The sequence below is a fragment of the Haliotis asinina genome, chromosome 3, assembly GCF_037392515.1.
Source record: "Haliotis asinina isolate JCU_RB_2024 chromosome 3, JCU_Hal_asi_v2, whole genome shotgun sequence".
NCBI classification, from domain to species: domain Eukaryota; kingdom Metazoa; phylum Mollusca; class Gastropoda; order Lepetellida; family Haliotidae; genus Haliotis; species Haliotis asinina.
The window spans coordinates 23,906,096-24,050,274 of record NC_090282.1 but is presented as its reverse complement, the minus strand read 5'-3'; the positions used below and the strand labels follow the sequence as shown (position 1 = coordinate 24,050,274).

The 144,179-nt window shown below is 38.5% G+C and overlaps 4 protein-coding genes and 1 pseudogene across 5 annotated transcripts; 2 read left to right on the top strand and 3 right to left on the bottom strand.

Annotated features, from left to right (window-relative positions):
• The first annotated feature begins 32,592 nt into the window (after window positions 1–32,592).
• On the top strand, window positions 32,593–33,627 carry LOC137278767 (octapeptide-repeat protein T2-like). The gene is made up of 2 exons (XM_067811277.1): window positions 32,593–32,599; window positions 33,308–33,627. The coding sequence occupies exons 1-2, from the start codon at window positions 32,593–32,595 to the stop codon at window positions 33,625–33,627; spliced, it is 327 nt and encodes a 108-aa protein (XP_067667378.1).
• Window positions 33,628–35,530: 1,903 nt separating this feature from the next.
• On the bottom strand, window positions 35,531–37,183 carry LOC137278766 (uncharacterized; annotated as a pseudogene).
• Window positions 37,184–39,424: 2,241 nt separating this feature from the next.
• On the bottom strand, window positions 39,425–47,672 carry LOC137276688 (myosin heavy chain, clone 203-like). The gene is made up of 6 exons (XM_067808305.1): window positions 47,489–47,672; window positions 44,330–44,375; window positions 43,773–43,844; window positions 43,235–43,426; window positions 42,610–42,742; window positions 39,425–42,217 (listed from the first exon to the last, which is right to left on the bottom strand). Exons 1-6 carry the CDS (start codon window positions 47,560–47,562, stop codon window positions 41,400–41,402), a joined length of 1,335 nt encoding a protein of 444 aa, XP_067664406.1. The 5' UTR covers window positions 47,563–47,672; the 3' UTR covers window positions 39,425–41,399.
• A 655-nt stretch (window positions 47,673–48,327) lies between these two features.
• On the top strand, window positions 48,328–68,321 carry LOC137277707 (F-box only protein 22-like). The gene is made up of 5 exons (XM_067809588.1): window positions 48,328–48,460; window positions 50,203–50,344; window positions 51,398–51,605; window positions 53,713–54,052; window positions 63,810–68,321. Exons 1-5 carry the CDS (start codon window positions 48,339–48,341, stop codon window positions 64,258–64,260), a joined length of 1,263 nt encoding a protein of 420 aa, XP_067665689.1. The 5' UTR covers window positions 48,328–48,338; the 3' UTR covers window positions 64,261–68,321.
• Window positions 67,045–139,444, bottom strand: LOC137277705 (solute carrier family 12 member 2-like). Of its 2 annotated transcripts, XM_067809585.1 has the most exons (24): window positions 139,048–139,444; window positions 112,930–113,073; window positions 111,056–111,227; window positions 94,911–95,050; window positions 94,554–94,664; window positions 93,645–93,756; window positions 93,012–93,139; window positions 90,636–90,947; window positions 89,992–90,099; window positions 89,419–89,542; window positions 88,950–89,051; window positions 88,458–88,613; window positions 87,494–87,593; window positions 87,172–87,283; window positions 86,444–86,581; window positions 86,103–86,209; window positions 84,679–84,788; window positions 84,396–84,428; window positions 79,254–79,499; window positions 78,460–78,574; window positions 77,763–77,849; window positions 77,184–77,301; window positions 76,631–76,698; window positions 67,045–76,262 (listed from the first exon to the last, which is right to left on the bottom strand). In XM_067809585.1, exons 1-24 carry the CDS (start codon window positions 139,438–139,440, stop codon window positions 76,127–76,129), a joined length of 3,372 nt encoding a protein of 1,123 aa, XP_067665686.1. In that variant the 5' UTR covers window positions 139,441–139,444; the 3' UTR covers window positions 67,045–76,126. The 2 variants fall into 2 exon arrangements, with proteins under 2 accessions (XP_067665686.1, XP_067665687.1); XM_067809586.1 differs by lacking the exon at window positions 84,396–84,428.
• Window positions 139,445–144,179: the final 4,735 nt, after the last annotated feature.

The window sequence follows — 144,179 nt, the reverse complement described above, 5'->3', positions numbered from 1 at the left end:
CGATGGGACCCTCAGTCTGACCTTTGGAAGCGGATTAGCCCCACATGTTTTATCATATGCGTAGATTACATACTTACATCTTCGTAAAATACTTTCATATATATAGAAGCTGCTTTCATCTACGTAGATTATATATTCTCTCATACGTTTTCATGCACTTGAATATCTGGACGATAATGTATAGGGGCTCACGACAGAAAAAAAGAACAATTTGGCACAAGATTTTGGGTATAAGCCCCTTTGTTTATCCTCTTCCTCATAAAAGGAATAACATGCGCTCAGGTAACTTCTCTATGCTAATAAGGGCGATACCTGAAAAGAAGGTTTAAAAAGCCGGTATAAAAAGCCCCTAAAGAGTGTCCTCCCCTAAAGAGTGTCCTCCCCTAAAGCATCAAGATCGTGCCTTTCCCCTGACGTATTTGGACGTCACGTACAAGCGTATAAAGTCAGCTCATCCTGAATAAATCTGCATGTCGAAGTGACCCAGTTGCTCGTGTTTGCAGTGTCATTATAACTGTGAACAGTTCCCTACCCTCCCTGTCTGATGGCGCATTCCCTCGCCCCACACATCTGTTGTCTGACACACTCCATACAAGTCGACGTCGTGAGGTAACACTGTCGTGCATTGCCAAAAACGGGATTAGTCAAAGAGCTGGCCTCCCTCCCTCAACATTTGACGGTCGTCACCGACATTGAAGCCAACACAATCAGATAGACGCCCATCCCAGCTTTCCAGTACATGCAGTTTGCACATATTTGCTTCACGTTAAGTAAATACTGCTGACTATTTAAAATCAACTTGTATGTTAATGTAATACATTTTCACCGAGTAAAATCTGCTGACTAAGCGTATTGATCACACTAGTCATTAAGGACGGAATATTATAAACATACCGCCAGAGATTAACCAGTCTCGATTGCAAGTCAGCGCAAAAAGCAATGAAGTGAGAAAAATGACGGGATTACTGTCTATTAGCAATGAAACTGAGTGTTCGTGAAAGTTACCATTTCAGGATGGAAAAGGTGCTGACAACATGTATTGATACAGTGAGTATAAAATATGGAATTACCAAGAATAGGGCCGCGTTTCACAAAGCGACCTTAGCGCTACGACTGTCGTATCTCCTGCACTTTAACATAGAGTTACTTCAGTCGTAGCGCTAGGATCGCTTAGTGAAACAGAACCCATGTATCTGATCAGTAATTCTTTAGTTAGCTTAGCTGGAGCAAACTTGGATATAATTAACAAATCAAAATATTATGGTTGTTAAAGATAGCCATGAACGACCTAACGTAAGCACAATGCCTAGACATGACTCCCAATAAACCCTAAAGTCTGCAGAAGGGAAACAACTGGAATCAACACATTGGTATTCCAAAAGGCTAGGGGATATTCACACCAGATAGCGTTGATGCTTGTTGAACAAGAAACTACTTTCCTATGCCCTGTCAAATTCCATTTACCTGAGACCATATCACTTACTTTAAAGTAAGTTTTCAGTTACACTTTCAAAAACTACTTTTCCTTTATAAAAATGTGACGGGGAAATTTTGGATTCAGGTTGAAGAACCACGTGACTAAAAGGCCATGTCGGGCACATGAATATTCATGTCACGAATGAAACCGTTCGTACACAAAACGATGAACAGGAAACTTGATTAATAACATGCACGCGCTGTGTAAATCGACGTGTAAACAGTGTTGACTATGCTAGTTCTTCAGTTGTCCATATCAGCGGGTGCAACACATGCGTTTTTATTATGTGTCTAACTTGGATGGTGGCGGAGGCTGCTTAGCAGCTCTACGTTTCAAATAGGGTTAAGCAGTGTCACTAGCGTTTTTTTTTCAGTATAAGCCCTTAACTTTGCAAAAGGGTGCTTTGCATATTTCTTTTAAACTAGTCCTCTTACGTCAGTGCAATGACTGACAGAAATCGGATTTTTTTTGTTTTCGTGTTTTCATGTGCACGTGAAAACAGTACAACTCATTCGTACGCACGTACGCACGTACGCACGTACGCACGCACGCGCACACTCTATGTCTTTCATCGTGGAGTGGACGAATCGAACAGTTGGGTGTCCTTGGATCGCAATGGGCGTGTCCCGTAGGGTGTGGTGGCGGATATTGTCCAGGGACATTGCACCCAAACCTTCGGCATTTTGTGGGTTGACAAGATGTATTACCTGGCTGTTTGTTTGCTTACAGTGGATCACCTGCCAGAAATGTATAGGGACCCACAGTGCGGGTTGAAGAACGATGTAGATACTGACGTGGGGTGGACAGGTGACATTGTGTGCATTACCCTAGCCTCCTCCAAACCATTGTAAACAACGCGCTGATTGGGCATAGAAACCACTTGGCCCTTCCTGCTCAAATGTCAGAGACGTGTCAACCCAGACCAACTACCATGCAAAGAGGTATGGAATAGGAACTGGATTTGACCAAAACATTGCAAATGTTATCCAAACACCTACCGTAAGGATGCTAATTAAGATACCCTTACCAAACACATTACCAACGGATGCCAACTGTAGTTTGTTTCATTTGAAGCCATGGCCTACACAAAGATGTTCACGTTAGCGCGCCTGTTCTTCTGCTGCCGACTGTTTGATACTGACACCTCTTTTCAGGACAGCTAGCAAACCATCTCGGGGCATATTACATCATGAAAGATGCTCTCTCTCTCTCTCTCTCTCTCTCTCTCTCTCTCTCTCTCTCTTTCACACACACACAAACACACACACACACACAAACACACACACACACAAACAAACTCATGCACTCACTCAGTGGAACTTCAATGTTGTTGAATGACACTGCCTATGGGGTACATTCTATGTGCCTCTTTGGCTGGAAGTAGAATGTTTGGGTCTTTGTTTCAACATCGATTGTCTAATGAACTTAATTATATCTCAACATATGGTCAAAGGCGCCACAGTGCGTCCAGTAGAGTTGCGTCCCTTGGGTGTCCTAGAATAGTATGATTGCACGTACGAACCCAAAATTCCCATTAACTATGTTTCAGCTTGCATACCAGGGTTTCGTCATTTTGGTTACGACCTGAGACGCCGTGAGCAAAGAACTCAAATAATACATTCCATCCTCAAATACTACTACTTCAAGCCCCAAACCCAAATTACTAACACACCTACTCATTGTTCTCAGTGAAAAGGGATCCATTGCAGCGAGCTAACGTCTTGATATACTCTCTCCTGTGTCAGCTCTGTGTTTGTGTGTATGTGTGTTTGATGTGAAACGTCTGCGTATTCCATCTGAAGGAAGGCGTCCTGTGAAGAATGATTTAGACTGGACCAGAGCACCAGGTGATTGATGTTACGGACAACGATTCACGCCTTCGGAGTGTGATGACCTAGTCAGAATCCCTCACCAATCCTTCCGACCATACTCACATTTTCTGTTGCCTGACATGTCTAGTTCAGCGGATTGTGTAAAAACGCATACATACCCATGCACACAATGTGCCGCCGTCACTATCCACTGAGGGTGCACGAGGGTTCCGCCACACACGTGGCGTTTTGCCCACGTCAAGCGAAGGGAGACAACCCAAGGCCATCTTCCTTCTGATGACGGAATACCACCCACAATCATGTTTGTAATGGCCACTCCACATTCTGAAATAGAACAAAGGCATATTTTCATACGAAAACAAACAATCACACTTTCCAGAAACTTCATTCCAGCAGTTGCCCTAGCAACAGCAATACTGTATTAGCGTATGTCACCTTGACCTCTGTACTATGTTCGTATGAACGAATACTCGCTATCCTTGCAACTGCAGTGAAGCAAGATCTTTCCTTATTTTATTCTACAAGGTGTAAGTGCTAGAAGGAAGTCCAATCGCCTCCTTGCTGAAAGGGTAGTTGGTTTTGGTTTGTCATTTAACACCGAACTCAGCAAGATTCTAGCTAAATGGCGGCGGTCTGTAAATAGTCGAGTCTGGGCAGGTGATTGTCAACATGATCATCGCTCTACGCAATTTGGATAAGATGACTTGTGTCCATCAAGTCAGCAAGCCTGACAGCCAGATCCCGCCTCTCGCCACGACAAGCACGGGTTACTGAAGACCAATTCTTCACGGGTGAGGCAATGGTGGACAAGCTCGTAGTACGTACTTGGTCTATGTGAGTTTTCTCAACGATAAAAAAAGAACTGCGGCATGGTAGCTCAGTAATATGGCACTGTAAACAGTCAAACCAGTACAAACAACCTTATACATCAAAAGAAGCAAGAACGAGAAGGGGGTGGGGGTGGGAGAGGGGGGGAGTGAGAGAGAGAGGGAGTAATCATGAACGCGACGTTAAACCCCATTTAAGCTCACTTAAGGTTTTTCAACTCATTCATGTTACTTAACCCTCACACGTAGACCCACCATGTGTCAAGTGCACGTTTAGTTACATGTGGTGTGTGAAATCCTGACAACGAGACGTTATTGGGTCACCGAAAAACATGCAATTGCCCACAATCCACCTAATTTAATTGCAGCGCTTGCCTTACACCACCCATTAGGCTGTGAAGCCCATTTCTGGTGTCCCCCGCCATGATATTGCTGGAATATTGCTAAAGGCGGCATAAAACCATACTTACTCACAATAATAATAACAACAATTCACTTACACAACACCTAGTATCCATGTGACTAGTTGCTCACCGGACGCTGTAATCAGAATCTGATTATTGTTACCCTAGATAACCCAAGCTGCTAGAAGGTCACAGGACTTTATCTCACCGGGTACCCATTTTCTGCTGGGTGAACAGAACCACACTTTTGAACAATTCACTTGTATAAGGTGAGACCACATGTGCCACATGTGCATCGTTGTGGCTCAGGAAAGAAGTCCCAGGAAATCCCTGGAGCAAGCTTTCCAAACACGCCATCCATCCATGGACTGCCCGAGCTCGACGGTGCTTAACTTGAACTGATTTGTAACCTGAGCTGTAGGCACGAGACAACTCGACACCACGAAGTCTTACCCACCTGCTAGCACCTGCTGCACACAAAATGCAACTCGCATATTTCTGTTTCATATTAATCATTACAGGTAGCAAACGGGAACACCTTAGCCGGTATTATATTGTGTATTTGAAGTACACCAAACCACATTCTGTTTGAAGGATCAATTTGTGTCGCGGAGTGAACATGTGCCGTAGTTGGAATGTCAAACAAAAACATGAATTACATTATACGATGAACTGTCTTTGACATTGTTCGTCATAACAATATTTAACCTCAAAACAAGCACGTCAGTTTGATTAAACGCATGAGTGTTGTTCCAGCCAGTCACCGATGAACCGCCAGTCACCGTTCAAACCCCAGTGACGTAAAGAAAGAACTTGTCTTTGTTTATCATTTTGTGGGGCAACATAACAAACAAAGCAGGCTGTAACATTGGCGTTTGACTTAAAAACGACATAATCTTCAAACTAAATATTTTTTCATCGTATTTACAAGAACCAAATCGGTCCCTCGTTGGTATCGCGTGATCAAAATGACCATTGCTATGGAAACAATGGACGTGCCGCTGTCAAAATACAATGTCTCCGTTGTCCAGATTTAGATGTCTCTCTGGAAATAGCCATCAGAAGTAATTAAGCTACCTCGAAGATTCCAATTGGGTTTCGACCGTCAGGTATTTCAACAGTAAAGAGAGCGACATGAAAACGCATTTGTGCTAGTTTGTAATCCCATCGCTAGGCAACACTTTAAACCCTTAAGTTGTTCTTACATTCAAATTCCTATAATTCTCTGGCGGCCTGACACAGCATTTGCCGCGGTCTGGATTTCCTACTTCTGTATTTACAATTCCACAGTAGCTGACACATTCAAGGCTGCTCTAGTTATCCTTGATCTAATCGAGGGCTGTAAAAACTAAAGCAATTGGGTGGTTTTTCTCAATGTAAAGACTTTATTTTGTTAGTGGCATCACCGTATTTTTGCTGCGAATTTCTAAGAGAAGAAGACCTTGCCCAACTAAGAAATGTTGGATCCTGCCTCCGATCAGTGATGACAAGGAAGTGTGAACGTTAATGTTCTGCATTGGGCAAAATGTGTCCAAACCTAACGATTTAAACCTGTGGAGCGTTTATGTCTCAGAGATATTCTAGGGGATTTACTAATAACATACTACAGTAAGGTACCTGCTTACCTTTTTCGGCATGGAAAGGGTTTAAGTATGTTCCTATAGTCCCAAATGCAGGTAAAGAGAATGTTGAAAACGTACCACTGTGCAAAATATATCTTCCTTTATAATTCTAACAATTCAGTTCAAAACTATTTTATGGTTTTAATTTCATTACACACCACGATAGGCCACAGTGTCATAAAATGTACAGAACTCTTTTAAATTAACCAATATTGATATTCATTTAAAAAGGATAAGGAAGACAATCATATTCTGCCGTTAGACTTCCATTTCAACTTAAAATCTTTTGACGTTCAAAAACGTTACTACGTTATGCGACATACTGAGATGAATGACCCTTCCCAATAGTTGAAAATTTAGTGGGAAAGTCCGACAAAACTGTATGTTAATTCCAAATAATTATTTAAAAAGGAACTGTATTTTGACAAGCTACACGGGGCTTTAAAATCCTGCTCAAAGGTGTTTTTGGCAAGCGTTACTTCATCATATCGACGTCCCTTGACTAATCCCCAAGTGACACATCTGACACTCAATAACCATATCAATAACACCAGTGAGTCATGATAACATTGGCGTTTCACAGCATGAATCAGGTATGCTGAGGACAAACAATTTACTCATTCCCCCAGTCTGAAATATGATTAAGTAGCCGTATATTTGTTAACACTCCGTCAATATCACACCAAATCGTACAGTTGAACTTGGGCTAGAAGGTTCAATTTTCTGGATAATAAAACACTTTTAATGTTGAACGGAGATGTACTGCCAACATCGGGTAGATTCGAACTGCTTATATAAACCCGTGTAGTACACGCCATCACGCTGTTACACTGAACCGTGTACATTAGCAGGGAGTTGTAGATGAGACACGTTGCACAAACGCCTTCATAACAATCAAACAGTATGTTCGTCTACATGTACATAAAACTATAATAACAATTAGAGTGTGTTAGCATTACGCCAATTCAGAAAACGTCCGAAATTAGACAAACACCGCAGGTTAGTTTGAAATTTGCAAATAAGGAAATTCATGCGGACTATTTAACTGCCAATTTCAGAAAAATATCACGACAGTAAAATATTCAAAGATATTTCAGGTTAATTTTCTCATAAACTTCCAAGAAATTAGATTTCCAAACCGAATTCAGTATTCATCCATGATGTCCCGTTATAAGAACATGGTGGAGGGCTTGGACCTGGCGGCTGCTCATGTGAACTCCACAACGTGTGACTGCCAAGAATCCTTGTACTGCCGCCAGCTTGTAGGTCATATAATCAGAGGTAACTCCTCTGTTGTTGACAATGATGATCTTCGCCAGATATTCACATATGGACCATAATATCACGATCAGTCCCCTACCAATTAGGTTTACAACTATTAACTCATTATGGATGCTGGTTTGTGTCAAATAACGGGCTTTAAGAAAAGAGGGACCTGTCTAATGACGTTTCAGACTGGATTGGATCAAGAGGTAATGGTTTTGTGAGAATACAAAAACTGTAAAGGAGGAAGCAGAACTGGAATAAATCCCAGTCCCAGCCAGACGTCATCCCAAGTCTGACTGTCCATTCAGAAAAGTTTCGAGATATTCCCTTTGACAAGTGAATAAATATTGTTTTACGCCCTTTTTAGCAGTATTCGACCAATATCCCGGTAGGGGAACCCGGTAATAGTTCTCACACAGTGTACCAATAACGGGAATCAAACCCGCGCCTTGTCTTGACGAGTGAGCGGTGTAGCCTTTAAGCTACTCGCTGACCCTTATAGCCTCAATACAAGCATTAAATGTTAGCATAGGTGTCTCAGCTCAGATGAAAGAACATGGTAGGTGACATATCAAATAATGTCATTTATCATCCAAACATGTGGTCCACGGGAGATATCGCTTGTGTAAGATCAGACTCTATATCGTTTTGACAGTAGATTTTGTACCATGCCCTCACACTAGTCTTCACACTCGTGTCTACTGATATTAGTTATATCAACACTCGTTGATAAAGGTAAAAATATCAACGAGTGTTGATACATTTGATATCAGTAGACACTTGGGTGAAAGTCTCTGTATATTAGGCCAGTATATTAATTTTAGAAGAAATCTGCCAAAGCTACGCACCAGTAATGTCTAACTCAATGCCTAGAGGATATGGTCATTCGTGGTGGACTTGAAAGCTCCCGACATGGTTCCGGTAAATGTACCACCAGATGCTGGTCTCAAGGATCCACGCTTATACAATACAGGAAGGACTTTCTTTGCATTCACATGAAGTACTTCACACAAGTGGAAAGAATATTACCAGGATTTCCCTCAAACCTGACTGGTTCGCTCACCTTTTCACAATCTCCAAAAAGAACCAAATTCAATCCTGTCAAACATTTGATTTTCCAACAGCTTGTACACAGCTTGCCCACATGACAAACTTAAGAAAAAACATTTTCCTTGATCCACGAGGGTTGGGCTACAAAACATGGTGACCGAGGATACACTTCCAAATCTGTCTTCAGAAGTTCAGGACAATTTGTCCAGTATAATGAAAATGTCTTTAGAAATTTACTGAGAAAACTATTTGTGAAACGCTGGACTTTCTCATTGATAACATTTGTGAAAACAGCTGGGCAAAACACTTCGACAAGAAGAAGCACTTGACTATGCATATACATTAGAATTTCTAATCGGACTGGAAAGTCAAAACTAAGCAATGCACATAATCAGTTTTCAGTTACGCTTCAGGTATATTCCCTTCCATTCAGTTATCCAAATGAACTAGAAGTAAAGGATAGCAATGACGCAACTGGCATCACGAAAACTTTCTACATAAAGAGTGGCATACTATTTGTCCATATGTTGTATGACAAGAAGAATGTCTTCCAGTTTCCAGCTGTCAACTGTCCCTAAATGTCAAGCAATATTTACAAATCACTACTTTGGAGGTACGTTTCAGCATCCACAATTTACCAAGATTTCAAATAATGTCATACCACGCTTCCTCGGAGAGCAACACCACTGCAAAGCGTTCCAAAACTATTCTGATAGACGCGTTAAGGACATTTGCAAAGTTGAGGCGCCAGTGAGCTCATTATACATAAAATTTCTTTGGTATTGTTTTTTTTTAGATTGATGTCTCTAATTGTATGGATCGAAGATGAGAAACCGTGAGGAATCATGATGCCTGGGGCAGACATTCAAGTCAAAGTGTCTGGCAATGTCATCCATATTATCTAGCCCTTACTAAAAGCATGGGGCACTTGGAAATGTCCTGACCTGTTGTACATACAGTAGCCTGCACGGCTTTTATTCTGTCACAGTTGTTAGTATAGCCATCACTGTTCTGAGGGGTGGGGATGGAGTCTGAGTTTAAGACTTAGGACGCTGTTTCAAACCAGGGCAATTTCTTTTTGACCCAAAACATATTACAGACAAGTCTTGTTAATCTGACATCACACGGTGCACAGTAAATTGTCGGATTACATTTTTCCGAACATCCGGCACAGTCGGGTAACAATTTTTATACATGTATATACAGAGGAAAAAATCCCTGCGTCTTACAGGAAAGAGGTACTTTTTTTCAAGAGAACTTGCCGTAAAGAACATTTTATTGACTATGAGCCAGCACCAGTGTGTTCTTTAAAAACCAAAGACTTTCGACTTCCAGATTTTACTCATCCCGATAACCAAAAAGAATATATCTACATATCCCGAAGTCGTATATCCGTATTTTAGTCTGGATGGTAAGTCCCAGATTGACTTAATTATGGAAAACAATTTACATGTTATGTTTACGTGCATTGATGGGTTATTACTGAAGTCTTTTACCCTGTAGGGACCTATCCTTGGAATACTAAGCATCACAAACTCTAAAATTTAACTCTTGCCTGCCAGCTTTTCGTGCATGGCAACCGAATCAAAAGGTGTGTTCGAGGGGACTAGCCTAAAACGAAAAGGAAAAAGGTGTATTAGTCGACTGTTACGATGCTATTGATGTGCCTTCAATACCCTATAAAAGCTAGAACCTTACGAAACGAAAATAATGCGGATAATAAAAAAAGAGAACGTCGCTGTTTTATTTTGTTAGGTCGGTGTTTAAGTTTCGTTGATTCCAAAGAAATCTAGACTCTCCCGTGTATGTTTCATGGCAAATCGTTAAGATATCATCGCTATCTCTGCCCTGCCATTAATTCTCAGGCACACATGACACCTACGCTTTGACATTGGCAATAGTCACTCTTTAGTTCACATCAACAAAGCCCTGCTTTGACAATAGACGGCCTTGGGATGGCATTAGCATGCGGATTCCAGTCTGGAACGTTGCAGAACTCTGCACTCTGAAGAGAAGAAATTATTCAAGACCTTGATACAATTTGCCTTCCGAATTTTCTCTGTATTTTGATGGATGTATGTCTACACATCAAAAGATTGCCGGAGGACCCGATGTCAGCTGCAAGTAGTACAACGCGTTCTGTCATTCAGAAGTAGCTGGGTATTTGTTTGACTTAGAAATCAAATTTGTCTGTCAAACAGAAGACAAGACAATACACGACTCTGTGCCTGCATGGTCACACGTTGTTTAAACACGGTCGTTGCTCAACGTTAGGGTAAGGCTTGCTTAAGGTTTTACTTGGCTTGCGTGAAAGCGTTTAGAAACGCTAGCCAAATGCTAATAAAATCTGCCTCTTCCTTAAAAATTTCACTTGTCCATGAATGAATTTGTCGAGTAAACTCAACAATACTTTTTACATTAGGTGCTGATTGTTGAGATTCTGGAAGCGAAAACAGTATCAATCTCAATACGTGACGCTAATCTTCTAACACCCTCATCAAAAGTGTACAAGGTGTTTCCTATGTGGTTGTCTGTTGTGAATTTTAATTGGTGATGCAATTAACATTCAAACTCCTTGTCAGTTTATGCATTGTAGACTTGACACATCAATGCCATTGCGAGTAGCGCGCAATGTCGGAAGTATTTGATGTACCACGTGATCTGAAGACGTAGAGCAACATGCCGATCACAAGCGTTCTTGACAAGTACAGGTTTTATGCTGCAAGCATACTATATACACAATGATGCACTTTGAAAACACATATTCTAATCTTTGAAATATTTGACAAAACGACAAGGTTTGCTCTGGGTATATAGGCATGTAATCAATAAAACAATGTGGTCGTTCTGGTCTGAATCTCATTCAATGTGCTTCGAGAGAGTAAAAAACACTTCGTGCTTAAAAAAACATGGTTGTGCGTTCTCATCTGTATGAATCATAGAAGACGTGTTAAACGTTTTGAATCTGTTTTGGTAACATATTTTCATACTGCAGTGGTTCCAATTAAAGTTCAGATTATACTGTTGTCTGGCAGTGTTATTCATGGTGTGATAGTACTTCAAGTGTTTTACCCTGTGACTGTTGACATTCAATGAGAGAGAGCTGTAGTGAGCTATATCTGCACAACCACATGGTTCGTTCCAGCTTGTTCTAACTCAGAATGGTCCAGTACGATTTTGAACCCTCTTTACGACATCTCATGTTACAAGCAGACCACAGTATCTGTAAAGATCACGTTTTACCTGGATATTCTGACAAGGCATGTTTGGGAAGCTTGATAAGTGTTGCAGCTCGGCGAACATTGTCCTCACTCCACTTATTACTATAATGGCTCATTTTATATTGTTCCAAAAAAGTAGGGGAACCTGAACTTTGAAGTCTGGTACAAAGAAAACCCATTGAGGAACGTTACAATGACATTCATCTTGTGTATGCAGCATCATTTCACGTTATCACCACACGCAAACACAATGCATGGAAAGCACGTGCACAACGTGGGAACCTCCTACACGTGCATGGGGTGTCATTATGAATCTTGCCGTTTTTTCAGGCAAGTCGATGAATCACTGCAGGTAATTTTTTCCGATAATTGTCTTGCATCTGTGCATTGTCAGGGTTTTGGGGGTCAAATCACACACTACAGACTGAAAATTATAAACCTGAAATGTTCATGCCATACTCCAGACACCTAACAAGGGCAATAACTGAACGAACAGCTTTGGTTTGAATGAAATCCATGTGGCGATGCATTCTCAAAACATCCATTATTATTTCTCAACATTAATTCAAACCCATATATCTCCCAATTTCGCCAATCGTACATTGAAAGTACAGTTCCCCTTTTAAAGAATATATATTGGCTATTGTGTCATCACTGTAATTACTGTGCAGTGATTTGTAAATTTAATAATAATTATATTACTTGTGGGTTTTTGTTTTCTTTATTTCATACCGATTTCTTTTGGGCGGATTCCCAGTTAAATTATAGTTTCAACACTGAGAGTATAAAATAATGAGAGATCTTGAAAACAAACGGTAGTATTAATATTGTGATACTACTATATATATAAAATATACATTTAAAAAAAGCGTTGTGATAGTTTCGCTTCAGCGCGATCCTATCCTCAATCTTGTCTGGGTTAGTTGTTCATACACATTAAAGTTTGACTGATAGTTATATACTTAAATAGGATTGTACCTGCTCAGTTCAATGACATTCAGTTACTGTCATATTTGAGAAAATATTGTATATATACGTCATAGCCTTTATTCATAAACGGCGATGCTACTAATTCCCGCTTGGAACTACTGATACTTTTTATAGCAGTGTTAAAAACTAACTTTAAAGAAATTTTGGAATAGATGACATAGGTGAAAATTTGTTTACGATACGTCCATAATATCACCGTACGTACATTACCTACTACTAGTTTTTCCTTCTTTTTAAGATCTGAAGCTTTTTGGCATTTTCTGGTTCAATATGTTGCTGACGATATACCAAAAGAAAGAGTCACATCCTTGTAGACGTACACCTTGCATGACACATGTTAGAAGTTTACATTGGTGACATGGAGCCCAGTCACGTTGTACAGGTATGTAATCCAGGATATTTGGACTTTAGAAAAACAGGTAAATACAAGTAAACCATTTCCTATATTCCTTAAGACCAAGGTTTGTTGTAAAACGGGAACAAAGTACAATTCAAATACCAGGAAGTAGTGTTAACACAGGGGAATCTTCATGTCATACTTTTCACGGCTTTGTAATTCGTAGAATAACGAAAAAGGATCTATTCAATATTTTAAAAGAGACACTTTGCCTAAAGTTCTTTCATGGTGTGGTTTATTTTTTAAGAGATAGCTTCTAAGTGCTGCTGAACAATTGGCAGCATCTGGGTTATTGTTATTGGATTATTTGAAGCCGGATTAGACAGTTTCCTTCTTTAATGTTTCGTTGTTAACCACTTGATCACAGTTCTAATATTTGATATACAAACATAGCTCCTGGTACATAACACAGAACGCTTGATCGCTGTGTAACGTTAAATGTACACGGGAACATCGCATAACCAAGACATGCAGACTTCATGGGGAACACAGAAAAGTATTTAAAATGCAAGAACTCGTATTGTGTCTAACACAGAACGACTAGAAACATTCACATATTTTAAACGTATACTCTAATGGTGGAATTATAATCTATAATATATCCACAGACTAATGAAAAAGCCAGTTTTCCTAATACGCGTATATACATGATATAATGAAGAATACCAATCCTAGTAGAAACTTCAGGTGTTATGAATGTACCTGTATATATACCAATCAAAAAGCAGGGGATAATCCGTTTTGTGAGCATATAATAGCCACGGCCAGTGCATCTGAGAAGAAGTAATATATATCCAAACAGATGAAACATTTCCAAAGGAATGGCAGAATTTGTTACATTTTCCCTTTCTTTCATCTCTTACCTCATTGTCTTCATTTGTACTTAATTAATCTTGTAAATCATTTATGCCCTACTCTTTTATTGACATATATTATTTCACCAATTAAGATAACCATTTCATCAGATCCCACTAGGTATATACCCAGTAAGTTGTTTCTCATCCATAGATACCTGTAAGCTTGAAATATCCATGTGATCAGAAATATTGCTAGGAATTATTCAGAGAGGGAACATTTTTAGTGGTGCAGTTCATTGGCCACGGTGCATGACCATCCTGCACTGTGTGAATATGCTGGTGCAGTTCTCGTGACACTTTGAAGGGTAACCATCTTTCTCTTGAACTTCATAATCCGTTTCATGTTTGTCGATAAAGGTAGCATTGTCTTCATATTTTGTCTCATTGCGTATGAATAAACATTCTGTCTTCCCTCAAAACAAAATCGGATCATTTGAACATTTTGATACCTAAAGCCATTGTTTTCCATTCTGAAATAAACATCACCAACTATGGCGTCAATGACGCACGTTTTGTTACCCATACGTTAGTTGCCAATAGTTTCACAGTCATATTCAACAGGAAACATAGTTTCTCAAAAGAGTTCACATTTTCCAAATCAGTCTTTGCCACAAAAGGAGGGGCATATTCGGGCACTTCCTGTGCGGCCTTTGAAGGATTAATTCTCTAGATTTGTAATTACCAAAATAAACCAAAACATAGTTCCCACACGCTATTGGGCAGACTGAACCGGGTGCCAAATTATGCAATATTTGGCGAACTTGAGGCAAGGCAAATCAATAGCTTCATTTGAAAATGTTCAGTATCTGTGCGAAAGCAAACAAAACTCTTGGACGAAGATGAAACAATTGACAAGACTGAAATACTTCAAGCAAGGAAGTCGACATGCGATGGGGATAAAGCAATGAGCTAAGGCTCCATTCCCGGTTTAAGCCTCTCTGACGCAAATTACATAAAGGATTATACAAACACCCTAGGACAAGCAATGAGTGAGACACATGCATGTGTTTCCGGTCAGATGAACATGTTCTGTTTTAGGAGAGGGACCCATGCCCTTTTAATACGTATGTCCATCTGATAGTTTGCGGTGAGATTCTGGTCGGTAATGTTTCTCCTGAGTCCTGACCAAAGGGGTGCCTTACATTTCATTAGATCTGGGCTGTCGTTGTGTGAAGGATACGAGGAGTAAACTTGCACGGGAAACAAGCGAGACGCAGTTTTGTGTCAGTATGTCAAACAGTAAGTAAGGGAAGACATATGACAAGGCTCCCCTGGCACGCGGGAACTGCAGATTGTAAGAAATCAACAAACTTAGGGGTTTTTTCTTCTTTTTTCTACATATACATGCTTTGGAAAAGATGATTTCATCTGTGTTTTATCAGTGACATGCGTGCTAATAATATAGTCGGAATCTTGCAAGAGACTCTGGTCGGATTTTTTAGGATTATGGTTTTGTTGCTTGTAACGAGTTCAAAGACAAGCGTCTTTTCAGAACTTCCTGGTTGACTACTTTTCGTTCATCTGAAATGAGCATGGTTTTAAATACCCAATTCAAGTTGAGCGATACTTTGATAACAACATTGCATATTTTTTTCCGAAGTGGTACAAAAAGGCACGTCAGCATATCTTTGTCGCCTGTAAGATAGCAGTGGAATGACAGCCTACATATTAAGTGCCCGTCCCGCTCTTCTGGTAACGGATGTAATCAGTCCCTTCTGCAATGATAGTTTTAAAAACGAATATCATATCTTACTAATTTGTCCTTTGTACCAAATTCTTAGAGAGACGTTTATACCACCTTATTATTATACACACCATTCTAAACTTAAATTTACACAACTAATCTCAAATGATAAACTATTGTTTAGTACTGTCTTGTTTAGTCTATCTGACCAAAATATTCACTCTACGAAACTATGAGCGGGCGCCAAGACATTATGATTTTTCATATAAACCACCTCATCGTACTATAGGTCTCAACGGCCGTCATTTACAAAATAACGGATCTGAGTCTGATTTTAAATGTAGCATCGACTTGAAGAACCATAGACAGACAGAATGGGTCAGCATGCACCACTCTCAGTAATGTAACATCAATAAAGATGTATCTTAAAGAAAATTCTTCAAACAATACATTTCGTCTACGCTCTTAACACACTTTTATCTTTAAAACCAACGATACACTGCATGGCAAGGTTCCTTCGCAAATGAGACAGCATAAAAATATGCCAGGTTGCACATTGTAACGTTTTGATAGTTTAACGTGACCTTTCATCATGTCGGCCTTCACGTCTTGGCCTAGTCTTGCTGCCAAGTTTCTCCTATGACATTTGCGCTTGAAGCTTGCAACAAATACTAGCCTAGGAGATTTCAAATATTGTGCTCAGACCTTATCAACAATAGGCTGAGTGTAGACTGTAGCAAATCCCAAGACCTTTGTTGGGGTTAGCAGGGGCACCGTGGCTCTTTGCGTGAAGCTCCATGGCTGATTTCCAAAAGGTGGACACATTGTGCTGCACAATATAGTACATTAACTCCGAACACATATGGTAGATCTTTTGTCTTAACTCTAAATCAAAACCAAACATTACATTATTTAGACATTCCCACGCTCGGAGAGTCAGTGCAGTCTCGTGCAATGTCACACTCGGTAAAAAATTTTAAAAAATAATATCAAAATCGTTCAAATCCTTGATGACGTAGTCTTAAAGAGAAGGATTTATATTCTGTTATTATTCTGTCAGATTCATATTACCATGCCATGCCTGGAGCTCGATCCCTCAAGTTAAAGAGTTTCGGACTTCAAAGGTTCCGAATTTCCTGTTATAATATTATTCAGCCTTTTGGTAGAATTATTTAGGTTGTTGTCAGAGGTTAAGGAATTAATGAATTCCGTTTTATTCATATTTTAGAAATATTCCGGCAAAATCATAGCATGGAGAGTTGGGAATACGGGACTGGTGGGACCTATTTAATGCACATCAACAACACTTATATCAGTTAGTCGTTTACTTATCGGAGCTAGTTTAATTTGTATTCTGGATAGGCGTTGGAATTGCAGTATTGTGTAGAACAAAATCTAGGAACAGTAGAATTGTGTTGACTAATTTGTAGGTTTTTTTGTGGTCAGCACTGGATATGAATTGTTGAACACATTGCTACAAACATGTCAAATATTCACTGATTGATACTAAACACTGTTAACTGTTTGGAACATGTTGGGCTAACTTCAAGTATATGCATGTGACCTTTTAAAGACTGTACACTTTCACGGAAGCTTAGAACATAACATTTTGTACACACGCTAACCTTGGGCATGTTCCATTGTGTGAAGGAGTCTTGGTATATCACCATTATTGTTTCACAAAATCGCTTGATTAATAAGTGATTGTTTACAAGTAAGGCTACAGTTTGTGGATTGGACGAGCATATAGAATATAGCTGCTACCTAATTTGTCAGATAACAAACCATGATGCTCTTCGTCCGTAAACGATTATGACATAATGTCCTTTGGCTAAAGAGGTGCCATGGTGGTACAAAATCTAAAGCTCCAAAGATTTAAAGAGATCTTATGCATGATGTTTCGTGTCTGCAGCCGATTACACCTCCAATGCTGCTATTCCTCACCCTGTCATCGAAAGGACACTTATTAGAGGCTAGAGGTTTCAGGTGTTTTAAACATGACAGAAGGTGTCCGTCACACATGCCACGTATGTGTCATGTGTTAGCCTTGGTTTTGTGCTCTATAGAATTATACATTACACGTTTGAATCTGTTTACAAACAAATGAAAAACCACAGGACATGTGGATATTGTTGTTTGCTCTTCGCATCCATCTACAATATCCTTTATGTCAACGGCAACTTATTGACCTGGCGCTCCTTTCACGAAGCAACCTTTACTAAGGTTAACCTTAACTCCAGTTCTTTAACACTGCTCTAAGGTTGCCTTAGTAACTGACGATCACCTTAATGCTTTGTGAAAAGAGGCCCTGATGTGTCGGGACATGAAATCCAGTGATTGATACTATGAGTAATGTCTTCGCTCATCGAATACATCGCCTCCTAAAGATCGGTTTGGTCTGCTGAAGACATAATCTGACTGGCATGGTGTATATATATATCTCATATATGATACTGTGTTGTGAGAATGTCCTGGAGTAGTTGCTTTCTTGACAAGAGGCCGAGTGTTTTGTTGCTTTGCATGTACGTCTCACTGCTTATCTGTTAAAATACGTTTAAAAATTGATTGTGATACATCGACATTGCATGTTATCTGATGATGTTCCCATGAAGTCTTGCAGCTGAGAAGGATAACAACCAAATAATGCCTATCGTCTCGTGTTAAACGTTTAGCTTCCACGCTGAAAAAGTTATTTGGTGTGACAGTGGAAATTTGTTGAACAGATTCACCGAGAAAGGGAAACGAAATGCCTTAATGCCTCAGTTTAGAGGTGCTTACCCGCAGGTGCGTCCTTTACTTTGCAATGAAAACAATCAGAAGGGAAAATTAACCTCTATTTGCCATCTAAACTGACGGCGTGGCGTTCGAACAACTTCATGGCGGATTCCACATTACCAGCCCGGCAATGCTAGAACCAACTTTGACTTCAGCAAATTAGCTCTATTTTGCTTGCACTGTAGCATGTTAGGATCGCGAGGGGGACACGTTTTTGTGTTTAGTGTTCTGGATTGACCTCTGCACGTTATACAACATCGAAGAACATTTGCCAAATTTCGTAATTTCGACAAGTCAAGAGTGCTGCGACACTTCACATTCAATGCCACGTGGCATATTTTTTCGACACATGTGAGCTGGGCCTACCATCATATCAGAAAATTCCTATGCACGCCTTCAGCTTATCTGACATAAATATTGGTATTTGCTAAATGTTTATAGATTTGCCATGGCCCGACTGGCCTTCGAAAGGGTCCAGAAAATCTGGTTTGTTTAGAGATGAGAGAAGTATGTACACAGAAAATCAAGTGAATATATGTATACAAGTGTAAGGACACACAGATGAAGTTTGTGCACAGTGTTGTGATGGTCAGAATATATATTTAAATAGAGTTAGAATCGTTGAAGTGATATCGTCTTACCTTGACTGATTCGTGAAAATTGGCTGTTGAGGGGTGGGGATGTATGATTAGAGATTTGGGCTGTTTGGAAAACGCTTGATCCTTATGTCTAGAATGGTTATTTGGAGGTTATAGTATTGACCCAAGAATCCCAATAGTAATTGTGTTCACCCAGACCATCAACAGAAATTTGCAAGGCAATAAGCAGCATCAAATTTTGAGTCCCATTCATTATAATGTACAAGTTATTAAAATACTAGAGTCATTTTAATGAGTGAGTGAGTGAGTTTGGTTTTACGCCGCTTTTAGCAATATTCCAGCGATATCACGGCGGGGAACACCAGAAAATGGACCTCACACATTGTACCCATGTGGGGAATCGAACCCGGGTCTTCGGCGTGACGAGCGAACGCTTTAGCCACTAGGCTATCCCACCGCCCCATAGTCATTTTAAAAGAAAGAATGCGTTGTAGGAAGTTTTGGCTATGGTAATGGAACCAAGAGCTGGCAAATAATTGATTCACAGAATACATTTTACATGGTTCAGTTGCTTCAACAGAGACTGAATTTATTTTGACAACATGAAGGATTTTGTACCTAGCACTTTATCATCCGCCCATTCACATTCTGCGGTCATTGGAATATCATCAAAAGATTGGCTGACGTATTCATATTCCAGATATATGGTGGTATTATTAAAAGAAGTTACGGTTAAGGGCTATGAATAATATGAACCTGCGCCGCAGATATGAACACGGAAAGACAAATGCATACATACCGGCATTGTAGTTAGGTATTTTTGTAGAACTTTGTTTCCTATCAGGCAAAGAGATGGGTTTTGTAGATATCCGTTCTGTAGTAGGCGGTGTGGTTGTAGTAGTGGTTGTAGTTGGTGTTGTAGTTGTGGTTGTTGTTGTTGTTGTTGTAGTAGAAGTCGTTGTCGTTGATGTTCTCCACAACGTTGTGGTTTGCCATCGGGGGGATCTTGTTCTCCATCTGGGTGACTTTGTCCACCAATCAGGTTTTTTCGAACGCCATATTGGAGATTTCGTTCTCCATTTAGGTGCACCTGTGTGCATTTCGGGAGCTTTTGTGCTCCATTCGGGAGCTTTTGTCCTCCATGCGGGTGCTTTTGTTCTCCATTCGGGAGCTTTTGTCCTCCATGCGGGTGCTTTTGTTCTCCATTTGGGTGCTTTCGTTCGCCATGACGGCGCGCTGGTCCTCCATCCTGGTGTTTGCCAAGTGTATGTAGTCGTCTCCCATGGCGTCGTAGTCGTATGCCACCTATACGTCGTCCACTGCCACGGTGTTGTCCGTCGCCGCCATCGAGACGTGGTACGTTTCCAAGATGGCGATGTGCGTTGTTGCCATGGTATTGACGTTCGCTGCCACCATGCGGTAGTTCTATCCCACGTAGCCGGAGACGTTTGAGGAGGGAATGTAACACTTTCTGTTGTAGTCCTTACCCTGTTAGAAGGAGGAGTATAAATGGGATATTGTCCCCACCTAGGCTTGTCGATTTTATTACAGTCATCCCACCTTGACAGTGCAGGCACACAATTTTTATATTTATTAGACCACACAGAATAATGAGGACATGCGAGTGAGCGAGGCTTACCAAACCCACATATATAATATTGAGAACAGTTCTCAGGATGCCTCACCCACTGGATGCCCATTGAAGTACATGGGGATTTAGGAGTGTTCCTTGTGCGCCGCCTTGCTCCGTATGAACAAGTATTTCCATATATCATTAAAAGTAAAAACACATACACAGCCTTATTTAAGTCCGCCATTCCACTGTAAACGTATATCCCTCCTTAACGCACTGATCACAGGCGCTCCAGGCCTAACCTAAAGCACACGGACCGCTCAAGGCGGCTGTCGTCTGCTCTTAACCCTTGTCCAGACCCCGAGACTAGATCTAGGGAGACATTGAGAAAAAGAATGGTTGCGATGAAGCCAACGGCCGCCAAAACTCTTCAGTCAACAGTGTGGTAATGAAAGCCAGAGGCACCTTTTTGTGGTGTTTGCTCGAGTCGCCTGCTCAAACTGGCTAGCAGACGACACCAGCCATAGGCTGAAGAGCGCGAGGAGGCGGAGTAAGATAGCTGTCAGATGAACTGCGTCCAGTTTGGCAACAAGTCCACTGTCTGTTTACAAGAGACTCAGATAATCTGTTTAAAAATTTCGTCACCTGTTTTCTCGGTTGCCAGGTATACGAGTGGCGGCCCGTGCCGCTGTACGGAGCGGGATAAACGTGGTCAACGTGCTTGCAAGAAACTCCAAAACCATAAGACACAACAGGAACACAGGAGGGGATGTTTGAACAGGGTCCCGTAATCCCAAGTACCTACATTTACAGTTTCTTTTAATAAGGTCCTTCTACCCAAGCCCAACTTCAGCATAGTCAGTATAGCCATGTTACAAGAAGACAGCATGTGAAGACGTGCCACGGACGTCTTGTTCATCCATATCTTTGGACACGAGGTTCTAATAAACCAGAGAATGCTGATGTTAGGCCGAGGTTTCGTGTTAAAATGACCTAAATCCCTCGCCACTGTTTCAAGCATACATTAACAGCAAAAAATCCTACCGATGAGACTGCGATCATTCATTTGTCCCAGGTGGGTATTTTCAGAGAGGTCGCGTTTGACATTCCACTTGCCGGTGTTGTGGCATACAAACATATTTTAAAAAAACTTGAAGACAGGTTGTAAACTGCATCTAGTATAAAACAGGTCCTTCATCCCAGGGCGCAGCATAACTAACACAAATAATACAGTCGTGTTGATGTTTATACTGCGAACACATTCGTGAGGTGAGATGATGACATGACAGGAAGTGACCCACAAACGACTGCCTACAATAATGCACACCTTCCCAGAATACTATTTTCATCATAGTGCACTCTTCAAACTAGAAAGTACAATATGTGTCACACATTCACACAGCGCAGTTGTTGTTTGTTGAACGTTGTCTTGTGGACGATTTGTGAAAACAAAACATTGCCGTATGACAATGTGCAATGGAAAACAGTGTGTTCCTATTGTCAAGGAGAGCTGAGACAATTAGTCGCCTGAAAAGAGATGTATTTTTAAATACAAGAGGAAATGAGGCCTGAACAGACATCACAAGGGAGATATCCTCCTATAGATATATAGGACAGAGAGGTCTTCACATCGCATACAAGACGTTTCTTTAACGTGACCGCAATTTTGAGAGAGTGAGTGATTGAATATGGGTTTACGGCGCTTTTAGCAATATTCCAGCAATATCACGGCTGGGACACCGGAGAAGGGGGTTCACACATTGTACCCATATGCAGAATGTAAATCCAGGTCCACCGCTTTAACCACTAGGCTACCCCCACCCCACCCCACCCCAACACAATTACGATATTCAAGATTTACTTTGCGGAAATTGTAGCCCCAAATGAATTTACAAATACATCTTGTAAAGGAAAGCAATGCCGTCTGTGATTGATAGAATGATTTCATGTATTTCTCATGCGAGGGTCGCTCAGGGGGGACAACTTTTATACACGAAAGTTATTTTTGACTACTGTTCCAACCATTTGCGCCCAGTGTGCAAACATACCGCATCCCGTGGCTAAATGTGGTTGGAAACGCCTAGGTGGGTTTTTGCCCATATCGATGACACAGTGAATTACGACCACCCTCAGACCGGAGGGGGCACATGCTGAGGTGTTGAAGAAATGTGCTGGTATAAACATGCGTCACATTCACCTAGTTTGCATGCAGTGCTCTAAGTTCGCTTAGTATAGCAGCAATAGCTGATACAAGGTGACGCACTGATCCCTCAGTTGCTGACTTCAATGATGTATATGTCACATCGAGAGTTCTGTTGGGAATCATTTGATGTCACCGTTACACAGTTTTGAAATAGCGCATCCTCATTACGAATGGAATACCTCTTTGATTTGCTTATGTACAATATTACATCGCAGGAAAGGGAAAGCCTCAATAACTCGGTGCGCACAGTGGCTGCAAGAGTGTATGGTCCAAAGGAAGTTGAGACTGATAATACAATGTTGCCGTTGAGATTGAAATTCAGTGATCGAGTCAAAAATACCAGCGACTTGAGCACGTACAAGTCACAGGGATATGTTCGCTATAAATATCCAAGAAAATTATGTTTTTCGCTGAGGCGAGACCTTAATTATCTCTGCCAATATAAATATGAGGTAATACCAGAAACCCCCTTCAACAGGAAACACTCGCAAACATTCATTATCCAAGCTGCGAAGACGCAATAATCCTCAAATTAGCAAGTTAAACCATATTGACGTCAACCGTCGACGGTGATTCTCGACCACTTTGAAGGAACAGGAGTAAGGTTGAGTTGCTTGTGGTGGTGAAAGCGTTTTTTCGAATATCCCCGTTCGATTCCCTACATAGAAATACTCCTTTCAGTCTGCCGCCATTGCATCATAAGTCACATTTGGGTGAACACTCCGATTGCTAGCACATCCTTACGGGTACCTAATTCACAGCTGGGTGAGCTGAGACAATGTGGACCTAAGTATCTTGTCAGTGGATACTACTCAAATGTGCCCGCTACGGGACCCGAACGTAGGTACCTCCACCTGGGATCGAACCCTGACTTTCAGCGTGTTCGACGGACGCCTTACCACTGCACTATTGCTCTCCCATATTTTCTAGTATCTAGCCTAATGTATTGTTTCGCCCAGTGACGTATATCAGCCTTGTCTTGAATCATCGCATGTGTAGTGAATTGAGACTGTTTACGTTCCATGACTGGCGTGTTGAAAGTGTCACCAAATGTCTCGATATGAGAGAAAATCTAGTCCAAGTCGTGTATTTCTTTGGAAAACCACCGACCCAGAAATGGTAGCGACAAACCCAGTACATTTACCCTGACTGACATCCAGATGTGTACCAGAGACCGCTGGGCCACCTGTGTAGGGGAAGAATATGACTCACAAGATACAGCAAATGCTTCCCTCTTCATGTGGAGTCCAGGGCATCTTTTCACAAAGCACTAAGGTGATCTAAGTTCTTTCAAAGGCATTGAGAAGTTGGAGGAATCAAACTAAAATGCTTTATGGTTCAACTTCTTTATTATACAAGGTCACAACGTTTCGAGACAGATCCTAGTCTCTAGACTAGGATCACTAAGGTGATCGTAAGTCACTCACGTAACCTTAGTGCAATGTTAAACAATTGGAGTTAACCTGAGTAAAGGTTGCATCGTGAAAGGAGCCAGTGGACATAGCTTGTAGAAAGCATCATGTGAAACTCAGCTGGCGTTGTGGCTGATGTCATCCCTCTGATGGCGTGGTACGAGTATTTATATATATCAACAACTTGTCTGTCCAGAAAATTTAATTTACATTGTATACATTATTTCGTAAGTTTCACAATGACACAAACACCAGGCAGCAACGTCACCAAGGTATGTGGTTCCACTATCTACGAGTTTGTCTTAAAGTAATTGACATCGGTATCTATCGGAGGACCTGTTCTACTGCATAACATCTCTACCGCTAGCAATACCCATGTCTTCCTACACAAACTATACACGGCTGTATTACCCCTAGTGGTCTCAAAAACAACGCGTCCTGTGACCTTAAAGAATGACAGACAACCATGCTCGTACGTTTGAATCTCGATTCCTATAGATAATGCTGTTAACATCTTGTTCCTTGGTTTCTCCTAGGTGGTAATCGTCCAAGACTGCGTTCATTCCACGTTAAGCCTACACGTCACGAAGCAATACTGTCCAGGGGCGCATCAAAATAATTCACTGACTCAACATAAAAGACAACGTGAAATAATCGCAATTATTCCACAGTGAACGAAATCTGTCTGCCTTGGAAGCTTCGCTCTTTTGGGTACTGTAACCTTTTCCAAACACTCAAAGATCTTCCTGAAGGAGATAATTGCTTTTTACCTGTGTATAATTGGTTTAAAGTAGACAGGTGCGGAAGTCATGTCAGGGTGGCGAACAACGAGTCACGCAGACACTCATCTGTAATTGATAGCCTGTGAAAGCACTGTTTTCACTGTTTGTCCAGGATGTTAGATGTTGTCCTAGAATCGAGTCAAACCGGTCTCATGTCAGCCACACGGCACTCTATCATTAACTAAACCCCTCGTACGGGGAATGTGAAAATCAAGCAGAACATCCTGATGTAAACGAGGGGCATTCTTTAATTTCACAGAGAAGGTAGCGGTCAATAACTATCTGACCTCCGTGCAAAGCATACACCGCAGGTATAAAGAGATTTCGTTGTAGGGGTCAGTCTAGCGAATTCGGTGTAGACGCGGTCAATTCCTCACCTTAAAAGTTGTCTTTTACAGAGTCAAGGAGTTCGATGTCTGTGGAGAACAACCTAGAAACAAACAATTCCCGGGGGGGCTGTTAAGCTTGAGTCATCTTACAAGACAGATCTGCTTTGTTGGCGGTTTCTGTTGGTTTTTCGGTTGTACTGTTGATATTTTCGACTGTGTTCTTTGTTATGGCCACAGTGTTATTTGTTACCGATTCAGAGCACCTGTTGGCAAATCCACGATTTTGCTGCAGCCCTTGTGTTGACGTTTTTTCACACAGAAAAACAACCAGGATTAAATTGAAAAAGAAAGATTAGGAACAGGTTGGATCAAACATGCCCATCTCCACCCTGTGCCCATCTCGCCTTCAATGTTAAAGAAAATGTATTTTTAACGGAGTTGCGGTACACATTAAGCGTCTTCTATCGGAAAGAAAAACAGGAAATGGATTAGCCAGAACACAGACGGGTCATTTGTTTCATTTCGTGTATACCTAATATGAGAAATAAAAAGACGTTAAGTTTGCAATTGTTTAATCCCCTTTGCAATGTGTCACAGCCGTGTTGCTTCCCCATTGACAACGGCCTGACATAAATGAAAAATGTACAGGAGAGTCAATAATCTTTTGTGATGGGCCTAGTTTATGTAAACTTGGGACCTGAGAATAAGCGATGTGCAAATGAAACATTCAATTTTGATTCATAGATGCGTTCGTGACGCTATGATGAATCATTTATATACCGTCCAATGAATACGTAATAGGCATTGTGTATACGTCACATATACACAAAGTGCGACATGGTGTTTTTTATATTACCTATATAAGCCACTTTCTTATAGCGGCGGTGGTTAAAATGTTTACTTGTGACGCCAAAATCTCGGGTTCAGTCCCCATATGAAATTATTCCTGATGTCCCCTTTCAGATATTACTAAAAGCTAAATCTTTATGGATGATCAACTTCATTATTCAGCAAATGTGACTTTTCGGTGTAGATACTTGTACCGCATTCCAGCATTCCATTCGGCACTTCATTTTGCACAGTATATTATTCGTAATCGCCATTTTCATTTAGTACCTAATGCTACATTGTATATCACCCTTAAATGTCACTCTCATTTAGTACTGTAGTGTGTATTGTTTTTAGTCCGTAAACGCTACTCCCACTCAGCACTGCAGTGTGCATTGTTTATAGTCCGTAAACGCTACTCCAACTCAGCACTGCAGTGTGCATTGTTTATAGTCCGTAAACGCCACTTCCACTCAGTACTGTAATGTGCACTATTTTGCCTTCGTTTTTCGCTGTATGTCACAAGGATCCCAAGAATATTTTATACGTAATTTTATACGTGTGCTTTATTCTCATTTTCAGAAATAATGTTCGTGCCCAGAACGCAATATCGTAAAATGCCTGACACATAATTGCTCTGGATATATGTACATTATATTTTGATCCTAATGTATTAGTGAAAGAAAATCCTGTCCCATGGCTTATCCATTGAAAAACCATCACGTGTTGAAACTACCGAAAACTATTCTTTGTCGTTTGTGGTTGATAAGATAGACATGCAAATGGATATTCATGATACGTCATGTAAAACAGATTGTGTTGTGTTCTTTGTTTGTTGTTGTTAGCTGTTCGAATAAGTGCGTGACTGAAGACGAATTCAAGGAACTATCACCTGCGTTAACGCTGCTTACATCCTAACAGATCCATGTTGATTTAGAAGTTAAAGAAATACATAATATGGCAAGCGTGTTCCTGACGTGATTTCAAGACATACTTTGGAAATATGGAATGGGGGAAATGTGGCTCACAACACACCAGTTGTTCAGAAAGATTATAACACAATGTCACCACTTGTTAGAGTGGCAGCCTTCTTTGACACATTGTTGCCATTGCTCTGCACAGAATATGCAAGGATTATCTGCTAAACAAGATAAAATCCGTAGGATTATGTAAACCTTTTCACGAATAATATCTTTCAACGCTAATACCTTTGTTTTCGAGGACGTGTCTATAGTATTTTGTGTGTGTGGAATGTTTACCCTCAAAGGAACATACAGACATCTGACACTACGTTGAAGAAGACGTGAAATAGAAAACGCTTTAGAACGAAACAACTTTGTCATGAAGTTCCTATCTTTTAAGAAATTTCTTGTTTTATGAAGTCATTACTTTTTCCTTTACCCAGCGTTTTGGACATCAAAGCTCTCGCATACAGCTTGTTTAAACGACCTAGCAGAGTATTTGTTTCGGAGCTTTATCTTGTATTCTTGTCTTTCCTAAAGACCCCCAAAACTCACATTTGAACGAACCCATTTTCTTTCATTTAGAGAACTGGAATCAATGCTAAACACAACTCAGTGTAAATGCATATGAGTTTTCACATAAGACAAATGTGTTTACAAGACAAAGAAGTAGTAAAACACATGGACTGGATTTGTGAAACACGAGTCTATATGTACATGTATTGACATTTTGCAGAGGACAGCATTGGTCGATATGTTTGTGTGTTAGGTCGTCCTGACAATGCCTGTTCCCTCCTGAAGTTACAATACGGAAAACGTCAGACGCATGGTAACATTAATAACAAGTAATGTTAAACACGTAAGTGTATACTGAATGACAAGGAACAAACTGAAGATATTTAGAAATGTATCTTACCTGTGCATAATTATACTAGCCATGACACATGGAAAATCATTCAGGAAAGGATTCAAGCAAGCTAATGTATCTGTATGTCACTTACAGTGAACGTAGTTACCGTCGAAGTAGACACTGAACGTCATGTGTTCACAACTGCACGACATGTTGACCTTACTGTCGATGTAGATACTGATGTATCAAGCGCAGACGTTGCTGTTCATGTTGTCAATGTTGTTGTTTGTGTTGGTGGTTGTTCCCGTCACTGTAGCCACTGTTACACTGTTTGAGAACATTAATGTCGATATGGGTGTCTCATGTGTTGATGTTACCATCAATGTGAACCCTTTCAAGGTAGTCCATGCTGCATCACGCGTAGACGGCGATGTAGTCAATGGTATGTGACGTTACTGTCGATGTAGTCAATTATATGTGACGTTACTGCCGACGTAGCCAATGGTATGTGAAGTTACTGTCGATGTTGTCAATGTTATGTGACGTTACTGTCGATGTAGTCAATTATATGTGACGTTACTGCCGACGTAGCCAGTGGTATGTGAAGTTACTGTCGATGTTGTCAATGTTATGTGTATGATATGTCTCCAGTTACATTTGTTCCTTTGATAAAGCAAACAAGGGACTGACAATGTCATAGTCTAGGAGCATGAGGCTAGGCTGTGAAGGGGAGGAAGATTTGACTCGAGTCCTTCATATTCCTTCAGACAGTTTTGATTACACAATGCCATAGGAAATGACCAGTTGGAACACATGTTACTTCAAACCGTTTGCCCAAACCAAAAACAGATTCTTACATCACACAGGTAGCTCATGTTTCTCTATTTGCACAGCTTAAAATGCAAACAAGGCAAACGATGTCCTAATTGGGCAACATTCTGAGACAAAAATCAGTTTTCTAAAATGACGCAATTTCTGGAACTACCAAAAGTTTAACACATGTTGTCAAGAACACGTTATAGGGCATGGACGTGACAGCTGCTGATGTAAACATGTGACAGCCATAACTTGTACTGCCACCATCTTCTAGGTCATATAATCATAGGTGACTTCCCTTTTGTTGACAATCGTGACAGTTATGTACATATGGACACAAATATCATGAACAGTCTCCTACCTGAATTAAAAAAAATAAAAGCATTATGGATGTTGTCAAGCTTCTACTGAAATGGATTAATCAGAAGAGGAACCCGTTGAATGTATTTCAGATTGGGTATTGTCAATGTGTGATGTCATTGTAAGCATACACGAATTGATGAAATTAATTGATGACCCCACTGAAGACGCGTTCATTTCTCTTTTGAACTAGGCCTCCTTCACTAAGCACGAAGGTGATCGTACGTCACCAAGGTATGTTAAAGAATGCTAGTTAAGGTTAACCTCAGTAAGGGTTGATTCTTGAAAGAGTCCCAGGATTCCAAAGCTCCATCAACATCCGTACTAAGACAACACTATGTGAAATGCCCCACTTCCTCCACCTTCGCTGATAACGTTGATTTACGGACGTCAAACATTAAATCATGCAGTTACCACTGATTGTGCTCCGACCTTTGAATCTGTTTCTATATGTAAACCTGTCAGAATTTCCGCTGGTGCTGGTAAAGTGATAGCAGGATAATTTGGCCATGATGTTTAACTGAAGTTTCAGGTATATCTACGATGGGATATCGTTCAATGACATTGAAATAGCGAGTTGCCTGCCACTGATTTACACACCTGAACTTGAGGAAATGTGATCAAAGAGACCCGTTAATGTGTTACATATTTAGATCTATACGTGAAGATTCCGAGTGATGAACAGCTATCCATTAGACTATATGGCAAAAGGGATGGTTTCAATTTTAAACAGTCTTCGTTCCCTTTTTGTCCAGCGATATCAGCTTCAGCCAGTTTGCGAGCACCTGGTATCATCACTATTTGATATATATTCATGGTCGGTAGTTTACGATCAACCTTGTGAGATGTCTTATTGAAGGGGAAAAGGTTGTGTCTCTTTCATTTATTAGTAATATCGACGCTACTCTGTGAGCCTAAATAAATTGATATTTATGAATTTAATGTATAGTTGTAATGAATAAATAACTTTTGGAGTATTCTTAGGTGCAACTTATTTTTTTCATAGTGACGTAATCGATACGATGGATGATATGAATATGTATCCCATGGCAGCAGACGCGCAAACGACGTCTCAAAGAAACATATCGTTATTTCACAGTCTGCAGTTGGGTAGAAAAATCAAGTGTAATGATTTTCTAACAGCAATGTAGCTGCCTAGATTCTGCAAGACCCAACGTTACAAAGTAAACAAAATGATGACAGGGATGATAGAGTGCCAAGTATGAACTCTTGTCAGTTATACTCATCAGTGTTTGGTGTAATATTTGTTCTCGAAATATTTCATCGCGTTATACATTAACATTGACAACATTTTTTGCAATTGTTTGGGTTTTGATAACAATATTTTTTACTTAAAGCACATTGGATTACAATGATCAAACATAAATGTTTACGGTATAATATTTTATTAAACTTATCCAATAATCTCATGTCTGTAATATCAAGTAAAATATCTTTGTCCTGTTCGTTTGCATGAGTTTTTTTAGTTTATTTGTTTTCATCAAACACAGCCTTAAACACGCACGTTTTTATTGTCCTCTTACACTTGGGGGTTTCGTGGTACTTAACGAAGAAGCTTCATTTCGGATTCTTGTGTTGACTTGGACCAAGAATGTGTGTATTATAATACAGAAAGAACTCCAAATATACAAGGACATATGAGGGAGCCCTAAAGGTAAAACTTAACTTTTATCGTTCAAACAGAGCTTAATTTACCTCAATATATATCGATACAGACTCAAGTATTAAATAAAAGAATGTCACTCTTTTTTGCTTGCAATGTAAATACAAGTTTAAGCCTGTGTATTTGCTGACAGAAGTCCCCGTATGGAGGGGATGTGCAGTTTGGGTTGGTGCGGGCCACAAGAAGTAAAGTGAAAAGTGCTGAATCCGTGCAAATATTGCTTTCCGTAGCAAACTGGTATCGTGAATTATGTAATTGTTGATATTTATGACGTACGGTGTGGTGTGGAAGGTGTTAAAGTTAAACACGTGTTTTACGTAAAATGCGTTGGTGTCAGCTGTGCTAATACGTACCTTTCAGGTGTGGCTGGTGGGTAGTCACACTATTAGTCAATTTTCATGTCGTTGTATAAATTTGAAATTTCTTTTAAAATGCCTGTATTATTTCCTACTCGAAAAAATGTAAGAGCGATATTGTACTGCAGTCCTCCCATGTAGGATGCCTATGTCATCCAGTCGGTGTAACAATTCATTGTTAAGAGTTATGGCCATCAACATGTCCAGGATCCGCTGATTAAGTATATCAGAATCGACCCGATTAAGAATATTTGGAAACTGCCTATTGTATGTAGTCCTCACCACTTCATCATACAGTCTTGATCACATGGCTACAATCTGACTGGGGCGGTTTTGTTTATCTTCGTACGTTCCTTAGCGACGGTGGACACATGTTTCTCCTCAATAAAAACAATGGCACATTCCCTTACTGCTACATCAGTTACGTCATACATATGTGTACATAAACCCGAGAAACAGTTGTTTTTTTTATATTTTGTTTCTGAAGATAAATGTCTTAGTATTAATCATGTATTTTTTTTAAAGTTCAAGTGTAGTTTTAAAGATCCCTTCATTTACATTGATCATGACATGCATCAAACCAAGTCATTTCGCATTCTTGCATTAGTTTGTAAGATTTCACATATTGTTAGCTACTACTCTGAAATTAAATAGGCTCAGTGAAGACTAGAGTAAGAAATGAATTTGTAAACACGTGTCACCTACCATGCTGGCAATGCTAATTTGTGCCGAAAAGAGACAACTTTGTTGATTCTCAAATTTAGGATTCCCAGACTCCCACCAACTGTTGTGTATCTCTCAAAACAAAATGGTTTATGCCAAGTTATATTATTAAGTTACCCATACAGGAGAATCCTTGGACATTTAATTAAGCGACAGTCAAATTCACTTTCTGCGAAAATATTAGCGAAAGAGGTTTGCAAACGTAAAATCAAACATCTGATCAAAAGCAACCTACATGAACAGTCTTTCGCTCTTCAGCCAATATTGCAAATGATGTACAGTGTACATTACACTCTGGACGAAACACGCAAAGTCAGCTCTGTCTCACCAAATTTGTCGTTTAATGAAAAAGGTTCGAAAAGAAATCGCTCCTTTCCATTTATCGGAACCTTAATAAACTTTTTTTCAAGTCTAACTATTCATCAGGTAACATAGAGACTAATTTTCCGAGTCACAATCTAAATTTTGCAATGATATGATACTCCCCTGGGGACTTCGAAAGCTGAACACGACCCAAGTAACAGATGCTACAATGATACTCCGAATTAACAAACCGTCGCTATATTTAGACTATGTACTAGTAATCGGAATAATGACGTCACGTTCTCACTGGCAATATACTGAAAAATCTTGACGTGTGAATTACTCATGAATGTGACTATGAAAGTGCATTTAAAGCCAGTAAAACACTGTTGCAGGACAACATGTTCCCGATGTCAAGTGAGATCACAAACCTGGAATACACAGACACATGCTTCTCTGTTTGAAAGATCGGATTCGACATTCCATTTTTCCATATATACGTTCGTTTACATCAAGTGTACATAATAATATCCATGCCTCTACAAAAGTAGAAAACATGGCGTGTATGAATTGGTCGGACTGTGCTGTTTATAGATTGGAAGATCAGGGACTATTGACAGTGTCAATATACCTTACCAATATTGCAACACCCGCAACGAGTCAACACTCGCTCTTGTTGGTCAACTCAACATTGACCTTAACACCGACTGACCGATGGCCAGTGTAGACACAATAAACATCAATCTAGGGAAGAAATGCCAAGGTTAATATGTGACCTAGACGCCAAGTTCCATGCCTTCCATTAAAGCTGGCTCTTAAAATTCGACGAATGTTCAAGACATCAATCTAGGGAAGAAATGCCAAGGTTAATATGTGACCTAGACGCCAAGTTCCATGCCTTCCATTAAAGCTGGCTCTTAAAATTCGACGAATGTTCAAGACTGGGACACAAGTCAAACTGAGGTCTTAGAATGATAACGTACAGGAACAGTGGTCATCCCTCTGATGATTATTGCATGCGTGTGTGTGCGTGCGAGTGTGCGAGCGTGCGAGCGTGCGAGCGTGCGAGCGTGTATGAAAGGACGGATGGATACATGCATATCTGTCTGTCATGATGATGAGGAGGAGGAGGAGAAAGAAGAGGCGAGGAGAAGAAGGAGGGAGGAGGAGGGGAGAAGGAAGAGAAGGATGAGGAAGAAGAGAAGGAGGATGAAGAAGAGGAGAAGGAAGAGGAGGAGAAGAAGGCGGAGGAAGAGAAGGGGAGGAGGAGAAGAAGAAGGAGGGGAAGGAGAAGGAGGAAGAGGGGGAGAGAAGGAGGAGAAGGAGGAGGTGGAAGAGAAGGAGGAGAGAAGGGGAAGGGGAGAAGAAGAGAAGGAAGAGGAAGGGGAGGAGAAGAAGAGAAGGAGGAGAGAAGGAGGAAGAGGAGGAGAAGGAGAAGAAGATGAGAGGAAGGGGAGAAGGAGGAGAGAGGGGAGAGAGGGGGGAGGAGAAGGAGAAGGAGGGGGGAGAAGGAAGAGGGGAACGGAGGAGAAAGGGGAGGAAGAGGAGGAGGGGAGGAGAAGGAAGAGGAGGAGGAGAAGGAAGAGGGGAGGGGAGGAGGAAGAGGAGGGGGGAGGAGGAGAAGGAGAAGGAAGAGGGGAGGGGAGGAGGAGGGGAAGAGGAGAAGGAAGAGGAGAAGGAAGAGGAGGAGGAGAAGGAAGCAGAGGAGGAGAAGGATGGCCACAACACCGTCGATGGTTATAACGACTATATTATGACTACCTGTTCACCGTCTGGACATTGCTTCTAGACTCATTCTGGATGAAAGCTATTTTCATACTAAGAACAATTTCAGTCATGTTGATGTGTTAATTAACATGAAGAGATGTCATGTTCATGTCTATATAGAGATGTAGATGGCTATAACAGGTTCTCGACATGACCTTAAAGTCCAGGGTAATTAATTCTTCACACATACACGCTTAATCCCCTACTTCGGGGATCAGTGTTGGCTTGTTAACAAGGATAAACAAGCACTTTACTCCTCACATTCCAACTATAAACATGAAAAGGTTAAATACCTGCAATACATATTGGGCCGTATCATAATGAGAAATTAGATATAGTTCAATGGATTTATTGCTTCTGGGTGAATTTAACGTCACACCGACAATAATTCAACCATATCGTGACACAGTTTAGTTTGCCATAGTCATGTTTGTTTACACAGCCCAGCGCCCACCTCAAGCTCAATCAAATACCCAGTCAGTGAGTGAGTGAGGTTTAACACCATAATGAACACAGTTTCTGGGACGCAGTTCAGTACAGTGGTGTTTTGATGATGTGGCCTCATCCAACTTTAATTCTCATGTAATGACACTGCAGTGGGTTGGGTCCTTGGGCGTGTGTTCGAAACCTAGGTTCACCTTCAATTCCGTAGCACTCTTGTTCACGGGCTTCATAATATATGAGGCCCTCCAGCACTGCTAATCTGACATGTTGTGATACAACTGAACTACAAAGAGCCGTCAAAAAACAAACTCACTTAATATTAGACCAATGTCTAACGTTGTAGGTACAGTTGGAGTGGACGATTGAATGGACAGGCATCAACAGGGATGGTTCTTTAGGATAACATTCACGCGCAGAAATATCAACCTTAGTAAAAGACGAAAGACACAAAACACAAATGTATCTTCGACAGTAAATGCTATTGACAAAGGCATGCATCAAATGTCCACAATAAGCTAGAACGTATAACGTCATTACAAAATAGGTATTGCTTGTCTATATGTATCGATGATTGGTGATTGGTGTATTTTAGCAAGCATTCTCCTCACGCGACTCCCATATGACAACTGTGTATATTTTCTTTTGTATAAATTATCATTTTGATTTCATGATGAATTGGTGTACTCTTGGTCTCGTCTCTGTATAGGTCAACTAATGCCCGTGCGAAATTAAGTAAACTCACCCAAGGATCAAGAGGATCTCTACCTTGATACGTTCTTGATGATAGTTCTAAATTATTCTTAAATCCACTCACTCCCACTCGAATCCTATCCAGTGAAGGCAGGGCGTAAGAATGGAGTACATTAACGCAATAAGTGAATCAAAACACTTCGGTTCAATGACAGTCAGACAAACATCGACGTGGTTTACAATTGTTTAATGAATCGTGATACCCAGGAATATAACACGATGTTTCATTCATGCATTCATTGTGCACGGTACCAGGAACAGTATCAAAACCGCATTCTTCCTTTCTGTAGCCGTCATTATTTATAAATGTTCACATCCAATCGTATTTTAAAAATCAAAATCGTGACAAAATACAATCTTCGTTTTTGCATTTTAATTCTGAAAACATTACTTTTGAACATATTGGTTTGAAAGTTCACAAATATTTCCGTGTACATATGAACAAAACATTGGCGTTTATTTACCAATGATGATATCGTCATCATCATCATGATCGTCATCTCCATTTAAAAGTTCGTTGCACTGTTGCTTATAAGAACATGGCACAGGTGTTAGGTTGCCAATGACGATATCGTCATCGTCATCATGGTCATCTGAGTATACTGGCATACTGTAATTCAGTTTGTAAGAACATGCCACAGGTGTTGGGTTGCCAATGACGATATCGTCATCGTCATCATGGTCATCTGAGTATACTGGCATACTGTAATTCAGTTTGTAAGAACATGGTACAGATGTTGGGTTGCCAATGACGATATCGTCATCATCGTCATGACTGCAATAACCATCAATGTTCTTTCCACCAGTTACAGGTGACGGAGACATTTTGTCTTTCTTAGATACACTGTCAGTGGATGGCACCTCTTCCGTGTGTTTAACGCCATTCTTCCTGAGTGGCTGGTTTTTGGCTGTAAAATATCCTGGCACATTGCTTGATTCCATCGGCTCAGCTTGGAGTCCACGCTTCTTTGTCTTCCTAGCTGCTACTCTGCCGTTTGATCTGTTAGTGGATTTCCTGGCTGTCTCTGACTTTCCAAACATTTTGTCAACTTTCTCCCGAGCAGCCTGGTCAATCTTCTTCATCACCATGTCTTTTTCGCCAGTGGGGGTACACACGTGCTCATCGACATTATTTTGGTGAACTTTAGAAGACAGACGCCTTTTGATCTTGTATGGGTCGTGCTGTGTGTTCACGCAACATTTGCGTGGGTCAGCTCCCTTTATTTTCTTGTTAGCCTTGGCAGGTTCTACCTTGCTTCGTTTACATCCAGAGGTGAAAGGCATTGGGAGTGGTCTCCCCTTAGTACAGGGAAAATCTCCTACGTGTGTTCTGCTGACATCAGCTTTGACAGTAGTTGCTGTTTTATCTGAATATGCAAATAAGATATAATAAACATAAATGTGCCAATCAATATATATCATATTTCATGACAATGAAACCTTGCTTAATAGAAGACTTCGGTAGAATCGACAAAAAAACGAGATTAGTACGAAAATTGGTGTTGAAGGGCGAGAGTCCCGTCGCCTAAGGCACCACAATCACCCTGCAGATACATGTTTCTGGGTTTGTCAGCACCAGATCCATGCTCACGAATTCTCTACAGAAGTAAACATCTACGGCATGCATCATTTCAGGGTTCCCCTAACATCAAGCCCACGTGCACTGATGTAGCTGAATACTTTGTATAGCAGAGAACTTGCAAGACAACTGACACTGTACCTTTAGGATAGTCGTGCTGTGGTGAGACAGCAGCAGATTTCATTATCCGGAATTTCCGTGGCTTTCTCTTCTTGGCTTTTACCGGCCTGGCGTCTCCATCAGTGCCAGATACACATGATATACAAGACTGTCAAGAGAAGAAAGGTATGATATCAGAACGGCAACTCCATCTGTTTTCGACTTTATGCATTACTTGAGTACAACATAGAAACCATACCACGCTATGAATAACTGGCCATAGCTCATCTAGTGGTGGACCCGCTATTTGCCATTAAACATACCTGAAAGGATAACACAATCCAGTCGGTGACTCGACCCATGTTGCTTAACTGAATCTTCTTTATCCTGGAATAGAAAAAAACAACACTATTTCATAAAGTTCGCTTATACGATGATGCCTGCTACACATTTATGTTAAACAAGTATTAATTCCTACAGCGATATACATATTACTTACAATGGTATGGTCTGTTTTTTTCAGGGGTTGAAATATCTATTCTCTCTGTGTTGTTGGAAATAGTGTCACAAATCTTTAGCGTGACAATGCGTGTTGCGATTCCGTAGATGCAATCGTCAACAATGTCATGACGTCATAAACAAACGAGATCTCGTGTTAAGTAACTGTGATGTAACAATATTCTGACGTCACATGCCAGAAAGCTTTATTAAACTGGCCCCTGGCTCCCTTTGCGATATGAGAGACGGTGCTCAGCTTACGATTGCTGTACGCTCGGCGTGACAATAGCGTGGCGTCATAGTAGTGTGGAAACTAACATTACTGAAGAAGATCAACAATATCTATAACCTATCAACAATAATCTATCCCCGTTTAAAAAGGGGCATTGTGTGAAATGTAACATTCCTTTTATTCATGTTGTGTTAGGTTTTTGTTTGACCAACGGGCAGAATAATAATTTACAAGATTCAAGACTTTGCTTTTCACAGATAATAATCGCTTTCAAGTGCATCTCTTATCATTTAGGACTCATCATCATCGAAACTAGAAATATTTCTCCTGACAAGGGTTTCTGTGAAAAGATTTTAGTGAAAGAAAATAATTATATGTCCCTGCATCGTCCACCATGCTGCTGTGGCACAGGTTTACCCAGATAATATGCAGAAAAAAGCAACCGAAAAGATACATACTCTCAATATGACGAAACTGGTTGGTGTTGAGAAAATCTACACGATTCCCGCAGTCTGTTAGCAGATTTTACGAGTGCTTGTAATCTCTACGTCCTTCTCCGCAGGAGGCGGGTGTGACAATGAGCTGACGTAACAGATCGTCACTAGGTTTCCTTGACGTCATTGTCTCGTGAGATTATAGTTCGCAAATTTGTTTTGTACAGCACTACATGTTTGTTTACAGGAGAATTACCATACCTTATCAGCAGCACAGGTTACTAAAGTTTATCCGTCTGCAGTGCTAGACCATCCGTATTTTATCCAAGAGTTTCTCAACATTAACCAGCAAGATGACAGGCGGGCGACAAAAAAACGTTAAAAAATACATGTAATAAACAGACGTTTTTCACTAATTGTCAGACTTATTTCATGAAATTATATCTAAATCCGCTGGGTAAGAGTCTGTAAAATAAGTTGTGAGAGAGGTCAAATCATTTTGCTTGAGAAACAGTTTGTGAACAGCATGGAAGAAGAAAAAGATGATCTAGGTGTTTGTTTTGGGTGTGCTAGAGTAAGAGTATTCTCATCACACTAGGATCCCGACCCTCCAGGCGTTCATTGTGATAAGCATTAATTACGCACGAGCTGAATCAAAGCGCAAGTTCTAAAATTGTGGTCCGAATAGGCGATCCTAGCACCCCCAAATACACATGACAAGCACGTGCTTCAAACGATATCTCAAAAGATGTGGTTCACATGCGATGAAGACGCCTTGGGTGGGTATATCACAAGTGGAATATGAGCAGTACAATTTAACTGATTTGAAAGGCGACGGTACTAAAAATAAACTTTTCTTGACATGGCATGACTTTCAGAAAATACATGATGTCATAGACCTGTGCACTCTTTGTGGAATGGTAAATGATTCCAATACTAGTATGAAGAAGAGAAGGTGTTGTTGGTGCAAGGGGTGGGTACGATAGGTACTGAAGTGGTCCCAAGTGGTGGTACAGTGTACATACAGTCATTATCGGAGACAATGATATTGTTGGGTAGTGCTGACCATATTTCCAGGCATTGTTAATATTCACATGGTGTATTCCTCTCAGTTGCAAGTAAATTGCTTGCCCGACAGTGATTCATGTACCCTAACACCATTATCAAACCAATGAGTACCAAACAGTTTAAAGTTTGTTTGTTGTACCACTCAGCAATATTCGAGCTATATTTTGGGGGTAAATATTTGTGTCCATACCTGACAATCCAGTGATCAACATCATAAGCTTTGATCCATGCAATTTAGATACAATGACAAGTACTAAACCAAGTCAGATAGCCTGACCACTCACTCCATCCCTTAAGACAAGCATGGATTGTTGATGACCAATTCGTACCTGGATCCTCACAGGTATACAAAATAGTAAAGAAACACATTGTTTGATTCAATATATACCAAAAATAGTGATAATTTTATTTAAATTCTGTGAATAAACCATGTAAAAACAGATTTAACCATTTGTTAATGACCAGTCTCTTGAGCAAACCAAAACACATTTAAGTATGTCAATACTGACCCAAAACAAAATAAACAACAGTGATACAAAATCATCACATTGCCTTTGTTTTGTAAACATACAGTCTGGCAATGGTAATCACCATGTTTAAAATGTAAATAATATTAAAATATATATTAAGACAATAGTAATCGTTGTACTCAAACACATTCATACTTACATTGGTCAACGACTCTATCAAGCACTGTTTTAAATTGTCCATAGTTGATATATAGTGAAACACTTTTGTTCCTATTCCTTAATGTATACATACTAAAATCCATGTCAAGGTAATGTGTGAACTTTCTCTCCTTGAATCTAAAGTCAAATCATTCATTGAACAACAAACATTATCCATTACCAGTTTGTGAGTGTGTGAGTTTATTTGCATCATGTTTTGAAATACTGTGTAAACATTAAATTCATTTGGAAATGTAGATAACCTTATATCTCCTCAGAGATCCTATAACATAAACATAAGTGTATTAGTTATCACATGCAGGTGATATATATGTAACCAATGCAAACTTAACTACGACATATTCAACAAGCACAGCATACAGATTGCCGTCACAAAGTCCAGTTACACAACAACTTATAAAGACAGGAAATTGTAATAAGTAATAATACTCAGATGATGAATGGGCAAGAACTTGCCTTGAAATGTCATTACAAACAACACAAATGTTCTTTTGCATTAGGGTTTCAATATGGTATTTATGTTCTTGCAAAATATATATGCTCACAGAAGGCATATCTTGCTGTTACAACATCTGTTCTGAAATACTGGTATTACTCTTAAATTTAGAGTTACATTATTAGTTTTTCCTTAAAATACAACAGGGAAATGATAGCAACTATGATAAGATATGTGATTTGGTCATCAGCTTTCCCTTCATGGAAAAGAGGCCACACTGATTTCTGATGAATATCACGTTGAACATGGTAATATTCATCACTTTGATTTCAGGTTTTAAAGGCTTGGGTAATATCTAGATTTTTCACAATCATCTTTGTCAGGTTCTGTACAATAAAAATTCCAACAGTGATGGTATATCAGTTAGATTTGGATATATGGAATATTTTAATATTTGTGACACATACTCTTAAAAAAAAGAAGGGGAACCTGAACTTTGAAGTCTGGTAGAGAGAAAACCCTTTGGGAAACGTTACAATGACGTTCATCTTGTGTATGCAGCATCATTGTACGTTAACACCACATGCAAATACAATGCATGGGAAGCACGTACACAATGTGAGAGCCTCCTACACATGCATGGGGTGTCATTATGAATCTTGATGTTTTTCAGGCAGGTCCATAAATCACTGAGACCATTTTTTTTCGACAATTTTCTTGCATCTGTGTATGGTCATGGTTTTCTGGGTAAAATCACACACTACTGACTGAAAATTGTAAACCTGAAATTTTCATATCATACTCCAGTCGCCTAACAAGGTTTATAGCTGAATGAACCGCTTTGCTTTGAATGAAATCCATGTGATGATGCATTCTTAAAACATCCATTACTATTGCATCAACATTGATTCAATCCCACATATCTCCCACTTTCGACAGTTGTACATTGAAAGTACAGTTCCCCTAGTTTTTTTTAAGTGTATATAAGGAGACGAGTCAACAAGATTGCCCGTTTGCTGTTCAAAAATATGCTTATTGTTGTTAGTCAATTTCATAAACGCACTCACAACACTGAGGTTTATTTTTTGCGTTTTTTCTGTTGCCTTTCTCCTTGTATCATAATGGGCGAGTATGTGGTTTTACACCAACCAGTCATTTACAGAGGGTTCTGTTGTCTATCATAAGTCTTATCAAGTCAACACACACAACTGGGTTTGGAAATCAGTATGAATCCACTCTGGTTTTCTCAGTAAAAGCTAGAGTTGGTCCCAACAATTCAGGTCTTTGTACTTGGGTATCATTACCATACTTTGCATCAGCTTTGGAACGGAGAACAGATTTCTTCTTTGATTTACTCTTTGGTGTTCCACTTCTTGAGTCAATGCTCCAGTTATCTCCCCCTGAATCCCCTCTCGGACGAGGGGGTAGCAGGTGTGGAGATCGTTTCCCTGGTGGAGCACTCTGAACTTTGTAGGGTGGTGTTGAGGTGGAATCAGAGCCCCAGTCAGAATCAGAGTCATAACACAGTCCAGACAACAAACTAGATGCAGAGCTGATTCTTTTGGACTTTAGATTCCAAGAATCATTTGCAGATTTTGTCTTTCCAGCAGATCCTATCCCAGAGTCCCTACTGGTGCTAAAGTCATTCCTGTCATTGTCACTGTTACATTCTTCTACTGGAGCCAGAGAACCCGTCTTCAGTTTGGAGGATGGGATCTTTGCATTGGTGTCTATACTATGCCAACCTGATGCCATGAACTCAGAACCATTTGAAGCCTCTGTATTTTCGTCCCAAGACATTGACACTAATACATCGTCTTTTAGTTTTGAGGATTTGTCAACATTTGATGTCTGAGCATTTCTAAACTTTCTTATTGTCTTATTCTTTTCTTGCACACTTTCCTCGAGTTTCTTTATCTTATCTTCCTGCTCTGACAGTTGCTGTGACAGATCCAGGATCAAGGTCATGCGGCTGCTCATTTCACCTGTCAGCCCTGCAGCTGTGTCGCCAGAAGTTGATGAGGAGGCATCAACTTTGTCTGAAACAAGAAAATCCCAAAATTTAAAATAACAAACACCTTCCACCATCAATAATGCATATGTACGCCCTTAATGTTTCTAACCCCTCTACTAGGATTCAAATTGACGACCTTCTGATTTAATGTGAACAGACCTTGTCCACATGGCCAAAGAGGTCAATGGCTCAATCTCATCAGTCAGCTTAAATATTATGGGTAAGAACTTCATCCGTAGGTATGTCCCTGGCCTTAGCAACATACTGACACTCAAATGAAATGTGGACATTTTCAGCTCCACATTAGGCGCCATTGGTACGTCCATAACATTAATGAGAATAATGGATTTCAACCATGGATGTGAGTGGGGTACATGCAGACAGCCTACAGCTGCAGCTAGAACACGACTGTCTTACTCTTGAGCATACTGTTCTCCTCCTTGAGTTTAGTGATCTCCTCCCTCAGCTCAAACGTCTGTATTGACATCTCCTGTCTCGTCTCTGTCAGCTGTGAGTTCAACAACTTTGTCTTCTTCTTGTGCTTGATTTTCTGAAGATAATATTCAAAAATGATATCTTAGTATGATAGGTGTTATGGCTACATTCATAAATATTATCAGTTACAGCGGAATCCTACATAAACAGATGTGACAGTACTCACTGGAAAGAACACCACTTCATATTATTAATAGTTATCTTAAAGCATCACAGTGTTAACTCACATCCAGAAGTTATCTTGTAAAACCTGTACCTATATCGTATCTCATATTTTACAACACGACCTATTGCTTCTCTTACTTACTGTAATTAAACAAATATAGTTAGTCTTGGATTCTGTTTAAGGCTATGCATCTGTTTGGAAAACCATAATATATCTTTTAACATGATTATACTCACAACAACTTTGGGAGCAAATATGCTTGAACATTGAAAGACATTGAAAGATAATACTTGCTAACAAAATCACATAATGCTGAGTGGGTCATATAGAGGTGTAGCATTGTGAAAAGGGCTGACTGTATCTACGAAGTAGACAACTCACCATCTTGCTGTTCTCCTGCTGTAAGGTCTGAAGCTCAAGCTCTAGCTTAGAGATGTACTGATCCTTGGCCTGCAGTGTCTCTGTACACACCTCCTCCCCACCACCAGCTTCCTGCAGCTGCTCAGCCAGCCTCTCCTCCAGCAGCTGTATCCGGTCCTGAAGGTCAAGTTGTTGACTCTCGCTCTCTGCCAGCTGCAATAGAAAACAGCTGTGATGCTCAATTAATGCTTACTGCAAGAGAGCAACCCAGTTTCTGTATAAAGCTTGAGACTCACTCTAAAAACATCTTCCGGACTAAACTAACATCATGTATTACAGAAGAGATTTTAAAATCTGAATTATTTACAATGGAGAGATGAAACTTAAGATGATACAAAAGTACCAGGACAACAGATAATAAATTCTTTATTATCAGTCTTGGTCCATGTTCCACAAAGTGAATATAGCAAATTCCATACTTTAACATGTTTGACACTAACTTCTCACAATTGTGGTATAAATGATCACTTTGAGGCACAGCGCTCTGTAATACATATACCTGTTTCTCAAGATCTTTGATTTTGGCCTCTGCATCAAGTAGGAGGGTTTCACTTGTTCCATTGTCATTTTTCTGGAAACATCATCATCAGAATAATGTACTAACATTGTTGGAATGCATCAGGAATAACCTACTATATGTTGAAAATGTTATGTACTTGTCCCAGAATAGCCCATATCAAATTTTAGTAATGTCAGAATGTTTGTTTTATTCCATCGGGGAAAAGCTTGGATTATTATAAGTGTAGTGATTTGTTTGGTTTAGCTGTCATGACACTGCTTTGACTAAAAGTGCTTTTGTGCAGAAGTTTACTGAATGCTAACACTGTATAGATGTACAATTATTGTTATCATTATTACTGACAGAATCATTGCTCAAAGTCAAACATGACAACGTGGAGGAGGAATTGTCACAAACATGTTCACGGCTATCTGAATGGAAAATGTTCAGAAATATAGCATGGTTCAGCATCTTCACTCACACTGACTTTTCATTGTATTAGCAGTGATGACACCTCAAATTAACCAAATTCATAGTGTTACGTCACAATAACTTACCAAGTCATTCCCTGTATGTGTCGCCTTGACCTGTCTGCCTGCAGTTCTAAAACAAGCAGCATAGATCAAACTTATGTTTAGTATAAGCTAACCATCACAAACCCTACCTTTTATCCAGGCTTGGATATATACATGCAGTCCTAATATTGACAAGTTACACTCATCTGAGGTTGTAAAATGAATATGCTTCTCTGGACCACCTAATAAGCATTTTAACTGATCAGATTTAAGTAGAGATATGGACACCAGCTCATGATTAGAATAAGGATGACAAGGATTCACTGACCAAGATCACTTTTACTGGAATGACATTCCAGAATTCTTGACTTTCTTAAATACAAAAGGGTTGTTACCGTTTGGTGGCTATCAAAATATCACAAGAAACTTCATTGTTGCATAAATGTGTACATGTATTTGCTGTAAATTTAAGTTAACTTATATAAGTATTTTTTAAGGTAAAGCAATGGCAAAATTGGATTTATTTAGTGTTATGGTTTTAAATAAATGAAAAGCTCATTACAGGTTAATTGACATGACATTATTACATAGCATGATTAAAGGGGCACTGATGCGGAGCGAATAATGTTTCTCACCAACGGTCTAATTACGAAACCAAACCCCAAATTGGTCAGCGCCCGCTCCTTCGACCGTGACAGACAAAGGAACTGGGCTCCTGTCCATATTAGCAGAATTTCTTCACCTAAACAGTCAGAAGGCCGGATGCCCATCATATGCCATTTGTTTAAAAATATCCATGGTATTCCTTGTCTGATCATAACCAAATATCCCAGCAGTGTAGTTCTTTTCGGATGCTTGGATGGTATAGTTACTGATCCAATTTGATCCTATTTCTGTGTTTTTAACGTTGATATTTAAACATTTTACATGAAAATATGATGTCTACAGGCACGTAGCAAGCCATTTGTTTCAGTACAGAAGATTGCAAAGCTTCATATTTAAGTAGTTTTGAGTGTTGGTTCAGCTGTGATAGCAAATATCATACGTAAATTTTGATAGCTATGGTAGCTACAATGGTTTATTATTTATGATAATAAAAACACACTGTTGATTTATTTGAATTCGTAAACAAAAAGTGATGACTTTGCCTTTGGTAGAGAAATCTGAAAATTTTCTTACGTAAAAACCCCTTATTTCACCTATTTACCCAAGTACACCACAAATGCCTGTGTGTATTCCTTATGTAACGAAATTTCCGTTGGTATCCTGAAACCAGTTTCGGCCCATGAGTGTTTTCAGGCTGCATGCGACACAGAGATTACATCTTCCTTGCTGTAACTCGCGTTTGATGGTGTAAACCTACACGTGTTATTTGTCATCATTCTCTTGATGGTCAGTTAATGAATTTATAACAGGTATAATTAGTAGTAACACCACTTCGGTTACTCAACAAAGGTTCCCATTTGGCATTTCTCCTTTGTGGAGTAAATACTCAACATTATAAATTAAGGTCTGTAGTGGCAAATGTATTGTATGTTATGTAATATGTGCATGTAGGTGATGCAAGAGGGTTTATCAGCTGAGTTACAAAAACTAACATCGATCAAAGGATTAACCGATAACACACTGATTAATTAATTACTTTTATCTTCTAGCGGATTTGTCAAAAGGCAGTGTGTGCAGATGACAACACCATGTCCTAAAGTGTGAACGCAAAAACAACATCCTCCCTTCAAAGAATTAACCACCCTTGCGTTGATTGATTGATTGCTCATTATTGGTTAACTAAATTACTTAGAATAGTGGACATCATACAATCAGTTGCCAGGTGTGCTATCTTAGGAGACCAGTGAGAGGTTTATCTGGTTTTCACCAACAAAAGCCGTGAAACGATGTGTTACTTTTTCACAAATGAGACAGTTGTAAGACACGCGACACAGAGCAGGATTATTTACCAGCTGCAGATGAATGGAATACGATTTCTTTTACGTGGATATTGATGGATACATTCCTGAACAAGGTAGTAGCCTGACATTGTTGCTATAAAATTAGTCTGTTTTACATTCATTATTTGCATTTTGTTTTAATTTATTTGTTGTAGCATTCAGCAGAATCTGTATGACAGAAAACACACACTAGATCGTGTATGTGTGTGAAATAGGATCCACATTGGCAATCTATACAATGTATAAATGTTATGTTAGAAATTTACTATGAGTATAAGCAGATCGTGTGTTCTTTTATTAATTTTCAGAATCATACAAATATGACAATAATTAGGGTTATGAGACAAAATATAGAGACGTACATTGGCTTCGTTATTTTCCCGTCCTAATAGTTTTTTTTACCATTTCTACCACTGGCAGATGATTAACCTTCAAAGTGTTTCATTTGTTTTCATAATACATTTGTAATGAAGTAAAAATGACTTCACCTCAGTTGATCTGTCTATAATTAAACTATCAATTGCGCTTACGGACTGCGCAGCAGAGGTCACGAACCAGTCACGAATTCTGGGATATCATCCGGGTACTCACGGGAGAAAAACAATAACAAAAGTTTACACCAGTCCTCGGAAATTGCTCCGCATCAGTGCCCCTTTAAATATCAAGGTACAAAATATGTGATCAGTCTCAATCGCCATACCATCAATGTATCAAAATTCCAAAAATGTGTGACCTTATGGGATAGTTTATTTAACATATACTAAAACCACCAGGAATATTTCCAAATAATCTATCTGATGTGCATCCACTGGATTTCTTTTTTGTCTGCTTGTTTAGGCACAAGAAAATAATTTACCATTTAATCCATTTGGTGTGGCAATTATGATAGTATAACAATGTAAGTTTATGTCCACTGTCCAGTACAGATAGTAGCCCAACTCATGATAAAATAAAACCGGGTTATGGGCGGAAATCTTTCCAATTACACTTTAAAAATGGGTAAGAGTTCCGCCCGCACCCCTACCCTAATCAAAAACCAAAATTATAAGCATGTTTTGTTAATAATTCTAGTATGTATCAATACATAAACGTTATTTGGCGTGGGGGGACGGAATGAACTCTTATCGAATTCTTTCCAAATGGAGGATTAGTAGAATCTAACAGAATTATACAACTGAATCTGATTTCATAAATACACCATCGACTGCTGTGGAAGACTGTACTTGGCGACCATAAAATGTGTGGCATATTTTACCTTTCTGTCTCATTGTAACCTTTTTCTGTGTCACTGTGGATAGTTTTAACCTGGGTGCTCGCCCCAGAACCCATTATGAGTTAATAATTTCTCTACTGATTACTAGAGTCGATATGTAACCGTAACACTGTTTCCACAAACGCTCCCTTGGCAGCCATTTTGTCGGCAATGAAAACAACACATTCGGAGCTACTAGTAAATAGATCTGCTTTAGATCGTAAACTCCAGACAAAGATATTGCTACTGCTGTACCGCTAATAGAACCACGCGTTGATGTGGAGCCTGGCTCTAAATAATTGTGTGTTCCGAGTTGTGCCGAATGCGCATTCGTAACTACTCGTGTCATTCCGCCAAGCTGGATCTTCTTGTAGGTCACGGAAAGAGACGAGTAGTTACGAATGTGCGAGAATATCAGACTATTAGCAAAAGAACTAATAACGGTATATAAATAATCTACTAATGTTGATAGTCAACAATAAAGTAAAAAGAGTTGTATGGTATATGCATGTATTTAAAACATGCATATGCAAGTTGAATATCAATTTTATTCAGATTAACATTGATTGCATGATGTGTTATAATTTTGTCTCGTTTAATATTTCTGAAAGTAAATATGTTGTCCAACACTATACATATAGACTGGTCCTTCTGCTGGTATGCGATACGAGCTTACAGCCTTTAATAATTGTATAGGCGCCCAGTCAAATATTTATAAATACTTATGTTTTCTTAATATACGGGAAAAGGTTACATAATACATAAAATAATAGTTACTCTATCAGTTGTCTATGTGCACATATCTAAAAGAAATATTGTTCAAAAAGATATGTACCAACACTTGACCACCAAAATGGCGACAGACAAGATGGACTTTCATACTTCATGCTCAGAAGCTCAAGTTTTGAGCAACCCCATTATCTTAAAGATTGTGTTCTCTTGCATTCCAATGAAAACTCTTCAGAAATGTGCTAGGTATTGGCAATATGAGCGTTTTCCAACGGACAGTTCCTATTAATGTAGAATATGTATATATCTTCATTCTGTTGTGCTGGTGGTGTTGAACATTACTGTTTGTTTCCTTGAGACGTGGGTGCCGGATATTGTCCTCAACTGACACGCAGGAATTGTTATTGTGCTAAAAATAAAACAATATGACATCCTTATCCTTTTGTATTTTCTCGGCATTGATCGTGCCTGAATGAACAATGATTTGTCGAAAAGAGAAACATAATCCTTCGGGGTTTTTTTCCAGGAAACAACATACTAACTTATATTTGAAGGTTTCAAGTATTAAATGATGAAAACCTTAGCATGTGGATGTCAGTGAAGTGGTGAATGTCAGAATCTTGCGTCACGTTAGACTTTCTGTCCACACTGAGCTGACTTGCCATGATATAACTAGAATACTGTTCATTTACTCACTGGACAAATGTTCAAACCAGTTCAGCTGTTCAGAAGAATTATATTATTTGGTCTACAGTTGTTTTAAACAGTAAAACTATATTCCAAATAAAATTAAAATGTCAAGTTTATGGAATGAGAGTGATGTTTGTTATTACCACTTATCAAAAGGGAACCATCCTATAAACATTGTAAATGGCTCAGCAGAATTTCACGAAAGGCAGGTGCCACCAACATCCAAGATCTGTTGATGCTTTTTTCCTGGTGATAAATTCTTCATTAAAAAACAATTAAACTCAATTTAACTGCAGACAGGTTATGTAACTCTGTCTCCAGAGCCTTCAAATGACGTCATAGAAGGAAGGATTTTCAGTTAAATGTATAGAAAATGTGTAGGAAGCTCGTCATTTTGCTGATTTCTAGACATCACCAAAGTCATGCTGATTGTTGTGTTGCCGTCAATTGTTCCTTGGGGTCGGTGATGGTGTCACTTAGTCATTATGTTATGTTCTGACATTAGCCACAGAATTCACTTCATCTTATCAAAGTTGAACTAGAGAACTTTCTGTTTGATCTTATTATTGAAACTTTTGTATTCATTTTCACACAAATGGTTATAGCTCTGGTGTTAGAAATGGTCATGAATATATTTTTGAAATCATGAATAATAATGCTCATTTGGTCCTACTGCAGTATTCCTCTTCAATCTCAGTCAGTCAAATATGAGTGGTGAATATGTCCACATTCATCATTTGGTTGTGTCACATGTGTTAAATTATCCCATTTCTAATGGGCCTGTTCTGCTATGAGTCAGTGTCTAAGTCACACAGGAAATAACATGGATTGTTGATCACTGTATCAGCCACAGGATAATTGGGTCCAGACTTAATTAATTACAGGCTGCCCTTATACAACAGGAATATTACAGATTAGGCATTAAACTGAAAACTTGCAAGATATAGCATGCATGATGTCTGTATTTGGTTTTTGTGTTGGGAGGATTCTTTTATTTAGAGTCCCCTGTCATGATAATGCTTGAATGTTTCATTTGGTCTTGCCTTAGGCGAGTGAGTTTGTCCAAACATGCCTCAGATCACCTTGCAGAAAATGAGCACCCGGTGGGATAAGTCACCTGGCTATAACCCTCTAGCTTGGGGTAATAATGTGCTGTGAAAGCACTTAAAGCATACAATTAGTGCCTGTAGTATTTACATCTATAAAAATACAGTTATTATTATTATTTAAAAATGGTGTAAAACACAATTCACTCACTTTTATCAGGATCAAAAGCAATGAATCCCTTTGTGTTTCAGAGTTTGTCGACTCTGGGCCCAAGAAGTGGAAAATATCAAGAAGACACGAAGTGGTATGGCCTGGCACTACTTTAAATGTGCTGAGTCTGAGCAGGGGTCAGGTTTGGAGAGCCTAATCAAGGAAATAGAGGCCTTTATTGAGGTATTTAAGTACAGATTACAACATAATGAAAAGTTTGCAAGTTTTGCATGTTTTAAGAAATAAATTTTTTCAAGGATCAGTCACATAATATGCTCAAATGATTGTGAATTAGACCTCAGACTGCCTATATGGTGCACAGGAATAATAGTTACTTGGTCCTTGCCAACAGTGTTTAAATATCAAAGATTATCTGTGCCTGCCTAGTGTGTTCAAGTACACAAGCAATAATGGAATGAGGAACTTGCCTCTTGTGTAGTAGATGGGATAAGTCTCCATACTGTCTCAAAAATGCAAATATATACGATAAAGTCATTATGGTAACAACCTCAGGAAATAGTATTTGTTTGCTTTATATTATGTTATTTTAGGATTGTACTTTAAAAAAGGAACTCCTGTGAGTGTAGCTGTGAACCGAGATTCTTTTTTATTCCCTGCCACTGAAATGCTGAGATTCCCTTTTATTGATCTTGCATCCAGCAACACACATTTCAGTTTGAGAGCAGTAATAGTTGACAAATGTAGAATGTAGAAATGTTGAATGTAGAAAATATCAATGGAACTTTCATTCTGTTTGAGGGGTTGTGGGATTGCCTAAGGGTTAAAGCGTTCTCTCGTTGTTCCGAAGGCTAGGGTTCGAATCTCTACATGGGTTCAATGTGTGAAGCATATTTCTGGTGTCCACCACTGAGATATTGCTAGAATGTTGCTAAAAGCAGCTTATAACCCAGCTTACTCACTCACTCCTTGTCTTTTCTCATTACAAGCTGGAGATATCTATATGGTATTTAAAATGTGTAAATTCAATATTTAGGCCTCTTCTTTTGGTGCTCACAAGGTCAAGTATAAAAGATAAGTGACCATACTTACTACAAGCTGAATAAGACATCAAGTGATTGTCAGAAACAGTTTGGTTGATTAGGTTTGAGAAGGTGACCTTTCTAAGGTCTTATAGTTTTTCTCAAATATGCATTGATTTGGAGCATAGGAAGTTGACAGTCATTGTGATATTGTAGACTGCAGGGGAAGGTAACATTCAATGTTGCAATGTTTCAGAACCTTTACATTGAGCCCCAGGTTTCATTCATCATATGCTCTACCAATCTACACGAAGAGAAGATCGAACATCAAAGGAACAGAAGTACACGACATGCTCGACATTGTGCAGCAAAGAATAAGGAAAATTTAAACATCAATAGTTTTTTAGAGAAACTGTTGCCACCAAAGAGCAGGGTTACTGCAATAACAGCAGATGGCATTATTGGTAAGATATCTTCTGGCATTCTAAGTGTATATTTCTTAATACAAGAAGGGGTGGTGGGGTAACCTAGTGGTTGAAGAATCCGCTCATCACACTGAAAACCCAGGTTCAATTTCCACAAGATCATCATGCACCATACAGATTGAATACTTGTGAATGTTGAATGCTGTAGGCAAGAAGGAATGTCATAATTTCTGGTTTGATGAATATTCAGCAGAACAGTCTCGGTACGGAATGGAATTTGTGCAAACTGGACAGCCTTTGACAACAAATTTGACTCGTTTTAGAGAGAACTCAGGATTACAGAGACTATGAGAGGAGAAAATAGGAAACATTGACAAGGATATATTTTATGATATGTCAATCATTTTTCGGGACTGTAAGTGTGGTTTGGTATTGATCAGTGTATGAAATAAGCCCCAGACCCAGGCAGACATCAGGCTGGTAACTTCGAAATGTTACCAGCCTCAAAAGGATTTAACGAAGTGGTGAATTTACTCAGATGAATGAAACATCTAAAATTTTACCAGACCATCGAGCTGGCTAACTGTAAATTTAGACCATCCGCCAGAAATGTAGCCTGTCTGGAGGATCGGATGAGGCTTATTTCATACATTGAATGACAGAATGCAGATACGTCAGAGTCAGTTTTTGACATATACTGATAGAAACGAATAAGGGAACGCTGAAATGTATAGGGATATATGTAATTACTGTCAGTGTAATTAAAGCGCGATTTTACAAATACAAGACATTGTGGATAGCAAAAGTCAGTATTTGGTGTGTCCCCCATGTCTGCGGATAACAGACTGGCATCGGCAGGGTACACTCTGGATTAAGTTCCGGATTACCGCCCTTGGAACAGCACGCCACTCTTCTTGGAGAGCAATGAACAAAGCGTCCAGTGTTTGTGGCTGGACGTCCCTACCCCTGGCTCGACGGCCTATGACATCCCAAAGATGCTCAATTGGACTAAGGTCCGGACTCTTGGCCGGCCAGGGAAGCACTGTGACGTTGTGGTGTTGAAGGAACTCCATTGAAACTCGGGCTGTATGTGGGCGAGCATTGTCTTGTTGGAACTCGAAGTTTCGACCAACTCGACGTTGAAAGGGAACAACTATCGGCCTCAATACCTCATCATGGTAACAAACACCATGAGGCGTCCATCTACACGAAGAAGTTCAGTCCTACCGTCGTAGGTGATCCCTCCCTACACCATAACAGACCCCCCACCGTAACGATCATGTTGTCTGACAGTACATCGACGTCTCCAGACACGAATTCGACCATCTGCAAAGTCTAAGTTAAAGCGTGATTCGTCACTGAACATTGTATACCTCCAGTGACGTAACTGACGGACGCCATGACGTCTAGCCCATGACAGTCGTAGACGCTTGTGTTGCCGTGTCATGTTGACTCGAATACGGGACGTCGTGCTTGTAACCCTGCTGATTTCAACCGATTCCTTACAGTTCGGTCGCCTATTCTTACATGAGTGATAGTCCTGAAGTCAATGTTGATTTTGGAAGAGGATTTAAAGCGATCCCACAATGCAAGGAGCTGTATGTGTCGATCTTCACGAGCAGTTGTTTTTGGACTTGGGCCACAACCAGGTCTCATTTTCATGTCACCAGTTTGACGGAACAAGTTCCACAAACATGAAATAACGCTTTTTGACTTTTGCATGTCCCTAGCAGTTTGGCAAATTGACATCCCACCCTGTATTTTTCCGATCGCTTGCCATTTCTGCTGGTTGGTTAGGTACTGTCTTGGCTTTGTTGTAGACCTTTCTGTAACCTTTACTCTTCCTTAAGTGAAGGATGCTACCAAGCTTCAAGATCTTTATACCCACTTTAGCATGTTTTGCACGTGCAAATGGCACTGTATGGTTGTGTTTTTGAGCATTGTTTTTAAGAAGTATTTAGTCAAGAGGTCTGAGACTTCATGATAACATGTCTTATTTCTCTAAATAAATCTAAGCGTTCCCTTATTCTTTTCCATCAGTATATATAACTGGATTGCAATAATGGCAATATATTTTTTCCATGGTAGTTCTTCTGTGTCAGTAACAGGAAGTAATAACAAGTAATGTATCATTTACATGCTGCAGGTACAAGCTCAGACATGAATGTAACGGAGGAGATGGAAAGCAAACGATGTCTGTCGCTCATATTGTTCTCCCAGTTTAGCAACATCAGAATCCAGCCATTGTATTATGATCAATATGAAGGAAACAGGATTGCTAACTACTGGTCGAGTCGAACGGTGACTGATAGTACAGACGAAAAGCTTTCTAACGAACAAGTGAAAAGCATCATCTTCCTCTCTGATGAAGCATTTTGTCCACAAGAAATTGGCTTCTCCTTATACAAGATGTACATGTGTCCAATGATAGCTGGTGGATTTGTTGACAATATTGTGTGTCCGTCATCTTGGTTAACTGATAATTCGTAAGTAACATTTTCATCTGAATCATTTATATTGTTGTAATCTGAGTTGCATCCACTCTATTTCTTGTTTATAGGCCATCCATTACTTTTATGTGTTTTTTTTCTCCATGTGTAACCAAAAAGAGTATGGCTTACAAAATACTAAAAAAAAAGAACTTTTATGTAATTCGGATCAGATCTCTAAGCTCTGTGACCTTGGTGGTAATATATCACTGAATGAAATTAGCTACTGCTCACTGTTTCGATCTTAGTTAAAATGTTATGGTGATGCTTGTCAAAATGCAGCCCAAACAATTGTATGCGGATTTTGTCATTTTCAGTAAATCATAACATGGCGACAAATTCAAAATTTAACATATTTACATGCTAGAGAGAAAGTTGTGAATATTGGGTGTGGGAATAATGCATTGTAAAGAGAGATAACTCTTGAATGTTTAGGCCAGTTTAATGAACGTTTTCTGATACTAATCTAGCTATTGTTCAACAAGATGTCACATGGGCTGTCAGTTGAGATCTTATGAAGATTCCATGACTGAATATCAGTCACAAATTCTGCATCAGCATATTGAATAACTGGCTCAAATTATTATTATAATGATTTCAAAAGATTTGTTATGTCATCATGTCTGATTTATGGTTCATCTAGCTGTTTGCCAAATTGTATGTTCACTCAGTGTTGCTGGAGCAATGATGTCCACAGAATATAACACTCATCCATGTACTTTCATAACAATACAATGGTATATGTATACATGTATAAAATGTACATTTGGCTGAAAAAGTACAATTGGCAGGAGTATTTTCTAAGTAATAAATGTAATGTTGACCAATGTTGAAAAAATATTTGCTCAGTTCCTGTTTATAGGTAAACATATGTTTTGAAACTTATCCTATCTCATGTTATGCAGCTCTCTTCTTGTATTGAACCATATGTGGAATGTACTTTGCTAAGTAGAACAAAAGTTGTTGGCCTCTGTCCGCCCAACCTCTGCCCTCTCCTGTCATGGGCACCTGTCAATCATCCATTTGCTCGTGCAGCACGCTCAGGGCCTCACATGACAACCTGTAACTGTCAGTCTCTTACTTGTCATCTGACAGTGAGGACGTGCTTGTTTTTCAGTTTGTCTTTCAGTATGGGAAAGTCACTTCAAAAGGAAACATTGTGATAATTGCAATTCAACCTCTCCTCGGCTGATTGAAATTTCCTTTTTTGGGGAACGTCTCCCCTTATTTATTATATCATGATATAGACTCAAGGTGAGTGGCTGACTAGGATCATTGGAGGTTTCTAAGGATCTTTCATCATCCCTACATTGAAAGCAAGATCCCCCTTCCAGCTGGCCATTTATCACCATCACTGGTCCAAGAGACTACGGCTCAGACACCATTGTATCTCTTTTATGGAGTGACATTTATTTCACCTACAGTGATTTTTCTCATGCAAACTTATTTGCGGTGATCACACAAAGAACATGATTATATTTAGGTCAAATGTTGGTCAGCGTTGCTGCTTGTTTACTGTTTGCAACTTCTCATGCAGTGTAGGTCTTCACTTCGTTTTGAGCGTACAATAACTGGATTTGATGCTGGTTGCTGTTTCCCCACATACATATGTTGACATTAATCTAAAGCCATTTCCGGGTCCACACTGTGCATGCGCTAATACAGAATATGGAATGGGAAGTGGATTTTCATCATGCATTGGAAGTGACATGAGATTGCATGTTACAATGTTATTTTTCGGTGATAGTTTCGCTTCAGTGCATCACTCTCCCTTAGGCCAGAGCACTGCTTTCACACAAATCAGAGCTCCGCTTCCCCACAGATTAGATTTTAGTGCGCCGCTTTCCCACAGATTATACTTTAGAGCTCTGCTTTCATAGCGGCTAGTGAGCCATATGGTTATACTTGGCTTTTGAGGCAGCACAGCGTTTAACCCCTAGTTCGGCACTTGCTCTTGGAGTGCCTGGATTAGCATTTACTCCCATTGTTCCTGGGACTGGAACATAGCAACTTAACATTTAGAACTCAGAGTGCCTGGATGCAGTCGTGAATTGACAGCAGTTTGGTTCTTTTATTCAGAACACTGCTTGCTCTGGATTCATCGCTTTTGTTAGAGCACCGTTTCTTCCTGGTTCCTCAATGCTAACTCACAGCCTGTCAATTTGACGCTTACTCAAAAGGTTCCTGGTTCTGGGCTTCCTCATAGTAGTACCGGTTCGATGCTTAATCACAGTAGTACCTGTTCGGCGTTTGCTCTCAGTGGTACTGGTTCGGCGTGTACTCACAACAGTACCAGTTCAGCGCCTACTCACAGTTTCTCAGTTCAGCACTTGCTTTCAATGCATCACATTCTACCAGTTCTGCACTTGTCTCTTACACGGCCTCTGTTGAACCGTTCCTTCATCCTCCTATTCCGGACATTAGACATTGATGTTTATGAATTGTCTCCAATGCTTCACCAAGTTATGTTGGATTACTCGTGTGTCTATGTGTGTATATGGGGGTATACTTGGCCTGGTCAACAAGTTTCGGATTAGCATTTTGTCCGGATTTTAAGAGTTGGGTCCCGTCTGGTTAACTGATGGCCCTGTGGTCTGGTTTTCAGCTTTGCATATGGCAGACAACTGTATGTTTATCGGAGACTTTGATGATGAAAGTGATTATGAATTGCCAACATACTTGTGTTGGTCCAGTGAAGTGGATTACTATACCTACCTTCATTTGCAAGTGATCTTCAGCGCCATTCCTGGTAAGAGTGACTACTGTCGTCCTTCATCAATCAGCCGGAAAACATTCGGTTTCTACGTCTTTTCATGTAACCCCACAGTTCTGAAGTCTTTGCAGTTATGTCCGGACGATCCACAGGCAACGCTTTGTGGTCATTTTGTCAATTTTGTATGTTACGAATGTTACAACAGGTTGATTATTCCAGTGCATCGAATCTACTACCTTTTTTAAGTTTCACTTGGATGACCATTGTCGCGGGCACCCACTGTCAGTGGTGTGTTTTCGCATTTGGGAATTCTTTGCTTGTAGCTGTTTCCACAGGTCATGAAGCCGATTGTCAGCTTTCTACATCGCAAGCGGATTGTATTCGGCGCATACATTGTGACTGCATCCATGCCCAGTTCGATTCTGTGCTCCTCTTTCATCACTTGGAATTCACAATGCATTTACTTCACCAGATAGACTGGCTCATCAATTGGCAGAGATAGGAACAGATCTCTACTCGTCAACTTCAGTTCATTGGAGGGGTGTTCGACACAGAGGTCAACAGACTGTTTTTTGTTCTGAGGGATCTTCTCTGCAAGATGCAACATCTTATTCCCCTTGCAATGTCTTAACCCAGAACACTTCGTCAGTGACAGGAACTGTTAGGGCTTCTGTCATCAGCACAAGCAATGATGTTACGAGGGCAACTGCAACTACGCCCGCTTCTGTTGCTCCTAGCATCTTTTGTCAGAGAAGGAATTGCAGGAAACTCATTTCGCTGTCGGCCTTCAGGGGTGGATGAATGAATTGAATGTTGTGGAGGCATTTGTTAGAGCCATGTGTTCCAATGCATCACCTCTATATGGACGCGTAGTGTCAGGTCTGAGGTCACTCTAAGATCATGCACTTCACATCAACATATTGGAGCTCAAGGTGGTCATCCTGGCCATCACTCACTGGGAGAACATTCTACGTTCAATGTCTCCGATGTTTCGTTTGGACAACGGAGCAGTCGTGTGGTACATGGGATGGGATCCAATGAGTCACCTCAATTTCTCAAATGGACTCAGCAGTTTTGTCGAGCTAGTAGACTCTCTCTGGATTACAGTGCATGTGAATCACATTCCAGGAGTAAGAATGTCATCGCAGACTTGATATCTCGGTCAGTTCATTCATCCCCAACAGAATGGAAACTACATCCAAAAGAGTTACAGAGCTACAGGCATCCAACACAATAACACGCTTCGCGATAACGCAAATTTGGTTGAACCACAGGGTAATCCGTTGCTCCCATAAAAAAGTTGAACTGTGATCACACCCCTTCACAAAATCAAAACTTGCTCATCAACAAATCCGCTGTTGCACTCTGGTAAACTTAAATGTAAACTAAATCGATTAAACACAGTCATCCGAGAATGTATGGTGTCGGAAAACACATTTTATTTTATTCAATTCAGATCCAGTTTTATTCATTAAAACTGTTGACAGAAACAACGGAGACACCGTGAGAGAATGGCATTACCCCATTCCGTATGCGTACAACTTCCGCTTACCACATTCTTGAGGGTCCGTTTTTCGTGTCTACCGCAATGGCACCAATTTTGCATTATCCTTAGCAACTGTGAACCGATTACAGCATCTTAATCCTTGGATTGCAAGATCAGCGTTACTGACTCATCGCAGTCATTTTTAATAATTAAAAGGCCAACATTTTGTTTTCTACAGTCAAAGTTGCAAGTACCGCAGGAAGTTAGCGGTGACTTGTCAAACTGTCTCATACATAAAATGTATCCAGACAGGTAGCGGCCTGTGTTCATTGTTATGTTAAATATGTTTACAGAAAACATGCATTATATACTAACCCAATACAAATATATAATAAATCTGTTATGATAACTGCTTAATATATAAAATATTCTGATAATGGAATAGAAATTCTTTGATGTGATACTATCAGATAGTTTTCACCCGAATCACCAGTACATTGGACCAAAACACCTATGCACCTATGCTATTTCCGGCTTAGTTGAATAACAGGTAGCATAACAGGAACAACAATTACATTATGATGTCAAGTGATTTTTGATTGCAAGTTTACCGTACATTTATATATCTTTTCTTTTCAGTTTGTTTATTTCCACCTTCAACGATATGATATAGTTTTGACTGGGCACAATGCAATAGCAGCTTTGTTATGTTCGATGTTTTAATACGATTTTACTTGGCCATTGTTCCACATTATGCAATAGGTACTATAACGCAGAGGGTCATCCGTGAACCCAAGACCCACATTATGGCGAGGGATGACTGTATTGCCGTCCACTTTACCGACAGTAGACCTGTTCGTTACCAGGTTCATTTTTCAGCTGCCTCAGTTTGCGTTACCACTAACAGATCCATGATCTTGGGGACAAGATGCTCTGGCCATTTCTTGGGAAGGTCTCTATGCGTATGCGTTTCCACCAGTGGCCTTAGGTCTGCGAATTCTACTGAAACTACGCACAACCAAGAAGATGACACTGCTTTTGGTTGCGCCTTATTAGTTGGCCAGAAATTGGATCGTAGGTCTGGTACAGCCAATCCAGTGACTTTGCCCGATCGAAGAGATCTACTTCTCCATCCACACTCAGGTCTGCTGCATTTGTCTCCTCAAACACTCCATCTTCATCGGTCCTTTGTTGCTAAGGGATACTTTGGGTCGATCAGCCATTCAGCCATTACGCTAACCCATCATACTACCACCAGGTCACTCTATGATGACAAGTGGAAGAATTTTGAAACATACTGCCGTTCTAAGGGTTTCCGATCTCCTACGATGGCAACACCCCAGATGTTTGCTTCGTATCGTCAGCATCTAAGGACCTCTGAGAAGCTGAAAGATTCTACTATAGTGACATATCTGGCAGTGCTTAACACAGTTATTGCGGCAGCCATGGGAGTGAAGATTTCTGTTGTTCCAGAACTACAATCCCTCCTGAAGTCTAACAAGTTAGCTGATCAGACACATAAATTCCGGCCTCCTGCTTGGGATTTATCAGTGGTATTTGCTCATCTACGTTGCCTGATTATGAACCTTTGGAGCAGAAGGACTTTGAGCAAGTCACATTCAAGACCTTCTTTTTGCTAGCTCTGGTTACAGCTGCCCATATATCTATTATGCTTTGGATGTGTCTTGGATTCATTTTGAGAGGACGTGTCTTGGGAAGGTCTTCCTTGGCTTGAGGTGGGACTTTATCGCCAAGAATCAGTTGCCCGGACAGGCAGATTGCTTGTTCTCTATTCCACCTCTGTCCTCGATTGTGGGTCCAGAAGACACGGAAGACTTGTCCTTGATGCGTCTAGAGATCGTCGCAGGCTACAGAAAATACTGTTCATCCCCTTATCAACGGCCTCTACTGGGAAAGTCTCTTGGACCACTTTGGCTTCTGACTCCGATCTTGAGAGTCTACAACTTCGCAGGACTACCTCCACCATTGTTGGCAAAACCTCATGAGCATCTACGATGGCGCTACATAGGAACTACAGAGCATCATGGAGGGTTGTTTCTGGCAGTCAGATACAGTCTTCGCCACACACTATCTACGGGATCTTTCGGTGGTTGATGTTGAAGAAATTTGTCTGTCTGGGGCCTTGACAGAGCAAGTTTCTTCCTCCAAGAATCGCAGATAAGCATTCATTCACGAGATCAAATAGCTATATACTTAATATAAGATGTTGATGTTATCCATGTCTTAAGTACTATTTTCAACGGGCAAGATCGACTCTCCCAGGGAACTAGGGCATGGACAAATCGTCATGCGGGAGTATGACAGACTGTGGACTAGTCTGGAATTACATGCTGAGAAGATCGACATTCCACTTGCTGACCTCTACTCTCTGAGCAATTATGTCAGTGAATTGTTGATTCCGATTACCCTTCGTGATTGGGTTCCGCTCCTAATCCTTTCTCACTTGGAGTAAAACAGGGAGATTGGATCTGAACGTTAAACTATTTGAGCATTGACTGGGCTATGCCTTCTTTCACCAGTTGGGTGTCTGTGAGGGTAGTACCGAAGCAGGAACTGGCCAGTTCCAGCTATAATTTCCAGACAAATCTGTGGGGTGGCGGGGTTTACTTGTCAAACTGCGTCCTTCTGCTTGTCAAAAGTTGCAGCTGAAAAACACAGGTACTTGGGAGCACACACTACGTGGAGGTCTGTGCTGTGTAAAGCATGGGGTTTTTTTTAAGCAACCTGTCACAACTATAGAGTTAGTATTGAAGGAAGGAGACTTCTCTCTGCCTCCTTGTGACATCCCTTTGGTGAGTTGTCAGAGTAATCTGTGGCCCTCCTGCCAGCTGTGGGATACTGCATAACGTGAGATAGGATAAGTTTAAAAATTTGTAAATTTTACAATAAATTGTATATTTATATACTTATCCTATCTCACACGATGGATTCCCACCCGACCTGCCCCACATCACAGATTACAAGGGCACCAAGTCGAGAATGACAGATACAAGGGGAGACGTTCCCCCAAAAAGGAAATTTCAATCAGCCGAGGAGAAATTGAATTGCAATTATTACAATGTTTCCATACTGAAAGTCAAACTGAAAAACATGCACGTCCTCACTGTCAGATGACAAGTAAGAGACTGACAGTTACAGGTTGTCATGTGAGGCCCTGAGCGTGCTGCACGAGCAAATGAATGATTGACAGGTGCGTATGACAGGAGAGGGGGTTGGGCAGTCAGAGGCCAACAACTTTTGTACTACTTAGCAAAGCACGTTCCACATATGGTCAAATACAAGAAGGGAGCTGCCTAACGTGAGATAGGATAAGTATATAAATACAGTGAAGCCTCGTTAGTCTGGACGCCGATAATCCGGATGTCTCGTCTCCTGAGTCAACCTTCCAAGCGAAAACGGAACGAGATAACCGCATATGAGAAAAGAGAGATTGCAATGTATAAAGAAGAACATCCTAAAGCAAGTTTAGATTTCCTAAGTAAACACTTTGGTGAAATATTTGGACACTCAGTAGGGAGATCTACAATCGGGGACATATTGAAGAGCAAGGAGAAATGGCTTACCATTCCTGAAGACTCTGCAGCCCTGTCTCGAGCAAGAAACGCCAAACATTAGAAAATGGAGGAGGCGCTCTTTTTATGGATGAACGAAATGACCAGCAAGAATGCATCTTTTAATGACGAGATGTTGATTTTAAAAGCGAAAGACTTCGGTGACAAGTTGTCAATTACGGATTTCGCGTACTCTCGTGGATGGCTGGCCAGATTCAAATCTCGACACTCTATATCGAAGCAAGTGCTCCAGGGAGAAGCAGCCAGCGCCGACAAGACTGCAGTCATCGTGGGGAGAGAGGAAATGAAGAAAGTTTTGAGTGAGTACGATGCCGAAACAATTTTCAGCATTGATGAAACGGAACTTTTCTACAGATTAGGACCAAATTACACATTAGCAACTAAAGCCACTGCTGGCGTGAAACGTTCGAAAGACAGAATAACTGTGGCATTGTGTGCGAATGCAAGTGGAACTGTGAAAGTTAAGCCATGTGTGATCGGTAAAGCAAGGACACCACGATGTTTCGGACGTGATTTTAATCCAGAAGTGTACGCAAGGTACAGACACAACTCAAAGGCGTGGATGACCAGTGAGCTCTTTTCTGATTGGCTGAAATATTTTGACAGACAGGTGCGTTCACGTGGACTTAAAGTGATTTTGCTTCTAGACATTGCTGCAAGCCATAAATGTGCTTCGATCACATTGCAAAATGTGACCCTGCATTTCTTGCCACCAAATACCACATCACACATTCAACCAATGGATGCAGGCATAATTCGGACTTTCAAGGCCTATTACAAAAAATCGCTTGTCAGGCATTACATCACCTGTGCTCTTCTCTTTGTGAAAACCAGTTGGGATGAAGTCAGTGCGAAAACAATTAGGAACTGCTACAGGCATGTGGACATAATATCTCGTCATGGTGATTCAGATTTTGTGAATGAAGATGACATTGCATTGTCAGAACTGAGACTCATCCTGAATGAATTTCCTTCATCGGATGTTGTGAGTGCAGAAGAATACATCGCCGAAGAAGACCGTGAAGCAACATGCGAGTCTCTTACTGACAGTGAAATCATTGACATAGTTCAACCAACTGTCGATTGTCAGGAAGAGGAGGAGGAAAGTGATTCAGCACCGGTGCCACCGAGTTCAACAGAGGCAAAGAATTATCTGGACAGTCTGGTGACCTATTTCGAGTCAATCGGGGACGAGATATCACTCAGGAAAATCATTGATGTCAAGAATGCGATGAAAAAGGCAACATGCACACAAACGACCATGAAGGACTTTTTGATGTGACTGTGACATTGTACAATGTTCCTGGAAAATCAACAACGAGATACTTTGCAATGCCTTGAATTTATTTACATGTATTGTTGTGCTTGCTATTGGTCATTTTATAAGCTTTATAACATAAAATGTTTATTATTTGTTTAATTCTGAGTCGTGTCTTTTTTGTAATGGTAAAGGGAAGAAACTCTTGCTTAGACATAGGATTTGATTCAGTAGTCCGGATGATTCGCATTCCGGACGAATTTGCTGAAAAACACAACCGTCCGGATTAATGAGGCTTCACTGTATACAATTTTATTGTAAAATTTACAACTCTACATATCATTGTTGACGGGCAGTTTCATATGTTAAATATTCCACCTTTGGTTTAAAACTATTTATGCCGCATCTATAGCAGTAATGTTGCAAAAATTCTGGTCATTTTCAGTAAAATCACTTTAAAACTCTTTCCCTTTTTGAAAGGCTTGGCAACCGAACAAATTTTGAGTTCTAGAGGGAGGTGTATAGGTTTTTGCACCCAATTATGGTGTCTTGTTTTGAGACATTAAAAGGATAAAATGGTTCACAGAGTTTCTTTTTTAAATGCATTGTATTCAGTTTTCAAACATATGTTATAATATTGATGTCTAGATCATATCACACTTACCCATCAATTCATTGTAAGCAAGAATTCATTTTGATTGCAGGCGTGACTCCCCATTCCTGTGCTGTGTGGCTTTCTGTGGCAGAGTGCAGGTTGCTTCTGTTGTCATCAAGGATGACATAAACACAATCGAGGAAGTGGACAAAATCATGAAGAAACTGAAAGACAATAAACTCCCTGAGAAGAACAGCATTGGGTTCATGTTTGCCTGTGTGGGGCGAGGAGAGAACCACTATGGGGAGATCAATGTGGAGTCAACTGTATTTCGAAAGTACTTTCCCAACACGCCATTAGTAGGTTTCTTTGGCAATGGTGAGGTGGGCTTTGAGTACCCACATGTGAAGCCTGCAGATGTGCAGGATTGTAGTGCTATGGATGAAGATGGTACAAGTAATCACAAGTTTGTACAGGAACAGTCTTCCTACATAGCATCACACCCACCCAAGATGTACCATGCTTACACAACTATCATGTCATTGATTTCTTTTCAGTGATTTCAGCTCTCTGTGATGTGAAGTGACAAATCTGGTGATAAAGGGTAGAAAGTCATATCAAACATTATTGTCATACATAGTGGATCTGAAGCTATGTACTGGGGCACATACGTTTTACATCGTAAAACTAATGAATGTGCATCATTTTGATTGGTTGTAACATGGCTACTATTAAATCTCCAGCCTTTTTCGATGTTGACAGAACAGCCAGTTTCTCCTTCTGGGCAGAGCGTAGGGTTCTTGTTGGGTAGTAGACCGATAGCAGATCCTTTAAATAAGCAGGCGATGATTCAACACTAAGATCATTGTATGTCATGACAAGTAACTTGAAACTGACCTGATGTCTGATGGGCAGCCAATGTAGATCACTGAAAATTGGCTTAATGTGACAATCCTTTCTGGAGCGGGTGACGATACGAGCTGCCTTGTTCTGAACTCTCTGTAAGTGAGAGATTACACCAGACCCAAACATTAGAGAGTTACAGTAATCTGTGGATGAATACCTTTTATACTATCCAAGTGTTTGGTAGTAAGTGGTAAGTGACAGTTTGATGTTACGTTTTATCAACTTATATTTAAATTAATTGCCATGTGACTATAATCAACCATGTTTACTTGACTTGCTTGTCTATGCATTTTATATCATCTATTTAAGGATTGTTTATGTTTTTTGTGCATTTATTAAAGGATAACTGTATAAAGTCACAATAAAGATTTGAAAGAGACTGATCCATAACTGTAGTCATATTGTATAAATAAAACATATTTTTGTAACTACTGAACACTAAATTTAGTAAATGTATACTTCAATCATAAGCAAACTTGTTTAAAACCAACAGCCAACTAAAATTGCCTGAATCCTTGCTCTTACAGTATTTTCACCCATTGTCATCCCTTAAAGTGTAACATATACAATATATGTTGTATATCAACTGAAATGTCTCTTCTTGCTATCCCCTTCTAAGTCATTGCTGTAATGTTTGAAAATTATATTCACAATATGTAACTTCAGTTTTCTTACCTTAATTTATATATATTTTTCACATTGGTGCTACAATGGGATGAATCCCTATTTCATTTAATGGGTATAACCAGTTTGTTTTAACAACCAGTTACCATTTTGTTATTCTTATACATAGATATCAATCGACCAGTGTTAAGTATCAGATACTTTACCTGTGTATGAATCAACATAACCACAGTATTGTATAAATGTCACAATTTATAATTCATATTTTGATTAGTCAGTAATTGACGTAACTGTGAAACTGAATAATGGAAAAAACAGATACTGTACCATAGAACCAGTGAGTGTGTGAGTTTAGTTTTACTCCACACTCAGCAATATTCCAGTTACATGGCAGTGGTCTTTAAATAATCGAGTCTGGACCAGACAATCCAGTGGTCAACAGCATGAGCATCAATCTACACAATGGGGAACTGATGATGTGTCAGTCTTGTCAGCAAGCCTGACCACCTGATCCTGTTAGTTACCTCTTATGACAAGCAGAGTCACTTTTTATGGCAAGCATGGGTTGCTTAAGGCCTATTCTACCCCAGATCTTCACAGGTCGCTATGGGAGTAGACGATACAGGTAAATAAAGATCATGTGGGGTAAAATTTGCTCTTACAAGTAGTTCTGAGTTAATGTCACAACTGAAACAAATGTGCATCAGTCAGATATTCTAATGGTAGGCACCCGTGAAGATTATTCACAGACCGCCACCATATAGCTGTAATATTGCCAAGTGCAGCGTAAAACTAAACTCACTTACTCACTAATGGTAGGCTCTGCATGGATCACAGTCAGTCATAACCACTATGCATATTACGACACCCCACATGCAGTTGATCACTGGATTGTCTGGCCCAGACTTGATTTTTAGACTTACGCTGCATAGCTGGAATATGGCCAAGTGCAACATGACACCTCTGATGTAACTATTCCTTATTTGGTCATTGTTTATGCCATTTGAGTTGTCTTCAGCTACATTGATGTAGCTTGTGTCAAATGCCTAAAAGCACAAGTGTATTAAAGTTAAAACAAATGAAAATTATTGCCAAAGTAATACCAAGTATTCACTGAAAATCAGTGACAACATTTATAACAGTTCACAATTTAGTCAATGAATTTTATTTCTTGTGTAGAAACAGAGAAAACACAATTCACAAACATTTATACATTAAACCAAACAAAAACATGTTTTAAAATGAGAATGTCCTGTTTAATAGGACAATAACTCAATGTAAATTTTCCAAAATGTGCAAAGCCATTGTTAATATCAAACCCACACAGCATGTTTTGCAATTGAATATTGCTCTGGTAGATGTAGATTGATGTATATATACTGATGTAAATTTTGTACCTCTAATGCTCAGCTGGCTAAGCTACCTCTACACAAATTGAGAATGGGTTTGAAGTAGAGGAAAGTGGACAGCTGAGGCCAGATTTCTGGTGTTTGCAAGCTCTTCTAGCAAGTGGAGATAGTATTGTAGGATTAGAATTTGTCTCTAGCACATGGCTGTTGTGATGAGACTAAATGAATACTGTAATTAAGTTAATTAATTTGTAATAATGAGCTGCATACACTATGCTATGCTTTGATTTATTATTTGAGTTGTGAAAAGAATGAAAACTACATTTAGTTTGTTTTGTTATATTTTTACAATGCCTGTACATACAAGACTACTGAGTGCATCATATATGGATTACAGGAATAAACATGCTGTTTTCAGATTGTAAATTTAAAGGAATGTTATTTTTCACAAACAACAGACCGACAGACAGTAATTGAACTTTTATTGCAGATTTGTACTGAGTCATACATTCACCCTGTCTGAGTTCCAGTAATGTCAACAACTGCCCTGATGGGGCATAACTCCGTAAGCAGTAACCATGGTAACAGATTGCACTAAGATGTGGACACTTCTGTGTCAAGCAATAAAACATAGATAACATGAATAGAACCATCACCTGGACAGTACAACTAGACATTCCAAGACCTTGTGTGGAATCAGGCAGTGTTACAAAAACAGGGAGCACTGACTGAGACCCAGAACAGTTTCCAAAGAATCTTAAAAGTTGTATAGATAATTTATAAATGTAAATTTGATTCTAAGGCCAGACCAATTTTCAGATATACTGAACCAAGACTAAGCAAGGCAGTTTGTTAGACACTAAAACACTGTTGTCTGTTCTCTGAGACTTCCAACTGAATTAAACTATTCTTGTCTTAGAAATCAGTGCTTTAAGCACCCAAGTGAGTGTGAACTTTAAAACCTCATGGGCATTCGCTTTGACAGTCCCTTGTCTTAATGTATAAAATAAAGTTGGTCTAGCCTGAGGACAGAGCCTAAATGCTAAGTGTTCCCTGCATGGATCTCAATAACACAGATATGTGATATCATACTTAGTGAATAGTTTGGAAGGTCAGGCCTTTTGTCAAAGATATCTATTAATATGTACATAATTTGCACCGATTTGTCCATAAATGCCTTCATAAATTAAATGCAACTGTGATATGTGTGATATATCATAACATGGCTTGTTAAAGAGAAATCTTTTTGTTTGACAGTTCAAGGTAATCGAAAGTGACAGGATGTGACCATAATCACATTTTCAATGTAGCTGTAAATTTTTCAGATAATTTGATGACAGTTATACATTCATAGCGTGTGATAAAGCCACACACATGGTACGGATGGCTGAACTTTTAACAGATAAATAGAACCGAGTATCCGACCACGAACCCTGTCACCCAACCGCAGGCGTTCATGGAGATGGCAAGGCAAGCTGGGCATGCCTAACTGGCTGATACACAAGAAGTGTCATAACAAAAACAATTGGTTGTTTAACAGCATGTGACACCAGGACTGTGACAAATCTCATAATTTTTATGTTGGTTGAATGTAACAATACGGACTGCTGCAGTGTTGTTATCCAGTATCACAAAATAGTCTATCTGGGTGGACATATTGCTAATTTACATTATGTACAGGTCAAATTTACATGTGCAAGCATAACTGCATCATCAGTATTAACTATAATAAATCTCTGATCGCACTGTGAAACCAGGTGTAATGTTACATCTTGAAACACTCTGTATCCAGACAAATGCTAACATTTTCCTTTATATAAAGATTCTGATACAAGAAACAACTTAAAAAACCTATTTTTTTCTGCTTGAAATGGAATTCACCTTTGAATGAAAAAGAAATTGTAATAAGCCTACACCGTGATCACAATGGTCACATCTACAATTACCTCTTGGCTGAATTTGAGTTATTTAAAACAGATGAGTATGAATTAACACCACTCTCAGCAAGATTCCAGCAATATCATCGTGGACTGACTCCAGAAATGGGCTTGACTCATTGTTTTCCATGCTGGGAATTGGACCAGGATATTTTGTGTGACAACCGCTGTAACTACGAGGCTACTACTTTTGTAATGTTTTCTTTTTAACAGGTGTGTCATCTATTGAAATGATGAAGGATGCAGACAGAAGACAAATCAATACCTATCTGACTTCAGGGATAGAAAAAATAATATTGACTACATGAATCAATCCACGTAACACAAAGACAAGTCATAATTCTACATGTTTGTGTGAGAGACTACAGAAGTATTGCATAGGTGTGGAACAACAAATCTCACGAGACAGTTCTCGGAAAGAGCAGAAAGCAAACACCTCTTTGCCACAAAGACACCTAAATCTTTCTAAGAAGCAAATCCTCGTGCTTATATCACACAAAATAGCCTCCTGAATTTTGTCACAACATCCTTGAATGATTACTTATTGGCACATAGTAATATAAAATTGGTGTAATGAAGCTTTAGAGAGACAAATTAACTTCTCGCCAGATCAGGTAGAACCATACCCCTCTGTATTGAGAAAACAGTCATCTACAGATGAGATTGTTTTCTTTCACATAAAGGCAGTGTTCCTGATTTCACAAATGACATTACAAGGTCAAGGCCTTTGTCTGAAGAGGGTCTCATACAACTGATTGTGGTCTCCCTTTAGTAAAGAAACCTATGCATAAATAAATCCTGTAATGTATCCCAATATGTAATGTAACTACTACTACTACTACTACTACTACTACTACTACTACTGCTGCTGCTACTACTACTACTACTACGGAACAGTAACTGTTATAGCTCTGTTAGGTGTGCATGATATGAATGTAAAACAAAACTGCATATGACACTTGTGTAAAAGATGAGATAGCATGCAACCTCTACTGCTACGGCAACTATGGAGACAACGTATAAGTTGCATAAAGAAAACAGCACTATATGACATATCCAAGTATGACATTTTCTTGTATCATGGGGTAAAACATTATTAAATAAAACAGTTTATTCCTGCCCCAATGCAAACGATACCATATATGACAAGTACGTGTTTCCCTATCCTGAGAAGCAGCCCAGTTAGGACAAGGGACGTAAAATGTGTCGATTTTTTCATGAAACTTGTTTCTATTGTTTGAAAGTGTCTGCTTAACCATTCTATGTACAGTGATGAAGGTTAAGGGAGAACAAAGATGCAGTGCAAATGATGTACTAAAGCCTTCTACATTTGTGTTTTACAATGTCAAGCACAAATAAGCTTAGAAGTCAAATGAATGTCTCTCTTCATTTTTTAATGCAAATTAGAAGTTTATGCAACAATATTTGCCTTTTATTGTGATCAAGATGAACCTTTACTTTACCCCTTGCCTTGCTATGTGTCTACATTAAGCAGAGTACTTGTCATGTTGAACTTTGCAGTTGGGACTGGACACTCAAGATACCAGGACAGTTGGATCAACAGCTGAGCACCAGAAAGAAATATTTCCACAAAACAGTAGATGGAAGGATAAACCAAATGGAAAATAAAACAGTCAAATAAAACATGATGTAAAACATACGACAAAGTGACCACTTTTAGAAAACAAGGTTATGTATTCATTTCTTGGAACTAAACCATAGTTATATGCAGATACAAGATTCTCATCATTATCAAGTGTACCAGTACTCAAAAGAATCCAAGGAACAGGGGTGATTTTGGGTCAGATGCTTTTAGTTGATATGCTGGAAAATTTACAGATCAACAACTGGTAATGGTTTTTAAGTAAAATTATGTTAGAATGATAAACCACTAGAATTTTGAAGGTTTTGAAGTTGGAAATTAGATATTTTCCCGAATACACCCACACCTGCCAGTGCATGTGATAGTCCAAATTTCCCTGAACATCATGCACGAATTTTCATTATGAGCAACGTTGGGAACACAGATCAATCACATGTTGTAAAAGACACCTTCTCAGCATTTCTGAGAGGGTGAGAGCTACTAGGTGGATCAAGGAGGGTATTGCTATATATGAGGTGACGAGAAGACTTAATGTTTCATGGGCAATTAATCACAGACTATGGGTTCGTTTCCAAACAACTGGAAAGTTTGTGAACAATGCCGCCCTGGTCGTCCACGAATAACAACTTGTCGACAGACAAAGAACTGTCACACAAACACCATAAGAAGTCTCCTCCAAAAAGCAGATGTCAACGTGTCTGATTAGACCATCAGGAACTGTCTGCATGACAGCTATTTAAGGTCATGATGTCAAACCGTACGTCCACCACTGGTTCCGCATCATCTAGTTAACCATTTAACATGGGTCAGACGCCATTTGTGTAGGATCAGGCATCAGTAGAACAATGTGCTCTTCACTGACGAGTCTAGATTTTGTTTGCAGGACAATGATCACCGTATTCATATGTGCAGATATCCGAGATGAAAGGTTTTCTGATGTAAATGTTAAGGAACAACAAAGGTTAGAGATGAGATGAGATGAGATGAGATGAGATGAGATGAGATGAGATGAGATGATGAGACTTTGAAACAAATAGTTATTCCAGACCTAAAAGGTCAAGCAGCTTTAGGACGATAACGCATGACAACACCGTGGGAGAGTTGTCAATGACATCCTAGCGCCCACTGAACACCTGTGGGACATGTTGGGGTAATGTGTAAGGATCAATCCATCCATCCCCTGAAAGGCTACACAGTTGCAAGTCCAACAACAAGAATGGTTAGCTATTCCAAAAGACATTCTGAGGAATCTTGTTACACCAATGAGATGACGGTACCTCTCCTGTATTGACAGCTGAGAGGGATACACAGGCAGTGCTAGACAACTCTAGTTCCTGTAGCCTGTGCAAGTGACCCCTATTATGGTAGAAGGTGCCTTGTGTCTATAGACTGCTTGTGTTTATCTGAATTCATGTGATTCAGTTTCTGCAATGAACTGACCATAACCCCAAATAAAATTGGCTTCACCCCATCTAGGTTTAAAAAATCTAGGTGTTCCTTGGATTCTTTCGAGTAGTATAATTAAGAAAAATCTCAAACTTTTACATGGCTTACAGATCAAAACCCATCAGTTTACATCATCTTTATCTCTCACTTGTGTAACAGTTTTCAGAATGAAGTGTAATCTGAAAATGATCAATACTGGAACATTAGCTAACCTTTCTCTACTATTCTTTCAGCATATGTTGATTAAATAATATTTATTTTGCAAGATCAGTTACAAAACAAAAAAGCTTCTTCAAGGTATCAATTAATAAAACCCAGTAACAAAATGTACAATGTTATTTTTAAAGGTGCTAAGATACTGCCTGTTGAAAATGACATTTGGGTCTTTGTTGTTAAGACCCCATGCAGTGCCATCATGACGAAGACTCTGACCTTATCACCCAGCTGAGCTGATCCTGCCAAAGGTCATCATGAAACACATAACCCTGATTCATAAAAAGTTGTATCTAGCAGCAATAACAAAAACAGCAACCTCAAGTAAGAGAAATATAATATGTCAAGTATGGAATATTCAAATATAAATACATGGCCATGATTGATGTAAACATAGTAATCTGTGAAACAATGTACATGACATTCATACATGATGTATTGCATATGTTGAAATGAAAGACAATCCACTATGGCAGGTCAACCCTTGTCTCAATGATATACAACATCCACAATGAAAGCCTTGCATCCTGAAACAACACCTCAATGTTATACTACCACATGTTTTGTGTTTGAATAAAACCTGAGCCTAGCCTATATGTTTTCAGATTACTTCCTACCAATGAACATAACCCTTTACCACATACAAGCAGCCACTGTATCTGCACAGTAATGGCTACAACACTGGGAATCATCTTCCTATTCTCAATTATTTACTGAAATTTTCATAAAGAAACTGTTCAGAATGCAAATCCAACTCACTGCATTATTAACTGAAGAATTATCCATTCTAATGCTAGCAACTATTTAAGACACAAACCTTTGCACTTAAAATCGTGATAAAGTGACATGGAAATTAACTTCTGATAATGAAGGACAAATCAACAGAATGATTACCTTCTGAAGCTTCTAGTTTCTATTGGAGGGAATGAGTGAACAACAAGCAAAACACTTTCTTTAGATCTATGTCAAAGCTAAGCTGTCTTCACAAATCAAACACCAGGGCATACCTGTGAGAGAACTGCAACAGTTTACAACAAATTGGACCTCTATGTAAATTATACAAAATAATAAGTTCTTTAAACAACAAATTAACAACTTAAGACTGGACCCTATTTACCATGCTCAATAAATTCTAAAATCTGTACCAAGTATCAATTTCCCAAACACACTACGAAACACAAATCTCCCTGAGATTTGTCACGTCATAAATTTAGGATCTGTAATGTAATTACATATGACATTTGATTGATCAAACACAAAAATGAATTTAAAATAATTCTAAAACATAACTGTACAAGATGAAGATCACCATCTACCATCATGATTATCTTCATAAAATATTTGAACATAATTTTGAACATAAACACAAGAGGTAACATAATTAGAATCATCGAATAATACCCTCAAAACTTGGAAAAGTTATAAATGCACCAGTTGGAAACTACACTTTTCTTCTCTGTGTATATTTGGATTTGGGTAAGATAGATTAAGGTACTGAAAGACTGAAGCAGGTAGCACATTTCATGGAAATTCCTTATTATAAAGTGCTATGGATCTATATGAACAAGTTGTTAGCACTGTAGATCTTTTCAAACAGTGGAAAATAACGTAAATTGCAAGGAAAAACGTCAGTTCTGATCAATTTAGTAAAACAATAATCAAAACAAGGCACAAAAACTGACAATAGACAGAAGGAAATAATCTTACATGAACTTAACATATTTCAATTGCAACTTTTTTTTCTATGTACAAAGATCTAGAATTAAGATAAAACACAAAGAAAACCCCATTTCTGTTGAAATGATGGCTCTACACAACCGTTTTCAAACTGCAGACACACAATCAGCGTTTCCACACTATATACAGCAGCATCCTATAGAAACAAGCACTTGCTTCCAGTAATCTCAGCCATACACATAGCGGTATCACCAACACCTTCCTTGAGAATCAATAAATAAAATAGTACAATCACACCTGTACAGAACTATAACTCTATATACAAATCTGATACCTACAGGAATTGTCATTACCAACAATCAGCTGATCACTGCATCACATGGTCCTTAGTTTTTGTGGCACAATACATATTGAAAGGGTGAAAATATGTTTACTTCAAAGGGCTGTTCCATGTAGCTGTACGTATTAAGTGAATATCAATCATTACAAAAGTAGGGCTCGATTTAAGAAATGTTAACCTACTTGAACCAGGTTGCACTGCATTTATTGCAATATGTAGAGGTTTTATTCAGAAGTTTACCCACTCAAAAATTAACTTGCACCAGATGCAAGTTAAGACTAATAACTGGGTTGCATTTTGTAGCATTGGGTTGTATCAGTGCAAGAAACAGAGCATTAAATCAAGCCTTGAAAAGTCAACAATGTCTGATCAGTTGACACAAGATGAGGATGAAGACTTTTATGGATAGACAACTTCTTTCTTGCGGTGTTTTGGTGTAGATTCTAGAACCATTATCAAGCGAACTGTAGCCTCCACTGCAAGTAAGAAGTTGTCTATCCATAAAAGTCTCCATCTTCATCATACCAATTTCTAATATGCCACTTAAAGAAGTGACACAAGATGACTGTAGCATGGACTCTCTTCCAGGCAGAGAGAAACACCATTCTCGTTAATGACCATTTGATTTCTTGCCCATGGGGGAGACGGTATTTAATACATAAATGACAGTGCAGTTTTTCTTGGCAAAAAATTCAAAGTACACCTGGAAGCCACTGATTTTCCAAAATGTTTTAGTTTAAAGTCATAATTGTTTGGGTCACATGTTACAAATTTTGCTTTAACAGAATTCATTGTCATGCTGTAAATCATGAACATACTCCCTCAGACAGCAAGAAAAAAGTGCATCTTGGAATACTTTGGGTCATTGTAAAAAAATATACTGTAAACCAAATATTAAATATTGATCATACTGTGTGCCACTTACATTCTCATCTCTCCAATGTGTTTTGAATATCTACATGTTTTAAACATATTTTTGGCATATGGATTTCACATTTTGCACCAACATCTACTTCTAGGAGGTTATTTGCCTCAAAATATTGTTTCTCTTCTGCAAGAAGATTTTGGTCCATACTGATTTGCATCACATAAATCACAAATAAAACACATTAAATCATAAAACATTTTATCTCATTTGAATAGGAATTTCATATAATAATCACTTGTTTTATTTTCCAGAAAGCGAAAGTGTAATGACATCATTTTTCTCTCTCAAAAAGAACAATTATTATGCTTCCTTCTATACACAACACTGTGCAATGAAATCATTTTCCTCGAAAAAAGATATGGGTTGGTACATGTCAATCATAGCACTATAATGCTATCTTGTCCATTATAAGCATACTTGCATGTAATATGTCATGAGATTCATTGAATAAAATGCTGAACAGTACATATTCAAAGGAGTATTCTCAATATAAACTAGTGTGTTAGGTGTAAATGAGATTCATCCCAAGCTGTAAAATTGTTGTTATTCAAATAAACCATGACAAACCTTAATTTACTGATAGGTTTTGAAACAAACAAGGTCTGAACGCATCAAGTTGTAAGATTCCAATACGATTCTCAGTATAAACTTGCGTGCTAGGTGTAAAACAAGATTCATACCTCAGTTGTAAAATTGCTGCTATACAATTAAGCCATGAATAAACTTAATTTCTTGGCAGATTTTGAAACAAATAAGATCTGAAAGCAATAGTTGTATGATTTCAAGTCCATCCTGGCTTGATGAAACAAATATCACCAGCACTTCTGGCCAATAAGCCCTCCTGGTTGATCACACGTGACAGATTTTTTGACATCTTGCTAGGTCTTGAGAATCTTGTACTCAGAATCGTGTTGCACTCAAGACCAATGTTTGTAGGTCCTTGTAGTACTTGAAACCCTTGTACTTGAACACTTGAGAACCTTGTAGAAAAGCCTTCTTGTGCAAGGGACCCTTGAGCTGAAGTCCTTGTACATATGGACAAATCAGATTCAGCTAGCACAGAACAAATTGCACTTACTGGTCTAATTGTAATAAATGCATAGTCCTTGTATTCACAATACAAGACACAACATTGTGTTAAATACCATAAATGCTTTGTTCCATTAAACCTATATACATATATGTATATCATCATTACAATCGGTACAGTAATAACAAAGGCTCTATGGAGTCCTAATCACATGTTCTATATATTAGCTAAGTAGTGAATATCCCAATTCCTCCATTAAAGTCACTGGATTGGAAATGTGGTTGGTGAATGTCACAGTTAGCTACATTGGTCTACATCACCACCAGTTGTAATAAGGTGCCAGTGTCACGTAACGGCCCTGCATGGCCGTGTACTATGAGTAGAATGTGAGCACACTGGTCTGATTGCCTCTAAGTAGAAGTATAGGTGGCATGTCCCGAGTGAGGGTGTCTATCCATGACATGTACAGCCCAGCAGAGCAGGTGCCCTTTCTTGGCATAGGCAGTGTCCTGAAAATTGAAACATAATATTCAATCAATTTTATCATCATATTGTCAGATCATATGACAGTTTGTATTGTCTTGTGTACATGGGCAATATCTTCTAAGAGAGGCGTACAGAAGTTGGAGCAGTAAGGAAGGATAAAATATATGGATAACAACTTCTTTATTTACAACAAACGAGGTTCTGAAGTAAATTTTCACACTTTTATACTCCTCATTGTAAATATAGGAAATGTCCAACCATATATGTTATCTTATGCTACCGTAACATAACATAAGTGTACATAACTGCCTATTCATGATTATTCAAAAACATTTTTGTTTCAACAACATGTCAACTATATTTGTTCACCACAAAAAGAAAACATGCTTACATGACTATCAGGGACGCATCTCGCGATTTCTCAAGCATCAGTTCACGAAGTCGAATGTGCCGATTTGTCTGCAACAGAAAACAAAAATAAATTTCGACAAAGGTATTCTGCAGATAACGTGCTGTCCAAGGAAGGATTTGGTGATGAATTACATGACAAGCAGCAGTGTAACCGAACAGATCTTTTTTACTCACAAAAACTTCTGCTGGAAACCAAGCATATATTATGTACGCTGCTGTTTGGATGCAAATTACATACATTCTGTAAACTTTCTGTAAATAGGAAATAACACCAATTCTTGCAGTAACTCATAACAGGCTACAGATATTTGGAATATAAAATAACACTAATTCTTGCAACACCTCATGACAGGCTACAGATATTTGGAATAGGAAATAACACTAATTCTTGCAACACCTCATGACAGGCTACAGATATTTGGAATAGGAAATAACACTAATTCTTGCAAAGTACCTACTGGACACATTGAACAACCTTAGCAATGTTGGTAAACAACAGAAGTAACTGACAACACAGTTTGGTTGAACACTACCTTATCTTTGAGCAACTCCATCTCCTCCTGTGTGGTTTTCCAGGGGAACTTTTCCTCGGTCTCTCCTGCCTTGGTGTCCAGTACCCAGTCACTCACCAGATTCTTGAACTCCATCTGACTGGGAATTGAAGACATATCTATTAATTCCTCACTAACAACAGTCTACAATAATATCTCCACATTTTTCAATACTTTTTCTTTGTCACCTCTACGAATGCCCTATTAAAGCACTTGGAACAAGTGTACTGCAATCTATTGGGTGGCTTAAGGAAGACCTTTCTTCAAGTCCATGGGCCAAATTTGTTAGTAATTAAGTCACTGTCTGTTTGAAATATAAATCATAAATACATTATGAATAGTATATATCATAAAATTTGAAACAAAGAATTTAACATTTTAATAAACATGACTGGCTTTAGCCATACAATACCAGCCTTTTGTCTCATGCATACCAAAGAAGTAGTCTTAATAGGGCAGGTTTAGTTGGAACATGCAGTAAAGTTTTCAACATGGATTAGAGTGTATGGATTTTAGTCATATTCTAGCTAAATAGAAATGACACTTTAATTCACAACTTACCTCTCTTCACGTGGAGCCTTGTTGACATCAGGTAACACAGTCATGTCCTTACACTCGATGCGGAACTTTGACAACAGTGTAGCCATCCTGAAGCACCAGGTCTACATGTTAGAGAGGAACCACACTAGGAAGAACACTTAATTTAAGGAACATTTTGTCATACCAAAATCAACACAATGACAAATGAATCGATCTAATCATTGTGCCAGTAGCAACTCCAGTCCTTCCCCATATATATTGAGAACTGACAATCACCAATGTGATAGAGGATACTAAACGACCTTCCGTGTAATACCATTTTTATTAAACGAGTTAATGATTTGGTATCAAATGAGAAAAAATGAGTTTGATACCAAATCTTTAACAAGTTTAATGAAAATGGTACTTAAAGGAGGCGAGTTTAGCATTCTGTTTATTACTCGTCAACATTAATTGACAGAAACTGCGGCGAAATTGCCTACAGTGTGAGGACTCTCAGCTTTCTTAGAGTCAAGCAAGGTCTAGTAAAATTGCGACAGCAACATTGATGTCACAACGTTGAACCAATTTGATGTCATACCTCAAGCGGTATTACACTTGTGTAATATTGCCGTAAAAAAATTACACTGCAGTATCTTCAATGGGCAAGTGAGTAATAATAACAATTATTTCATGGGTAAGCACAATAGAATCTCCCCACTATAGGTCTGCATCTTACTGTCTCTGTTCCCTGTCCAGCTCCCCTTTCTTGGTGCCTGCAGTGAAGACCCTCAGTTTGCAGCCCCGCCAGTGTGCCTTGGTTGTTAGGATGTAGGGAATCAGAAGTGTCAGACCTGCACACAGAATCATGCCACTATCAACCTCTAGATACTACCAACACAACAGCCAGGAGATCTTAAAGTGAAGTCCTTCATACTTAAACCGCACAGCAGTGCCTGAATCTGTTAAAGTAGAATCTGAGGATCCTTCAGATTTGCTGCTATATTATTCATATCTGATAACCCTTCAAATCTTCAAGTTGTAAAATAAGGGCACTGACAAGGCTCCCTTTACTTCAATACCTAATTAAAAACTCAAATACTGTGGAGATATTAATCTATTTACATAAAAATGGACTACTGGATAATGGTTGTGGTTATCGAAAAAGATACTTCCCGGAGTAGGACATGATTTCAGTTGTAGACAGACTTTGCTGTCATAGTGTCTAGGATATTGTTCTGCTAACAAAAGTGAAAGGAAGACTGTCCAACACAGTTAGCTACACCACTCTTTAGATAACCAATAATTTACTGCACTTAACAACGATCATGTCCTACAACGAAAATGATTCATACAAGTCAAAGTATGAAACAACCAAATCTCAAGCACCTATCCTACTCCCAATTCCTAATGGCGTATATAAGGAAGAATTGAAATGGATATCTCAAATTCCAACACAAAATACTTTTTGATGCACAAGCTTCTACAAAAGGAAATAGTTTTAATACAACATACAAAGAGATCTTCCCTTACCACCATCATCAAACAACCACCAGACATCTATGGTCCCTTTCTTTGGGTGTCGTTTAAACATATTTATTCCTTTCAAGACTTCAATGTTCAGCTTTTCCCTTGACTTGCTAGGGCCATTCTGAATGTCCCCAGGTACCAGGTTAGCGGACTTGGAAGGCATGGGAGTGCTGTTGTCTATCCTGTCATAGCTACTGTGGAGTTGGTGAGGGGGCGTGTCATCTGGGGTGAGGTCGTCATCGCTCATTTCTAGAACACACACATGGTATGAGTCAGTTAGGAACCTTAAGCCGCACACAGGTCTCCAGATAATTTTTCAACATCAAGAGTGTGCACTCCTTATTTTACAATATAGGAGTACTGGGAAAACTTAAGTTCATGTAGAGTACTGAATGGGATTTAATGGAGTGTGACTATGACAATGGAACGAGACATACTAGTGGTAGTTTGTGAATTATTTGTACAGCAAGTTGATTACTTGATCGTTTACAAGTCATCGAGGCAGTCTTGTTTCACATAAACACACACAATTTTGACCAATTGACTTTAACCAAGACATGTGAAACTACAATGAGTGACTATCACGTAAATTTCTCTCTCTCTCTCTTTCTCTCTCTCACACACACACACACACATTTCTAAGACATACACCATTGCCGTAGCGCATATCTGCTGTGATTTCTAAATTACTTCCTACCTTATCTTGCATATTTTCAATCCATGCACACACTCTTTCAGATTATTCAAGTGTAATATCTGTTCTCCATGTGGTTATCATATGATATTGTGAACATTTTACTACACCACCAAACACTGTCAAACCGTATTTCAAGCAACCTGGTAAACAATTATTGTGACAAAATGGCTTTTGCTGTTTGTTCGGGTTAAGACTGTTAATCTAACATGAGCTCTTATGTTCTCAAGAAGATCAAACAACCAAACAGTAGTGATGGCCATTCTATGCTAATAAAATTTTTGCATTAACTAAAACTATGTCTCAAATGTAAGTCTTCCAAAAATATAAGAATTGCAATACTCACTACAAAGGAATTATCAAAGTTTTCAATGGAGGTGTGAGCAGTGAAATGAGACACATATTAATCAAAATTGAAGACGTTTTATGACTGCTAATAACCTCTTTGATGTCAGAAAATAGTAATTCACACTATACTTTCAGCCCATTCAATGTCCTCCATACATTCCTGTTTTACTTGGATCTAAACAAAGATACCACATCACAGTACACAATATTGAAAATGCATCAAATGGACTGTTTGGTAATCATCCCATATTCTAGAAAGAACTGCTATCTCTGCATGTGATTGTTGCCTCAGTTGAGTAGAAGCAAGTGATGCATCTACATGAACCAGGTGTAATACAATGTATCTAAAAGGGTGAGTGAGTTCTTTTGCACCATACTCAGCAATAATCCAGCTATGTGGTGGCAATCTGTAAATAAACAACTCTGCACCAGACAATCCAGTGATCAACAGCAGGAGCATTAGTCTACGCAACTGGGATATGATGACATGTGCCAACCAAGTCAGCGAGTCTGACAACCTGATCTCATTACAACAAGCATGGGTTACTGAAGATCAGTTCTAACCCAGATCTCTATCTATGCACCTAAAGGAACCATTCCAATTACCTTAGACTTATCACTTATCTTGTCGATACTAATTTTGATGCATCACATCAAAAACATCATGAGTGTGAGATGCAGAATTCAGAAATTGTAAGACAAACTATGCAAGTCCTGTACAAATATTAGGTAGTTTGTTGATCCACACATGGTTCAGCAATATTCCAGCTGTACAATGCAGGTTTGTAAATAGCAAATCTATGCACCCTATCCACAAAATGTTCGCAGCACTACATAAGCCAGTGATGTTATATAGAGTTACGACAGGTTGTAATGCTATGAATGCTTTATGGACCTTGATCAGACAGTAGCTCATAAATAACCAAGATGTAAATGTACACACTAAAACACTGCAGTTTGTATTTATTTTAAATAAGCATGGAGACTCGTGATATCACTAGGGTGCCAAGAGTAAATGAACCTGATGTAGTATTCAAGCTGTGCACTGTGATGTTACCATACTGAATTGTTCTAACCTACTACATGGGTGTTACAAAAGCTGTGATAGAGAACATGTTCATGAATGTTCATGATTTTCTAGTGGTGGTAATAGACTCTCCTTCAGAAGACTAGACTCAATATTTACTAGAATGGAAATGGAAATGAAGGCTTTCAGCTGTTTCACAGACGCCATCCCTTACCATACCAACTACCAAGATGTTTAATCCCTTTTGCCTCTGAAGTGTTTTTAGACAACTGTTACCTCAATTGTTATTCCAATATAATAATGTTCTCTATCCAATCAATAATACAATCCCATCATACTACAGTAATTCTTATTGCAGATCATTTAACCTCACAATAAATAATGCCTAAATTTGCCACCTGTTCCTAAAGCTATTCACAATAAACTAAAATGATAATGCATGTATCAATTAACCAAATTTTTCAATTAAAGAACACATTAGAGTATCATTCGGACAGGTGTAAGGACATACACACCTATTTATCTGTCTGCTTAGACTTCTGTAAACACAATTTATTTGAAGGTGCAGGTGATGATCTGATATAAACCAAGTAAGGAAACATTATTGGGCCATCATTGGTAGTACTAGAACCATGAGTTCTACTACAGTCTAACCTGCTTATTCTCAGTTGCTCGCTAAATGATTATTGTGCTTTCTCTCCCAGAAGCAAAGGGAAAATACATGTAATGGTGAGTTGGTGGTGTATAGGCTCAGAGGAATAATTGAGTCTAAACTTATGAAGAGAAGTATGTAGATAGATATGGCTTTTTAAATGGAAAAAAAGCAAAACACATTATATTTACTCCAGTATGCTGCTGAAATGGAACAGAAATATGCAATAAGTACTCATGGAAAAGGCCTGTGGATGAATGGAAGAGTTAGTTAGCCTGTCAGTTTCATAGTCCTTGCCTAAAACTGAACGAAATAAGATAAAATATATGCAGGGTTTCACATATGGTACAGTGTGAGGTTAAAGTAAAATCATATTACATATGTACTTGTCTATAAAACAATATGACAAACACACAAAGTGTGGACAACATGAGGTGGAAACTAACACTAGCAGTCAGTAATTTCTCATGGTTCTTGTTGCAGTGATCCACCAGAAGCATATCAGTGACAACTGCAGCAGCAGATGTAAATACTGAAGTTAAGCAAGGGTCAAGGGGATAATAAAATAAGGGATACAAGAAGCTCCACCAGCCACTTAGTGTTCATTTGAATGACCAACGCTCTCACAACAATCTGTCACTGATTTAAGTTAGTTCACATAACTGCCAGGCTGAAAGCCAGTACACCATTTTGAAAGTTGATTACATCAGCACATTGCAGAACTCCAACATTAAAGGTGGGAGATCTAACTATTTAATTACCAGCATTTTTCCACAGTTCCTGCCTGCTTTTAATGATTATATCAATTATTTACCTAGTTTATTATGAGAGTTAGTCCATAAGGGTGACAGAAGTAGATACAGCGTTGGAGAAAGGAGGGGTGCACAGCTCATTTTCGCATGAGTTCAATTGTTATTTAGTAAACTTTCAGGATGAAAGTGGGAATGCTTAAAGTTGCACACACGCACGCACGCACGCACGCACACTGGAACAAAGCTGAAATCTGAAAAACACATGATATGTTTTGCTTGTCCAGTATTGGTACTTTGGCACGTTTAACACTCAAAATCATCAAAGACCATGCAATTCTTCAGTTTTCATAATTAATCTGACCTGCCATGTGAACTACTGCAACTGTGATTAGAACATGATACTGAAGTGACAGTAGGGGAATAATACAATGTGCACATTCATTTCTGAAGAAGGATGAGCACTCATAGGAAGAAAAAGATCCTGGAATGATTACTGTTTCATGTCGTACCAGCAATTTTGCAACCATTTCTGGTGGCTGGTCAAGATACACTATATCTGTTAGTGACATACAGAGACTGATTAAGATGGGAGCACGTTGAGGTAAATATAGAAAACAACATAGCAATGACTGGGTTCCTATCCATCAACATAGTCAGTATGCTGTCATCATCTTAAACAACACTCATCACAATAAAAAAAAGTTCTCGTTTCTGAAAACTGAAAAGAACATGCAAAATTTAAAGAACATGCTAAGTAAACGTAGAAAGGAAGATGATAAGAATAAAAAAGAAATGAACATAAATCATATTTCGCCTCTGAAATTCCCTCTCAGTGAAGATGACAATTCTTCAGTAAGTGAAAGGACAAGTCAGTCTTTATATTGGAGTTGTCAATATAACTGGCACAGCAGAGCAGACATTAATCCAACCATTATTTGAGGAAAAAGCAGAGACTGGGCAGCAATAACTAACAAAGCTATGTGTGATGGCCGCACATTCAGATCATTTATACTCTTTTGAACACTATCTTGACCATACATACATCAACAAATCAATAGTTTTCTATTTGCCTCACTTATTCTCTTTTTTTTCTTCCTGTATTAAGTATGCAACAAAATCTGATAGACAAGAATATAGGGTGTATACTCTTCCAGTCACACTATACTTTTCATTTGTGACACTATTCAAATCATTCACTCAGTGGTTATCGCTAATCATGCCTATGCAGCATATGGGAAGGTGGGGTATGCTAATGGTAAGGCTTCTGCTTGTCTTGCCAAAGACCAAGGTTCGATTCTCCACATGTGTACAATGTGTGAAGCCCGTTTCTGGTGTCCACTGACATGATATTGCTTAGATATTGCTAAAAGTTCTGTACAGTGAACTCACTCGCGCACTGATACAGTATATTTCCTATCCTCAAAATCAACGTATGTACCAATTTATGGTAATTATCTCCCAAAACATTCTTTCATCACTCCCGAGATAAACTGCAAGTAGTTCCACACTACCCAAAATACACACACAACTTATCAATAAAAAAAAAAGACTGAGTTGACTGATGTGAAGTTACAACAACAATCCCAGGTAACACATGCAGACAGACAGGTTGATAGAGACGAAGAGGACAACACTGAAGGTCACACTATCAGGTCATGTGACTTCATCTCACCTGGTGGTCGATTGGGTAAACTCAGAATGCCATCTACAAATTCGAATTTATATTTAAAGTCAAACATTACACTATACAGTCTCACAACACATGCCTCACAGTAAGGTAAACCTGCATGAGTTATCAAGAAATAAAACAGGAAATAAATCTACAAGCTAAGTCTCAAATTCAAACTTTAGAAAATGACATGCTTGCAATTGAATCAAATCAAAAAGAAGTTGCATGAGGACATTCCGGATTTAATATCAATACTTGACACAAATTAATATGACGACACACTCACCATCCTCTGTCATGCCATCAGGCATGAACGTTGTGTCCATGTCAACATCAAGTCCAAAGCCTTCCTGTAGCCTCAACAATCCCACTCCGTAGTTGAGGTCAAAGGCATCACTGGAAGACCACAGCTATTTGTCACTCACAGCAACAGTACTTTATACACAATCATCAGGGGAATGCTATCTGTCACTCATGGCAATAGTATTTTATACACAATCATAAGGGGAACGCTATCTATCACTAATGGCAATAGTACTTTATACACAATCATCAGAGGAATGCAGTGAGTCACTAATGGCAACAGTATTTCATACACAATCATCAGAGGAATGTTATGCATCACTAATGGCAACAGTATTTCATACACAATCATCAGAGGAATGTTATGTATCACTAATGGCAACAGTATTTCATACACAATCATCAGAGGAATGCACTACTAGAGGTCCCAAATTTATTTTGTTCCTGAGGCTATGGTTGTATTGCCAATATCACAATTTTTTGATATCACAGTGTAAAATTGAAACTACCCTGGGAAACCAAGACTTTGTGCATTTAACATAAAAAGGAAATCCCAAACACATGTGAAAAGGTTTCATTTGGGAACACTATATATTTTTTGGTTAGCTTTGCAGGTGATTAGAAAACTATTTAGTTAGTGTATGTGGAGTGCTACAGTAAATTATGACATGTTAATCAGCACTCTTTTACTTCTTTTGCAATTCCTGAAAACTACAATTTCTGTTTGAAAATTGCAGCAAGCATTGTCACCAAGGTGATATAATCTCCTGCCACATACTATCACATCAAACTTAAAAAGAAATGAAAGTGAAGGTCATAGTTTAAGATGAAGTAAAATGTCACCAAAGACATGACTAACAAACGCTCTTGATATCTGTAGTTGTTCAAACACAAAAATACTTTTAAGAGTCACTTAGACCTTGACCAGTGTTTAAACTGCCTAAAAAACAATTGCCTTGACCTTGAAAATTAACTGAAGGTCACCAAAAATCAACTGGGCCCTGCACCTTGCCTCGATAAAGCTTGGTTTTGAATATGAAGAAAATCCAGTGAATGGTTCTTGAGATATCTCGTTGACAAGGCAAAACGCTTAAGACCTCTTGTGACTTTGAGATAAAGGTCAATGTCACCAAATCTGACTGAGACTGTTCTTTTACTGTGAAAAACCTAGATGCCAAATATGAAAAGAATGTAGTCAACGGTTCCTAAGATATTCCAATCCGTACGGATGTAAGTATGTACATAAGGACAGACGGACAGAGGCTAATTCTATATAACCCGCTTCGTGTCAAACATGTGGCAAGGGATACAAACACAGACATTTTGTGGAGTACAATTACCAGTATTACACATATCATAGGAAATCAACTTCCATCTATAGCATAACACAGAATTCCTATCACTCACTGTATAATCTTGAAATATTCTTCCACAGAACTTGGCTCACATTTTGTCCAATCAGATTTGAAACCCATTATCAATGTGTTAGGTCGAAGTTTGCCAACGCCAACAGTCTACAAAAGATACATACAAAGTGAACATACAGCATAAAAATATAACAAAAAAAAATAACACTATGAAAGTTATTTACATTCTACGAATATTTCTGACAATCGCATAGAAGGAAATTTTGTGGTTGTAGAAGGTTGCGTTTTAAGTTACTTGACCAAATCAGAATCTTATATCACATCGGACAGCCAATTGGGTCCTTGACCATTCTTCACTAAAGAAAAACCTTTGACTCTCACATGCATTATGGACTGGGCACCAAGGCGAAATGAAGGGGATGTAGTGGCCGTGTAGAAGGCCTTGACTCTCCGCTTGCTCAGCCAGCTATATGCAGCATTGGTATTGAGAAGCTTCTTCAGGTTACCACTCTGTGGACCCTGAAACAGACAAGATACATGTTGTCCATTCTGTGGGATGTTCTTTGGGTAGAATTGCATGTCCCATGTAGTTATGATTACTGATTAACACACTTCAAATACAACAATGTTTTTTTGCTGGAATCTCTTGAGGAGTGATGACATAGCTCATCAGAAATATAACAGAAGCAACATAGTTCACTGGTAACCCCTTTGTAACGTGAATGTTTGTAGAGTAATATCAAGCAGTCAGTATCCAATGACTATGGTGTGTAGTATAGAATTGTAGAATCAATCCTTAACCGACAATGAAATTTCAGCTACCTAAAGAATGAAAGACAACACAAACACAAATATTCAAGCATGCAGTAGTTCATCTTAGAAATAACATGTCAGACTGAAGGATAGAGTGACAGTAATAGAACCACTGTATCCAAACAACATATTATGGCTGGATAAAAGAGTATAGTCCTGTCATAAAAGGTACTGCAAGGGGCTGATAGGGATACTTCTTGTTGAGACTGAGGCAATACAGTGCTGGACAGTCATCGTCTGTTCATGCTGTATGTACTGAAGAGGGTACCAAGACAATGGTCTCATGCTTTACTTACCACTATGACATTAGCACACACCATCAGGCTTATTTTTTTGCTGATATGGGACACAAAATCTATCAGAGCTGGTCGGTTCTCTGGTAAACCGGACATCACAAGCACCTGTGGTCTGGCGACAGGAAAATATATTTCTTAGTTAAATTTCATCAGCATTACTGTGATATAAAATTCAAACTATTCCTTCAATTCAGATTCCAATTCTAAAAGTCTAAGTACAGGTCAATATCTTCAAATTAATGAGTATATCTATATATACATAACATCACAAATGCATTATTTTTGTACAAGGGAAATGAAAAGCCTCAGTTACTATACATACCTGAAGTTTTTGATATGGTCCTCGACTGATACAAGTTTAAGGGAAGACTGCAGAGCATTTCGGTACACATGTGCTTGTGTTGATGATCCCCAGTTTACCTCTGAAGGTAATTATACATTAAAGTGAGTGCAACCAGTGAGACAGTGTTCAATCTTTTACCATTAGTTCCATTTGGTTTTCAAATACACAAAGTTACTTTTACGTAAACATATTTTCATATAAACATTGAATTAAGGAATGTATGCAATACTGCCCTTCTCTTTGAATTCTAAATATTCATGAATAAAGGTAAGATACACTGATGCCAGCAATATTTCAGTTACACTGCTGTCTGTAAATCATCCTACTCAGGGTGCAGCCAACCTATCTGCCTCATCTTATTCCACCTGTTTATTCTAGATGACTAATTCATCGTTAAAAAAAAATCATGTTAATGAATTAAATCATACGTATCTGTAGTGTATCAGTTGGGTTTGTGTGTAAAATACACTAGTATCATCAATAGTGTACAAACAGTCATTAGATGTGACAAAATAGACTACTGACAAACATGTGTTAATAAGAGGTTATTACATGACAGTTTTCCTTTCACCAGTCATACCAGCCCAAGACTATCATGTCAGCCTGTGTACCGAAATCCCCAAGGGCTGATATGAAAACTAAACTAAAGGGAAACTAAAGTACTAGAATCTTCACAGCGTAATACCATATATAACACATCATATTATAAACTTTTCATCATCTACTTAAATTTTAAGCATTTGTGTTTACTTATTCCATACTAGTTCAATAGCTGGGCAATACAGCTAATATTAATGAGTCCTTAGGTTGATATGGCTGACATGGTCAATATGGACATTTGCTAACAGACATTATTATATGTGCAAAATTGTCCATATTATTCATAGGTATATGATAAAGTGCCTTACAACATGACTTAGTACATGATATGGTGGTCAGTTACCTGGTTTTGTGTGGTGAACATATATAAACAAGGCACTGATGACTCCAAAAGTGATGAGTGCAGTCCACCAGTTGATGATGAACATGACTGCCAGGCAGATGAGAGCTCCAAGTAGACTGCACCATTTGTTGTAGAAACGGAATGCGGGGCGCCAGCCTGAGGTACAGAGAAAAGAGGACAGGGTGGGTAAGTGAGTGAGTGAGTGAATGAGTGTGTTACGCCACAATGAGCAATATTCCAGCTGTATGGCACAGGTTTGTAAATAATCGAGTCTAAATCAGACAATAAGTCCGGACTCGTCAACAGCATGAGCATGGATCTACTCAACTGTTGCCTCTTACATCAAGCTAGGTTTACTAAACATCAGTTTTAGCCCTGATCTTCAGAAACTAGGTAGGTGACTGAGTGGAGAGAGCATAGAGAAGGAGAGAAAAAGAAATATTTCTAATAACTACATACAAAAAAAATCATTTCTTGTCGTGGATCTCTTACCTGGAGAACGGGCAAGTGAGGCATCGAAGCAGGAATAGTTGATCAGTGTGTAAGACATAAGAAAGAAATTGGATATCACAGGGGCTATGGCATTTAAGTCACCTGAAACAAAAACATGAAGATGTGTCAAATATTCTGGAAATCAGAAGTTGTGGCGGCCGAGTGGGTTAGGCAGCTGACTGCTGGTGAATAGGTGCCTGCCTCAGAGGGGTTCAGCTCTTGGATGGGACCCACCTCAAAAACAGTACCAGAATTTGTACTTTACTACGAAAGAGTAATCCCAAATATATAATATGTTGAGCAAAGGCACTCTGTAACGCCAACAGTTGATCCATCAATCACAAATTTAATGAAGTGTGGCCTTACTAAGATCTGACATGAGTTGGAACTTCTGACTCATATGCAGGTTAAAAATAGAAAACATGGTGTACTTACAATCTTATCACAATGTAAATTGCTAAGTACTTACCGATAAAGACAAATCCTAAACCTATAAAATAAGCCAGCAGATAGGCACGCCTTGGGCCATCATCAATCCCATAGCCTTTAGCAAAAAAGTGTATTTTAGGGAAGATTTCATCTTTGCAAACAGCCTGAAAGACAAATATTTTTGCATGAACAAATCATTAGTCAGTCCTGCCCTTTATAATAAAGAGGTAAATCAAAAGAACTGCGCAGCAAAATAGACATTAAACAGGTTTAATTTTGGAAGACTTAGTATGTTAGGAAAAGCAAGTTTGTGCATGCTATTTAGTGATTACACACACACAGTAATAAGAGAACAATGTCCAACAACCCTAGCACAGCAGTCAGTTTGATTTCAGTTTTATCACAGTGGCCTGTGCATTATCAACAATGGAAACACCTTTCATGTGAGCACAACAAACTCATATTCAACACATGTGATATCATTATTATCAGCTGGGTCTTTACACTATGACTGCAGTAGACTTGAGCCTTGTTTTATCCATATTATAATGCTGATAGAATTATTGTAAATCCAGCAAAATCCTTGCTGACATTTGGCATTAGAAGGACATACCTGGAAGACTTTAGGGGCGGAAACAAGACTGGCTAATGCCGAGGATAGTGTGGCAGAGAAGATTCCAGCTGTGATAAGTGGACCAAAGCCTGAAATCATCTCCATGGCCTGCAACAAGTCAACATTCAGTTTATGGGTTTGTTCAAATGTGAGAGTAAATACTAAGTAAAAAAGAATAGATGACATACATTATTTCAAACATTTGTACAGGTAACTCTGTATCAGTGATCACTGGTCTAACATGGAGGAACTTTGATTATTATTTTCACATTATTGCAGTGGAAAAATACTTTCAATTTAGAAGAATAAGAACTCACAACAGAGATCAAATCTGAACAACACAGTGACATTTTTCACTCGGTATGGAACTCCTGCTGCATATCAAGTTATAGACGGACAATGGCTAATCAATATTCTCTCACAAAATGCTGATGAAAAATAAATATTTCAATACAAATGTCATAAGTAAGCAGCCATGTCTGATTTACATACTTAGTTCCATCAATACTTAGTTTCATGTATAGTCCAAATTATGGAACAATTTCCATTACTGACAAGCAATGAAAAATCTAAATGTAAGATCATTTTACAGAAATATGCTCCAGCAACATCTCACATGGCATGCTACTCCTAAGCTTACAAACCTGATAATCATTCATCAGCCCATAAGCACACAAGCCATTTTTGGCTAGAGAGCAGTTTTGTATCACATCCTCTGTATATACAATAGTTGATGAAGTGTTTGGGGCTTTCTGCGCCGCCGACATCACCACAGATGCCACCGTTGTTGTGACATTTGAAAGTTTGACAACAGTGGTTGCACCCACTGCCACATTGAGGGGTCCAACAGCATCCCGCAGCATACAGCTCCCCAGGGTCCAGGCCACGCCCAGATACACAATGGTGGAGATGAGGATGGACAATAGAGTTCCTTTCGGGATCGCTGTCTGGGCGTCCTGACAACATGAAACAAGTCTCTCAGATGTGTTGATGAGAAAACTTATAGAGAACATTCATAACAAGTCTATTCCTGGCTAGATATCCTGCTCAAAGTTTTAATTCTGATCATTACTACCCCAGATAACCCAAGCTGGGTGAAGAGAGGCAATTTTTTCAACAAACTCACTTGCCTAAGGTGAGACCACATGTAACATATGCTTTGTTGTGGGGCAGAACTGAAGTCAAACATGGTCACCCATCCAAGGACTCATACCATCCCTTACATTTCACACATGGGTCATGCATAATATACAAAAACACAACAAACTAAGGAAGCTCAGCCACATAACTTACAAAAAACTTACTGTCAATATCCCCAAATAAGATTAGGTCAGACAAAATCCTGTGGAAATTAATATACTGTAATTGTGATTACACAATGCCACTTAGAAAGTGGTCAAATGCAACATATGAGGGGATGTCAATAAGTTTTGAGCCTTGCATAGGAAAACACAAAATATTGGTATGAACCACATTTAATTTTTCAACATAGTCCCCTTGTGAGTCAAGACACTTGTTCCATCTTTTCTGCCAGACACTGATGCCATCTCTGTAGAAGGCGCCATTTTGGTCCTCAAACCAAGCCTCAGTAGCAGCAATAAGCTCATTATCATCCTGAAATCTACAACCACGCAAGTGTTTCTTGAGATTTGGGAACAGATGGTAATCACTTGGTGCCAGGTCTGGAGAGTAGGGGGGACGAGGCAAGATTTCGTACCCGCATTCCTGGACAGCAGTGGCTGGAACGCGAGAGGTGTGTACTGGAGCATTGTCTTGATGTAGAAGAATACCACGTCTGATCTTGCCCCAGCGCTTCTCCTTGATTGACTATCGCACTTGCCTCAACAAGTTAGCGTAATATTCCCCATTCATTGTTTCATCACAGGTTACTAGCCTAAAGTGAAAATCTTCTGGATTCTTGTTGTATCTGGTCAGCATGGAGTTACTTGTGGTGACCCTTGTTTGCTTCATTTCATCTGTAAGCATTCTTGGCACCCATCTTGCGCACACCTTAGACATGACGAGATGCTCATGAAGAACTGTCTCGATGGATCCGTGTGAAATGCCTGTGGTCTCCTCTAACTCATGGAGTGTGATTCCACGATTTTCCAGCACAAGTCTATGCACTCTGTCAATGTTTTCCTGACTAGTGCTTGTTGTTGGGCGACCTGGACAGGGGTCATCTTCAAGACTCTCTCCACCATGCTTAAATTCATTGACCCATTGTTTGATGGTAGCATATGAAGGGGAAGACTTCCCATAAACTGCTGAAAGCCTTTCTTCAGTGTTCTTCACCGAGTTTCCATCAAGAACTAAAAACTTGATTACCGCTCTATACTCAATTTTATTCATTTTCACTGCCGTGAGTGGGGGTCTCTTTCTGTCAGTGTGAGCTGTTCAATAACTTCTGAGAGTAGGATACCAAAACTTAAATATCACATCAGCTACACCCCAAGGTTCAATGTCGTACCATAGGCTGTGACACCTGGGTATGAAAAATGCTCAAGGCTCAAAACTTATTGACATCCCCTCGTATGTCATATTTGGGATTTGGGGCTGTGAAAGATTTGGTGGCTGAATGGGCTAGGCGGTTGACTTAGTGTGCTGGCAATTAGGTGCCTGACTCTGAGGGTGCGGGTTCAAATCTCAGATGGGACTCAACCAAAAAAGTACTAGAATTTGTACTTTACTAAGAAAGTCAAATCCCAAATATGACATATGTTAATATACTGTAATTCTAAAAAATAGTACTGCCTATAGTATGCAACAAAACGTTATTATCAAAATCACTTACACGTGACACAAATATCAAAATTATCATTAGTAACATAACAGTATAACTTCTATATCAAGGAATAAAATTTGTGATTTGTTTCAACCAGATTTTCTTGATGCCTAAAAATCTCAAATGTATGTCCCTTACCTAAAGTAAATAAGTTGAGGTTTTTCAGCAGTTCCTAAATAACACAATTCCTGAAAGCAGATAACATGTTTCGGAAAGTACTATGTTTTGTACGAACCTTGAGATCCCCTGAGATGTTGGCTCCAGCAAGGATGCCAGTGGCCGCAGGGAAGAATACAGAAAACACAGAAAAAAACTCCTCCCCCTCCCTAAACGCTGGCAGCATGTTCTCAATAAACAGATCACCTGAAAAGAAAGCAGTGTAACTTTTATTCAAAGGCTTTTGAGTGAGTTAGTGAGTGAGTTTAGTTTTACGCAACACTGAGCAATATTACAGCTATATGGTGGCGGTCTGTAAATAATCGAGTCTGGACCAGACAATCCAGTGATCAACAACATGAGCATCGATCTGCACAATAGGGAACCGATGACATGTGTCAACCAAGTCAGCGAGTCTGACCACGATCCCGTTAGTCACCTCTTACGACAAGCACTAAAGGTTTCTGAACATACTCCAGTGTCAAAAAGAGTTTCCAGAAAGCCGTTACAACCAGACTGTTTTTACATGCATGTTAGAACAGGAAAGGACAATTCAATGCTGTTTGAGAACCTCTATGACATTATTCCATGGATATATGCTGGAATTGTTACGAGCATCAAGGATTTAGATTCTTCGAAATTTTATATATTTGTTTAGTACTGTATCTAACTGGATACTTAACACATGTTTACTGACAGTGATTCAACTTACTGCTAAATCCCACAAACCCCTTCACTTTCTTGGCTTCTGTGGGAGGAATGACACAACCAACAAGAAAATTTACTAGTCCGATCACCAAGACAGCTAATAGTATCAGCTGGGCCTAGAAACAAACAAAATCAATTCACATAAATTCAATACAGTGAGGGAGGGAGGGAGGTAGGTAGGTAGGTAGGTAGGTAGGTAGGTAGGTAGGTCAGTAGGTCGGTCGGTCGGTCGGTCGGTCGGTCGGTCGGTTTTACACCACTTTTAGCAATATCACAGCAGGGGAAACATACTAATCTATTACACGCTTTTGAACTGACGATAGGGAGTATGTTGTCTGGACTGCAGATTCAGCAATACTGCAGCTGGATTAGAGCAGCCACATGAAAGCTGACAGAGATCAACACACATTTCAACCACCAATCCCCAGTTCATTGGCCTCAGATCTTATGACTTCATTTTTTCCATTCAAGGATACATGCTGGAAACTGTACAATAACAGAAATTAATGTTTATTCAACACGTGAAAACTCAAGAAACCTCTTCATGAGAAAACAAATGGGTACAACTTTGTAAAGCCCATTTCTGGTGTCCCTTGCCGTGATATTGCTGGAATATTGCTAAAAATGTCATAAAACCATACCCACTCATTCACTAAAGTCACAGAGCAACATAAAAAATACACAGGACTGCCTTTGGTCTTCTTCTTGTTGTGTACTACAGTCAACTATATTCCGGTCACATGAAGACAATGAAATAATTCAATGACTGACATTTTGAGCAATGACCCATTCTGTCATGGTATGAGGTCTATCCACCATGTTCAGTATGGGTTGCTTCATTTTAAATCCCTATTGTGCTGCTGACTTAAAAACCCCACACAAACAACAAAAAACTGTAGGCTTTAATACTCACCCTTGCTTCCCAGTCCATACCAATAATTGCAATGGCTAGGAGCAGAGATATTGTGATGAACCCAATTATTCGGATATCATTGGTTTCATCTACCATCAAGGCATCATTGTTCTGCAAACAAAATTTATATTGAATGGTAAATTTGTCATTTACAAAAATGAAAATATTTATCATGTTACTGATGATCATAAACCTAATAAAATGTACAAACAACATTTGTTAACTATTATCTTAAATACACTGAATATGTATGCTTGCCCAACCAAATGCAATAGTTAAAGAAATATACACATGTAGTATGCTTTAATCCAAGCACAATCTTATCAATTTACATGTTAAATGAACAAAGATTCTCACCTTCAATAAATCTCTGACAGTTTCTGCAAAACCCACAACATACATTGCAATAGCAACAGCATTGGCTACTGAAAAGATGAGCCCAATAGCACCACCAAACTCTGCTCCCAAACTACGGGATATCATATAATATGCACCACCTGAAAGAAAAGTTGGCATTGTACTCCTGGCGTCACCAATATATTACTATAAACATGATTTTTTTTAATGGACTGCCAGAACAAAACTTGCAGTTGCTTTGTTTAAAGAAGAAATTTCAACATGTCCAAGTAACATATGGCACATGTCATCTGGACAAGATGAAATTTTTTCATTTATACAACCAATGGCTATCTTTCGGCACAATTAAGTTATGATCATGTTTCTAACACAATATTCCAACCACAGATTTATAGTGAGTGAGTTAGGTTAAACCCACATTTTTCCAGAACGATCAGTCTCACGGATGTGCAAAGAAAGACCAGAGTGATATTGGTCACATTGGCCACTCTGATGGAACCCATGAGCACAAGCATCATGACGACTAGTCTTGGGAAACAGAAACTAAATATATTATCGATTATCAGAGGAGTTGTAGTGAACAATCACAAGGCTTTTTTCCCAGATTTCTTTTTCCAATTGATTTTTCTTATAACTAATACTATCATGCAATAGATGTAAAATGTATTCACAGACAGGTTTCACTAATATTTACTGTAGTGAAAATGAAACTATAAATACAATGCGCATAGCTTTATGTTGTTGAGTGCATATTTGTTTGTGAATATTTGTCAAATTTAAAGGTTAGTTTACATTATTCAAGTGTGTTACACTAAAACAATAATATTCTGATTAATCAAAAGTCTTTTGTACAATCGATAATTATTTTGAATCCTTCTTTTAATCGGTTTTTGATAAGCACTGATCACTAGGAACCAATTCTACAGGAAGGATGCAAGCAGGGTGTACTCTGAGTTTTATCATGAGTTTGTTCAAGTATACCTTAGTGAAACTATCTTGTACCAGTTTAATTTCAGCCAAATCCCATTGAATTGCATTCTACTGTAACCAATGAGTGAGTGAGTGAGTGAGGTTAGTTTTACGTCGCACTTAGCAATATTCCAGCTATATGGCGACGGTCTGTAAATAATCGAGTCTGGACCAGACAATCCAGTGATCAACAACATGAGCATCGATCTGCGCAATTGGGAACCGATGACATGTGTCAACCAAGTCAGCTAGTCTGACCACCCGATCCCGTTAGTCGCCTCTTACGACAAGCATAGTCACCTTTTATGGCAAGCATGGGTTGCTGAAGGCCTATTCTACCCCGGGACCTTCACGGGTCCTGTAACCAATATTAACAATGCCCAATAATATAAGGTGGCATAATGCCCTGCCGCAAATTATCAAATCAGACCTAAAAAGTAATGAAAGTGAAGGTTGTAGTTTAACATGAAGTTAAATGTCAACATAAATATGACCAGTCAACCTCTCTTGACATCTCTGCAGCTGTTCAAACACACACATATTTTCAAGACTCACTTTGACCTTGACCCGAATGTCATGGTGTATGAAATATGGTGAAATAGAATAAAGACATTGCCTTTCAAAAAAACAGTCTACGAAGAAATACAGTTAATCTTCTTGATGTATCTTGAAGACAATGCTAACATGCAGGCTAGCATGCTTCAAAGTGTCAAAGGCCTTGAAAAAGGTTACCCAAATCAACTGGGCCTTTCACTTTCCCTAGATAAAGCTTGGTATCAAATCGGACAGAAATGTTTGGAAGAGTGGCAGAGTTGGTACTAGTTTTAGGTCAAGAGGTACACAGTTCGAAATGGTAGCAGCTGCATACAATGATTACATGTAATTCAATCCGATAAAATTTCAACTTTTAGTACTGGTTAAAACAAGAATGCCTTGAAATGAATGGTTCATTTAAAACACTGATAACTGATCTATCACCTGACATTTGAAGAATCTAAAGACAAAAATGAAATATATCAGGTAATATCAAGTTTCACAGTTCTGATTGAAATACTTGGAGAATTTCCTGATAACATCCAAAATGAATAATCTTTGAAATACTAGACAGGAATTGTAAATACATTCCATTCTACCCAATAAAGAGCATATGTGTAATCTGATAAAAGCTCATGACTTTTGGCAATGTGAAAATTAGTTTTGAATTAGTAAAATGACTTTATGAACCCTTGGAAGCATATTTGGTTTATTGACAATTTGGTTTCACTATACAGAAGGAAGGGCTTAATTTGGAATGGTATGCGCAAAATAGGAACTAACATGTTTGGTAAGGGCGTTGTAATGATGTGGGCTGCCATCACCCATACTGGAGCAATTTAACGGCAGAATGTTACACAGATAAAATTCCTTAGCCACATGGCCTTCCCATTACACAAGAACTAAATGTCATTTATCCACACAACATTCGAGTATTGTAATGGTCCTCAAGGTCTCCAGATCTAGACCCCACTGACCATTTATGGGATGCTCTTTAGAAACAGTTGCAACCATGTCAGCCACAGCCACAGAACCTCCAAGTGCTGGCACACATAATAGAGGAAGAACATTCTCTAGATCACAATTCATAAGTTGACTGGTTCCTTGGACAGACAATTCCAATCGATTCCGGAATCTCAGGGGGGCAATATAAGATAATGACAGTAGCTGACTTTCACTCTGACATTCAACCGTTTCATATGTGAACCTCGGTCAGTGACAATGACTTGTGACAAATCTGAACAATATATTATGATATCTTGATTATTTATAATATAAAGGTAAATACATCTTAAAAACACTTTGTTTCTTTTTTCAGCTGAATACATTCAGTTAATTGGGAAAATGCTGAACAAACTTGTCTTTAAAAGCAAAATGTCACAGTTGTGATGACTGTGTCAAGTGTTCAAAGACTGATATTGTGGACAAATCAGAGAGAAATTTGAATTCTTTTTACATTCATGCAGCACAAAATAATAAGCTGCACAAGTTCATGCTTCATCTGGTTAATTTCAGCTAGACATTGATACATACGCTTTTTATCTGATTAGAAACCTTCATGTCCCTACAAGCATAGCTTATATTTAATCAAATAAACCGATTCACATCATAGTCATGTGAATGCAAAATCAACATTTCTATGCAAAACACATAGTATCATGCAGCCAGTGCTTAAGCTGGTGTATCAAAAAGACAATATAATATATATAGTGTTGGTATAGTATAAAGACAATTTTATTTGACCTTGTGATCACTTTTAATGATCTACTGACATCCTAACCCAACTCAGAAGAAACGAAAATGCACAGCATTAGCTGTTCCATCTCTCCTACAGGTCAATCACTTAATGTAATAAGGTGAGTCTGGTTAAGTCTGCAAATAGGATGTCTTCATTAATACATTTTGGTAATTCATTCATGAAAAAAATCAAGTAAACAAAAAAGGGTGTGAAGATATGCACATTTTCCTGAAGTCAAAATCTTCACAGATCTGCTCATCTCAATGTTATTTAAACTATCACAGTTTAAAACTATCACGTCCAATAGCATCAGTTTATCAGTTCAAACCACAAAGACTACAATTAAAACCAGTTTCATGAGATCAAATACCCAAATATGTGCACACACAAATTTCCAAGTTTACCTTCTAAATACTTCATTATCATGTGGAAGCAAGAGTCATCAAGGGGATTAATCCCCCTGGCCCCAATAAAGTCAAAAGAACAAATCATCTGATTGTTACTGCAAGTCCAGTTACATTGATCTAGCCAACTTGAGAGTATTCCCACCTTAACTGTCTGTATGTATTGAAGAGAAGTAATTGAGCTATCAAAAATTGGGAATTGGGATTCTGACCTTTGAGTTGTCAGGTCCATTTCAGCCAAATGTGTGTAAGTGAGTGTGACACAAGAACTGAAATTCTACCAAAAATTAGGAGCTTCAGTTAAAAATTTGTATCCAATAGACCAGTTATTCAGCAACACATCCCTGTAAGCTGAGTCAAATTTGTTGTCATGAAACCGAAAACAGTATCTAAATAGTCCGTGAGGGCAAAGTGAACCACTGGACATGCTGGTCTTTGTGTGCACAAAGATGAACAGGCAATTAAAATTTCATCAGAAATAACTAAAGATATTAATCCTTTCACTGTGGATAGCCATGATCTGTCATAATCAATATGATTCACTCAATCAATAGAGCGTTCAACGATGAAGCTGGTTCATCACTTAGCTCTTGCCTTCAGACAAAAGACAATGCTCCTAACCACAACACCGAACCTGTCAAAAGACCATATTGTCCTACATGAACTCTAGATATTAATAATCTCTTATAATAGCATTTTGAAAGACAATATTCATAAATGAGAGTCACATCTTGCAGTAAAGCGTACCTGTAAAAAGTGACTTCATATTTTATACTACACAGAACACATCACCATGAATAACTCAATACTTCCCTAAACTGTTTTGCATAATGGCAGCATAAATATTTCAAGGTTTCACGGCGGGTCAGCACCTACAGATTCCAGCTACAGAATGGATATCTACAATGGATGTCTCAGAGGAATAGCTGTTTTTCTGTTCTTTGAACAGTTGCACGAATTTGGTTACACAAATTCATCTCATAAATATATAAGGTGACTTGAGAAGGAAATTCTGTCCCATGAACTTCAAACAACAGCACTCTGGCCAAATCAGAGTTAATAGGTGTAGCTAACTGATCCAAAGATATTTTTAATTATCTATGTCACCTAGTGTACTGGTGTGCGTTACTCTGATATTATGTGCTGAACTGTTCAATATTTGATCATCTTTTTTTCTCTACCCTCATAGACATATCTATATGTCTCAAATAAGTCAATGTATTATTTTTATTATTTATTAAGTCAAATTTATTACTTGGTCCCGAGCAGATCAACACGAGACTTGACTGTATATACACTGAACATTGATGTGGATGATATAGAGCAACAAATACAGAAAGAAATATACAAACTCATATGCATTATCTTTTGCCTAAGTGGTCTCATACAAACTGACAAGTAGAAATATGCCATGTTTATTGATGAGTGTCCAAATAACAGTTAACATTTTTAATGTCCTAAATGAACATCCAGGCAATGTCACTGTCCAATCAGAGTGAAACAGCTCGTCTGAGACTACTGTGGATTACAACTGCACCTTACATGCTGTAAGGGATACTGGTGTAGCCTATTGGTCAAAGCCTAGTTTATCTTAACCAAAGACCCGGGTTTGAATCCTGAAAGGGGTACAATGTGTGAAGCCCATTTCTGGTGTTGTCTCTTTCTCCACAAGGTATTGTTGGAATATTGCTAACAACGGCATAAAATCATACTCACTCATTCACTATATACAGTAAAGAGTCATATCCCTTCGACACCTTCTACAAATCATGACCAAAGCTAAAGACTGCACAGATAGTCAGACTATTTCTGTATCCTAGTTACACATGTTAGAGGACTTCGAAGATTATAATCTACACAGTATTTGAACTATATGCAATATCTTCTTCACCTGAAACCTTAGTCTTCAACATTATGCAAAGAACAGAAGAGCCTTACAAGAACAAAAAGGTTTCACCATTTCAGTGGTGACAGGTAACAACATAAAAGTTCCTCAGTTACTTTCATGAACTTATAAGCAAATATTTGAGGAAATATCCGCAAATAGTTTGATTTATCCCATGGGGGAAAACTCTTGATACAGTAACAAAACACTACAGACAAGTAACAGTACTAGAATCTAAGCAGTGTTCACGCATCCTTGTAGTTGTAAACAGATCTTGTATAGCGTAAAATTAGGAATCAAAGTCCTATTACAGATCAAGGGGGTCCATAAATTACTGGTATATGGACAGAGGAGTCTCTTTGATATTGAAATAATAATACACCTTAACATTGCACACTTAGTTCTGATACTTTTGACTCATGGGCAATGACAGGGTCAACTTGACATCATGTTGCTGCTACACTGGAGACATGATTTGGACAAGCATACAAGCAATCAAACTAAAGAATCATGTTTTGAGGTTTTTGCCATCTATTAATTTAATATGCAAATCTTAAAGACATAACAAGTTATTCACTATCTAGTGAAAGGTCATTGTATGATAATGACACCAAACACCACTAGGAGAAGATAATTCTCTATATCGCTCTACTGAGGCTGAGACAATATGGCACCACAGGAACCAGGTGGTGACTTCCAGGGAACTAGGCGCCACCCACACAGCATCACTTGCATCATTATACACTGTTTCCTCAGATTACTACACATCAATAATTTACACTGTAACTTCACCTCATAGCAGTAGAAACTCAATCTGGCACACTACCATACTACTTGCTTAATGAAATTGATTGTGGGCTTCTCTTGGGCTGATCTCGTCTTCCATGAAAATTCTCACTGATAAGAGACACAAAGGTTTTGTTAATTACATTTTTTATGCTTTTTGGGAAATCCTGGTCAAATCATGACACTTCTAGGATGAACTCAGCATCAATATTGAGAAGAACTAGACACTTTCACACTTCACAGAATAAATGGAATTGAGACAATAAAGCACTGGGATGTGACTCAAGGCACACAATAGGTTCTGAGAGGAATATCTTTCATGGGATTACGCTACCAGTACTGGAGAGAAGAGGATCTATATGCAACTGTCATATAAGCATCTGTGGAACCATCCTGCAATCAGTAATTATTCATAAGGCTAAAAAAACTACTTAATATTAACTAGAACATAAAAGATATTCCTCATCTGTTTCTTTATTCAACAATATTTTTTCCATAAACAATATTTAAAAATTGAGAATACAAATATGTAGACACATCGGAATACGTTTATTACCATGACCATGAAGATGTGACTATAGATACTATGAATTCATTCAGCAAAGGCCATTTGAAGCTGAAAAATGAAAAATCCTCCTTGTCTAATCAATGTTTAATGGACTGGACAAGCCATGACTATTTCTGAACCTATATGATCATCATTTTAACAATAATAATATTAAGAATGCATATTTATATATGTGCGTCCAATCCATCTCGACAGACATGCTCAAGGCGCTACATTTTCCCAGGTTGTCACAAAGCATACTAAAGTTTTACACTTAATAAGAACACGTTATCGACCAACACACAGGAAAGAGTTCTTAACAATTAACAATATTAAGTCGAGTCATTAGAGGCTAAAATTTAAAATGTCCCAATACGGTCTATCCAGTTGAACTACAAACTGGAAGTATGTATGATGTTGACATGGTCTACAAAACAGAGCGGCAAACTGAAAACATTGACAACACAGAGATGACAAACCCAAAGCAGTGTAAACAGAACTTTCAAAGATCAAAATGGCAGTTTGACCATAAAAGTAGTAGTCAACTAAATATTCAAAATAAGGATGGATTCTCAGAAAGGCAACATCACACTAACCAAAATGTATTGTCTATTTCGTAGAATTTCATATTGGCACAATTTGAAGCTAAAATTCATAGCAACTACCATAAAGACATAGAAGCTTGCATCATGGTCCAGATTATAGAGCTACAAATATAAGTGATACACATGAAGGAACAATTTTACATATGTCAGCTTCTGTTTTATTAGGAACACAATCTTTCACAGTAAGAATATACTAGTACATGTTGTGTTCCTCATTATACAGATGCTGACACCAATACATTTCCTTCCTGTACACTGAGGGAATGAGTTTAGTCTTATGCCGCACTCAGCAATATTCTAGCTATGTGGTGGCGGTTCCTCCTGTTAAAAGGCAGACCATAGATACTATATACATAGATACTATAGGTGGAAAAACTAGGAAATCCAGGATCTAATAAATTTGTTTTACAATATTTGACCTGATCAGTTTACCTTCATGGCATGGTTCAGTCATGGGTTTGCTGGTCCAGACTGTCAAGTGATAACTATAATATGGATGACAGCAGCAACAATATAATGGAGCTGTCCACTGTCTGTGTGTCCAGTTTATACTTCAAACCAACAATATCAGTTCATTTCAGTGGGACAAATTTATGGATGACAAATGCTGTTATTCATGTATAAGGACCATAGGATTTCAAAGGATATTCTTCTTGTCCATCATGTGCATGAAAGCTAGGTAGCAGGAAAGTTACATTAAACATGTGAGAAACAACAAAATATATAAGATAACAAGCACTGTCGCTAAGGTGGCATAATACCCCACCGCAAATTATCTAACCAAACGTAGAAAGTAATGAAAGTGAAGGTTGTAGTCAAGAAGTTAAATGTCAATAAACACATGACCAGTGAACCTCTCTTGATATCTTGCTCTGTAGTTGTTCACAAATATTTCCAAGACTCGCTTTGATCTTGATATGAATGTCATAGTGTACGAAATTTGCTAAAATAGTAATTAAGAAATCGCTTATTGAAAAAAATTCAAGAGTATTTTGAAACTCTATGAAGAAAATCCAGTGAATCATTCATGAGATTTCTTGCTAACAATCTTCGCATGAGGTTTAAAACGCTGAAATCTTCAAAGTGCCATCATGTCCTTGAGTATCAAGTGAAGGTCACCAAAATCGACTAGGCCGTGTGCCTTCTCTTAACAAAGCATGGTGCTGCATATGAAGAAAATCCAAAGAACAGTTCTTGAGATATCTCGCTGAAATGGGTAAAACGTTTACGTTTAGTTGTTTTATGCCAATTTTGGCAATATTCCAGCAATATCACGACAGGGGACACAAGAAATGGGCTTAACACATTGTGCCCATGTGGGAAATCAAACCAAGACCTTTGGCTTACACCATTTGAATACCCCACTGCCACAAGAGTAGCTGGAACAAATGCAATTCTTACATCTCCAAATCAGATTTTTATCACCTGCGACTGTTAGTTCCGTTGTGCAGTCAAGAGGTCCACTTTTACTCTACCAGAAATGAACATTGACATGTCTCAATGCAGTTACAAACTTCAGTTATTTCGAAATGTGTAATGTGAGAAAAATGTGATTTCAATGCACTAACAAAATCCTGTTGGCACACGATGTAACACGGAACATGTGTCAATGATCAACAGCCAACAATCCAGTATCGATTCTATCTTTATATCACTTCCAATGCTATCATCAGCTAAATAACATCATCCTCAGTGTAATTACTTTCTGATGGCCCTTGCCTGTGCCCACCTCCCATCTTGAACATTTACTTGTCACTGAAGCTTTTAACACCTTTGGGACAAATCTTGCTATCAATCTTGCCTATACATCTTAGATGTCTCTTTTAACATGAAAACGTATCACTTGAAGCACTGCACACCACATCAGTTTGTACTAGTTGTAGTGCCAATTATCACTCTCTTGGATTCAGGGTATCTGGCCAGTGTCACTGGTATACACTACAGTTTCCATGATATGTAAACTGTTGTGCATACAGTGTACATATACAATAGTTATAGCCAAGATGTTATATGCTGGTGTTATATGCTGGTGTCAATAACGACAAACTGTATATCAGACTGCCTGTCCTTAGAACAGAAAACACATCCATAATTTTCTGACAAGCGTTCAAAGTCACTTACAAGTCTTAACTTGTTAAGCCTGTGTCTCTAAACAATTCACAAATGTGCAAAAGTCATATTCCTTGTTCAACATTAACAAATTCTGAGCCCATTTCTGTAATTATAACAACTCAAATACAACCTTGAAAAAATTTACTGTCAACAACAACAACTGTCTTTCCTCAGGAACTGTCGTTGTACGAGGGGTGTCCCAAAGGTGTTCAGCCTCACTATATTCTTGATGTCCAATGTTAGAAAAGCTTCCATTTTATTTTGAAGGAATCATTAGCAAAGGCATCTGCAGACTTTCACATGTGGTTAATGTGGTTAATGAAATGTTTGTCATCACAACTGGGGTGTAATATTTCTTTAAACACTGCAGAAAGTGAAAAACAATCTGTCATTTGGTACCTTTGAGATGATGCGCCGAGATAATGTGATATAAAATATGTTCAGTACAGTGTGGATGACTTTTCATAATCACCATTCAAAGATTTGGACTGCTTGATTTATATTTAGACAAGGCTTTTTTAAAGGACACCCCCATTTTAATCTTTCAAATTAATCTTTTAATCTTTCAAACATTTTGTCCAGACATTCACGTCGGCACTGTTTACAATATATTGAGAGTGTGACCATTGAGTACTTCGTTTGAACCCTTGGCATCATGCATGAAGAAGTGAAAACATTAGAATAAGTTATGTCCTTTTGATTACATCATCTGAAAGTGGGGGTGGGTAGTGTCTCCAAACCTAGCAGTAGACAGCAGGGTGGGGGAGTCACTTTAACAAGAGACTGTAGTTTCAAAATACATTTTTATGCTCCTTAATATCTACATTTGATTCTAGAGGACTTCTAAAGTCAAACAAAACACAGATCTTGAGGCATGGCAAAAACAATTTGCTTGAGCTTGAGAGATGATATGTAGAGAAATGAAACATAAAAACAGTTTGCATTTTCACAATTGTTCAGGAGAGGTCAACCACTTTTGGGACACCCCTCATACACAAGGAAAGACCAGTGTGCATGATTTGTCTACATTTCAAGGTTGACCATGAATGTGAATTATTTCCAGTGGGTTTGTACAACTATTAAACAACTATTAAACTCTAATTTACTAAACAAGCCTAACAGTTTCATACTGGTGTCAAATCCCTCATCATTGTGAAACTTTTATAATATTAAATCCAAGATTTCAAGTACAAAAAGAACCAGTACAAAAACAGTGGGGAGCCACCAAAAATGCGCTCCACACTTGGGAAATCGAATCCAGCTCTTCGGTGTGATGACAAAACGCTATAAAGTGTAATCACAAGGCCACCTCATCTCCATGCTTAATATAACAATAAACCACTATCAGCTGATCGTATGCCATCTACAAGTGATGTACAAGGAACAGACAAACATGAAGAAAACCAATCATCCGGATTACACAGTGCGAGAAATATGAATCATTAAGTTAATGAGCTGTCTATTTAATCAGGTTTACTTAGTTTCCTTGTCCTTCTGACCTTAACATAGCAAGGAACCAAAAACAGATACAAAAAACAAACAACACAATGGCATGAGCACTTCCTCGGTGTATACAAACAAGAGTCATCAGAAGATGACATATCCCCCCACCCCACCCCCGGCATCCCCATGTTTGAAAAGATATGAAATGGTTTTCGAGTTGTGCTCTGTGACCGAAGCCAGTCCCTCCAAGTCTGAAATGTTTCCATGGAAACCAAGAAAATAATATATCACAAAAACCTTTAAAGCCAAAAGGCACCACTTTGGGGTCTGCAACACATATCCAGAAAGTTTTACTAACAGACATTAAGAAGTTTTTGAGTTCTGCTCTGGAAACGAAACACACCTCTCACTTTTGAGATTAGGTCCAAAACGTTTCCATGGAAACCGAGAAAACAATACATCACAAGATCCTGTACATAGCAAAAGGCGCCACTTCAGCTTCTGACTGATATATCTACCAAGTTTTGCAGAAAAATATTGAACGGTTTTTGAGTTCTGCTCCGGAAATGAAGCCCACCCCACCATAAAACTAACACCAAAATGTTCTGGGAAAAAAACAAGAAAATATAAATGCCAAAAATCTGTAAATAGCAAAAGGCACAACCATAGGCTGAGATTACTATATCTGTCAAGTTTGGTCTAAAAATATTGAACGGTTTCTGAGTTATGCTCCAGAAACAAATGATTACGGATGGATGGGGGACAGACGGACAGACAACAGACGAGGTGTCGACTATATCCCCCCGCATTACATTCCGGGGGGATAAAAATGATATTGATCCCAAATGTTATTTCCTTCAGACAAACACTACTGCTTCTACATGACAATATAAGTATGAATATGTCCATCACATTGATAAAGATGCATATATGCACTGTGCATATAAATGAAAACAAAACACACATACAATAACCATGCCAAATTATACATAGAAATTGTAATGAACCTGTCATACACAGCTTCAAGTTCACAAGCTTACAAATAGTTCCTGATCATGTCAATTCAAATTGAATGCTTCTATACCATTTCTTCATGAATATCAATTCCATGAAGACAGTAAGCTTCATATGAAAAAATGATATTATCATTATAAAAATTGATCCAGTATTCAATAGACAAATTCAGAATAAGCAGGAAAGTTCAATGCTAAACAACTTCCAAACCAGCTGATGGCATCTATGGTGCCCTTTAACAATGCAAGCAATTTCTGCATTGTTGACCTACTATAGTGTCAGAGAACTTGGAATCTTAGGCATACTGTCTATCAACAATATCAACATAATTAGTCATCATCATATGACATTCAAATTAACACAAGTAAAACCAGAAATGGTTCATTAAGCAGTTTGATGAGGTAGGTCACTGTGACCAGACATAACCAGCATATCGGCTTACAAACTACACATAATTATTGCTGGTACGCTTCAGTGAAGGAGGAGCTGTGGCATAACAATCATTTTTTTGTTTTCCTGAATTAATGTCAAGAACAGAATTTCATGCATGTAACAATATGGAAGTAAAATCCATAGGAACATTGGTTGTAGATCTTCATCGTATTGGTAAACATGTTAATATAAGGGTACAGAACTTAGATACTAGTGATTATACAGGCAATTAAAATAATCTTGGTAGGTTTGTCATCCAAAAATGTGCTAAAGATTATTTTCAAATGATACAGAAGAATATCCAATCAGAACTTGAGAAAGTCATGGAAACGTCTAAAAGCCATTGCCTCCAGTAAGATCAATGGGTAAATATGACATTCAAACTCATGACCAGCAGATCCTACAAGGGGAGTACCTCTGAACAACTGAACATACAAAAACCATTCATTTCCCACACATGACTATACCAAGAACCTGTATCTGCTTCTGTGGTGTGACTGTGAAATATGTAGCACAGTGTAAAATATAATTTTTATGTGCAACTTTGAGGAAGTCAAGTATTTTATGATCATTATCATTATCACAAGGTATGTACTGTCATGCGCTGCATCTGAATTTCAACCTTGGTAAGTCCATATGGTTCATAGCAATATGGTTTTACTTAACACAAGCTGTCAGGAAAGGACCCAGTCTTGTACACAATGTCACCTTGTCAGCAATGAACCCACTTAACAGAAATATTTCATGATTACAAAATACCATACAAAACATATAAACAACACATTTTGGTAGTAATATATAAACTTAATGATAGTCACAAACAGTAACCAAGGTAACAGCAACACATACGGAAAGAAACTTTATTGGTGAAATAATGTGTTTACTTAACATCTGGCAAACATATGCATATTTATCACAACAACAAATACTTATTGTGGGTCAAATCTTTGCTAATGTGAAAACCATGTCCCAACTATTTGGCAAGGTGAGGGAACACAAACCGGTTCACATCCTACAATGACTTATAGATTTTTGCTGAGACAGAAGGGCCTGCTCTGAACAATCTGTGTAGGTCAATGAGCAGCTGAGTAACCTCAACACAATAAAAGTCAACTGTCCTTGGAGCTTGGCTAGCTTCACAATTACAACCGAAACTGATCATAGTGAGACTCTACAATTCTTGGATAATGACCATATCAGTCTTTCACTGGAGCAAATAGGATTTGTCTTCCAATATCAGTGACCAACTAATGAGCTCACTCCATTCCTTGCTGGCAATTTCACTGTCAGAAGAATCAAGGTCTCTTTGACCTCTACCTTCAGCAGGTTGTTCCCATAAGGAATTTTTTTCAAGAAATAAATAAATTCATCTCATGTTGGCAATTCCAAACATATTGTCCATTAAAACTCAGTCCAATCAATCTTAAGCTGTTTTTGTATCATATGGAGAGGAAACATATATGCCCTCTTTCATCTGTTGCTTTTCATGAAATGCTGCACTTCCTTGTAATAATTAAACTGACACTTATAACACAAGGAAATGAGTGAATATCATGCACTTAGGAAAAACATCCTGGTTACAAACAAAGCTCCAGCCAGTTCATCGGATTTTCCTTAGTGTACTGCCTATGCATGCCTTTAGTATAGTGTACAAAATATGTATAATTTTTAAAGAAGATCAAAGCATTTATGATAAATACACGAATAAGAAAGCATCCAGCAAGCCAATATATCCTTGAGTAAGACTATCTACTATATTACTTTAGAGGTCAAATATCTTTCATTCATACCAAAGATTCCAAACAGATCAGACAGTGCCAGTCTATATTCGGTTTCTGTTAACACCTAATAGGGGAGAGTAAGCAAACCCCACCTGATGCTTTAGCAATCAACAAGATTTTTTTTAAAAATCTGAAATTTCATGTTACCGTATACTACCGTGTATAAGCCGAATTTTGAGGACCCCAAAAAGCTGTCTGTAGAAGGGGGTTTCACAAAAATATTTTTCTGGCCGTCAGTGCTCTGTCAGGACAATTAGCGGTACACCTGCTAGAAAATTCACTTTGTCATAAATGATCAATAAAATACAAATTGAGTTATACAGTTTTCATTATTTCAAATTATTTTGCCCTTATCCATTATTAAGTTTCGTACTTACCTATTTACACACAGTAATAATTAAACAAAAATTACATCCTGTCCTTTGCCATTTGCAAAATGACATGCCCATCCGATCAGCTGTTCCCTGTGACATCACATGCGGTGATTGCTTCCTGTTGTTTTGTAATGCCACACAAAAGATATGCAAGTACCCTTCTCCCTTTTACATTTTCATTTTTATGTAATCGGAAAATTACTATTAAAAGATTTCTCAAATAATATCTATGGTTGTCTGTTTCCCGATATCAGTGGCTTTCTGCTGTGTAACTGAAGAAGCATGTGTACGAGAATGTTCTTCAATAAAATTGGGAAAAATAGTTTGTAAGTCTAATTCTGTCAATTTGACGTATTATTGTGGATAAACAAAGGAAAAACAAAGATTTTTAAAATAATGGTCAATATAATCTTTATTAGATATTATTCTCACTTCGCATACTTACATTTTACATCCAAGACTGTAACTGCCAGATGTCTGATGCTGGGGGATCGGCTTACGCACGAAACATACCATTTTGACACTGATTCTAGGGGTCAAGTTAGGGGGTTGGCTTATACACGGTAATATACGGTAATGTTAACAGTGCAAAGAGCTTTTTCATTTTCCATTAGACCTTCCTTAACAACAGTGACGCATGTGGACGAAGTTCCACATGTTCATAAAATTCATTATGTGAACAAAATTAACAACTTTTGTTTCTTTTTTGTCCAAAAAGACCATGTGGTGTAACTGTAACGAGTTCCAAAGTAATATGGTGCTGAGATAGTAATACGATCCCTATCAGAAGTCATAAATTCTGATCGATGACTGAATGAATGAATGACTGAGTTGGGTTTTTACACCACTTTAAGCAATATTCCAGCAATATCACAGAGGGGAACACCATGAATGGGCTTCATCTGATCAATGAATTTACTTGCATGCATCAGAATCGCTATCAATGACACACAAGGTAACCCTTGTTTAAACCATGAACTGAGGAGTCTCATTGGTCAATGTTGTCTTGATGTAGAATGCTTCATGTGTCTTGTTTAATGCAAAGAGCAATTATGATCGAAGTAGACACGAACACCATTGTCAACCTAACAGTGACTACCACCAGGTGATGAGAGTTAATCAAGCGACAAGACTCAACTTTTCAGTTCGCTTTCAAACAGTTTGTTTATGAATTAATCTTTATTGTACACTGGCTTCAGGACTTATGCTATTTTGTTCTTACGTTCCACATCACGTCATCTTGTTACTTATTAGATATTACCAGTCGTTGTTGCTGTTAATCTGCTGCTGGTCACTACACACTTTGCATATACCCTTTTCATCACTTGAAGTTGTAATCCTTAAAGTTATATGCTTTGTTTCTTAGTCCCCAATATCAAACAATGATGATGGAGCTCTTAAAATTTATGTGATTGCATGATGAAGACATTTTCCATCTTCAGAGTGGAAAAGAGTCATGTAAGATCATGCTAAAAAAATCTGTCTCTATCATGAATATGTCTAAAAGTGTCCATCACATACCTCCCTTTACTTCTCCATTTGTACAAATGGCCGACATGGACAGTGCAGTAAGTGTCGTGACAACAGCAGACAGGAGGATGATGACAGCAGTTAGTCCCATGCCAGCCTGCCCTACCACCCACGACAGGCGGATGAACAGCATCACACCCCAGATATTTAGCAGACATCGTACCTGGACACACACAAGAAATCAATGTTCATGCCACAATGGTGAAGAAAACTATAACAATAGTGAGTGAGTGAGTTTGTTTTTACGCCGCATTCAGCAATATTCCAGCTATATAGCTGTGGTGTGCAAAACATCCGGTCTGGACCAGACAATCCAGTGATCAACAGCATGAGCACTGATCTGCACAACTAGGAACAGATGACATGTATTAACCATCCCATTAGTCGCCTCTTACGACAAGAATAGTCGTCTTTTATGACAAGCATGGGTTTCTGAAGGCCTATTCTAACCCGGACCTTCACGGGTCCGATTAGAAGGACAGGGACCTTTTATCTTAAGTCAATAAAGCATGCATTATGTTTTTGTTTATTAATACACTGGTCAAATCACCGAACAGAAAATGGGTATCCAGTGGGATAAGTCTTGTGACAATAACCTTCTACAGTCTAACAGGCAGCTTGGGTTATCTGGGTTAAAAATGTGCTGTGCTTTGATTGGTGCTATGAGTTATGTGGAGTTTGGTGCTATTAAAACTGACATGTTTAATTTATTATGACATAATTATTATGTTTCCTAAACGATTTCAGGAGAATATGATGACAATTTTTCTAATTAAAGTAAGGTAAGTTCACTCACCAAATTACTTTCTCTTGAGACTCGAAATATCAAAACTCTGTATCCAGTATATATAACTATGCATGATGACAATTTTTCTAACTAAAGAAAGGTACAAGGGGTACCCCAAAAGAGGTCAACCACACCTGGACAATTATAAAAATGCAACTGTTCTTATGTTTTATTTTTCTACATATTGTCTGTCAAGCTCAAACAAATTGTTTGCCATGTTCCAGGCTCACGATCCCCATTTTGTTTTACTTTTCATCTTGGTACCCCAAAATGCAAAATCATCAATAAATGCATCACTAACTTCAGGAAACAAAATATGAAAGAAACATTTTGTGTGTTTGAGATAAGCAAAAGTCCTTTAGAATCAAACATAAAAATGCAATTTGAAACTATGATTGCTTTTGTTAAAGTGACCCCCGACCCCCCGATGTCTACTGACAAAGGCCGTTTTGGAGACACTACCCACCCCCACTTTCAGATGATGTAATCAAAACGACATAACTTATTGTAATGTTTTCACTCATTCATGCATGATGCCAAGGGTTCAAACGAAATACTGAATGATCACACGAGTGTCAGCTCTCGATATATTGTAACAGTGCAAACTTGAATGTCAGGACAAAATGTTTTTGAAAGATTATAATGGCCTCATCTAAATATGACTTAAGCAATCCAAATCTTTGAATTGTGATTATGATGTAAAGTCATCCACAATATACTCAACATTTTCATATCACATTATCTGAGCACATGCCATCATCCAAGAGGTACCAAATGACAGATTGTCTTTCACTTTCTGCGATGTCTAAAGAAATATTACACCCAAATGTGTTGTGATGACGAATATCTTGTTAACCACATTAACCACATATGTGAATTCTGCATATGCTTTTGCTAATGATTCAAAACTAAAATGGAAGCTTTTCTAACATTGGACATTGAGAATATAGTGAGACCGACCACTTTTGGGGCACCACTCGTACATACTCTCACCATATTACCTTATCTGGAGATATCAGTTATCAAAAACTGTATCCAGACTAACCTAAATCATACAGTATCAATATCCACAACTCACCAGAACACCTTTGATCCAGCCAAATTTCAAAGCCCCTTGCTGTGGCTTCTTGTCAGTGGTTATCGCCACAGTACTTTCACTGACCAACCTCTCTTCACCGACCAAGAGGGGATCTTTGTGTCTACCCCGAATTTCTTCATCATCCTGCAACATCAAGCAGCTTGATGAAACCTGGTATGTGTGGGTTTTTGATCATTTTATCTTGATGTAAACAAACCATAACCTAATTGATTCCAAACCTGACTTTAGACCATGATGTCATGATTTAAAAAAAATGGTGGCATCCTGTCATGAACATCTGCCTGTCTGAGAATAAATGCTATTTAGGATTGTTTTCATTGAGTCACAAAATCTAAACTACTTTCTACTGATAGTAAAATATGAATTTGCATGACATTACTTATAACATAACTATTTCACTCTTGGAAGCGAGGTGGGTGTCAATATAATACTATTTACAGTATTACTGTCACTTCGACAACAATATCGATTGCTATCAATTGCGAAAGAAATTGCTATGTTGCAAGTGGTGTCTTGCAAAAATTCTTTTGGTTATCAGTCATTTACTACAACTAGTAAGTAGTTTGGATTTTTTAACTTGAGGAAAACAAGTCTAAATAGCATCTTCTATCTTGGAAGGGAATCGAACCACCCGGTTTAATACATACAAGCTTCCACAACGCTTGCTTTGCACTCACAAAAAGCATATTTACCATGAATTGAGGGAACCTGTGGAAATCTATGCATGATGACACCATCATCCGACACCTGGGAGTATTTGACGCCAACCTAACGATTTCTTTGTTGAGAAATCAGCAAATCTATGAGCTTGTTGCACATTTTATATACAACTAACCGAAAATCCTTCCTCACATGATGTCAGTGCAGTGCTTTGGCGACAGAGTTGCGTAAAATGTCCATGGTTTTTTGAGTGGGTGAGAGTGGCTTTCTGGCAACTTTTATATCACTCGGTATTAATTACTGTAAACAGCCAAATTTTTGCGACCGTTTAATTTTCGCAAACTTTGCGTCCGACTTCATGACAGGAGAATAAAAACATGCGATAATACAGATATATCATACACTCTATTCAGGTAAGTCAACAACACAAAAACAATACAGGTGTCATTGCTCATTCACGTGTCACCACCGGGCTAATCTGGGTTAACACGGCTCAATCACGTTCTATTTTCATTGTTCTAGCACCTAATAAAAAAGGATTACTTCTGAAATCAATTACATTAATTTGTTGTTAGATCACTTTGCAAATCTGTTTATTTTATAACTGCTCAAAGGTCATGCACCTGCATGTCGTGTAAAAACATTCAGAGACGCCCCTGTAACAAGATCACCTTGCGAAAATATGAAGGCGCAAAAAGGTTTAGTGACCATCACTCGCAAAAATTTAAAGGCATGGAAATAAGACAATTTACAGTAACCATGCATTTATAAAGAATGACTTTGGTGTTCCGCTTAAAACTGCAATATATGTAATGTTTAACAGAGGACAAAGTCTTTAAAGTGATTAATACGGATAACATCACTGACACACTAACTTAATGTACAAAACATATTTAAAAGAGTACTGATGTAACACTGGGAATATATATTACAGTCGAACCCCAATGTCTCGAACTCGGTTGAGACGAATTCTCGGATGTATCGAACTGACATCTCGGTCCCTGCCGATTTCCTTATATTTATCATTATTTTTACCCTGATGTGTCGAACTAGATGTGTCGAACTCATTTTAGGGTCCCCAAAGGCTCTAACAAGTACAAATTTACCCTTTTGTCTCGAACTGTCAAAGCTGGTTGTTGCAACTGAAAACTTCAGTCGCGCAATCAGAAGTCATCCTCATAAACGTGCTACCTAAAGATCAAAAGTAATGATTAACGGACTCAACAATCAAGTGACATGTTTAACTACGCATCTATACACACATTGTCAGCACACTTAAAAACTGAACTTTACTCAAACAATTAACCATAATTAAGTTGTTACCAGTGACACGTTGATCGCGGACCGACAGGATATCTCTAAACAAACAATGGCGCATGTTGTTGTCATGTGACAGTCTATGTTAGCGGTCATGTGATTTCCTTGAAAATACAAAATGAGAAGTGAGGAAAACGGAGTTGGATTATCTAATGTTTTGATGTTTTGATGTTTTGTTTTTGGTTTAGTATTTAAGGTGTAGGATCAATTTTTTTCACCAGTACGGTTAGTAACATGGCAGAGCAATTCAGCAAAGGACCCGATCAGTCCGGGGGGATAACTGGATTCTGCTGTGATGCCATGCCCGAATGCCAAACAGACTGTAATTTCGGATTTCTTTAAGAGATAAATTCCCCACATGTACACGTATGCACATTCCGATTCCGTTTGTTTGAACTATACAACTTTTTATACTGACTGAAAATGAATTAGTGCTGTCAACTAAATGGGATCGCTTGTGAGTTTGTTAAATTATTCTTGTTCTTATCTTTTTGTATGCACATTTATTTGCCATGACGAATAAAGTGATTGAATTGATTTACATTTGTATATGTTGTAATTTAAAAATCAATACTGCCGTAAACGTTTATTGCAAAGATATATTGTTCGTATGTGTATCCTACTGCAAAATAACGATGTGTTAAGGACCGTGGTCGTGTTGGTTCTTGGTCTTTTCAATGCTGACGGATGTGTTGAACTTTCCCCTTGGACCCGACGAGTTCGACACAACGGGGTTTGACTGTATACGGCAGCTATATGACCCAATATACAACAAGAGTCTGATGTTGCGCAATATACATTACCTTACCTTACACATAAATGTTGCTTTCTGACTGGCTAAGCGCTCTTCTATTATTCAATATGTTCCCTGATTACATGAGGTGAATGCAATGCACCCCAATTTGGTACTTTGTGGTTGTATTTCTTTATCTCAAATAATACTGACGCATGTATTATGTACAGAAATTGCCAAAGGCAAGTGATGGGAGATAACTCTAAATCTGTTTTTTCTTATGTCATCCACAAAATCTAACGATGGCTATGAAAAGATTTGCCTAACATTCCAATAAATAAATTTTGACAAAACTTTAAAATTTAGTCTGAGTAAATACTAAGAAAGAAATTACACCGCTGCAACTTTACTAAAACATTACCCGTGGAAAAAACAGCAAGATGCAACATTCAAATCATTTGATTCACACAGGTTGGCTGAAGAGTACAATCCCATGCTTCAAACAGTTCAAAATTAACACTGAAATGTTCGGTAAGATAAATATGTTGTTCACTGGTCCTTCAGGGACCATGGGCTGAGGTGCCCTCGTGACCAGTCAACAACTGGTCGGATGTGACTATACATACTACATGATATGTCGTGTGTTGTGCTATATATAACATGATATGTCAGATGTGGCACCATGTACCATGGTCTGTATACAACGCAATACATCATGAAACAAGGTTTCATGCAATAAAATAATTACTTACACTTATGGTTCAGTACACCACACCATTTTATTGCTTAAGTGGACACTCATGTCTCCTGTAAATACCCTTACTAATTAGTCATATGGGTTCACAGTTCAGTACGACAAGGTAAAACTCTGTATGACAACAACCTAAAATACTTGTGGCTACCTACTTGTTTTGTGATACATTATTTATCAGACTACATTGATGGGCACTAGATTCATCATAGGAACTTACCATTGGGAAAAACCTCCATCCATTAACCTATCTATCCAATGACATTATATTGGTGTCTACATTCCGTAATGCTATGTGCATCAAATATTCAAATTTCAAAACACCGCCAATACAATTACCAACACACAACCAAATTTCATCCATGCATCAGTGTTGCTACATTATGCTGCTATCAGAGAAATTCATCGTGTTGTTTACAAAGGCTGTATTCCACAAAAACTCAGCTACCAGTCCAGAAACAACAACAACTACATACTGAAACCAGAAATAGAAACCACATACTGAATTATACACAGTACATCATCATTACTGTCAAACGCAAAGGTATTTCTTAAAGCACATCCTCCAATTACATGTATTATATATTCTTCAACAGTCATATTTCACAACCTTACGAGATAATCACAATGTATGGACATAGTTCAAGAAAAACACCTATTCTAATTTCTTTTCCAAATTAAAATTCAGGTGAACTTTTCGGAGACACTCAGAGTTATAGTTGAGAATCAAGCCCTTAAACAACATCTACAAGTAATACACATAAAGGCGAGAATTTATGGATGTCAACTTCTTTATTTTGCGGATCACAACATATCAGAATCCCCTCTATCCTTTCACAATCTTTAGGCAGTTTTGACAATTATTCAATTGTTTGTCCATTTTCCATTACCATTTTAGTTGCATAAAGGTTCCCAAATTAGTCAGCAGATTAAACATATCAGAATGGCACAGCAGAAGTTCATGAAAACCTGTGTTCATTCCATTCCAACTGAAAATATATCACTACATGTGGGGTTTCTTATCAATTTTATTACCAACAAAACCTTTCAGGTAAACAAACTCTGAATGAAATGATCGGATCCTTAATCTATTAAACTGACAAAATTGGTGTGATCGATGAAGCAAGGGTCTGCTGTGGAAGGGCACCATGAACATCACTTTAGTGATTGATTATTCCAGAAATAAGGTTTCAAGAATAAATCATGCAACTTCAAATGTCTTTCTCAAAAGATCACAACATATCAGAATCCCCTTTATTCTTTCACAATCTTTAGGCAGTTTTGACAATTATTCAATTGTTTGTCCATTTTCCATTACCATTTTAGTTGCATAAAGGTTCCCAAATTAGTCAGCAGATTAAACATATCAGAATGGCACAGCAGAAGTTCATGAAAACCTGTGTTCATTCCATTCCAACTGAAAATATATCACTACATGTGGGGTTTCTTATCAATTTTATTACCAACAAAACCTTTCAGGTAAACAGACTCTAAATGAAATGATCGGATCCTTAATCTATTAAACTGACAAAGTTGGTGTGATCGATGAAGCAAGGGTCTGCTGTGGAAGGGCACCATGAACATCACTGTAGTGATTGATTATTCCAGAAATAAGGTTTCAAGAATAAATCATGCAACTTCAAATGTCTTTCTCAAAAAGATCGTTTATCCTCAGGTGCCAACTTCATGCCTAGGTCTAGATACTGTGATTTATACCATGCATGAGACTTGGAACTTGTCTTTTAATTTGTCGCCATTAATAACGAAATTATGCATTAAAATTTCAACTTGTCGATTATGTACAATTGGTCAACTTTGGTCTCTTTTTGACTACCATTTTACATTCATCCTGAAACTGCCAAGTATGTGTACCTTACGACAAAAATCAAAGTCATTACTAGTTGTACTGTTGCACTTCTTCCCTCTATGATCCTGCAGTACATACATGCATGGTGCAGAGGGTAATTAATGACCATATTAGCCTTATATCTTATCAACCACTGAAGAAAGCACTGCAAGACCTTCGCCTGGTTGGTTACTTTATATGTATTTCATAGCTTATTTAGTAGCCATGCTGCATCCAACTTGCTGTCACTGAGCAGGACAACTGATTACCCACATTTGTCATTAACTGATGCATGGGATGTGACCTGTCTACTGCAATACGGGATAGCTAATACAATACACAACAGTATACTCATCATGCTCATCTAATGGTGATCAATATACATATCATCAATCTTACACTTCCATTGGAGACTGGATATAATCATTGCAAACCAGACTAGGTACTTGTTAGACACCACTGTACCAGTATTACTCTTTAAGTCCTAATTCAACTTACACCTACCATTATTACCACATGTAGCAGTTGTACAGTAATATGAAGAATGAACACAAACGTGTCATATAAGCATATTTTGGCACTAAAAATGCTGAACAGTATCACGTTCACTTGTCTCAGACTTAGTATCATAGGAAGAGAAGAATACTGGTGTTACAAAGAGCTATGGACTAGAAATATATCCAGGTTTTGTCAGTATGATCCACACTATACAGACAAAACTAAAACTTACTTTGATATTAGTTACCGAGGAAGTATTTACTTTTCTACACCTCTCTGATTTCTGAACAATAAAACTCTCATCATAACAATGTATATTAAAAATTAAAGACTGTTATTTTCGTCCTTAGTGTGGGGTGATTACATATCAAGTGCAACTATATTTGTTTTGACGTTGATCAGATGACACTTATCACTGCTAACTAAAGCAGGGCATACATATCACAGTAAGGTAGTGAATACAATATCTACTGTCTGCCACTTTAGCAAAAAGTAACAAAGCTCACAATAATCCATACAACTGAACTATTGTGACAGAGCCTGTAATATTAGTTTAGGCTAGTTGACACATGAGTATCTGCCACTAACTGCATGCATCATATCTAATTAGATTTACATTTTACTCTCTAAAGCTAGAACTCAAGCCAGGGGTCATGTAATAAAGACGACAGACATATTTATAAAAATATGGCTTCACTTATATATCCAAATTTATAGTCTTATCACATTAGGGCACTACTGTTGTCTTGTTTCCTGGCCAGCTGATAACATTGTTTGTGGACATGGTTTCTCTGAATGTCAAGTCCTGCTACGGATACTCAAACCAAAACCATGATATGAGAAGAATACTGGACAGTCTATTTTATACTTGTGTGGAAAGAGTTTATGATGCAACATATACCAATTTGAATTATGGGATTGAAGACAAATTCTAACATCATTTACATACTTCAAAGGACAAAGTTCTCCCAAAATACAACCGACAAGAGAGAGTGATAGCTTATATTTATACTAGCCATGTATCAGGTGTCCAAACAGATATAAAATCAATTGAGGCCCAACCCTAGCCGCATGAAGTCTATTGGCTGATAATGAGCCCTATCAAGGTAGTATTATGAGCCATCATAATCTAATGAGGTAGCTGGAATCCAGAATGCCAAGTGGTCTATCTATGACTACCTTGCAGGACGGAAGGAATTCAATGAAGAGATCCACAAGTAGTCAGATAATGGGGTTAGTGTGGAAGCCTAAGCTGGTCAAGTATGTATGTGTGCTGCTGTTGTCTTGCGGGAACGTGCGATATTCTCTGTATCTACATCCTCCCTGTCCTTTTGACTTATTAGTCAGAGCTGGGAGAATTAAGTGACCATGAATCGCCATACATCACTGCGATAATGATGCACCTTTCTACAGAAACTGCATCAAGAATATCACAATACAAAAGTGAACTGACTCCCTTCGGCAGCATGATAACGTGATCAGCCACACTTCTGTAAAGCAGGGAAAGAAATGTTGTTACACTGTTCTAGATATTACAGGAACCAGTGCCTGCAACACTACAACTGATTACTGTCTAACATCTACCGATGGTGTCTGCAACAAGACGGAATTAGTTGTCATTTGTGGAGCAGTTTGCATCACCCTGTCCATTATCTTCTCCTGTCCATTATTGAATCTGAATAACAACCTTACAGTTGAATGTGGAAAGGTGAATTAATGGTGAAAATACATAATGGAACTAACAGGGTTTTACCACACCTTCTGTACTAGTGGGGCACTGGGCTTTCAATAATTGATTTAAATTGAAAATACAGGATATCTGACCATCCAATAAAGCAATGAAAAGATGTATACTGTGGTGAAAGATTAAATAATTACAGTGATAATTGGACATTATTTCCTGTAAATAATCTGGTAACCAAGACAAATATTTTTTCACTTATTTTCTGCATTTATACTTTGTGAGCATGGAGAACATATTTCTGAGTAACGAAACCCTGTTTTGAAGTGTTTTTTCTTTAACATCCGCACTGTTCATTGCAAACAGGATGAGTCTAACTGCTCCTTGTCACTGCCACTGACAAGTCACAACCACAGAAAGTGTTGAAACTTGAACCTCAATTGACAGTTATCACAGTATGTTTTATGACATGTTTCATAATACCAACACACACACACTCACAATATTCCAGCAACACAGCAAATAAACATTTAATGAGCATATGAACTAAAGAGTAGGTCTACCATGAGCTTTAATTGCAATAGCGTGACCATTAATTTACCACACATAAAAAAATGTTCATAAACGTCATGCAGTTTCAAATGTTTAGGAGTGAAAACTCAGACACATGACATTAACACATGATGAATTTTTGTTCAAAATAGGTCATATCTATTCACTGTATGATGACAAACAGCAGAATAGTGAACAAAACTGACCAGCTATAGTGAACTCTTACTTGTGTAGCTTTTCAATTTATCTTCATTATTACAATCTAGAATGTCTGCTCACATATAATTCCAAGATGTTAATCAAAATGAATAAACGACCACAGGTTTCTATATGGACAAGGATGCTTGGCAGTGAGGTTGAATTATGACTGATCACACCTTCGCATATCCCAAAGAGTGAGTACAGTTCTATGCAGCTCTTAGCAGTATTCCAGCAATATCATGGCAGGAGATACCAGATATGGGCTTCACACATTGTATCCATGTGGGGAATTGAACCCGGGAAGAGCCAATCCTTTAACCACAAGGCAACCCCACTGCCTCTATATCCCCCCAAAACAGCAACTTTCAACAAAACAAACAATTTATTCAAAAACAAAATCCCCTTATTTGAACATGTCAGATCAAAGTTATACACCATTTATGCTCTAAAATATAAATTGCAGACATCGAGTCAATATATTCCACAGAACGTAAAAGCGCTCTGACCATGAGAACTTCAGCATATTTATCGGACAGCAACTGGAACACAAGCTGTTACCATCACAGGACCTGATAATTCACATTTTACAAATTTTTTATTAAACCTGGTGACCTAAAGTGCTGATGGAATCAAACTGCCTGCTTCAGTCATAGAGGGGTTTAAATCAGGACTGTGTGGTATTACCCCTATTTTTCAGGAGACATTTTAAAAATACAGTGCAATAGTTTCTATGTTTAACGAATATGGGGCCCCACCTGTGAACAGGTGTAAAATCCTTGGAGTCAATTTTGTGTACATATTCTTTCAGTGTTGTCAGAACCTCCAGCATAAGGTACACAACCCTGTGCACTTACAAGAACCCAAGAATCCACTGGTATACGACCAGATTGCGGTGACATGAATACATGAAAACACCCAGTTGCAGGTACAGTAGTGTGCAGTAAACTTGAAAAAAGTATTGCATCAAATGATTTAGGTAAAACAATATCAGCACCTCGAGAATGTACCAGTTGCATTGATATGTGCACTTTAAAAATATCCTATTGTGAATACATAATTTAATTATACTGGGGAAGGTCACACACGTTTTGTTACACTTTGTTACACTTTATCAGGTGTTTGTATAATGTAAATGTGCCTTTTTGAAACAAGCAAGTAGGTTTAGTTTTATGCCGCTTTTAGAAATACTCCATGAATATCAAGGCAGGGACACCAGAAATGGGCTTCACACATTGCACCTCATAAAGGGGAATCAAACACTGGCGTTTAGCATGGCGAGTGAATGCTTTAACCACTAGGCTACCCAGCTTTTGAAATGAGTGAGCCCATAACCGTTAATGAGAAGAAAAATGTCATTTCATATTCAATTTACCATTTAATAAAATTGGAAAGGCTGTGGCAACCTGTAAATTTTAGAGCAAGACTTCTTAAATGCTATTAAGACTGCAGTTCAATTTCATTTGCTCTAGACCCATAAACTAACCTAGGAACTGTTACCATCTAAAATGGAATTTCATCTTACGTTCACTGGCTTTCAAAATGGCCACACCCATGTTAACATGTGACACCGATACACAGCTGAGAAAGGTGCGAAAAAGGGGTTCATCAAATTTATTGCATTTTCCAACAATGAATCATAATGAGCATTATTTTAATGATTTTTGAGGCTTGCCATCAGGGCACAATGAAAATATTTCATCTGTGCCACTTCTATAATTACAGTGCCACCTTATAATTACCATGCCATGGCATGCAAAGGTAGTACTTCTTCAATCCTTGCAGCATTTACTCGGCACAGTTGTTTTGGTAACCCTATTTACACAATTGCAACGAAACTCCTGTCCGTGGATAACTACACTTATCATCTATGTCACTGAACACTGTATAGCTAAATGAAGCTGTGCATGGACTCAGTCATGGTCAATGATTTCACTGAGTGTGAGTGCATGAACTACTGACATACATACACTGTTTCGCTTCAACTGACATCATTATGGAAATGTACCTTCAAAGCAAAATGATGATTGGATTTCGTAACGTCAAATATTGTTGGTGGAGACAATGACGGCTGTAACATTGGCACTGATATGATGGATGCAAACAGGAATGGCTAACAATGTATCCTTTGCTAAAAGAGGACTCCAAGATTAATGCTACAGTTTGCATTGATCTGACAATCTGCATCTAACTTCAAGTTTCTGAAAGTTTGTATGCACAAAATATAATGCAAAATTATCATATTCTTTCATAATAGGTTAGGTTTGATTACAAATACAACATTCTGCTTATTAAACGTTTATGAAGCATGACGTGACAAAATGTTTCCTAAAGGTTTATCTTCTGATGATGAACAGTCTGTTATGCACGAACTGTGTCTTTTTAGTCCATCATTCATATATACTATTATCAGCCATCTGAACTGAATTTTACTAGACCCTATCTTTAGACTTCTAGTTAAAGACTAGCATACTGTAAATATAAATCCCACAGTATCTTAGTTAACATGCTTTACACTGCTCATGTTGATAAACTGAAATGTATTTCCCCAACATGTACATGATAAGGATAATACAGAAGGCACCTCTTTGAGACAGGCATTTAACTGTTGATATTTTGCTTAGTCAATTGTTGTAATTGTGGTTAATTTGTGCCTTGCAAACCACAACAATATAGGATATTAACATTTATAAAATTGAACATACACTACCATGGGCGTGATGTCTTGGTGTAGATGCTAACACTGTTAGTGTTATCAAGGAAGTGACTCTGCCATAATACACAGAGATGTGAGCACAAGATTAATATCAATCATAGTGAGTGAGTAAATTTAGTTTTACGCCACACTCAGTAATATTCCAGCTACATGGCGGCAGTCTGTAAATAATCGAGTCCAGACCAGACAATCCAGTGATCAACAACATGAGCATCGATCTGCCCAATTGGGAACCGATGACATGTGTCAACATGTCAGCGAGCCTGACCACCCAATCCCGTTAGTCGCCTCTTACAACAAGCACAGTCACCTTTTATGGCAAGCATGGGTTGCTGAAGGCCTATTCTACCCCGGGACCTTCACGGGTCTAATATCAATCATAATTTCCTTAAAGGTCACATGCAACGTAAAACACAACTTTGCAGATTCTGGTACCTTTCGGTATGCACTTACCGAAACAAATCATAAAAAATGCCAATTCAACCTATAAAGTTGAAAAAAACGCGATGAAAAAAAAGCCCGCGAAATCGGAGTTCAAACGTTTTACTAAATTCCCCCCAGCGCTGGGGGGAAAACTGGTTTCAACAACTGTGCTGCGCTGCGTCCATAACACATGCGCAGTGAATAGGTTCGCGGAGCTTGAAACAGTATGCATGCCCAGAGTCTGAGGTCGTGAGCAGTAGTCTAATCTTGTGTACACAAACAAGTAAATAATCTACTCCTTACGTAAAACAACTTGTTAATTGTGGTAAGCAGTCTCTGTCACAGAGAAAGCTCAGTGTCTGGTTTATTAACACCTATATGTCTGTCTGCCTGTCTGCTGAAGACAACCTGCAATATACAGCTTCAATCATTGACCACGTGCAATTTGAACTTAACACCTATCAGACTATACGACATAAAGAAAACACGTTGATTTATGACTCGTGCACCCGAGTCCCGTGTCTGCCACATTATGTAATTAGGCACGTGTGATACACATGACATGTTTTATGTCTGTGGGTTGCAAACAAACTACATTCATTGTTTTCGGATGACTGGATCTGACGGAAACTGGTGCAAACTCTTGTCAGTTTCAAGTCCTGCTTTGTACTTGGACGAATGACAGATTCCAGTTACGCAGTAGTTTACCATCTCTACTGAGATGATTTTTTAGTGGATCGAGCGCAAATTCAGAGAACATGTATTTTCCAAACCCAACATCTCTATATACATTCTTCATGGATAACGACTTCTTTTAGTGTTTGACAACAGTATATGAATCCATACTGAAACGACGAATCAAGTACACAAAAAGAAGTTGTTATCCATAAAGAATCTTACTTTCTTGTGACTGGCTATACTTCTAAAATGCCCATCAAAAGGATCATCTTTCTGTACAATGAACCCTCAGCATATCAGCAATTGAAACAGCCAATCAGAAGCCGTCGTTACACTTGAGTGCATATCCACCCGCTATGACTGGGTTCGGTCTCCCGAGGGCTTCGTTTCGGGGCAAGTAAGCCCAAGTACAAAATATTGCACTTTTGAATCGCGATTGTAAGCTTATAATTTTGTTTATTTGTTTTTTTAAAAGCAGCAATGTATATTATATGTCATGAATAAGTGATAAATGTGTTTTAATTATCAATGATTTTTTGGTTGCATGTGACCTTTAAACTACATCTAAAAGATTGAATATAACTAGCACTTAAACTGTTGAGCTAAGACCTCCATTAAAATGGAGCATTAGAAGGATGGATGCATGAATCCATGGAAATCTAGACTTGCTTCATTCAGAGTGCTTGCATAACAGGCAGTACTGGGTCGAAAGGAAAATTATATCATTCAGGGACTGTGACACACTAGAATTAGAGAACAAAAAACCAGACATTTCAACTATTTTGTTTTCCAATAGGACATCATGACATTCCAGAATCAGATCACTTCAACAATATCATATATCATGTGTAAGTTGAAAATAATACTGTATCATGCTGTACCAATTAGTTACATTCAGATGATTTAGAAAACACACACCCAACCACATGCATGGCACATAAATGGCCATACATATAGAACATTACATAAAACAAGGAAGATACAATCTGGAAAACCCCTCAGAGCAGAAAAACCATAAGGATCATTATCAGGGAAACTTTGGATTCTAACTTACAATGAAATGAAAAACAGCATTCCGAAAACACACAATCATACGGCAAACTGAAAGCAGCAATACTTAGCAGAGATGACAATTGTCCCTTTACAATACAAAGCCCTATCAGTGTAAATGACCACAGGAAGCGATGCTGACCATCTTGCGTAAATATAAACACACTGAACCTTAACCCTGTGATCCCTAACTTAAGGAAAGCACTCTTTTTTCCTAAACATGTGTTTGCCTTTATTGTCAAAAGCCATACTTTGCAATACTCCAGTTATTTGACAACAGCTTCTAAATAATCAAATCTGGACCAGAAAATGAACTGACTTAAACTTTCCGCAGCAATGAACATGATCAACAAAGTCACTGAGCATGACCATTGCATACCAGCAAATGCATCAGTCATGATCCACCTTGTACCCAGCATAGGTTACCTGAGAAAATTCTAACCCAGAATCACAACTGTTTCTACTTCTTTCAATAAAAATACATGATTTTAAGGAAATGAAGTTGCTCTCATATTTTGGTTCTGCTGTGACAGGGATAAGATCTAAAGATGAGAACTGATATACATTCAGCAATTAGTGTTCAGAAACTGATACCATCAATACTGCAAAGATTGGTATTCATGAATGAACTTCACATTTTCCGTGGAAAGACAGGTTTTATGTGTTTGAAACACAACAAACAAGATGTTGTTCAGATTCAATTTAATCGCAGTTCCAGACAGAGAGTTGTCAAGAAAGAGACAATCTAGTTGAATAACCTCTGAAGCAGTCAAATGATCCCTGGGCAGTCTGAAAACACTGTGTAAGCAAACCCACGAAGTCGTGGTCACGATCAATGTCATGGACGCAGATGGTTACTCGTACTATTTTCCAGAGAAATATCCCGTCCAACTGGGTCTCACTCCCTGAGTAATAAGTGTGGTTGGCTGTAACCAATTAAGTCCCAAGGTAATGATGGCAATTCAAGCATCCTTGAGAACTGACTGCACCCTATGAAATAACTGTAGCACTTGAGAGACAGCATGGTTGCTAGGGACACACCAAATGGGTAACAATTTGAGATAAGCTCATAACCTTGTACTAACCAATTTGGAGCTATTCACTGTGTGCTATAATTATGACAAGCTTTCACAGCTTGAGCATTCTTTGTGACTTCATGAAAAGGAGTGCTGTCACACGAGTCATTGAGTATAAGCATATGGTTACATGTCCAACTAGGTCTTCTGGTGCAAACATGATTACTAACAGAAATCTCAGCCTTGACACAGGACATATTTTGACAATGTCTTTTTCCTTTTCGTTTGTAACATTTTCAGTCACTCTGCAAGCAGAAATTGAAATACTGCTCATCCTGCCACTGAAAGTGAAACAAACATATCCAGAAAAGCCTGTGCAAGTTTAGATTACGTGGCAAGTCTTGATTTCCACAATTTCTGAAAATGAAGAAAGGCTCATCACTACTTTCCATTACATTTTTTTTTCATTATGAACTGGGTTTTTTTTCTGTAAACTATGTTCATTTCAGAGACTAGCTGTTGATCTACCAGATTACATGAACACTTCAGTTTCACAGTTTCCACCAAGCTGCAACAAAAATATCAAAGCATCTTGAAACCAGGATTACAAGATACATATACTGTAATATACTGTAATGATCTTAAAGATACAAAACTGAACGATGTAACAAACTTTGGTTCCATCCACTTATTTGATATTATAGTCAAAATGCATATAACAAACTATATTTATAACAAATAATAATTAGAGGTCCCTTTAACTAAGTTCATTATAACCATAATATACTGTCCTGATGATAAACATTGTTATTGTCATCATGATAAAGTAAATCCATGACCACAACCACATGATCTAAAATTCTAAAATAACATAACATAAGTTGCACAAGTATGTCAAAAAACAATTTCCCGTATCCGCTCTTTCTAATAGAAGCCGAAAAATAGAAACACTTAAAACATTTGTATGGCCTCTCACAATCTTCATGTTATGGCACAGAACAAGAAACATTGTCATAAGAATTACAGTAAATGACTATCAAGAACATTAGTCATTAATTTGCCGTGATAAGTTAGGTATTTTTGGACCATGTGACCATGAGAAGGATTACCAGAGATGATGCAACATGAGTTACTGTAATAATGGATGTCCTGTGACAGACATTATGAATAATTTCCAAAACATTGATCACTCGACAAGGTCTCAAAACCAGTGGTAGCAAATAGCACAGAGAAGGCTATGAAACTGTTTAAACACCTGCGAACTATCCAGCTGAAAATTCCTACAACAGACACATACTTGACTGAACTGAAAGTGAGAGTGGCACTTTGTCATTAAACTGTCAAGTTGATAAATGAAATGTTGACAAAGTACAGTTTTGGATGAAAAATTGAGAAAGTTGATAGGAGTCAATAGGTTCATCATCTGAACGTACTATTGTAAGGTATTAACATGAATGCTAATAGGACTTTCCTATTTAAAAGTTTTTACGTTACTCAGACAGGACAACAATATACATCCAAGTGCAAGTGGAAACCCATTAATTGTAATACAGACTACAAATGCATAAGAAGCAAGGCATTTTCTACAGGCTGTTACCAACTAATTAATGTGATTATCATATACATAAATTAAGTCAGTGGCCATGTTTGCAAATCATTCACCATGTTTATAGCCCTTAATAGTTTGTGTGCTGGAACAAATTTGTCTTCTATCATGATCAGCATCATTTTAGGTTGATGAAATGGTATACCGCTCTTTTAGTTGAACTGGGGTATTTTTGAGTTTGGTTCAGTATAACGTAATGCAATACAATAACTTGACACTTTCAGTTTTTGTAGAGTCATTTTATTCACCTTTTGAAACCTTTTCAAAAATGGGAGTTTTGGGGCTGGATTGGGTTATAAAAAGCATGTTGAATATTATGTCTGAATCTAACATCATAATAACTGACATGAAAACAGTAAAGCACAAGAACACTGAAAATCTAGCTGTGCATCTTGGGTGTCTTTTATTGCAGATTTGTATCAATCTCAAAAGCATTCAACGTTCAGATTGTAACAAAAATCCCAGAAATCTGCAGATCCATGGAAAATTCTCATGCCTGTAATACACTTTAAATATATATTGAGAATCAGAATATTGGTCAGGTTGTTTGGTTTTAATTCAAGCACAACTACAACTAGGGGCCTGGATAATCACAGAAACAGAATTCTGAATATTCATCAGCATTTGGCGGTTAATAATTTTCATGAGTCTAGGGCTAATGAGATGAGTAGGGAAGCAACTGATGTCCTAGGATACCTACCATGCCTACACTTAAGATCAGAACTCACCAGGATGTTCTTTGATGCTAACCTTATCATTGCAAACTGTTACCATGGCCTAAAATCTGAATAACTTCCTATCTCTGGCATCCTGGTTTCAGCTAAACTGTGATCCATCAATGTGTCTATCAATAAGTGTTGCTACCATAGGAATATGGTTCAGCATTCCTGCTTGTTCAACTTCAAGACTAAAAACTAAAAGAAAGCCAGTCTCAAATATATTCTGTAATCATGACTTCGCAGATATGAACAAAAAGTAGACAGCTGGTCAAAACCATCACCTTGATTTGGAAACAATAATAAGCAATGTGCATAGTCCAGATATATATTCAAAGCTAGGCCATTGCCAGCTACTCTTTAGAAAACACACCTCAATGTCTTGGCAGCAGGGCTATTTCTGCAGTTCACAACCAGAGGCAGAACTATTTTGAGATGAATGTGAGGAAAGACTCCATTTCAAGACAGCAGATAGATTATCGACCAGCAAATAGCTGAAATCAATAGCATGTGGCATCCTGTCATTAACCATATGTCTAAACCTACGTCATGCCTTTACAGATTCATCACCGAGTGACAATAATCCAGACATTCGGCACTGAAGGGAGCGAAGTGGACCTGGACCTCTGTACCTCTCTGCCTGTCGGATCCATCATTCTCAACATATGATTATGACCATGTGCATATCCTGTACTCATCTTGACATTTCTGTGTTCTCTTGTCCCTGCAGGCTGATCTTGCAAAGCTCAAACACAGAAGTAGCAATTGACTGAGTGGAATTTCATGCAATGATCACAAGTATGAGTTAAGGACATCAATATACAGACCTGGATTTCAAACACAGAAAATTCTTCAAGAGGCACAATGTATAATATCCTTAAAAACTCTGAATTCAAATATGAGGCCTATCTGAATCTATTACATCATAATAATCGGAGGGCGTTACTTAATTTCAGAACTTCAAACCATTATCTTCTAACTGAAACCGGACAACAGAGTAAAACCCCCAGGAATGAAGGATTATGTACTCTCTGTAATACCAACAATATTGGAGATGAATTTCGCTTTTTGTTTATCTGCCCAAGAAAGAAAAAAATATGTTAACAGCTACTTCTGTAGAAACCCAAATATGTACAAAATTAACCAGCTATTTTGCTCAAACAAACTAGGAACAATCAGGAAATTAGCAATATTCTGCAAAACAATTCTGTCTCATAATAACTAAATTATAACATAAACAATGCCACCACAAAAGCTAACCGATAACACATGAGTGTAAAATCGTTTATTAACTGGTTAAACTTAAATGAATGTGCATATGGCTCATGCCTGAAATCAAGCGACATGTGTATACAGTCGAACCTCATTGTCTCGAACTCGGTTGACACGAATTCTCGGATGTGTCGAACTGACATCTCGGTCCCTGCCGATTTCCTTATATTTATCATTATTTTTACCCTGATGTGTCGAACTAGATGTGTCGAATTCCCGCTTGTGTCGAACTCATTTTAGGGTCCCCAAAGGCTCTAACAAGTACAAATTTACCCTTTTGTCTCGAACTGTCAAAGCTGGTTGTTGCAACTGAAAACTTCAGTCGCGCAATCAGAAGTCATCCTCATAAACGTGCTACCTAAAGATCAAAAGTAATGATTAACGGACTCAACAATCAAGTGACATGTTTAACTACGCATCTATACACACATTGTCAGCACACTTAAAAACTGAACTTTACTCAAACAATTAACCATAATTAAGTTGTTACCAGTGACACGTTGATCACGGACCGACAGGATATCTCTAAACAAACAATGGCGCATGTTGTTGTCATGTGACAGTCTATGTTAGTGGTCATGTGATTTCCTTGAAAATACAAAATGAGAAGTGAGGAAAACGGAGTTGGATTATCTAAATTGATGTTGGTTTAGTATTTAAGGTGTAGGATCACCCCTACCCTAGCTGCAGCATGGGCCGCCCTCGACACCCTTATCAGATTTGTTGAAGCACGTGACACTGACATCTGCTGTGATGCCATGCCCGAACGCCAAACAGACTGTAATTTCGGGTTTTTTAAAGAGATAAATTACCCACATGTACACGTATGTACATTCCGATTCCATGTGTATAAACCATACAACTTTTTATACTGACTGAAAATGAATTAGTGCTGTCAAGTAAATGGGATCGCTTGTGAGTTTGTGAAATTATTCTTGTTCTTATCTCTTTGTATGCATATTTATTTGCCATGACGAATAAAGTGATTGAATTGATTTACATTGGTATATCTTGTTATTTAAAGATCAATACTGCCGTAAACGTTTATTGCAAAGATATATGGTTCGTATGTGTATCCTACTGCAAATAACGATGTGTTAAGCACCGTGGTCTTGTTGGTTCTTGGTCTTTTCAATGCTGACGGATGTGTTGAACACTCGGATAAGTCGAACTTTTCCCTTGGACCCGACGAGTTCGACACAACGGGGTTTGACTGTATGTCCATTTTATGTTTTAAATTGTATTTAAGTAATACATTGTATATGATCTTGTACATCATGCCACAGACCACAGCCGGAGTGTAAATAAAGTTCAAAGTTCAGTTCAGTTATGTGGAGAGAAAACAAAAATTCACCAGTGTTGAGAGCATGATTGATTGATACTGATGGTCAAATCTGGAGAGTTAGCTTTGGAAATATATCCTAGAATACATTCAGCAGCATGTTCAAGATTAGAAATTGATAGTGTTTTATTGAGTGGCTTACTGGAAACAGTTAGTCCACAAGAAAGGTCAGTATCCCTGTATTTTGACAGTCAACTTGCAGATGTATATTAGTTTCAATCTGTTCTCATCAATGCTCAACTAAGCACACTGCTGGTGCTAGTCTCTTTGACATCCACACACACAAACTTAGAACATGCAAGAAAGCACCGCCTTGTCTAACTCAACAAAAGTGCCATCATGAATATTATGACAGATACAAAACTAGAATTTCTTTTCACCAAACAATGCATTTCGTTTTTGAGATACTGACATTATGCACTAGGCAAAGGCAAGAAACAGCCTGAAGACAGATCATTTACTAACAATAGTGATGACAACAGCAGATCAATAACGCTGACCTATTGTCCTTCTCCGAGGATCATCTGTCACTGCAATCAGGTCACAGATCAATACCCTGCAGGTTGAAGCTCACATTCAGTCATACTCGCTGTTTGGTTCAGCTTTTCAATTATTTAGAAATTTATTACTGCTTCACCTATGACTGAATGTGTACATGTGATGTTCAGTAAACGAGTTCACTTCAGGTGAAGCATAAGTAAGACATGAGAGATGTCATGCTGGGGCTTAATTAATATATGCTAACAATGACATGCATGCAGAGGAATCCCCAGGTATTTTGTGTTTGACCTGAAATATCCTCAAGTCTAAACTAAGACATCAGTCATGTCAATGTCACAGTGACCCTCTTGGAATGTTTAAAGAGCATAACCATTGCGAAATATCCATGTTCCTGGCTTCTTAAAACATATCATTATGACGATGCCAAAACATGAAGACAAATTAACATGTGTCATGGAAAGCAAGGACTTTTCATGTCACAACATATGTAGGCTGTGTCTACATTTTCTACAAACAGACTATGTTCTTAGATTGCCTTTAGTAGACAGTTCTATGGCCAGAGGCACTTCTGTATGCAGCACAAACCCATAATGTGCATTTCAGCACTGTTCTGACCACTGTTGGGTACAAAACACAGTGCAAATGAAATTCTGCAAATTCAAATACATTCTATAATCAGTGCTCAAGATAAGGCACGTATTGGCATATTTTACTCAATAAAAACCACCTCACTCAATTAATTACAAATCTGGCAGTACAAAAAACACATAAGAATCACTTAAAACCCAACGTGTCTATGATGCATTGTGTACCTTACTCAACTGATTATATTGGCTCACTTATGATAATTTGTCATAGCACCAAAACTCTATAACAGCAGTGGCAAATGTTAAGTGATGGACCCGTGAAGGTACGGGGTAGAATAGTCGTTCAGCAACCCATGCTTGTCGTAAGAGGCGACTAACAGTATTGAGTGCTCAGACCCGCTGACTCGCTTGACACATATCATCGGTTCCCAGTTGCGCAGACCGATGCTCATGTTGTTGATCACTGGATTCCTGGTCCTGACTCAATTATTTACAGACCGACGAAATATAGCTGGAATATTGCTGAGGGCGGCATAAAACTAAACTCACCCACTCACTCACGTTAAGTGATGCCTATATACATATATATACCATCATAGCCATAGCCATAGCCAGTGACCAGACTTTACTCTAGTAGTCACCATGGTCACATGACCTTGCTGAGTGTTCAAAAATGACTGCCAACTACTTGGCAATACATGAATTAATAAAAACTTAGGTCTTTTGTGAAGCATTTTAATTTATATACTTAGAAGTGTTAATTACTTAATAAAGGATAAAAATATTCTGAAATGCTACTTACCCCTCAAAAAATGCAATTACTACTATATTAATAGACATTGTTTTAGTCTATTGCTTGAAAAATCATCTGGCGCTGTGTTTAATATGAACACACCAAGACCTCCTTAATTTCTAACAATGCAGAATAGGTGTGCTATGCTTAATTTTGATTGACAAGTGAATAATTCATGACAACACACACAAGATCTATCTGAGTTTTCACTAAAATGAAATGTCTGAAATGCAAATTCTTCTGTCATTTAACAAAATAGTTTTATAATCTGTAATAAGTGCAGGGAATGACATGATATGAAGTCTGCTAGTCTGAAACAAACAAAACCTAGAGGAACTACTTGTTTCCTCCCATAATGTTTAACGCTAACTGAACCTCTGTCTGAAATGATCTACAGACTAATAAGACAACATCAGTGGCGATGACCCCTAAAAAGACAGACCTAGACTGGCACAGGCATACACAGATTACTGAACTCAATCCCACTGATACCAATTTTACGAAAACAGCTCAATAGTATTCATATTTGCTGAACAGATACCATCACTATTCATGGCTGTCATAAGATTGGTATTATATGGAAACAAATATAGTAATGTAATAGTATTTTATTTCTTACTTTCCCTTCATAATTTTTTTTTAAGACCTTATTGGAGTGGATCAGGGGTCTTTCACTCATAACATGGATCAATCTTTTGAATACAATAGCACAATCTAAATTGGTTAGATTATCAATACCAACACATATTATTTACACAACACAAATGCCAAACTTATGAATTCAGCACCATACAGTCAACAAATACTTCACAATAGTCAATATTCGATGATGCAAATTATGAAAATTTGCAGCCAGGTAATCACACAAAATAATGCACTATGATGTCAGTCCAGCAACTGGGGTTCATTGAATGTGTGTAAACTGCTCTCAGCAATCTATCACATCAATGAATAAGCCTTGAGATTTTAAGGGTTTCCAGAAGATTTTACTGAAACTACTTCCCACCAACATACACCGAGAAATATAAAAAATATCAGTAAAGATTTGTAATCCAAAACACTGTTAAGGGGAGTATAAATACATCACTTCTGCATGTTTAAGTGTCATAAGAAATTGATACGCAATACCACTGTACTGTTATTCACATTACATTGTAGTAGACTAGTAGAGTCCATCACATCATCCCCTCTGGCCATAGCTGAGAACTGATATTTCCAGATGGTCAACCAATTACCATTCACACCCCACAGATGTTCTGACAACCCCTTCACACTTTCAGTCACATATTGCACCATATGGGATATTGAACTAGGGGGGTAACCTATTCTCCCAAGAGTCTGACTGGGGACACCACAGTGAAACAAAATGAGCTTGAAGATGAGCAAGGAACAAGGGCACTTTTTAGGGCTTGCAATTGGTTCAATTCCTAGAATATTTAGACAGCTGATTTCATCCAAAATGTCTAAATGAATTTTTCTCATCCCTTCAAACTTTAAATAAAATCATAATAATCTCCTGATGTGTTGAAAAATTTTCCTGTTGAAAAACTTCATCCTTTCTAATCATGTCTTTCGTGTCTACTGTACTTACAGGGCTCAGGGTTTGACAGGGCTCAACATTCTTGTTATCCCACTGGCCTCAGTCTAGAAAAATGTTAACAGGTCCAGTGCAACTTTGATAAGTGCTATCCCAATGGTCTAAGGGATATGTCAGGATGTCAGTATATAATTGTACAGGTTTTAGACTTTCACAAAAAAAATTAATGAATAGAAGAGGAGGGAGTTTAAGTTCTTTGTCATTTTCAAGATAATATTCTACAAAGCCAGTGCAAATGTGAATTTGACATTAAGAGTCCCTTAACAGGACCAGTAAGAATCTGTAAGTACCAGTGAGTTTTAAAAATTACAACTTCTTTATTACAATGAGAAGCAATGGTTCAGCATGTTCAGTGTAGAGAATAACACTGGTAACAGTGTTATCAAGAGAGTGATGTACATGTACATCGTGTGTGTAGGGATTCATATATATCTATGAAACAGGAGTTTTTACAACTCAGTAAGTTAGCAAGTATGGCTTCTAGCAATATTCCAGCAATATCACATTATCACAGCTGGGAACCCCTGAAACAGACTCTCAGTTTTATAGTGTTGTAACCATGTGTGGAATCGAACCTTGATCATCGACGCCAGTTATTTTTACCAATGAACAGAAGCCTGTGAAGTACATATTGTAGAAAGACTAAGGTAAATCAGGGCCCGCAGGCACAGAGCAATCTTAGTTACAATCAATCTTAGGCCCCTACAACCACCTTTACAATCACCACACAACTGCCCTAATCCACTTGCACAAAGGTGATTTAAGACAGCATGGATTTAAGATCATTATCTTCACCATGTTAACTAAGAAAGTAAGACTGAACTCTTTTAAAGTTGGAGGTAGAAATTTCTTAAAGTCGACTCTATCTACAGTTGTCTGCAAATGCGCATAGCATGCAGCGCAAATAAAATGTGGAAGTGGTTACTACACACAACTGAAGTTCCTTCTGCACCTTGCAGAATTTTCATGAAAACAACAACAAAAAATACCCAAAAAGCCCACAAATCCTTTGAAGGATTAACGTGGAGAAAGGAATTGATATTAATGATAACGTGGAAGAAGGAAATGATATAATAATCACTCGTATCTCATGGGTTATTCCCTAATTTTTCTACATTCTAATTTGATTTGTGAACTAAGGATGTGATACTCAACCACAGAAATATGTTTTATGAAAATATTTAAATACAAACATGTACATTAACAAATTTGGGTTTTGAGTAATTGCCCTAATTATCATGAAAATTAAAAAATAACATATAAATAAAATTTCCTTATGATACAACACCTAAATGTACCATGACTTGTCGATGGATGTCAGTGAAACATAGTTACTAAAGTCAGGCATCTGGTCGGTGTTATTTGGAGTAAAACCCCAAATAATATCCTACAAGCATTAGATCTGTAAAGATATGAAAGGGTGACATGATTGTGGGAGCGTTGACGAGTGGAAAACACATGACACAGGAATATGAAAACAATATTATTCCATGAGTGAGTGAGTGAGTTTAGTTTTACTCAGCAATATTACAGCTATATGGCGGCGGTCTGTAAATAATCGAGTCTGGACCAGACTATCAAGTGATCAACAACATGAGCATCGATCTATACAATTGGGGACCGATGACATGTGTCAACCAAGTCAGCGAGTCTGACCACCCAATCCCGTTAGTCGCCTCTTACAACAAGCTGAGTCGCCTTTTATGGCAAGCATGGGTTGCTGAAGGCCAATTCTACCCCGGGACCTTCACGGGTCATTTTTCCATGAGTTGTATGTGTTGTTAAATACTTATCCACAGTATGTTAATTACATTGTTGATAATTATTTTTTCTTTTTGTTAAATAAATGTTTCACGCAAATTTCACATACCTCAGCAAGTGTATTTTTCCTGTTTGAAGAATACTTGCATTATATTTAAAATGCATAGATTAAAACTCTTGTCACTCGTCAGATTCAATTTTAGATCTTAGTATTAGAAAAAAAAAAAAATTTTGTATGTTATCCAACTGTAGATTATCTTAATGATAAACTAACACAAAACTATTGAGCAAAAAGAAATATATATGGAGATCTGCGATGTCACAACATAACATACATTGTAATTGGGCATGGCAGATTTTACGGCAACAGCATAATATGCAAAGGGAAATCACTCCCATCTTGCTAAAAACTAAGATTAGCTGCCCTTGAGTTATTGAAAAGGTCATGGCCACTGCTAATCGCATGCAGAAACCTTTTGTTACTATCCTTTCCTTGTTTATCAAAAAGGTATGGTGTTTGTACTTTTCCAACACTGAATCGGGTGAAAATTGTACTCTACAATATCGCCTCGATAATGATTTTGTTAACTACTGCAAATAATGATATTTCTGACGTTAAACCAATGTTGCATTCTCCATGTTGCTGAAGTGTTGATGCGAATCATACAGTTTTATGCAATATAAAGCAATTCCCAAACATAAACCTAATTATTTGCGCTGGAATGACACCAACTTGAATGAAATTTCGTCATTGGCTACAACGATCTTAGCTCCTTACAATTGGCTCCGACAAATTGTAACTTTTGATTGTAACTTACAATGACCTAGAAATAGTACAAAAGCATTGTGCAAGTTGTTGTCCATTGTAGCCGAAGCTTAAGATCGTGATCTTAAGGATTTACAATAATGGTAGCGGTAAGATCGTTTTGTGGAAGTGGTCCTTTTCATCATGGGAAAAGAATAAAACAGGCTTAGGTCCCTTGCATATTATCTATTTACAAGTCAAAATTAAACATGACAAAGTTCAAATGCCATATTGAGAACTGCAATTATGTTGTTCCCCTTGTTCCGATTAAAGATTTAATTATAAGAAACATCCTTTATAGCATGGATGTTTCTTATATTTAAATCTTTAATCGGGATCACTAGCTATTGCTCAGCGTGGCTACCATTCTAAGCCTGTCCCACTTGCAACTGTAACTTCTCAATTGTGACCTAGGATTAAACATTATGCATCTGAATATTTAACAGCAAATTTTACTGTTTCATCAGTTATGACAAAAAAAATTCCCTAAACTATCCAAATGACACAGCAGAAGTTTATAGTCTGTAAGTGAAAGCAGATCACACGCCCCCTGGACTTAAACTTGTTATTGGCCACGGGCTATAATAGTTCTACAAATGAGCCAAGAGGTTCCAGTGCTGGATGACATTGGTATTTATCAGTCATCTCTGTTAATATTTCAACACGGTATCTACAATGGATTTTGTTTCTGTGAAAAACGACCAAGTTCCTACGATGTAAAACTGGTAACTTTCTAAACGTGAAGTGCATTGCAAACCGGAAGAGCAGACGCCACCCTCGCCGGAAACACGTGAAATGACAGTAAACGGCACATTGTAAACAATCGAACAACCGAGGTGTTTCTCAACTCTGTTGTTATTACACGCACACCCCACAACAATGAACACTAAATGGCACATCTTCAGTCGCGTGTCCAACCTAAAAACTGTCAAGCTTGCTTTTAAGTTGGTTGTCATCAAAACAATCTAACCACGAGGACAGAGCGAGGAGTGACTCACCATTTCCTCGTGTAACTGGGCTAGAGTTGGTCGTGATTTCATTCCCCCTGTCGCCGACAGTATGTTCCTGTAATGGTCAACACATGGCAGAGCCTCATGAGTATTCATCGCAAAAGTTTTCAAATTATTGGTATCTGAATAACTCCGGAAGGAATCGCCACTGAGAGAGAATGTGGCTGATGGCGATTCCGGTCCCTTATCATGCACATTGCTTTTTGTATCCTTTGGTGGTTCCTCAAATTTAGTTTCATTCACACAGTCCACACGGGCCACCTGAAACCGGGAGCCGCTTTTCTTCATTTCTTCTCCTATTTCGTCACCTTCACCGCTACCAGGCACAAGTAACTCTGCTTTCTTCATTTCACCCGGCTCGGTAGACTCCATGTGCGCCATTTTTTGATTTATCCAAGAAGGTCACTTGCCTCGCTCTGATTGGTCTGTCTTTGGTCACATGGTCATTGTAAACAAAGGTTTGACGCAGCCCACGTGCGTGACCAAAATTTCTCCACTTACAGGAATTTCACCAGAACGGCTCTGCGTCGCGAATGATTCACCACACGGGGCGTTGATTGGTCACGGATGACATGGCGACACGTTTCAGGGGACGCATTTCACGGGAGCGGTGTGGTAAGGTAGACGCTGTGAGGGGAATGGCGTACAGTGGGAATGCTTCTGACGGGAGTACGTACGCTTCATTTCAGTTTACAAATAGTGCTGGGCAGACATGAAGAGCTTTCCTGCACAGTCAGTCCGTTATCCTTTAAAAATAGATCTCCTCGTCGCTTATATATATGACGCAACGCGTTAGGATTAAGATGCCCTTTTCTCAACCATTTGTTTCCCTCCCAGCCAACAATTATTTCCTTTAATACAACCGCTCTAAATAAACAAAGTAAGGCTACATTCCCTCGGGTTTTTGGTCAGTTGTTGTCTTCAGGGGTCGGTTTAAAGGGTAAACATGTCAAACTACCATGGCTGACAGGACCAGCTTCTGCAACTATCTGCCAACGCAGAGACGAGATGAGAGACTGAGCGTCAGTCTAATGACCCGTTTACAACATCTTGCGCCCATCTTAAGTCAGTGTCAGCTTGATATATTGCTCTACTGAAATGTCAGACAGGACTTCAAATTCATGTACCGCTCTGGACATGAAGATATCAATTGATTAAATATGTAAACTGATTCACAGTGATATATAGTCAATATGGTATGGAATCGTTGCAAATGATATTTGCTTTTTGTAGGTTTCAGAATATATGACACTACTCAGGTTCACCGAACTACGGCTCCTTTTAATTGTGGCTTCAGTTGCTGGCGATCTACAGCCCAATCTAACAATGCGTTGTTTGTCATTAGCTATTCATTTAAATGCTGCCATCTAGTTTTAACTTATGCATCAGATAATCTATAGTTATCATACTGTCCGTCGGTTTGAGGAGGTTTCTTTATATTCAAAGTCTCGTCATTATATGGCTGTAGTATTCCCGATATGACGTTAAATTTTCATTCTCTCACTCACTCCGTTCCACTGTAAATATAGTCGCAATGATTTAGCATAAGAGACACAAAGTTAAAATCTAGTGTCGTAGAATCACCTGGTGAAAGGATTTATTCCTCGTTGTCTTGTAATGTTCATGTCAGTATGCATTGTTCTGGTTATAGTTTAGAACGTTCAGTACGTTCTTAGAACATGCTTAGAACAACTTCATCCTCTTCCCAACAACTGCATGGCACGGCGGCATTGTTGTGTGAGCAGAACGCTGACATTTAGGATGCATTGATTTACGACGTAATGAGGACATAAAGGTTATGGAAGGGACTCGAGAATGAGGCAAATGTGGATACCCTGTTCATCTGTCATACTGGTAATCAAGCCCTGCAATTTTAATGACGAATACGGCAGTCGATATGCATCAACCGAAACAGCGTTGAAAATGTGGTCAAATGTGTTTCATACAACAGTGTCACAACAATGTCATACTGGCAAAACGCCAAAATAACATCACTTCTGTGTGCCTGTGGATATACTCTTGCTTTTTGTACACAAGAAGGTTTTGTTGATGTCATAAGTGCCCCTCACGCACTCTGCGATGACGTATGGTGCGTGTTGAGACTTAAACATATTTGATTTTTTTTTGTCATTCTCTTAAAGCCATTTAACCTCTGGACTATGTACGGCCGTCGTTGTTTCAGGGCCTATATGTTATCCCATAGTCGCTGATTATCTTCGTCGATAACAGATGGTCCAGGTTGCACGCTGGATCATCTCAAACTATTACGTCACGCGCTGTATCTAGGGTCCATCACGTATTCACATCCTTTGTCTCCTGTTCGTCTATATGAGGACAGCGCTGTAATTTATCCTCATCATATACCATGGTTTTCAGAAAAAGTATACCCCCACCCCCACCCCCACCCCCACCCCCACCCCCAAGCCCACCCCGCAACAGTTATCGACATCCTTTCTGCGTGGAACTGTTCCAGTATAAAATGCAAAGGGCGAGACGTGACGCACGAGAAATTAAACTTTGGACTTCATTTCTTACAGCGTGAAGTTGTAAATACCCCGTGGTGCTAATTGCAACTTGAAGATAACCATGAATGTGTTTCCTTTTAAACAGGAGGTTGACTCAACCACTTCTGTGTGGAACAGACAACCAGTTTATTTCTGAGTCCAGACTAGAATTTATCTTCAGGAAACGCCTTGACTTTAGATGTGGGTGTTAATGCATACAAACAGATAGTGTGTTGCCGCGTGTTATTTAGATTAGTATAGAATATGAAAGTAAATATTATAATGAGAGGAGATCAGAAAATTACTCTGTTACATTAGACACTGTACGTAAAACTGCATGGAGAAGAAATTAGTATACTACTGATGTAAGAGTGGACAAGGATATGAGTAAGAAGCTGCCCAAAGAAACGCGAAAGATAAAGTCATATGTTTTCCTCACAGTTTTTGCTGTTCGTGTAGACGGGGCGGTGGGGTAGCCTAGCGATGAAGGCGTTCGCTCGTCACGCCGAAATCCCGGGTTCGATTCCGCATGTGGGTACAGTGTGTGAAGCCAATTTGTAGTGTCCCCCTGGACATTGCTGGAATATTGCTGAAATCGGCGTAAAACCACTCATCCATTCATTCGCTCACTCACTCACCCACCCACATACTCACTCACTTACTGCGTGTAACCTGGACAGACATATCAAGAACCTATTTGTTGAATCTACCGGTCTCCAGTCAACAGGTGCGACGCCATTTACAAGGTGGTTGCAGGTGGCTTCTTACTGGTCTCACTGGTCGAACTTGTGACTGGAAACAGTTTCTGTTGTGTCTGGAATTGTCCCAGGTGTGCTTCACATATTATCACACATGTTCCCTAAATACCTTCTTGTGCTCAGGCGGTGTGACGTGGTGCTCATAAAAGTCCTGCAAACATCCAAATTTCTCGGGACTGCGAATTACTTCTCGTACAGCGTTAACACATTGTATAAAATAATTCATCTTACATTTCTGGAGAAAGGGACACTCCGGAAGCAAACCATACATTTAGTTTAAATCTCTGCCCTAGACTCACATGTACATGTAGTCTCTGAAATGAGAATATTTTACGTTCTCAAATCATAATCATGAACTGTAATAGAAAGGAGCCCAGACACTCTCTTCATTTTCAGGAACTATGTGGTAATCTAGGCTTGCCACATAATCTAGACTTGCATGGGCTTTATTGGATATGTTTGTTTGTATGTGTAACAGACTGCTTAACGTATTTAGATCTTTTAAATAAACACACTGAACGGTTTACTGGAGCTAAGGTTTGGTAGCGAACCCAAACCACATTTGAACAAAGTCCAACTTTCTTTTATTAAAACGAAAAATCGTTTTTTACGCAAATGTCACACATTAATCAATTGAATTAATTATGCCCCGGAAATGAACATTTGAATAAAGTATAACGTTATGTTCATGATGAGAACACTACCTTTTTAGAATTTTATGTAAATCAGATACTGAGGAGAGACACTTCAGACGTTATTGTAAATGAACAGAGTGATACAAAACAGCACCTGCCTCAGATATATGCCGAGAATCTGAATACACTGCCTGGAGACATTGAAAACGTCACGTGAGCAGAAAACCAGGTAAAGCGAAACAAGTATCCAAGGTTTCCAATAGTTACTGAGGCGTACATAAATTAAAGTAAACACAAAGCATAAACAAATATAACGAGAAATATCTCCGTCTTATTATTCATAGTTTTCATAACGAGAATGCGTACGCACAATACAGTTTACTTTTAACACACATTTTTAAAACAAATTGACATTGCACGTGTATCTTCGTTTGAATTACCCATACATTTACAAAGGCCAGAGCACCTTTAGAACACAGCACCACGACTTCTGAGGAGGTCAGGGTTAGGTTCACCTACAATTACGAAAAAGAGTATTATGACGTGTTTTTTAAAGTTTGAGGTGAAATCTAAAGGTAGACCCAAGTTAAGTCCTTTTCAGGCGGCCGTAGAACCGATATTACTGTTATGTGATGGCGGTATGTAAATAATTTAGTTTGGAACAGACAGTCCTGTCATTGACATCGACCTCCGCAAACGTTTATTTGCGAGTGACTCGTTTTGCTGGCTGACTGATGGACTGTGGATGGACACGGCTAGCACCCGGAATGACATCCGTCTGGTCATTTCACACACAATACTATATTACCTTCATTCTGTTGACAAAGCACTCCTGTAATTGTTTATTTTGACGTACCCACAGCAACCTTTGTCAGCTTGAACAGTTATATATCAGCAAGAATACCACACCTGTCACATGCTAGTACATGGTCAGTGACAATGCCGTGGTTTTTGAGACGGTCCCTCGCCGGCGAAGGCGCATGTCATGACCAGACAGTATCTACCAGCTCTCGTGGCCGAAACATGTTTCTTATTATCTCAACGTAACTCGCCGGTCGCCACGTAATTAGAGACCAGATTGACACCAGAGGATATATAATTACACCGGAAATAGACCACAAAGAGGAAAACTAATTATCAGGGGGCTATAACACATGCAATGACAGTCCCCTACCACATCTGTTCGCGGGGTTATTTCCTGAACTCGTCTGTCCAGAGTGGCC

What these genes read in the sequence shown, in the direction of transcription:
- LOC137277707 (XM_067809588.1), top strand. Translation starts at nt 48,339, where the DNA reads ATGGCGACAGACAAGATGGACTTTCATACTTCATGCTCAGAAGCTCAA. An exon ending in ACTCTTCAGAAATGTGCTAG is followed by an intron (nt 48,461 to 50,202) that starts GTATTGGCAATA and finishes TTTGTGTTTCAG; the next exon opens with AGTTTGTCGACTCTGGGCCC. An exon ending in AACAGCAGATGGCATTATTG is followed by an intron (nt 51,606 to 53,712) that starts GTAAGATATCTT and finishes TACATGCTGCAG; the next exon opens with GTACAAGCTCAGACATGAAT.
- LOC137276688 (XM_067808305.1), bottom strand. Translation starts at nt 47,562, where the DNA reads ATGGGTTCTGGGGCGAGCACCCAGGTTAAAACTATCCACAGTGACACA. An exon ending in CACATACAGGGAATGACTTG is followed by an intron (nt 43,845 to 44,329) that starts GTAAGTTATTGT and finishes TGATGTTTCCAG; the next exon opens with AAAAATGACAATGGAACAAG. An exon ending in TCAAAGATCTTGAGAAACAG is followed by an intron (nt 43,427 to 43,772) that starts GTATATGTATTA and finishes TTTCTATTGCAG; the next exon opens with CTGGCAGAGAGCGAGAGTCA.
- LOC137277705 (XM_067809585.1), bottom strand. Translation starts at nt 139,440, where the DNA reads ATGGCGCACATGGAGTCTACCGAGCCGGGTGAAATGAAGAAAGCAGAG. An exon ending in GACCATATCAAAAACTTCAG is followed by an intron (nt 87,284 to 87,493) that starts GTATGTATAGTA and finishes TCCTGTCGCCAG; the next exon opens with ACCACAGGTGCTTGTGATGT. An exon ending in TGTGTGCTAATGTCATAGTG is followed by an intron (nt 86,582 to 87,171) that starts GTAAGTAAAGCA and finishes TGTCTGTTTCAG; the next exon opens with GGTCCACAGAGTGGTAACCT.